This window comes from Falco peregrinus, chromosome 13 (genome assembly GCF_023634155.1).
Source record: "Falco peregrinus isolate bFalPer1 chromosome 13, bFalPer1.pri, whole genome shotgun sequence".
Taxonomy (NCBI): Eukaryota; Metazoa; Chordata; class Aves; order Falconiformes; family Falconidae; genus Falco; species Falco peregrinus.
The window spans coordinates 12,586,573-12,730,751 of NC_073733.1; the positions used below are offsets into that span (position 1 = coordinate 12,586,573).

Below are 144,179 nucleotides of genomic sequence, written 5' to 3' on the forward strand. Positions count from 1 at the left end.
CAAGATCAAAAGGGAGGATGGAAGAAGAAAAACCTGCCCCTGTGCTCAGACTGTCACTGGATAAACAGCAAAGGCTGAGCCAGGATGTGATGGTTGTTTGTGACAGGCAAATCTAGAAATTAAAGACCAAAGTCACTTGGTAGGTGGGGAATACAGTGAACCACACTTTCTACTGTCCTGTGCACAACCCTTTACCGACCTCAAAAAGATGCAGGGGATGACCACACAGCTCATGTGCTTGACTGTGAGCATATGATTAGCTCGTTGAAAGCTGCATTTCCAGGGTGCAGCTCAGCTCTGGTGAAAGCCTCTGGCAAACTCCTACTGCTTTCAATGCATGGAGAAATCCAGAAACACCAGGCGCTCTGTTGATGTAACTTGATGGATTTGTCAAACACATTTTTGCAATTTTACCATGTTTTTATGTGGTGCAGAATCACGAGCTTTTTCTGCATTTGATATAGCTTAAATGCCTTGAATTGCTTATAATGGAAAGCTGACCTTTTGCGTGCTGGTGCTGTACCACATCACGTTGAGGCAGGGAGTTTGGAGGCAGCATGTGCCAAGGTTAGGAAAAGAGCAGTTTGCCATGGTGGGACTATTATATGTATGAGATGAGTCTTGACTTGGGAAAGTGGGAGGCAAGCTGAACTGGCTTTGGGAGGATGGGAGCATGTACCTGGGATCAGCAGGGCTCCCTTGCACTGGGTTTGCAGGACGGCACAGAAAAAGTGTTCCAGTCCCTTGGCAGATGATACAGGGTCCCTGCAAAAGGCAGCAGGGAGGACACAACTCCTGGGTGGTGGGGACAGACCAGATGGCCTCCTGCACACCGTAAGGGATAAATGTGTCTTGCTCTGCCAGGTGGTGTGGCCTTGTGGTCTGAAGAGAGGGTAAGCGTCCCAGAAGATATGGGGAAGGAAGTGTCAGATCATGCTAATTGTCCCGTGGGTGAAGGAAGGGGGAGCAGCCATGCTGTGCAAGATACAACTGCTCCTGTGAAGTTGGCTGCGTATTGCATGAGGAGATGTATTTACAGTTCCATAGGTGACATACTGGTACCCTGGGTCCATTAGTTAGGGCTTTTCGCAGCCCAGCTGTGTCCCTAGCCCTCCCTGTCCCTGCTGGCGAGGGTGGCCGGGCGCAGAGCAGGTCCTCAGTGTAACTCAGGCTCAGATCCCTCTTGTAGGGGATTTCTTGTGCTTTCTGCCTCTCCCTCTGCAGCATGCAGGCCCCCCTGATAACTGCTGTATTTGGTTAAAGGAGCTCATTTTCTTTCAGCCAACCTTCAGAAGAGTCCCTCTTGGAGCAATTTAAAATTTTTTCCTTTAAGTAAGGCTTTGGCTGACAGCAGCTGCTCCACTGTCAGTGATGACAAGCAGAGAGGAGTGTGGAGCCGAACATGAAGGAGAAGCAAAAGGCACAGTAATGGAGAGCAGCAGCATTGCAGTGCCTTGTTAGTTTTGGCATCAGCTAAACTGGAAATGGGGACATATGGGAAGCAGGGTCAGGGGAGGGTGAACAGCAGAGAAGCTGCTGAACATCCCAGTCAAGACTTTGTATGGTTGCTCAGCACTAGCACTGCCGGTGCTGTTGTGAGGGCACTTCAGGCTGTTACTGGTCTCTGAACCTCGCAAGCCTAGCTGCAGCAATGGAAAAGGGGTGGGAGCAGGGATTCTTCAAGGCCGAGCCTCTGACTGCTGCCTTCAGAAGCTGGTGGTGGGTGGTGCTGGGGTCCCCCATGCCTGTGACTGAGGTCAGAGCCTGACTGAGCTCCTTTACAGGCCATAACGATCTATGTTGCACTGCATCTCTCGTCCTCACAGATGTGACAAGGATGTATAGGCTGATGGGGCGTGAAATTATGGTCTCAGCCATGCCTACAGTCCACTTGAAGAAAACAGTGCTCTGCCTTCTTGTCAGGGAACAAATGAGGATTCTTCTGAATGCACGTGGAGTCCATACATAGCACACAAACAGACCCTGTGAACTACAGAGAGATGTTGCCCATCTTCACGCAGGCAGGAACCGCTAACTGGGGTCAGGCAGTGACACTCAGGAAGATGGAATAGCTTTGTGCTGGAGACTTCTTCCACACCTCATACACATCCTCCCGGCTGGTCCCAGCCAGAGAACATCAGCGGCCCTGCTATAACGCTTGGTGGAAATCAGAAGAGGTGAAGGAGGTGTGGGTGCTCCCACGTGTGGATAGCAGTGCAGGCGTTGAGGGCTATAGGAACTCACTCATACTCTTTCCAAGGCTAACCCTGGCTCTTGGACTCAGTGCAAAGAGCCTCAGACATCAGGTACATTAACAAGTAGGCTTTAATGGCCCTCAGCAGGCAACCTTGGCCCTGCCAGGCTTCCCGCAGCACAGTTGGGAAGATCAAAGCTGTCATGCGTGAGTGCCAACTTGACTGATGGTGACACAGGGGAACAAATACAATTAAGCAGGAGGGATAAGGCTCTGCTCAGGTCTTCCCTGACAGCAGTGGGAGTTTGGAGAGCAGCTGGTGTTGATCTGATGTCTGGTCCTGGGTTGGGAAGGATGAGGAGCAGGTAGGGGAAGAACTGGTCCCCAGCCCAGTTTCACACAGCACTATGTGGGAGTAACTCAGCTCCTGGCACTGCAGTTTTCAGCCGTTCCCTCTGCTGTGAGTGCATGGGGATGCTGTCTCCTTCTCCCCGCAGACCCCCGCACCACAACTGAAAGAGGCACCATGGTGCACACCGAGCTTGCATCTTTTCAACCCCCTCATCAGGAGCTCGAGAGGGGGATGGGGAATTTCCCTGCAGTGATCCCACTTCTGGTGCTGACTTTGTAACAGACACTTATCATGAATTAATTATGCATTATTAGCATCCATTATTCATTCCTATTATGTGTACATACATGTGTGGTGCTGAATAATAAGGGAATTATGCCAAACAATTAAATGACCCTCCACCGAGAAACAGCCTTGAGAGGAGGGAGTGTATCACAAACGGAGAGGGGTTTAGTGAGGACGAGCATCAAACTGGGTGGGGGAAGGAGGCAAACAGACCGTGCAGGAGGAAAGCCAGGGCAGAAGGCAAGAAACTGGAAGAGACGTGTGAATTACAGCTGGTTGAACAGACTATTTTTCATGCGAATGGCTGAACCTAAAACAATCAGAGGAAATTTGGGTCAACCATTCTGGCAAAATAAAATTAGACCCTAAAGATCATTAAAGTCAAGCCTACGTAGTTCCTTCAACAGGAAGAGAAAATTGCCTTTATTGTCCAGTGTGGTTTTAAACGTTAGGCTAAACAAAATTTGCATCAGTTTTGGAATTTTAAAAAAGGCTGTTTCAAAACATTTCAGTCTGATGTCAAAACAAAAATGTTTCAACATGTCCCACATGCTTTTGGCTGAAACTTTTTGTGTAATTTGACCCAAATTTGCACACAGGTTGGATCTACCTCAAAAAGGAAATTTTTAAGCAATTTGGCACATTTGGTTTGATTATTCATGGCATGGTGGGGAGAGGAGAGGAAGGAATCACCCAGAGCTTAGGCCAGAAAAGCAGATCAGCCAGCATGGCTCAGAGATGCCATTTGTGTACAAAACACCAGAGCTGCAGCAAAGCCCAAGAGGGGAAGCTCAGGTTTTCAGAATCCATCTCAATTGATGGAGATAATTACAAGTGCCACATTCCCAATTTCTTCTTCTGGGGATTTTCTTTTTTAATAAACTCATTCTAACAAATTGATCACAGCCTCTCCGGTACTCAGCACATATCAAAGCCATTTTCAAGATTGAAGAGAACACTTTAGGTAAAAAATAGGAACCAGTGCCAGACTTCGTAGAGATCTAATCTACCTCAGCTATAATACAATTGAATTAACTTGCTCTCTTCACATGCCAATTACTTAATATGTTCATGGATGTCTGCTTCCGAGCTTTGGTCAGTGCTGAAACCAGAGGCAAGGACCGGTAGGACCTGCCTATGGTGTTTCCTGTATCTTGCACCTGCACAGGGGAGCCTTTGACAAGCTCAGATGAGTAACGCCCTGCAGTCATCTACCCAATGCAGCTTGGAGACATCTGGTCTCTGTGCTGTTTCGGGCTGACTTCAACAGGCTGAGCCCAGCAGGACATTCATGTAAACCTTCTGCAGGGGTTTGAGTACACAACTGTTTGGTTGGGTCTAGCTTTCTTCTCTTGGTCCTTTCCAGTACTTTCTTCTATATTCTCAGTGAAGTGATTGTACCAGCATAATTCTAGTGAAATAACTAGACAAAGAGTAACTTTCTCATAGGAGCATCCAGCATGCTGAAGACCTTGCTTTCTAAACCAATATAACTAAAACTGCTCCAAAAAGAAAATCAGCAGCTGCCTGGGTGAGCTTTAAACCTAATGCTTTTAAGTGCATTTCATTAGACCTATGCAAATGCTGGGAGGATGTCCTAATTTCCTATTGCAAGTTAGTCTAAGCCCATGAGGAAAACATTACAATTAACTCCCCTGCCTCCAAAATAAACATTTTTTAACCCAAACTGAGAGCACCCAGACTGGCATTGTTCACTTGAATCAGCTACCAGTTCAGACAACCAGCGCAGACAAAACCTGAGCTGTGTGGACTTGGTTTGCTCTCCACGCAAAGGGCAATGACCCATTCAGCTGTCATCTGGCCCATGTTCTTCCACCAGCCCAGGCTGTCAGGTGTTTACAGCAAGCAGAAATGCAGGGATAGGGCTTAGCCTGGACTGTTTTCCTGGTGTCTGGTTTAAACAGTGCTCGATCTAATATGGACTTCCCCTTCTGCTCTATAAGCCAAGCTGGGGGTGAGAAAATGGTTTGCTTTCCTCAAGGAGGCTGGGAAGGAGCAGCTGAGGTTTGCATTAAGAGCAACACATCTCAAGGGAAAGAGAGGTCCAAGGCTCAGTACGGCACATTTGTCTGCTGCAACTACAGCTGGGGTTTGTCGTAGTTAGGTCCTGTGGGGAGTTACAAGTCACTTTTTCCCCAAGATGCAGGAGCTTTTTTGCAGCTGCTGAAATTCCCAGAGTGATGGGGGCTGAGTCAGAGATCCCCAGCCTCCCCTTTCTGTTCCTCCTGTTCTCCCAAACCTGCCTCTCTCGTATACCCTTTCTACCCAGGAGAGGCTTCATCTGCACGAAAAAGTTACATCAGTTTTATGTAACATGCAGTTGAAGCCAAGACAGACACCTGCACAAACCCTCTTTTGGCACCCCTTGTGCAAGCTTTTGGTGCCAAAGGCACCTCCTCCTGCTCCTCAGTGACAGCATTGCTAGTCTCAGGGCTTCATAGGCAGCCCCAAGAAAGGGAATGGCTACTCTGCATCTCTCCTTTGCACTCCTGCCTCCCTTAGTCAGCAGGACTCAGGTACTGACTGGCCACATTTCCTTTCAGCCTCAGGAGAAGGGTACCAGGAGCATCCCACCAGTGTCCTCTGCTGGGTGGCTAAAAGCAGCACTGCTGGCCTTGCAAGGGGCTGTTCAAGCTCCCGTCACTGCCACAGCCACTACACTATGTCAATAGCCAGAGAGGGATGTGGGTACCACAGCACAAAGCCAGCTGCTGGCACCACACGCCTTTGGCTGGCAGGAGCTCAGCACCGCAGGCAGGTGCAGGCAGACCAGGGGCACAGGGAGCGTGTGGAGCAGCCAGTGGTGGCTTATGAGCAAGATGCTTCTTGGGGCATCCCAGTGAGAGAGATCTGCTTTTGCAGGCACAGCAGCAGCATTTTGCAGGCCTGGGACTGCAGAAATGAGTTGCTGGCAGGCTGCTTATGCCCAAAGGGACTTTGCAAAGAGCTGGGTGGGTGGCTGACAGCCTGGGAAAGGAGCCATTCAAAGCAGTGGGAAATAATTCTTCCAGTTCAGGTGTGGTTTTGATGTTTCATATGCATCTTTTCAGCCTAAATGAGGAAGAAATTTTCAAATGGAAAAATAAGTTCTAAAACAGACCAAATAAGCACATTTGAGCTGCTGAAACATTGTATTGGCAATTTTTGTGTTTAATTTCCCTGTTGATCTTTTAAATGCCCTGTATTTTGAGCTACAAGTGGATATAAATTTATGGAAAAAAGATTGACCTTTTTGTTTAGAGCATGGGTTTTTTTCAATTTTTTGGGGAAAATGTATATTTTATTGAGACCTTCCCCGTCTCACATCTACTTTTGGCTTTACAGAATTGTTCTGTGATTACTATAAAAAGAAAAGAATTCACCAAGATGCTCACAACCTCTCTCTATCTTCCTGCGAGGACTATGTAAGGCAAAGCCATGACTACATTCATATGCCCAAGGGATCCTATATCTAGACTTCCAGAGGAAATGGAAAAGTTGGAGGCCTGTGGCCTGAGGCTCATCCTCCATTAGTTCAAAAGTGCTGGGTGACTAAGGCTAAATTTCAGCTTTGTAATAAAAAGTGAAGGAGGGCAGACATCATTCGCTCTGCGGGTTTTACCCAGTGGCGGGAATCAAAGGTAAAGAGAAAGCCGTGAGTGGGTTAAAAGCAAAGCTCCCAAATCCAGGATCCAAATCTCAAATACCAGCCTGGATTTGGTTTATAATGGCAGAGAAGAAAGTTGGTGGAAGACTAGACAGCACCTTTGCTGCAGGGAACTGGTCTACTTTTGCCTTATTGCCCACATGAAGCTTCAGAAGATGCATTAGGGCAGCACCAAGAAACAGATCTAAAACATGCTCGGTGTTGCACAAAGGTGAAGGATAGAGACTGCTTTGCTCTGAAAGGCTTGTACCTGCACATCATCCGCTCTGCAGTGGCCACTGCTGTGCTGGGCTGCCCTCCTGGGGACACCACATCCCACTGCTCCAACCCCAACATGGTGGCAGTTGTCAAGCAGGGCAAGCACCATGAGCTGTGCCACATTGGTGTTTGGGGAGAAAAAGCCTTTTCTGCTGTGCAGAGAAGTGCCCAACCTTAGCACTAGGTGCCTCCAGCAAGCTGGTGGCCTGAGAGCTTTTTGCTGTGTGTTTATGGAGATGTTATATGGCCATTGCTCTGGTGCCTTTCCTTGCTATCTCACCCTCATGCAGCCTCTCAGCCCCCTCCTGGTACTCCCTCCTCTGTGTCCTTGCCACTGTCCTGCTGTCAGCCTGCCTCTTCCCTCCCCAGCCCCGCGGGATGGGGCTTGGCTGACTGCAGAGGAACAATTCAGAGAAACTCCACTAGAGACGAAGGGCTCATGCCACTGGTCAGGGTGAGCAAGCAGGACACCTGGCTGTGCCGTTTCCCCTCCAACCTTGCTGTACTTTCATTTTTGGCTGGGGAGGGAGGTCAGGGGGAATTTCATTTTGCTGCTTTAAACACACATGGGCTCATCTGCAACGAGAACATTGCTGCAGTCATTAAAAGCAAACAGAGCACGCTGACGCCCAGCATCAGCACCACTGCAGAGGGGCAAAGTGAGAGCTGGCAGCCCTCCAGGGAGCCTGTGACTTTTCTGAGCTGGGGACAACTGGCCTATATGGACGAAGGTGAAGACACTTTCCAAACCAGCCTCCAGATAAGGAGCCCATCTATCCCCTGGAGAACAGAGGAAAGACCAAACCATCTATCCCCAAGATGTCAATAATCGGCGCAAGATCCTCAGCTGGAAAAAAAGCATGTTATTGCCTTGGCTTCCCATCACCACTGCTGCTTCATCAGTTTTTCACAAGACAAAGCCACACTGATCTGGCCTAGTGATGGTAGCAGCCCTATGTTGGCCTGGATGGTCCCTACCACCAATGCCTAAGGCATGGAAAACCGATGGCCATCTGAAGGGGGTTCCTCCCCAGACCCCAGCAAGACTGGCCAGGCTTCCTCAGCATTGCTAACAGCAGAGGAATGGAAAGTTCTCTCAGGCTGGGCAAAACCTGGAGCTGGTGGGCTCTTCTGCACCCCCAGCTTGGCTCGCAGCCTTGTGGCAGAGGATATATTATTTCTGAGACACAGCAAGGTTGAATTGTGGTGTGGTAAGGCCCCAGACTGGCAGTGTATTAGTAAAAAAGCACTGGCATCATGCAAGATCAAGCAAGAGGGGTCAAATCTATTACATCACCTTCTATTCTGGCTGAAAATGTATTCACTTTTAGCATTAAAGAGAATTTTCTCCTGGGGTTAATATTTTTGTGGCATTTATGGGAAAGCAGACCACTGCTGTCTTGCTTTTCAGGAATATTTTTGAATTTGTTAGGTCTCCTGGGGTGGCCAAGCTAAAAATATTATTTGGGTTTTGGCTGTTACTGCTGCCAAAAATAAATCAAATCCAAATCCCTAAAAAGAATTTCATTAGGCATTGTTTAAAGGTCAATTTAAAGAGTCCTTACAAGATGGATTATTAAGTTTGTGTTAGGGCAACCTGGCCTGGAGCTTGGCATGGGTCTGGAGAAGTGAAAGTCCTGTTCTTCTCTGCAGGCACACTCGCTTGCCCTGGCGCCTGCCAGAGCCAAGCACCATCCATTCCTGTGCTAGAGCAGCAGTGATAGCAAATAAAAAAATAATGAAGTAAAAATCTTAGTGCCACACAGGGCCTGAAGCTCCTGCTCCCCCAGGGCACATGTCAGCAGTGGCATTTGGGAAGGAGATAAGCACATGGAGAGAGGGAGCTGGGGATGGGGAGGGAAGAGACGCAACAGTGCAGATGAGCCACAGAAGCCATGGTAGGACATCACAAGTTCCCCCGAACAATCTGTTATATGCAGAGAAATTCATTATGACGAATTCTAAGTCCTGAATTTACATCTTCAAGACTACCATCATAAGGGAAAAGGTTAGACTATTTTTTGTTTGTTTGTTCATTTTCTTAAGTGGCAGCTCAGATTAGAGCTGACACCAGAAGGATAAGCACTGAATCCCGGGCTAAATATTTCATCTCCACAGATGCTGACATCAAGTTGGTTACAAAGAAACTCTTTTACTTTATTTTCTTTTGTTTTGTGTTGTTTGAAGGCTTTCACTTAATTTATTATTTTTTTTTTAAACAACCTTCTGCTACATTTTGGGGTGGACAAGGAAAAAGACAATTCAGCTCAAAAAAAACCGACGTGGAACTGAAATGAGGCAAGTTACAAGATAAAGAAAAGGCTGAAGCAGCAAAACAACAATATCTCTGCCTTCCTTACAATTTTCATGCGTTCAGCTGCTCTGCCTCACACAAAGATCAAGGAGGGCTTTGCCCTAATTCCTGGCAAAAAAGAGATTTTTCTCAAGAATCAGCAGAGACAAGGTTCAAATTTAGGCAGAAGGGACTGCAGCCACGGTCATGGTAGGCCCCTCATCTTGCTATTCCCTGTGTCATGACAGGTATCACTGATGTCAGGGAGCCCACCTGGGACATGCTTGGCTTTAACAATCCCAAGGGCATACTCCTTTATGGCACCACACCTCAGACAAGCGGGTAACATATTGCTTCTGGTACAATCAGTGAAGGGCAGCTAAAGCAAGAAGTGATGCTGAGGAGCCACAGCTTCCCTTTGTTGTATTTCAGAGAATCACTATGAAACTTCACAAGGGAAATTATGCTTCAATGCAGTGAGCAGAAGCATCCCATTTCCCTCCTCAGCCATTCAGGCTAAATGCAGCTCTCCCTGACACTGGTATCATTGGAATACATCCATTCTGGATTTCCACAGTGGCATGTGGGAGCAGAACATGGACCTTATTTATTTATTAAGGCTATATGGGTTTGAGATTTGTTGTTGCAGGAGGAAACTTCCTCAGCATGTTTTATGCTCAGTTGCGGAGGACTCAGTGCTCCATCCAGAGGAACGGAGCCAATTAGCAGAGACAGGGCTGCAGCTGTCTGCGCACGGCAATCCTCCCGCGCCGCTGCTGAGTGCCAGCTTCCAGGAGATCCGACCAGGGTCTTTCCTGGCTGAGGAGCCTTTGACGTCGGCACTGATGCTGAGGCAAGGGAGACACAGATGGATTAAAATAGCACCACTATCATCAGCTTCACTCGAAATTCTGTTTCAATTTAAATTCATTTGTCAGGAGAACAAGAAAACTGACTTTTTCTTTGAGCAGTTTTTCTCCCTCCTGGCTCCAGAAGCATCTCAGTGCCAGGAACAGCAGACTTCAAGGCCTCATGACAGAGACACTGTTTGGCTTCTGGGGATGCTCCCAAATTCTTTCCAAACACAACCAAGCGCTTGGTGGCTCATGTTGCTTATCCCACTGGAGAGCAGTAGGATATAAGGGGTCAACCCCATCCAACTGCCCCAATGGCTTTCAAGGGAAGGAATGAGCCCACGCAAGGAGAAGTCCCATAGACCTGCTGTGGTCAGAAGACACTCTCTAGAGCCATTAACTGGAATTCCAGTTTCACCTTCATTTTGGGGAAAGCGGCTCCCTCTCTCTTCTGCTCCACAGCACTTATGAATACAGCCATTAACAGCACTTTCCACTATGCAAAAAGTGTTATCTCTGAATGCAGTTCTCTCTGCATTTGTGCAGGCTGGGATGTTCTCAGACTGGTCTTTAGGAGCTGGCACATTAGGTTTCCCTTATAAACACACTTAGGTACTTGGTGCTCCAGAGCTTGGGGACATCCAGTAGAACATCCCAGCTGTACATTGGTCTAGCCCATAAGAGTGGCCCCAGTGTCTCCTCCTCACCCCAGCTCTGCCCTCCTGCCTTCCCACATTATATTACTGAACACTAAGCACTGAACAGTATTTCCTTCCCTTCCCTCACCACTCAAAAAAACAGGGCTAGCATCCATACAGGGTGCCTCAATACAACAAGCCTCTGCAGAAGTGGTTTAATTTTTCTTGCTCCTTCCGAAGGGAAGACATCTCTACAGAGCCCAGTGTGATGCTAGCACTGGGTTGGTTGCCTAGTCTTCCTGTGTTGAAGTACCTTCACCACGCAAGGCTGCTCTCAACCAGGTGACTTGGTAATGCTGCTGACATGCTTTTATTTCAAGCCAAATTCCCAGCTGTTTGGGAAGCTTAGGTAGGAAGAGAAGAAAACCATTCCCTGGCCTCACACAGCCTGTTTCCAAGTCTGAAGTAGGGTAGGATCTGCCGAGTAGCAGCAGCAAGGAAAAAACTACGACCCAATTCATGGTTGCACTGCTCCCTGAGTGCTCAGGTACCATGAGGGATAGAAAATGCTTCCATATCTGAAACGAATTACCAGTCCTCAGCATGCATGTGCTAGAGCCAACATCTGCACCTGGGTTTTGGCCATCCTCCCCATCAACAGGAAAAGACTCAATGCTGGTCCTGCCCTCTGTGCTGGAGTAGCATAGCCCCTTCCTTGGGTACCTCAGACCCCAGGGTGCCAGCTGCTAAACAACAAAAAAATACTGAAAAGCTGATGCCAGCGCCCACCATCTTGATTCCTGAACATGAAAGTACTAGTCCACCACCATCCCCAAGCAAGGAAAATGATAGGAATGTGATGATGTGACTCAGAGGCAACTGCTCCTCCTTTCAGTACGAGACACATTAACACGCTGTGCTCAGCGGTGAGTGCCTCCAGCTCACGGCACGTGGGCAGGACAGGGATGTGCTGACAGGCAGAAACCCAGCCAAGGAGGAGTTAATGGGTAGAGACACAGGTGGACCTGGTTCTGAACAGGGTCCTTGTGTGGCTCGGCCAGGCCACACACACCACCACAGCCCACCCTGGGGAGCTTCACGCATGCAGCCATCCCTGCGGCAGCTGACAGGCAGCTCAGGATTTGGGGTGGTGAGCTCCTGTATCCCACGTGTGAGGCAAGCTCAGCCTGTGGGAGAACAGGGAGAAGCATGGGCAATGGAGGAGGAAAAACCGTCACACTCAACAGCCAGTGGGTTCGCAGTTACCTCTGCTCTAACAGCTACAGGCTGCCTCAGTTCCCCCCCCCCCCCAACTCTGCTTGCCTCCCCACCTCACTCAGCCTCTGGATCAGAAGATATTTTCCTTTCCCTTTCCTCCCTTCCCGGTGGTAATTCTGGCTGAATTGATGAAAAAAAGATGAACATGTTTCACACACAGCTGCCCATCCCTGGAGACCAATGGAGCGAAAGCAGGAGCTGCATCACTGGGTACTCTGCGGCAGAGCCCCTGGACCCATCCTCCCTTTCCTTGGGGATGGGACTGCTCTGCTGACGTGCTTGGCTGGGCATGAGAAGGGCTCGTTAGGGACAGAGGGCTCCCACAGGCCCTGGCCATGGCACAGGCAGCACAGCCCCGACACAACCCTCGCTCGCTCTCCTCTGCATGTCCCTGGGGAGGGATTCATCTCCTCCCTACCCTCTCAGAGCCACCCCTGGACTCCAGCTGGAGACAGACACTTCCTGGTCATCCACCCCAGCCCCACAGCACACGGGCAGCCTGTCCAGGGAAGCGGAATTTCAGATGGGGTTTTAATTTGTTAAGTGCTGCAGCTACTTCCCAGTAAGAAGATACTGAGCATGTGAAATGCCTCCCCCTCCTCTAGAGCCTGTCATGAAGTTTGTAGTAGATGTCTATAACCCTCCTCCTCCGAGGGGCTCTCCAGGACCATTTGCCCTCCCGAGCGGCTGGTGGAGCAGCCTGTGACTTGCTGCACCCCTGGCTCTCACTTTGCAAACCCCCTGCCTCTGACACAGGGGTTACCAAGGCTCTCGCTAGCTCTGCTCCCTGCCGTACTGCAGCCACCTTGTTGGATTCCGGGTGTGCTCTAGGCCTCAGCTCTCCATCAAAAAGGAAAGGGTAATATATCACCATGTCAAGGGGCTGAGATGGGCAGAAGCAAAAGGCTACCAAGCAGCATTCAGATGCCTAAAAGATGAATTCAGCAGATGACAGTGATTTTGCACAGCTTCCCTTCATTGCTGACCACACAGCTTTCAGTGAAGCAGAGTTGGCAATGCTGATTTTGGGCAGGATAGCTGCATTTGCCCATAATGGCACTTGACACAATTGTGCCCCTGAATCCTGACCCCACCACAGAGCTGGTCCCTGCTGGGTGCTTAAGTGTGGTTCAAAGCAGAGCTGGCATCAGGAGCAGAAGTATACCCGCTGGACTTGTGGACTGGCCCCATCACTAACTGCAGTGACACAATGTTCAAGACTCTTCCCCAGACACCAGGAAGAAGTCTCCACTGATCTCTTGCACGTCTGAGACCTTTCACTGTTCACTGAGGTAACCTGAGCAGGATTCCCCCTTCCAGGCACAAGCAGTGTCATGCTGATTTGGACAGCTATGCGGGTGTGCTAATTGCTACCCACATCTACCTCAGGAATGCAAGCCATGGGCTGTTAGTTGCTTCTATGAGAGTACAAGAAAAGACTGGTGTGATAGGCTCTTCAGCTGCCCTCTCCAAAAATCAGGGACCTCACCATTGAGAAGCACCCATCAGTAAAGAAAAGGTCCCTGGTTGCTCTGAGGAACGGTGCTTTGTCCCAGCCCACACAGTAGCTGCAAAAACATACAAATTCCTGACTAACTCATCTTGTTCAATTAAATCCCAGAACTGTTGGACCAGAGCTTGAAAAGTAAGCAGAGGAGAGGAAAGCAGGAGGACTGCATCCCTTTGCAAAGATTTGCTCCCTGTGCAGGGAAGGCCCCATGCTTCCCTCCTTCCCCAGCTCTGGAAGAATTGCCCGCACAGTTTTGATTTGGTATTTCCCACCTCTCTCCCTCATTTCGCATCCTTGTGTTTGCCGTACCTTCTGCACTGGAAACAAAGCCTTAAAATAAATTTGAGGAGAAAGGGAAAAGAAATCACACAGATCGCCCAATTAGCACGGAGCAGTTAAGCAGTTAGATCTTTGCATTTCAATTGTAATCAGTCCAAACACAAAAAGCTGAAGTGACAAACCCCACAGCTAATTCTGGCTGATTAAGTCACTCTCCATCCCAACACTTGTGTATGTTTCTGGTTTAATTTCTTGGCCTCTGGGCACAGCCCACTGATAAAGGCAGTGCTTTATTTTTACTCTCCTCCACCCAAATCAGTTTGCTTCACTGAATCCTATTCCAAAGTAATATCTGCACACTGGAGCTCTCTCCCCTGGTCAGGGCCGTGCCCTTAGATCTTGTGGTGCCAGGGACATGCCCAGCACTGAAGGCTGGTGGTGTGGGCTGAGGAGCAGGTGAAAACAAGGCAAAAGCCAACACAGGGTTCACAACATCCCAGAATAACTCAGGTGGGAAGTGAGCTGTGCAGGTCGCTGGTCTAAACCCTGGCCAAAGCAGGACCACCTTTGAAGTTAGCGTAGGTCCTCAGGTCTGTCCAGTCAAATAACGAGTATCTCCAAGTACAGAGATCCCACGGCCTACTGGGCCTGTGTTTTGATGACTGCCTTCCCTATGGAAATTTCTCCCTTTTATCTGATAGGATTTCCTCTGTTGCAATTCTGCCTCTCATTCTATTACTGTAAAAATAAATTAGAATCAAATTAAATCAGGGAGTACACAGACCCAAGAAGAGTTCTTGATCCTCTGTGAAAAAAAACCACACAGGGTGCACAGCCCAGTCTCAGCGCTGAGCACAGCAGACTCACACCAAGCCGCGGATTCAGGCTTGCTGGGGCTTTAGCTCTGGATCAAGATGTGCAGAGCTGTGTACACAAATAGATAAGCCTCTCCGCAGTCTTCCCCAGAAGGGGCTCCTCCTTCCAGTATTTAGCACAGATACAGTGTTGATCTTCTGAAATGATCAGTCCACTTTTTCCACCCCCTACACCACATATTGCTACCAGTTACACCTCTAATCACAGGGACTCTCTGAACCTGTTATGCTCTCCTTCCAGCCACAAACACCCAAGGTAAAATCACAACAGAGACCAAAACTGGAGACATTTGTTACCAGTTGAATCAACATCACTAAAGCAACACTGTGTGTGGAAGGACACACGGTGTTGGATCACACTTATACCAGAACAGTGCAGAAGGGGATGTGTGAAGAGAACTACAGCTGTACACACTGCTTCAGACCCTTTACGTTATTGTCTCTGCATCAGGTCCTAAAGATGCCAAGCAACATCACTTATCAAAGCAGGATGAAGGTGCAGACCTTCAGCTTTGAGAATGGCAATTCTTTTTGAAGGTCCTGAGAAAGCTGGGACAGACATCAAGAAGAAAAAGAAGTAGGAAAACTGAGAGACTAGTACGGAGCCCTGTAACACAAGTATTAAAGACGACAGTAGCGAGGCAGATAGGAGCTGTAAGTCTAATGTGACATTACATGGAAAACTCCCTCTAAAGTGCAATCTGAAGAGCAGAATGACTGGGACCCCACTGCTTCATGGCAAGATGTTGTTCTGTGGTAACCATGGCCCTACTCAGGAGGAGCTGGTTGTTGAAGGACCCAGGTGACTGAAGGTTTGCACGACCTTTCTGGTGCCCATTATTCCTGTTGCTTCAGCACAGGAGGCAGCATGAAATGTCAAATTGGTCTTTTGAGCTTAGAAGCAATGAGGTGCTGTGACTGTTGTACAGAACTTACAGAAGGGTTTTCTTTGGTTTTCATTGCTTTGTAAATTAGTTCTTTTAATCAAAGTGTTCTTTACTTAAGAGCAATTCTTGGAAGCAAAAGTGTAAGTAGTGAGAACTCAGCTCTTCTCTAGCACACATCCCTCTCAAGTCCTGCAGCTGGGTGCAAAGGGGCTGGTGCAGCACAGCTGACACCAGCAACCAGGGGAGAAGCTGGCCCTGGTCATCACCACTCCATAGGACAAGGGATGCACAATGTCACCTTGGCTCTGCCACTTCTAGTTCTGCGGGTGCTCAGCTGCACGCAGGACTGGGTCTGGTGTGGTCAAACATGCACTTCAAACATATCCCCTTTCTGTAGAAAGGATGGCTCAGAGACTCTGTGTTTAGTACATCGAGTTAAAGAATATCAGAGCCTGAAACTGTGAGCAATGCTGAATTTTCATTTCCTCCTGTAAGTAGGGCTGTGCTCACACAAACACAGTACTTTTTGTTAGTCAAAGTGAAAAAGCACTTCTCACAGGAGGGTGGGAGATGAAGAGTGTATGGCTTTACACTGAATCAGACATTTCATACAGAAGGCTTAATTGGTTTTTTAGTCCCATAGGAAGAAAACAAATAAAGAAACGGAGTAATCTTACAGGAATGGGGCAGGAGGAAAAATCCCGATCCCAACATATGTTCAGCAGCTGCAGCCAGGATGTGGGCCCACTCAGCTCCGTCTGCTACCCAAAGGGGTCTGAAGCAGGAGATCCAACATCTCTAGGGTGGGGAGGACATATCAGGTTGTTCCACCCCTCCCATTTTGATGGCTTTCCAGTTTACATGGGTAACAAAATGTTCGCTATCGCATGAGGTAGAGGTCATAGACTGCATTCCCAGAGCATGTTCTCCAGCAACAGGTAGGCAGTGGTTTTGACCTTGTGCCTAGGAAAGGACTGGGAAATGGTAGTAAGAAGGCAGCAAACTCAATACCCCTCTGCTCTTCTATTGCCTGCTTTTAAGGCCTTTTTGGCTTTGTGTTCAGGGAAACTCCTCACCCGTGGGAATATCACAAGATCACCCTATGCACCATATAGAAAAAGTTCTGACCAAAGAAGCTTGCTGAGAAAGGAGAAAATAAAAGCATCTGCACATCTCCCCACTAAGCAGAGTGAAGGACCTGGCAGGGTAAATCCTGAGATGCTCAGGGAGAGGCCACTCCTACTGCCCAGGCTTCTCACTCCACAGACCAGCAAATCACACAGATTTTCACTGTGCACACTACGAAGTAACCACATCCAGGAGACCAGCTCTTTAAGCCTTTCTGCCAAGGTCTCTGAAAAGAGCTGTTTGTCTATGAAGAGCCAAGGAGCAGCCCAGACATTTGGCAGTATTGATCCCTCACCTCCTGATTAGGCAGGAGGACAGGACTGCCCAGCGAGCACAGCTGGGGCAAGGAAATCAGGCATAATTTGGTGATCAAAGGGAGCCTGCTCTATTTGCTCTGGTCTCTCTCAGCCACCTTCCTTCCCTCTTGCTACGTACTTACAGAAATAAATCATTTAATTACATCAGCCTTAAAAGAGAAATACAAACCCCAGGTAGGTAATGAGTTTTAAGTCTATTTTTTTAACGTGGGTTTTAACAGTTGTGCTTCTAGGGACAGAAACCCAGATCAGTTACTGGAGATCACCATTCATTCCTCTACGTTAGCAAATGCATTTGCCTGCCATTCCAGGCCCTGACCACCCAGGTGCAGTACCTGCAGGCGTTACGCACGGCATTTAACAATGTCCACTGCCTTCATGTTTTCCACAACTTCATGAACAAGAAGACCACAGATCTCAATGGTTTTGATATAAAGAAACACACTGTGCAAACCTGAACTCTGAAGTACTGGGCACCGTGGAGGACACAACACATCTCAGGAAGTCCCTTGCACGCTTCAAGGTTTCCTTAGAGAGCTTCTGCCACCCCATCCCTTCTCCTAGAGCCCAGGGCCCCTTGCATCCCAGCCTCAGAGGGCAGGGCTTTCAACACATGTGTTTTGGCTGTCTCAGATTTTACCTTTTTAAAGTGAGTTGTCCCAGCAGTCCTGCTACCAAATACCACTAGATCTTCTGCAATGATGGGAAGCAGCAAAAGCAAAGATGCTCCATAAGTTGTGACAAAGGCAATCACAGCACCCAAGCAGAGCAGGACCAGTAACAAGATCAACTGACAGCCCAGGAGCTGTGGGACAAACATAAGGCAAAGAGACAAATTCAACGCCAATCCCACCAACAAGCCAGGACAGAGCCAAGCACAGCCCCACCGGCAGCACAGTTCAGACCAGGACTAAGTCCCATGTGAGGCTGTTCAGGCTAATTAAAGCCTGTTAGTGCAGGCAGGGCCCTGACACAGGACAGCAAACAGCCTGACTCAGGTGTGCATCCCCTGCAGGTGTCTGGTTTGCTTTGGGGGGGTTTGCCTGCTGCCCCCCCAGCACGCAGCCTGCTGCAGGGGCAAGGCCCGGCACCTTCTGCGGCTCACCAGGCTAGCACAGCAGCTTCAAACACTTGCCAAAAAAGAGAGGAAAGCCACTTTTCTTCCTTTCTCTCTTTGGCTTTAATGTCTCTTGCGTCAAGACGAGGTGGAAATGAAGGCGTGTTGGTAAAAGGAGCAGAGCAAAGGCAGAACATGACAATAAGCACGGCTCAGTCCCTACAGCTGCAATGAGGAGGTGCAGGGCTGGGTTCATTGGAAGCTGCCGCACCCCAGAGGCACAAAAGAGAGCAAAGACAAATCTTCGTGGGTAAATTTGCTCTGTGTGTGTGAGAATCCACCATGGTATTGAAAAATTCACAGCACGTTAAACAAAACAAAGCTATTCAACCTGCCAAGGGACTCTGGCCCCTGTGACCCCGTTAGCTGTCACTGGTACCCAGTCCCTTCAGCCCCAGTCTTACTCCTTATTTCTTTCTTTTCTAAGTATAACTGATAACTGTGCCTGCCCTTCTTTGTTTCATGCATACTCTTAGGAGCCTCTCTCCTCTCATTTTTATTTCTGCTCTGTGTTTTGCCTTTGTATAATGCATCCTGTCTTCGTTTGCCTTCTGGCTGAAACACTTACCCAGCTGAGGTTTCCTCCTAACATTTTCCTCTCCTCCTGGAAAGCTTGCAGAACTGCTGAGGCTGCAGCCTTTGTCTGTCCCAGGAAGATGCATGGAGCAGGTAGGGTTGCTGTCCTGGGACTGTGGGATACTCTCAGGTTAATTTAGGAAATTAACTTCAGACTCAGCAGCTGCCGCGGCTGCTACTATTTCAAGCGAGAAGGAAAATGCTGATGGTAACAGCTGCCTCTATGATTTATGAGCCATATAGGAACATCTAGCAAGCTCTGGAGAGCTGCATATGGAAGGGGATTTTCCTGTGAATGACCTTTAAGAAGAGGTTCTAGGCACACGTTTGAGGGGAGACTGCAAAAGAATCCCTCAGTGGTGAGCAGTTTCATCTTCCTTTTGTCTGTCTACACATCACCCCACTCTCTGCCAAAAGGAATGATGTCAAAGTGGTGATCTGAGGACGCTTTCAGGGAAAGGATCCTCTTCTGTAAAACACTGTCCACTCACCTCTAAGGTCTGTGAAGAAGATGCTTTTCACTGTCCCAGTACCTCAGCTTGACTTTGTCTAGGAACTTTGCATTGTGGCAAATAGGTCGATATGTGTGCAGATTTGTAGGGCACTGAGAAGATGGGTGAAACATCCGCTTCTCTTTTATCCTTCTTGACACCCTTGTGTGGACAACATTTTCATATGATTACGGCGACCCAGGGTGCACAACAGCTTCTGCCAATACAGCACTCACATTGTCGTAAGAGATTGTAGGAATTTCTCTCTAAGTCACACAGCAGGTATCTTATCCTGCCTCCAAGGACAGTGCAATGTTTCCCCCCACTCCAGCTGGACAGCTCTACCAAAAAATAACATCAGCTGATTGGGATGACAGTCCTGTCTCATCTTTCTGAACCATCACTGGAGGGGCACCAAGTTCTCCTCTGCAGCAGGAACTCTCGTAAATTTCCCATCAAGATGCTAAATGGTCTCTGCTCCAGTGGATGGGGTGCTGCACCAGGGGATCTGGAGAACCGAACTCTGCATTTCTGGTTTTATTGTTTATACTCTTCTTGGGTGCTCCCTCTTGCTTTGCTTACGTACCTCCTGGGGCATTCACTTGCTCCTGTAGTGTGAATCATCATTGCTGTTTCATAACATGAAGCCAGGTGGAAACTTTATCCAACAAAACGTAAAATGAGCAGTCACATACTTCTATTCCACCTTTGCTTGCACTGCATAAATTATGTTTTTTCCTTTGTCCAGTAAAGCTGATAAGAAGCAGTGGTGCAAAAGTCCCATATAAGAAAGTTAAATTCTTCTGTGGGGTTGGGGGTGGTATACACACATTTTTATGTTGCAGGGGAAGGGAGCTCAGGAGATTTTGGACTGGGTACAGAAATACCGTCAGACACAAATATTCAATAATCATTAGTTATTTGCCTTTTCAGTTCTCCAAAATCTTGATTTTGACTTGAAACCTATTACCTGATTAATAAACATTCAATGGCAGATTCCTTTAATTTATCTTCTGATAACAGGCTCCAGCAGCCACATCTATGAGAGCTTGTTTCCATGACAGAAAGTTACTTTTTGTTTTTAAATGCAAACACAGTCCTGGATGTATTCCCATGAATCGAAGAACATGTTGTTGTTTTTTTGAAGAAGGACTTAGAACTAGGCTCATGATTAATTCACCAAATTAAATTAAACCAGTTGGCAACTCTGATTTAAAGTTGGCTCATTTTCACTCATCTGACTTCAAAATGGCAGAATGGATTTTGCTCAAACTTTAGGAAAAAAACAAAAGAGCTTGCCTTTAGGAAAAGGAACGGAGACTAGAAATAGAAATATGAAATAGTATTTGTGCATCCTCTGTGGTCATCCCATGTTAAATAGAAGAACCAGCTTGCCAGCAGCTCTTCCTGCAGGTGCAGGGCAGTGGAGGGATGTCTTTGTCAGATGGTGATGGCATCCAGGTGCAGAACTGAGACACCAGAGTGGTTCCTGCTCCAGAAGGAGTGTGACTGGCAGCACTCAGCAGAGTGCTGACTTTCTGCCCCTCTCCTAACAAAAGGCTCCATCTGTACCTGCAGCACCCATCTTTAAACCCAGTGTTTTAACAAACTGGGCAGCAACTCCTGTTGTGATCTTCACAGCTCCCTGAGGAGGGTGCATCTCCACATAGCAACTGAGAGATGCATCCAGTTGAAAATGTACTCATCATTCACCAGTAAACCCACAGAGTGAAAGAATATACAGTGTGAGGATGTGGGTGGGTGAGGATGGATCTATCCAGTGGGATCAGGTACATGGTAGATGGGCCATCTCAAAGCAGTACTGCTGTGAGCTCAGTATCACGCCACCAAAATGCTGGCTTCTTCTGCATGGGGAGAGTTCTTTCCTGAGGGCTTGCACAGCAGAAATGTTAGACACAGAGCATAAGGAATACAGCCTCGTATCTGCCATATCTGCTGATACTGCTTCTTACTTCAATGACTTACAGTTTCTAATTGGTCTTGCATGTTTACCTGACAACACCTCCTAGGAGAGTAGTGTGAGTGCTGACACTGAACTCTTCTGTTGTCCCATGAGGGCAAGTACGGGGAAAGGGATGAAATCTTTTTTCCATGTAGTTGGATACAGGCTGAAGCCAGAACCTTCCTTGACACAGTATAAAAAGCTTTAGGGAGCTCTAAATCCTGATTTACGACCTGACCTGTAAATACACAACACAAATGAGAGCGATATTTAACATACAGGCTACAGAGGTGAATTTTCAGTCCTAAAACTGAGATGATCATGCAAAACCACTGTCCATAACAACTTGTATAAATCACATTTTTAATGAGGAACTCCTCTGGAGACTATTTTTCCAGCTACAGACCTTGGTTTCATAGGCCTTCACTACTGCAAGGCCAGACTCCTGCACTGTGCTTAGTATGATGTCAAAACTTAGGTGACCCCATAAGCCAAAGATGGTGCAGACCCTGACATGATGCTTATCAGCAATATCTGTTGCTGGGTTGTTTGGCCTCAAGCCCATTAGCTTCTGGTGGTTTCGAGGAAGCAGGTTTTATGGTTTGGGTTTTTTGGCTAAGTAGCCAAAGACCTCAAACCTACCTGTTTTGGAGGTAATAGGCCCTCAGTTTCATGGAGAAGGAGCCTTCATCCCTTCAGCAGACAAGTCCTGGGATGCCGAGTTACTATGGCCTTGTGTTAGCAGCAGCCTGCCCAAACAGACCCTGCAGTCATGGAAAAGTCCTGTCTGCCTGTGTAGCCCTTTTGTGTAAGAAACGGAGTGACAGAGGGGGCTTTAGGAAAGGCATGTGTGCTGTCTCCAGACTGTTTGTGACTGAATAGTTCTGTTTGGGGGAAAAAGTCCACGAGCAGGATTCAAGGTTGAATCCTCTGGCTGATACTCCATTTCCCACGGGCTGGTGAGACCACATGGACCAGTTAATATTTAAACTGTTGACACAGTGCCCGATTTAGACAGCTGCTTCTGCGTCACCCTCATTTGGAGAAGTGTATTGTCTGGGGGAAAGCCGCATGATCTAAACAGCAAGCACAAAATGTCTAGGCTCCCTCAAACCACGTGTTTGGGTGGCAGCTGAGTTGGCTCAGCTTCTTCTACTTGCCAGGCAGAGAGTGACTTGCAAGGGTTTTTCAGCACAGGGTCTATTAGATGAAACTTCACAAGACAACTGGCTGGAAAATGTGTGTTGTTCTTTTCTTTTTTTTCCCCTTCTTTTCCCTTCAGAAATCTGTATTTTTCCAAAAACAGTAAAAAAAAAAAAGTGAAATCATGGTGATTTGAATGAAATGCTTTTCAGCTGCCTTGAAATAAAATACTTTATTTCATTTAAGCTTTAGTATCCATTTTGCTCTCAATTTTTCTTTTTCTGTATTTCCCTCCTGTCTCTGCCTGCCTGAAATTAGTCAATGAAAATTGTGTTGATACAGGTCAAAACATAATTTATTCTTGGACACAAAATGCTCCAAAGATACATCAACAAAAAATGAAACTTTTTTCACACTGAATATTTCACATGCATTAAAGACATTAGTTTGAAATTTCCAAAAGAAATCTTTTTTTTTTTTTAGAATCTCTGTTCTTTCTTAAATTTAGGGGGGGTTATATATTCGCTTTAATGCATGATAGTTGGCAGAGCAATGCACTAAACTCTGCCTTGTTGCTACCTTCCAAACTTTTGGAGGCTGATCTGCAGTGGTATTTCCTGCAAATAGAGTTAGGAGGGATTGTATTGATATTCTTGCATGCTGTTATACAAACTGATCTTGAGGATTTTTTTTTTTCCAACAGCAAGAGAATTCCCAAAATAAACCAATCTAAACATGCTATGAATGTTTATACAAACTTTGCATATCACTTTGGATATTACTGTTACACAACTTAAATGCCCAAGCCATTGAAGTCAGAGGAACTTGGATGCTTTAATCACTTAAGGACTTTTGAAAATGTGGAGCTCTATCATTATTTGAATATTCCATAAGTTTACTAGCACCATTAATTATAACAATATCCTTGCTGTTACTAACAAAAATTTCCTTTCAGTACCCCGTAACAGAGGTGGGCAGGTATTGATTTAATAGGGTGTTTGTTGCTGCACACAGTGTAATCCTGCCCTATCTGGGCTTCCAGGGTGTTTGGTTATGTACTGGTGCTGCTTACTGAAGATATGGATTAATACAGCAGAATTGCTGAAATTCTAATCTAGACAAAATATTCTTCATAAAAGGACAGAGGGTAGTTATCTTGGGCAGGTGTCAACCCTGAAGATTGTCTATGGGTGTGAAGTGGTTATTAGCACCTTGTCCCAAACTACGACTAAAAGAAATCATTAAAGCTTTTGCCCTGTTGCAGTATGAGATCTCGCCATGGAAACCCAGGGGACAACAGATTAAACAGACAAGAACAGGAAGGTAAAGTGAGATTGACAGGGCTAAAATCTCACTTTAAATTAAATGAGATGGCAAGATGAGGAGTTTTTCCAGCAGCTAAACATAAACACAGTTATCTCTTTAATAAAATGAAGGCAGGAGGAAAAAGAGCATCACAGAAGCTCTCTGGTGTGGCAGGTTAGCAGAAACTGTAACTCACCATCACAGCTTGAAAAGATTTCCATTGTGCTGCTCTCCTCCGCTCTGTTCTCCCATTATTTAAGCATAAACACAGCAGACACTATCCACTTGCTATTTCTCTTTTAAAGCTACCAAATAATTGACTTTTGCTATTTCTATTGGGGGGAAAATCCTCTTTAGCTTTCATCTATGATTTTAGCGAGGCTGAGACTCTCAAGAGTTTGGGCATCCAGGACTGAGAACTGGAAATCTAGCTCGTGTGTTAGGTTATGAAAAATTTCAGCTTTAAGCAAATATGGGGTCAGTGGGAAGGAAGCCCAAGGGGAGCGGGCAGCAGCGCTCCCAGGGCCTCCCCACCACTGCGGCTTTGCCAGGAAAGGGCATCCTCTCAGCTCAGCAGGGCTGTGGAGCTTTTAAAGACAAGAACTGTCCCAATGGCTGGTGGGGAGAGCTAAAAGATGAATTCTCATATTTGATGAAAGCAAGGTAATGTTTTTATATTATATATAGGCTTCAGTGAAAAAAAAAAAAAATCCAAAGAAAAAAAGAATCTCTCCTCTCCATCAGCTGCCAGGTATCATACAATCAGTCTGCTGGACGGGTGGTGGCTTCGGTTGGTGTTGGAGAGGGGAACAAGGACTGGATTTCATGTGTTGAGTGCTGAATGTAGATCCTAGCATCATTTTTTCCCTGACTTTTCATCCTAGCACCCACAGTGATCCAGCTGGCAGTAGGTCCCAGCCGAGAAGAGATCCAGATACCTGAATGCCTACCTGGACCATATCAGGCAGTGTAAATTTTCCTATTTTCCTGCCTGAGTGTGGGAAAGAGAGCATCTCTCTGCTTCAGGGATGCAAGGATGGTCCCATCAGTTGCAAGCAGACTTCCAGCAGCCCACCAGCATCCCTGCACCACTCAGTTTCCCTGTATTTTTAATCCTTGGATGTATGCTTACAGTGTAAAGCCGTGGAGGTGTGGAGCAGACCAAACTGTGAAGAATGCAGCCTGGATGGAAGATGGACACCCAGTGCAGTTGTAGTGAGGGACTTTGGGGTGGTAACATCAAATTACACCACAAAGAAGTGGGGATTCAAAGTCAGCTCCCTCCTTCTACCTGCAGCTACAGCTGACCATGTGTCCCACCTCCCTACCAGCACCCTCGTGTCCCCACAGTCCCTCGCTGAGCAATGCTGACAGGCTGCGGCACCTTGGCTGCTCAGCACACTCACCCACTCTGCAACGGCTGTCCAGCCAGCCTTATTTGCACATCCAAAAAACTTCTAGATGACTTCAAAAGGCCAAGACTTTTAAACTTCTAAAAAGAAATTTGGGAGCTTAAGACTCAGCCTATTAACATGAAATACGCTTTGCTCTAAGTGCATCAGTCGTTTCTGAGCATGGTCCTGTCTAATCCACTTTTGGTCGGCATGGCGAAGTCTGGAAGTGCTTGAGCACTTTATTTGCTTGTGGAAATAGGGCTGAAGAACCACTGAAAATGTAACCTCTGCTCTTTTTTCCTCAAACTTAGGGTAAGTTACGCACCTTATGGTGGAAGAATAAAATAAGATTTACTCTAATCTAATTTTCCCCTCTTTTCTAGGTGGTGTCATAGAGCTTGTGTGTATCCCAGTTATTGGCTCATCACGGCAGAACGCTTGGACATGCAGAACACTTTGCTTAAGTCCTAGCAAAGACCTTGGGACACACATGTCAAATGGCATCGCTACAGTTACGATCAAAGTTAAGGACAAGTTTGAGTGCTCTGGATGGTAAGGCTGATCTGCTTTTCAGAGGCCAGTAACACAGATTTGGCCTAAAGACAGTGCCTTGAAAACGAAAACATGTAAGAACATTGAAACCATCAGAGAAAAAGTTGACTATTTCTTCTTTACAGGCTGTATTTTATAAGTGTTACTTTTGTTCTGGGTAGGAAAAAAATAAAAAAAAGCAAACCCAAAAGCCCAAGAAGGACTCCTAACTGATTAATAGTTAACAGCGTTCAAGTACATTTATGTCCACATACAGCATTTGTTAAAAAAGAAATGGTTTTGTGTTTTAACACCTTTTTTTTTTAAAAAAAAAGAGAATAAATTAATGTACACATTACATTATTTGGCACTGGTATGGACCATTTTTAAAAACATTTGTTGTTAGTATTTATAATGGTTTGTACAAAATTGTAAACTATTTTCAAGTTTGTTTGCTTTTGCTTTTGTTCATCATCACCTTTCAAAAACTGTCAATGCAGGAACAAAAATGGCCCAGAGAAAAACCCAAAATAAAATCAAGGCAACTGTCCTCACCCTTTCCCACCCTTCCCCCTGCCCTCCTGCCCACTCCCTATAAAAGAAGATGAAGGAGACAGTTTTTGAAAGCACCTGGCAGTAGTTGGTGAGCACACCCTTCCCAGCGCCCTGCTGCAGCATGGGTGGGCTCCCTCGCCTCTCCGACTGACACAGGACGCTTCGGAGAGCAGAAAGTGCCACCCACCAGCCACACCCCACACCTTCCCACTTCTAGAGCAGACAAAGATGGCTCTTTAGGTAATTTTATTTTATTTCTTTGTTGTTTTTCTCTTTTTTTTCTTTTTCCCTTTTTTTTTTTTACAAAAATTTCTACATCTAAATCACTTTGCTAGAAACATTTTTCTTTCCTTTTTTTTTTTTTTTTACATTACTTAAAGCAGAATCTGCTTTTGTGAAAAAAAGACAAGGATCAAGGTCTTATTTCATGCAGAAAATGCAAATTAAAGATCATAAAAATGGGTGGTTGGTTCTGGGAGTTTTTTTTGTTGTTTTTTTTTTGTTTCTTTGTTATTTAGCGCTGTACAGGATGCAACGCAGCCACTCAGTGTGTTAAGATGGTTCACAGCAGTCCCTTAGATAGTACACATTGACATTGATCTCCCTGTCCTGTTGTCATTGGTGTTCAGTTAGTTGTTTGACTGAATTTCAGGCCACATAAGATGTCCCCAGTTAGAGAAGACGTTGGCTCTTCTTCATCTTTGAGAGGAAGATGGATGGGTGCAGTTTGACAGGATGATACATTGGCATAAATGGTCTGGATTTTCCTGGGAAGAATGCCCCAGCCTTAGAGGTCTAATCTTGTTTGCTTTCATATCTCTTGGCATAACATGCCTGTAGCGAGCACATCGTGGGAGGGCATTTGTCCTTCAGAAACTGGTTTATCTTCAGAAAGGGGATGTGATTTCACACAAAGACACAATATTATGACATGCCAGGCAATGGAAAGAAAAAACACTGCAGACAGGACAACGGTCCTGCCACCAGGGTCATGTGTACTTGCCAACAGATGGGATGTTTCCAGGTAACTCTTGAGGCTTTCCTTTATTCTAATTTTTTCCATTTTCGTCTCCAGCACCTAGCTATTCATCTTTCCAGATGTTAGAAACTCTTCTCTGTGATAACTGCTGAGCCTTTCTAGGGGGTTGTCCACTAAGAATCTTCCCTTTTGGCCCGCCAAACAGATTGGCCCCAACCCAGTGAAGCTGTCAGATCCAGGCATGATTTTAAGCAGATGCACTGTTGTCAGGTCTGCTCCTATGCTCGGACCTGACAAAAAATGGGGCTTTGCTGGACTGGGGCACGGTGTGGGTTTAATCCCACCATATTTCTCTGCTATTGCCCTCTTGCTTCAGTGCAATTGAAATGGGAGAGGAGAAGTCTGGGGCAACCTCACCTCCCTTACTAACCTCTTCCTTCCTCATCACCTAGACTTGGCAGGGGCTGAAACTCAGGGATTTCTGCTGAGTTTCTGCTTGTGAGAGGCTCTGGGACATGCCTCCCTTCTCTGTGCTTCCAAATTCATGGGGTATGAGGCTGGCGAGATCTCTAACAACAGTCTGTAAGCTGCACTAGCAAAAGATCTATTCCTGTTAGAAACATCCCTGATGGGTCCTCAGAGGTACCTGAGGCAGGTAGCACAGCGATCCCCAGAACTTCAGGTCCTGTGGGCCACTGTCTCTGAAGAAGCAAGGTTAAGCATCACTGGCTATGCCAATGCCAGCTTTCTCACAAGTGCACCTCCCCTTTGGCCTCCCACCTGACATGTCATGATATTGCATAACACCCACCTGCTTGCCTCCTGCACTCACCAGTGAGACCCTCTGGTCTCATTGGGAACAGCCATTGCCTTGGCAAGGCTTGGTGCTACAGCAGCACAAGCTCCATGGCCCTGGCCACAGCCAGGGGATGGTGATGAGAAAGAAGAGACCAACCAAATGCACCACACCCTACAGGTAAAGATAAAGAGGACCTGCTCAAGGACTGAGTGGTGTTGAGTGAGTCTGTCCCAGTGTGGGGCAGAGCATCTGTCAGCAAAGAGGCAGTGCCAGTTCCTTTCTCTGCAGAAAGGAGTTGAGATCAGCCACAGAGAGGAATGCCCCTGCTAACCTGAGATAGGGTGTTCCTGATGCTAAAACCCAGGTCATTGTCCCTTGTCTGAGTCCCCAAGAAGCATCACAGCAAATGCAGACACATTTCCTTCCTTGCTGGCCTGGCTTCTCCCAGCCTGTTGGTTCCCAAGCCCTCCTCACCTGGCTCAGCACAGCAAGGCTATCCGTGCAGCTGGGCAGCGTAAGCCACGTGACAGCATATCCAGTAAAGCACGCTGCAGTCAAAGACTTGTCCAGAGGGGTGAAAAAGTCAGGGAAAAGATCTTTCACCCTCCTGCCTGGACACTGTCCACTGGATGCCCAGCAAGGTCCCCAAATAAGACCTGGACCCAGCATCTAACTGAATATTGCAATTAACCCGGAGCCGCCCCATGTCATTCAGCAAGCATAGCACTGAGGGATGGGAGGCATTAGCCTTCAGAGAAGGCAAACCTATACTGATGTACTGTTTAAAACACATACTGGAGGAGAAACTATCACCTTCTTCAAAAAAATGTTACTCACCGCTGTGCTATCTCATCCTTTTTGGAGGAAAAGTCTGCCAGCATAAATGCCAAGCTCAGCCTGTGCAAATGATAAAATGTGCATCCCTGTATCATAAACGGGTCTACCACCTCTCCTCTCCCCACTTTGTCATACGCATATGCAATACTACTCTGTAAGTACTTTCTGCCTGTGACACTGGCAAGTTCTGACTATCTTAGATGGGAGCAGGCAGCCCACAGCATGGAGCTGAGAACAGGAGGTTTGGGATGGGTTTGGTCCATTGTCTCTAGTGGGGGATGATGACAGTATAAGCTTCTTGGAGCAAGGGGCCACATTTTGTTCCAGGTTTTTCTAGTCTAGAGCACAATGGGGTGCAGGAAGTCATGCACACACAACTCATCCTTGTTTTGTCTCTGCAAAACACCTGTCCTTGCTTATGTACCAGTCCTACTTGGCCTGCTCATCAGCAATGGCTGAGTCAGGGCTGTGTGGCTGCACCATACTGATGCACTCTAGCTGGAACGGCAACTGCAGTGGAGAGAAGTCTTAATGCTGAAGAATGGCCTTCCCTAAGAGGATTGAGACTCCCCTGTGGTCTGCCTTCCACGTAAAGTTTTTTTTTTTTCTTTTAGCCTTAATGCAGTAACACAAAAAATACAACATTCACTGGCCCAGCTGTAGAAAGACGCCACACTTCCGCCCCGTAGAGGCAAGACTGTCCTCTGCTTTTCCAAAGCACTAAACATAAGACAAGACAGACGGACAATTTCTCATATTTTCACCCTTGACACTCCCCCCAGTGCGGACAAAGATGGATTGTAACACAGAGGGTTACCCATACGCCTCAGACCATCATCATCCTTGGCATTCCCCGTCACTCAGTTCTGCTACTTGAAAGCTGCACAGAAACCAGGTGTCCCTCAGTCCAAATTCAGTCAGTGTCCTACACCTGAGCCCACTCATTCGTACTTCTGACCCTTCTGTACTTCTGCTGAAGAATTTGCCTCTGCAGGGCCAACGGCCACTGAAACAGATAACTAAGCTTAATGCAAGATCCCTGCTTTGCACTCTCTTCCAAACTCATTCTTCACAAACAGCCAGGACCCCACAAGCAAGGTTCTATTGAATTGCAGTCTCTTAAGAAAAGTCTTTTTACATGGAAGTCTTTCTTTGCACCTCTTCTGAGAAGCTGGGCATTTCCTAGCCTGTGTCACTCTAAAGTAAGTCACAGGGCAGAAAGCAGCAGCAGCAGCAACAAAAGCTTCTCAAAGAAAGTTCAGGCTCATACTGCCTTTACTCCACCTGCATCACTTCGTTTATGCAAGTGATGCCTGATATCATCTTCACCCCCTTCACTACATCCCAGGATACAGTAAGGCATAGTGCAGGTTGGCTTTACAGGAAGAGACCATATGTGCAAGAGGTTAGAGTCTAATACACAGCCTCCTCCCATTGGCCTCAGGGGTGTTTTGATCAAACACTGAGAAGTTAGTTACATACCATCACTTCCACCTCTACTGCCCACCTCTTCTTTACTGTGCTTGGAGGTGGATCAGGGAGCCAGCCCTAAGGTCACCATCCTGGCGGGCTGCGCCTCCATACAGGCACAGGCACAGGTTTGCCCTCCAGCCCCTGTGGGAAAAGTCTGGGGAAATGCGTTATAGCATCAGCCTGGAGGACAGTGCTTCTTTATTACACTTGTCACCTTTCAGCTGTTCTTTACTTCTGAATGTACAGAACCATTTTTATTTGGTTTACATCAAGACATTAGAAATCAAACATTTTTTTTTTTAAAAAAAGAGAACAAAACCAAACAAAAACCAAATGAAAATAAAACCCAAGCCCCAACACTATGTACATCTTCTCCTCCCCAGTTTCCACTCCCCTCACACCCTCCCACCCTCCCAGCATCTGCATTAGGTCCTGCTTCCAACATGTAGGTTTCACATCTTCAACCCAACCCGTGTCCCTGACCCAATTTCCATGTCTACTGTAGAGACATCCCACCCTGCTTGGTAAGCCCAGTCTCATCTCAAGGAAGCATTTGGTAACCCGCATGGTGTTCCTTGCCCGGCTGGCTCCGACCTCTGACACCAGGGCAGAGCTCAGCCACCGGCCCAGCTTTGCACGGCAGTAGCTCCCCTGCACATCCCAGCCCAGCTCCTGCAACATTGTCCGGATGCAAATGATTGTCCCTGCCTAAAGGGACTGAGCTCATACTGGCGGCAGCGCACCGTGGTTCTCCCTCTATTTTCCCTCTTCCTGACCTCACCATCTCCCAGAGACCACGGTCTCTGCCCGCTGGGGACTGCTGCCATGGCTGGGTTTCCTTGAGTGCTGCCTGCAGCTGCACCCCACCTGTCTGCTCAGTGGAGATCTCTGGTGTTCAGTGCTCCAGTCCCTTCAAACCTATTGTATTGCACATTGTCGTGGTTTATATTTTCACTACCTCTCTACTATTTGCTCTGTATCTGTAGTTACAGCTCTCTCTCACTAACAACCTCTTCCTCATCCCATCCTCTCCATTAGGATTTCTGTAACCACCTTCCCTAAAGCCACTGTCCTTTGATCTGCAGCTCCAGAGGTTTCTCTTCTGCCTGATAACAGCTCAGAGACTTAAAAACCCTTCCTCTCCCTGAAAAAAAGAAAACAAAACCAACTCCCTCCCCCACCCCTTATCTCCTCCTGCCAGAGCCTCTGGAGCAGATCTGGTCAAACAGACTGGCCGGATCAGTTCCCCACATGGCTCTGTTTCTGGGAAGTGGATGTGCTGTCCATTGGACAGAGGAAGTGCCAAGACTTGGCAGGTTCCCTACTTATTTGCAAGACATAAGCTGCTGGCATGGTGTCAGATGTGCATGCAAGAAAGCTGGATGCCAGTTAAGACCTACAGTCCTGTTTGTTTCATGCACTGTGAACTTATCCTATATACACTACGGGCTGGTTTATGCTTGCAGGCATGAATATAAAGGTATGTATTTTCCTTTGACTTTAGTAACCAAAGCTTTACCTTCACCCATGGAATAGCAGGGATTTGCTAGCAGGGCTCTAATTTTCCTCATTGGCTCTTTTTCTCATTCTCTATTCACTTCTTAATACTCAAGGTGAAGGGGGGATAAGCGGGGGGACAGGTAGGATTACAGTCCCAAGGTCCTAGTTCCTAAAGGTCCCTGAGTGACAGCACTATACAGTGTCAGAAAATGAAGCAATAGAGTTGCATTGGCCACGTATATCCTGAGAGAGATTTAATTTCTAATTCTTCACTTCCTTCTCCTCCTCCACATGCCTGCCTTAGGCTGTTACGCATGGGAAAGGTGCAAAATGTTCTCCCCCAGCCCAGTTACCTCAAGCAGCCTGGAGCATCCCTCATGCTTGTGTTATAGTCTCCACTAAAAACCATGGCCCAGCAAGCAGCAATCCTGCCCCAAGCTACAAACCAACCAAGCCCCACTCAGAATTGCCTCCTGCACCACTGCAGTGAAAGTCAGAAGCAGCTCTGCTTTGGAACAGCACTCACACCCTTTCCTCCCCTTTCCCCATGGCTCTCCCTTCACAAAGAAAAGGTGGGACAGCAGCAGGCACACAAGCTGCAGTGTGGAAATCCCCTCCACCATTCCAGTAACACCAGCTTTGCACCCACTGCATGAGAGGTTCATGCCTTGCCTTTCCTCATGGCTTGTGATGGCTTGAAACCTCTGAGCCTTGAGCATTATCAAAATACCTTTTTTTTCCTCCACTATCGCCTTTCTGGATCACTGGACCTCAAAATGAGAAATGGGTTTGTTGCCTTTCTTGGGGGTGGATGCAGACAGCTACAGAGGGGGAAAATGGAGATGCCACCTTGGTTCTGAAGGAGGGCATTTCTGAAGGAGGGCATTTCCAAAGGCCATGGGCATTGTTCCCCCATCCCTGTATGGGAACATATTTTCTATTACTCATCTGAATCACAGGACACTCAGTTGTTCTCCAGCGTTCTGCCCCATCACCAGAAATTATAAGGCAGTTCCTGAACTGTGGAAAGTCCTGACTGCACACTCTTTGGCAAAGATTATTGTGTAGGACCTAATAGTCCAGATGTCTGGATATACTAAGACTAAGTCTATGAAGTAAAACTGACCTGGTAATATGAGGTCAGAAACATTCAAAGAGAGAAACTAGGATGACTCCTGATAAGAAAGAGAACCCAGCCAACAAAGAACCAAGGCAATAACAAAGGAGTCTGGCTCCTAGTCCCAGCAGGTGAAGAAATCAGCTGAGCAGTGCTTTTTGCCTGGAAAGCTTTTGGATTGTCACTATGAAATTCTAGGCTCAGTTTCTGATTGAAGCCTCAAATATTAAACACAGCCTCCATGTACCTGATCCCCAGCTGCTGGAGGCCCTGGGCTGTCTCTGCAGGGTGCTGGGTGGCGTTGGCCAGGACCTCACTCCGTGTGGGGCTCAGTGCCTGAGCAGCAAAAAGCATAGGTGGGTTTTGCATCATCTGTGTGCTGCCGCTCCTGCTGGTCTTTGGGACCAACTGAGAGAGTTCTCAGGTGCCTAACTCCTACCACACACTTGTCAGGCTTTTACTACAACTATTGAATTCCTGGAGTTCTTGAGTCACCTCCCTCAGTTTCATGATTTCTTACCACGTGGCCATTTTTCTCCCTTCAGTCTTCATAGGCTTCTTAAAACTGCCTCTTTTTTTCCCTTCTATCGTTCTGACCACCCTTTACATCACAATCACATATATAAAGGGTAAGATATTTTATTTAATCATCAATCAGCTGGTTAGACTCCCCTTAAAAACTGAACCTGCTGATAGGCAGCCTCCCTCTGGAAACTGCAGTCATCTGACATGCATATATCCACCAACATTATACTGTTGATGTCATAAAACATGACTTTTATGACTTCTATTAAACTATGTAAAAGCCATTTCCAAATAGAATCCCACTAGAAAGCGTAACTTTCTCCACTGGCCAAGCTTTAACTTCCCGCATACTGGGTAGACAGAACTACCTGTTCCAGCCCTAGCCCTGTCATCCAGCACTGTTCACTCCTCAGATTCCTATTCCTATACAGATCCATATAGACCATAAGCTGCAATAATATTAGGAAACCCCATGTTTAACAGCATCACTCTTGAACGTGGAAACCAGCAAGAGACCATTCTCCAGGGCAGCTGGGAATCTAAGTCTGATTTAACAATTGTGCTAAAACCTTGGTGAGTCCAGGGAGACCTGGACCAAATGTGTGCATGCATGAACATGACTGAGAGAGGGAGACAGAGATTGTGGGCAGTTGAGAAGGATAGATGCTCTGCTTTTATGCTTAAGATTCTGTTAGTAGAAAATGCATAAGACACATTACTGATATAAAAATAACAATACTTATTACTCTGATGAGCACTGATCCTGTTTCATCCAAGTCGAGGCAAAACTTTCCATGGTTTCAGTGTTACAAGGTCAGGCATACAGTGATTCACATTTTCATAGCACTGCACAGACATAAATTAGTGAATGTAAAGATGTGCATTAGATGCATCTTTTGCCTGAAAAACAGGAGTTTCCCTGGCCTGAGGATCACTCTGCTCTACCCAGCAGTGAGAATCAAGGAAAATGGAAAAGTACACTAGCAGGAAAATAAAGAGATGGTTGGATTCAAGGCAGTGTGTGTGTGTGTCATGCGTCAGTAAGTAAAAACTTCCATCAGGTAAGAACAAGGTTCTCATCATTATTCCAGGAATGGCAGAATGACCCTAGGGTTAAAGTTTTGCACTTGTGAATTTGTTATTTTCATGGCTTTTATTAACCTTATCAGGGAGATTATCAATCATCAATGATTGCCAAAGTGGCCAATAATTCAGTGATTTTCCTGAAAGTCACTGGCTCCTTTGGAAAAAGTTGACCTTGATGTCCAAGGCCAAGTTACCCTTTTGTACCTTTTTAACAAGTGCCTGTGGATGGAAGCTGCTTCCACAAGCACTGGCAAGCTCAGCACTTTCATTGCAACCTTCACCCTGCCCGGTCTTTGAAGACCATCGTCTTCCAGTGGGATGACGATCCATGGAATTCTACTGCATCCTTAGTTACATCTTTTGCAAGAAGGGACACAGGGTGCTCTTCTCTACACTCTGCATGTAATAACAGACACAAAGCAAGGCCTGATAGAAGCAGTACAGATCAGAGGGTGTCAGCCCACCATTTGCTTCTGAACTTCTTAGGAAAGTGGATAGTTATAATTTCTGGATCTTTTTTGTCCTGAAGCACAACAAAGTTAAATGACATCCACCTTTTCCGGCACCTTGCCATAGGTTATGGTCTCTCAGTGGGCTGGAGAGTGAAGTCCCTTGTCTGGCACAAGGAACAGGTAGAGGGGGGGAAGGGTTCAGCTTTCAGAGTCCTGCAAATGCTTTTCTCCCCAAACTCAGTAAGAAAGATGCAGGGTGGGGATGATTACGAACAACCCATCCTTTCAGGACTGAATCAGCTGTCTACTAGAGATCAGATGCCAGCAGCACCGCCCCATTGCTGATCCCCAGAGCCCTCTATTTCCTCAGCAAGTAGATATTTGCACAATCTGCCTCTCCAGCTCCACCTTTCTAATACAAGCTAGGACTCCGACCTCCAGCCTCGCACAGTTGCAATGAGCAAACAAAACCCTGCTATTCCCCCTCAAAACACTGCCGGTTAAATGTCATCTGTGTTCTCCTTCTACAAAAGACATTAGAAAACCCCCCTCCCCAGCTCCCCTCCCCACAAAACATGCTTGCACACACACACCTGTACCTACATACATGTGCTCACACGCACACAGATGCGCCGTGCGCGCACACACACACACATTCATACAGGAAAAACAGCTTGCAAACTCCTGAAGGTGGAAAAAGGCAACTTGCAAATGTGCCTTTGTTTTTGATATGCTCCCTCCTCCCCCCCTCCCATAACCCCACATTGCCCCTTCCCTCCCAAATAATTGCCTTGTCCTCCCCCCTTCCCAGCTCTTCCAAAATAAATATTCGTTTTATTTGTTGGTTTAAAAGATTCTTTTAGGCTTGTAAGCAAGAGAGAGGGAGAGAGAAAAAGAAAAGAGAAATCTTGTAGCATGAGAATGAACCCCCACCACCTCATGAATCCATGAAAGAATCAACATGAAGGGGTTAAGGGCAGTGACAGAAGAAAGATTAAAAAAATGTAATAATACTGAGAGGAGAAAGATGAAATTCAGTAGTGAAATGGAAGTGAAGATAGCGCATTAGTGAGCACAGCCAAAGATAACCTATCGCCCCCACCAGTTTTTGACTCAATTTCTTTAAATCTCCTTCCCCCGCTTTTTTTGATTTTTTTTTCTTTTTTGGGTTTTTTTTAGTAGGTTTTTTTCTTTTTTTCTGTAATTTTTTTCTTTCTTTTTTTGGTTTTTGGTGGTTTTTGTTTTTGTTTTTTTTTTACAATGGTTTAAGTCCTTCAGCAGGAAACCAAAATCAAGACAAACACATCCCTCCCTGAAACCAAACCCCTTCCCATACACCCTTCTCTCCCTTACCCACCCCCCCACTCCGTGGTTCTACATGTGCTGAAAAGAGAAGAGTAAGCTTAGAATAAATCTAATGAACCAAAGGAATAAATGATAATGATAGTAAAGAGTAAAACCCAAACCCAAAAGACCACAACACTCCTGTGTTGTCATTGTCTGAGTGTCTGTCCCTATCTCTCTTGGAGGCCGCAGGCATCAATTTACATAGTACAACCAGTAAACAAGGTTGAAGAATCCAAAGGTGATTGGAAAAATGATTCGTGACCACTTGTCAATGGTGCTGACGTCTGTCAGGTCTGGAATTTTGAGCTTCAGCTTAGATGACCGCCGGCGGAGACGGCAGTTGGCACGGTTGCGAGCCGCAGCATGGTGGGTCAGTGGGACATGGCGGTCCAGGGTCGGGTGGTGACCAAATCCATCCCGAGAGGCCAGCTGCTTGCGGAACTGGATTCCTGAGCCTTCAAAGGACATGACAGAGTTTCGAGAGTCGCCAACGCTGCTCATCATGTCTGTGGCCAGCAGCTCGTTGTTCATCTCCAGAGTGCTGAGGAGGATGTTACCATAAGGGTCAACCTAGAACAGGGAAGAGAGAGAAAGGTAGCAGGGATGTCCTGTGCACAATGCACACAGGGCCACACCATCAGGGATGATTTTGAACTGTTTTCTGGGTAACAATACCACTGATTAGGTCATTTGTGCGCTCTGAACCTGAACTTCTGCGGTTGAAAATGTTGTCCACTGATGCTGGAGTTGAAGGACAAGCCGCATGTGCTTGCAGCAAATTTTGAGCGGAGTAGTGTGGTTCTGTCAACACAGCAGGACCAAAAGCCACAGGGGTACTTTTGGGTACACCTGCCCTGTGAAAGAGGATGGTCCTGATGAGACTGGCTTGAGGATGATGACAAAATGATCAAGGAGAAAAAATTCCCAGTAATCCCCAGACAGGGGAACTGGAGTTCATCTCTTGTGATGAGGAGAAAGGCTGCTCCACAGCTCACCCAGGACTGAATGAACAGTGGAGAGTCTGAATTCTCCTGCCACAATGAAAGAAGGGGACAAACCTGCTCTCTCACCCTCTTCTCCTCATAACGGTGGCGCTCATTGTTGGCCTTGCTGATCCGTTCACTCTGTTTCTTTTGCTGCCGGGGGCCTCGCCCGAAGAATATGTAGTTGACAAAAGCATACTCCAGGAGCGCCAGGAACACGAAGACGAAGCAGCCCATGAGATAAACATCAATAGCCTTGACGTAAGGGATCTTGGGGAGAGTCTCCCGCAGATGGGTGTTGATGGTAGTCATTGTAAGTACCGTGGTGACCCCTGTAAGGAGAGGGTAGGTGCTCTGTTACCATGGCGGGATGGTTTCCTGAAATGCCACTCTCAGCTTCCCCATCCCTCCTCCCAGTTGGACAGCCTCAGGAGGGATGACAGCAGTGCAACTGGGAAGAAAACTACCATTGTTCTAAGCCCAGCTGCCCAGTACAAATTGCTGCAGGAAATAAACCAGTCACCAACAGTGGGAGAAGTTGTCAAGAAGAGTATCATTAGGATGATGGGGATCAACATACTCCAGACCTTGGTTCTTTAAGTCCTCCCTGCTCCTCCTTCTTTCCCTCAGTGGGGTAGAAAACATTCAGTTTTGCTCTCAGTCTCTCAACCTCTTCTCCTCCCTTTTTTCCACTTCAGGAACACCCTGCACACTACTGAATGCCTCAGTATCCTTGACATGAATTTATAATCTGCTGTGTTTTTCCAATGCCATGAATAGGAGAAAGAGTGAAGAGATTATCTTTTCATAGTGGTCTCTTTTTTTTTTTGCCTGCCTCATAGGCTTCTGTCTACATCCCCATCAATTCCCACCTTCCTCTCATCAGCTTTACCACTCACTACTTCAATTATCACCTGTACACACTCCTCCCGTGGTTCTCATGCTCTCCTTTTTAGGCCTACTCATATTTCCTGCATCTTAAGCAAACATTTCTTGGTCTTATTGAACACTTTTTTCCCCCATCTACTCAATCTCCAAGAGCCTGGTGCACCATGATTACTCTCACAGCTTCAGTCCTCTTTCTTCTCAGCCTCTTCCCTTCTCTAGACTGTCAAGAGTGGCCTCAGATCTGTCTCTGGCAGCCTTCATGCTTCTTTTGGAGGCAGTAACATTCCCTCTTCAACCTAGGCTTCTTTTCCCACTTCCCTAGCTCCGCTGTCCTGCTTTTCTTACTACCTTGCTGATCTTTTCTAGTGTCCTTTCCCCTCCTCTCTCTCTGCTGGCAGCTGTCTTAGTCTCTATGACCTTAATTTGCTCTTCTGGTTTCATCCCTGCCTCTACAGTGATGGCTTTCAAACCTCTCTGTGCATCCTGGTCCCCTGCTCATCCTGTTTGCCCTCCACCCTCATTGTGTCTGTAGTGTCATTCCTGATAAAGGATTTAAAGAACTAATTGTCTTCAGGTCACAGAAGAGTAAACAGAAAGGAGATATATTTATATACATGCAATATATTATATTGTCTATATTTAGACAGTAGTCTAAATATCCAGAAATCTGGGGCAAATAAAGGGAGACTAGAATGTTCTCCACATCTCCATTAAGAACTAGACAAATCACAATGGAGACTTAGGAGAGAGGCAAAGAGGTTTTTAACTGTGCGAGCAGGTAAATCTGGAGTACCTAGAGTACCCAGAGGAGGCTGTGGAATCTCCTTCTCTGGAGCTTTTTAAGGACAAGTTATATAGAGAACTGTCAGGAAGAGTTTAGAGAGAGCTGTTCCAGTTCTGATCTACAATGTTTTTCTTCTGTCTTCTCCTTTGAATCCAGATGTCAGCAGAAATTCAACAGCTGTGTGTCTCATGTCCAGCCTTCTTCTTGTACTTTCACTGTGCCAGCAATGTCTACCATGGTCTCTTTTCCTTCTCTCACTTATTATACCCTTGTCAATGCAACTTACCTTTTTAATTTACCACATTCTTCTTGTTCCCTCCCTGTCTCCCTGCTCCAGCCTCTCCACACGAGCACAGCCAGATGATCTATATTATATCTTTGTACACACCATCCCTCCTCTGAGTCTTCTCAAACTTTGTCTTCTCCTAGAGCTAGTTTAAGCCCCCAACCATTTCTGTAAGACCCAGCCTCCACCTGCGCTCCATTGCCTCTATGGGCCTTTTCCCCCTGGCAGATGAAATCCTTCTCTTCCCTTGGCTCTCCTGTTTCCTCTGAAGTTTCTATCATGTTGCACAGCCCCATTCTCAAATGCCAGCCATGACCCCTTTCTCCTGTTCCTTCTTCAAAACCCTCATCTGCAATCCACCCCCACTTCCCTTCTGTTGCTTAAAAGACCTCATTTTTTTCCTCTTGTAGGAGAACATTCCTATTTAGGGGAGCATGTTCTTAAGAAGAACTTTGACTTCAACTACTGTCCCATATTTGCCTTGGTCATGAAGGCCTTCAGCTACAAAAAGTGTCTGTATGGGGCTTAAAATATGAGAATGTGTAAAGCCAATTCCTTTACTTTTTTCATCTTTTAACCATTCACCACTTATCATTCTTACTACTCTTTGGCCAGCCACCCTCAGCATTTATTATCCAACTAATAGGTCTTGGTACATGTGTTGACCAAGAGGTGCCCAGATTTATCCTCTGCAGAAAAGACATACAAACCAGAGCAAAGGACCTGGCAGGCTCATGGCGTCTCTGAGAAGCTGTGACCATTTATGCCTTTGTTGTAGAGTTTAAACACGCACCCACAGAAATTTATGGCAGAACTTTAACTGATTCAAATAATACAGAGTCAAGCTTGGGAAATACTGATACTTCTGAACAAAAAAATAAAAAGAAAGTAGTTCTTCTGGCTGAAAATTTGAAGTTTGTTCTCAGCAAAAATGTCCTTCATTTGGGATGACAAATTTGACAGACCTACGTGGCTTGCTTAACTGCTACAGCATAAAGAAAAAGGTATTTTCTTTCTTAGAGCTGGTCCTAGCTTATCTCTCTCAAAAAAAAGCCTTCTTCAACATATGATGAAAAGGTACCTACCTAGTGCCACTCGTGCAGCAGAAGCATCATAATTGATCCAGAAGGAGACCCAGGACAAGATGGTGATGAGAATAGATGGCATGTAAGTCTGCAGGATGAAGTAACCAATGTTCCTCTTAATCCGGAAACTCAAAGATAAGCGCAGGTACGAACCTGTCAATGAGATATGAAAGGGAGATGCTGTTTAAGAGGAGGCTAAGGGTGTATTTATGGTAAGAGCTTAGGTTAGGAATTGAAATTTTATTTTGGAAAATGTTCTCAAGAGGCAACTCAAGAGGCAAGGATAATGAGAAATCTGTCTTTTTTTTTTTTTTCCTTCATTTGGTTTTTGCAGATTCATCAGGTTTTTGGAAGGGGGCTCTTCAGAGTCTGCTCAGTTGGCTCAGAATATTAAGACGAAAGGAAACTCTACATAAGTTACATTATTATATCCAGCATCATGGGGGAATGTCTGTTCAGTACTGAAATTGCTATTATGGTAAGTGCTGATTTGATACAGGCTTACACAGGAGACTTTAACCCTATATCTGGATGCAGTGAGATGATTTTCCAATGTTTCATGTACTAGCTTTTCCTCCAAACAGCAATGAAGGTCTGAATCGTATTTTTCCCATGCTGTTCTAAAAATAGATTATGGTCAGACTGGGCAAATTCATATGCAAATAGAATACTCTTAGTTAATCTGTAGGGTTGGGGTTTTTTTCCCAAGTTGTTGCAACTTCCTCCTAATCTTTTAGCAAACCTATTGGGGATAGTGATAGACAATAAGTACTTTTTACAGTCCTTCCATGGGAGCAGGGTCATTTTGACAGGGACAAAGCCTCTCACATTGCTGCGAAATAAAGTCCAAGTCGTTCCTCCTTCCCACCTCCGTCCCTTAGGCAACACAGCAGCCTGAAACATGGGTGTAATCATGGGTTGGCAGCTAAAGTAGCAAAAGAACAATAGCCTTTAATGATCAAGGAGGTAGACTGGGGAAAAGGAGGTTATGTTCTCTCACCATTATGTGCCATTTACGTAGCTTGAACGCGTATTTCACCAGTTTTGTTTTTTTGGTTTGTTTGTTGGTTTTTTTTTTTTTTTTTTTTTTTTTTTTTTAAGATCTTACCTATTTAGACTGCAAACTTCTTTTGGAGGAATGTTGCCTCTTGTTGTGGGTCTCTAGATTACCATCGCAATGGGACCCTGCTCCCAGCATGCCCCCGAGGCACTATTGGAACAACATCACCATCTGCCACCACAGCTGAAAGACTCAGGCTGTGATTTCGCGGCGTTTCAAAAATTGTCCTATTTAACAGGTGTGTGGCATGCTGCTTTGGCAGTGAACTCCATGCCAGATCAAAGTGAAGACAGCAATCAAAATCCAAGCCCCTCCAACTTTCCAGCTAGCAGTATCTGAATTGTCCAAGGTATTCTCTCCAGACCTTTTTAGTGCTGTGGACAGATGGGTTTGCATCATTTCATAGACCACTTGCATTTCAACCGATATATTCTTCTGTTTATTATTGCACCTACATTAGCTTCAAAACCCAGTTGCAAACAACATCAAAATAAGTTAAGGGCTGAAAACCTCCTAAAGAGCTTCTACTTTGAGCTCAGTTGGTGTTTTGACAAAGAAATGAAAACAAGTTGAAGCCTAGATTCTAAGTTAGTGCCTCCAGCATCTCAATCAAAGGAAGAACCACACTGACACTGGTCAGCAGAGGGTTTGCACATTCCATGGCCTCCCTTCAGCAGACACTCACCGGTGGTGAAGACCACTTCCCTGCTGACCAGCCTCTGCTCGATAATGGTGAACTGGGGCAGTTCTAGCACCTCCATCCCCGTGACGGCAGAATCATTTCCTTGCCAGAAGAAGACAATGTCATCAACCGTGTAACCATCTGCAGAGATGAAGAAGCACAGAGAGAGAATTAAGCTGACAAGCAGGAGCAGACGACACCCCCATTTTCACTAATGTGATTTGGAAGAGGATCCAGAGGAAAGCCCACACCATTAGACAGCAAGCATAGCCCTTCTCTGCAGACATACTTTTCTTCTTCAGCTGAGCTTGACAGTACAGACCCCAGGAGAAGAGGAAAAAATTGGTCAGAACTCCCACTTCTGGCTAGAATTCAGGAGGAAAAGGTGAGAAGTGGCCCATCAAGCCTTGACTTCACCACATAATCTCCATGGCTGACATGACAGGGACTTGACCATCAGAAGCCTCTGTCAAACGAACCAAACACAGCATCTTGCTTTGTAAAAACTGCCTCCTTGTACCAGAAGGGGGAGACCACACAATACATCCTGGTGGGGACTAGGTAAACAGAGCACCGAAGTATTTAAAAATTCCCAGAGAGAAAAAGACCTACAACAGCAGCTGAAAAGAAATTTAAACATCAGAGCACCTCCCTCTTCTAAGTACTCTTGGTCAAAATTTGGAGTCGGGAAGCAGACGGAGTCTCTGAGATTGGGGGCTGCTTTTACCGAGTGCTGGCTGAAAAGAGCGGTAGTGGGAGAAGAAAGAAAGGGGAGTCAGGCTGCTAACAAATACTCATCCCTTGTTTCAGGGTAAGGGTTTTTTTAACTCAGCCAACGATACAGCCTCCTACTTTAACCCCAAAGTATACATGCCAGAGAGGGCTGCACAGGCTGGAAGTGCTGAGGAGCCTAATGCCACAATCCCAGGAGAAAGAGTCCCCAGATGCTCTGGACTTATGGGGAATGAAGCCCAGGGGACAAAATCATGCGGCTCCCCTTCCATTGGTGTGACGTTCACAACCATGCCTGTTGCCTTTGTGGGCAAAGATTCACCTCCTCTTGAAAATTAATGCTGCTTGTGACAAGCTGGGTTTTGAAACAATGTGGCTGTTGCTGCACAAGGGGTGGCCTCTTATTCCAAGCAAAGTGCAGAGCTGCATGGGAGCACCTCTGTGTGCAAGAAATCACAGAATCATAGAAGGGTTTGTTTGGAAGGAACCTTGAAGATCATCTAGTTCCAACCCCTCTGCCATGGGGAAAGACGTCTGCCACTAGACCAGGTTGCTCAAGGCCACACCCAGCCTGGCCAAAGAAGCAGTAAGATACGTACAGGCTTTGGTGTGGCGTGGTGCAAGGCTTCCTTTAAAGCATGAACTTCACCTGTTCCCACAGACTCCTTTTATTCACCTTCTGCACTGCAGCACAACAGCCTGCCCTATCCACAAGCCCTCACAGCAGAAAGGCAGTTGGCTAGCAATACCCAGCAAGGCTAACATCCACCAGGGAGAGATGCCACCAAAACCAGCCTCACTGTATTAGTGGGATCAGGGGAATGAAGAGCTATTGAATGCACCATGGAAGAGAAATTCTTCTACCTAGCCTTAGAGACCAAGGGTTAACCCAGACGTGAGCTGAACTGTTGAGGATGGTGTCAACCTGCAGGTCCTGAGTGGATAAAGAGCTGAGCAACTTGATCTGATCTCATAGCTGACCCTGGTTTGAGCTGCAGGCTGGACTAGAGATACCCTGAGGTCTCTTCCCAAACAGGAATGATGATAGTGTAGTCTCCAAGCCCACATCCTGCACTCTCAGTCATTTCTGCACTTATTCATGGGTGCTAAAAAATAATAACAATCTTCCAAATGCCATGCTAGATCTGCTTCTCATCCCCCCATGTCATGATCCTGCTCCCATGGCAGTAAGGCACCCACACCCACAAGCCCATCAAGAATCAGGGCCTTCAGGTTATCATCTCATCTGCTGCAGACATTGGGGAGTCACAGGATATTACACTGCCTCGAGTACCCCAGCTTTGTGCACAAGAACTGGTATTTGCATCTGGCTGCAGCACATCTGGCTGTAGCATCTCTCCCAAAGCACCGAGACCAAGTGTGGAAAGCAGCAAGAAACAGCCAAGTCCCCCACTCCTCCCAGTGGACGATTCCAGCAGCTCAAACACTCTTGCAGTTAAAAAACATTGTGTGTAATTTTACATCTGAATTCATTTGGCTCAGACTTTCAGACTCCGGTGGCTGTTCTGAATTTTTCTAGGAGGATACCGAGCCCTTTCTACCCAGTGCTCCCCCTCTGCAGAGGTGCACCCAGCCTGTAAACAAGTCACCTCTCCACCTCCTTTGCAGTAAACAAACCAGATTGAGCTATTGAGGTTCCTCGCTGCAAAACATCTGCTCTAGCCCTTGAACCACTTTTTAGCTTCTTTTCTCAACCTCTTCTGATTTCTCAACTTCCTCTCTAAATTTTGGAAAGCAAATATAGACAGAGTCCTTTTCCCCATCTCATCAGCAACGTATTCAGAGGCCAATCGATTCCCTGCTCTGACTCACAGCTCCCCTGGTTTATATAACCCAGGCTCACTCCAGCCCTTTTTGTCAGAGCCCTGCTACAAAACCTCCAGCCGTGGTGCTCAGGGCTGCTGTCCCTTCGTCGCTTCCCCTGGTCAATACCTGCACGGGTACGAGCCTGGCAGCCTGGCCCGCGCTCCCGCACACCGGCACAGACCTCCGCATTTAGCTCTGTTCAAACGTATTCTGGATGTATTCAGATTGGGAGGAATTCAAATGTGCAGCGAGCAAGCCACGCAGGCTGCTATCTTCATCATCCGCAAATTTAACAGCAGTGACTTCAAATTTACTTCCTGATCAGCAATGAAAATGTCAAATTACAGTAACTAATTTTAGGAGATTTTGCAGTTAACTAGCTCTATTCCATTTACGCTATGACCTGCTGGCATTGGGTACCAATTTTTGCATTTTTTTTTATTATGGCATTATGCAATATGAAATCAAACGTTTTTCAGGAAGCCATTTTTAAAAAGTGAATCTAAAGGGAAAGGTTGTTCGGTCTAAAAATAAATGCTTCGCTTTGATTTCTAGCTTTAAAAAGGAAATCAAATTTCCATTTTACTTTTAAAAAGTAAAAGAATGTTCACAAAGACAAGTCATTTCAACCTGAAATATCATAAAGTATTGATACGATGTCTTAAAATGTCAGATTAACAGCCTGTTTGCAGCCTGCCTCAGCAGGTTTTTGTGGAATCCTGACACGCGGCTGGGCAGGGGCATACATGGTGAGAGATGCTTTAGGGATGGAGCGATGGGATCAACAGGCAGTGCCAGCACTGGCTTTCCTCCTGCAGGTAGGTGCCCCAAGCTGCTGCTTTACAAACCCAGCACCCCTGCACCACAGATTTTGGTGGTTTGCTTTGTTGTTTGTTTTGGGGTTTTTTTTTTGTTTGTTTTTATTTTTTTTAAAATATAGTTTGTTTTTTAAACCAGCCATAACAGGACTGTTATTCCAGAGTTGTGTGGACTTGGAAGCAAACAAAATGGAGCCCTGCAGATTTCAAAAGTGGAAGTGTGTAAAAGATAAAAGCTCCGAAGAAGAAAACAATTGACTCTCTTCATCTCTGCATGGATCTTAGAAATACTGTAAGGAAACATAGCTTTAACTAACAAATTGGCTCGACATGTCCCATTAAGAACAAAATCACTACACGAGGAACTGTGTGGGTAATTCTCTGTCTTCTGTTTTCTTGGTTACACCAGAAACTATTCTCAAAATGATCAGGAGTACCAGAACCGACATGTCATGAGTGCCTGCAGCAGGACCTGATTTACATCTCATTACCCAACGGCCACGCATCCCGAGCAAGCGGTGGATGGGAAGAAGGCTCCCAGGCGCAGGCAGGGCTGGTAAGGCGGCACGGCACCTTCTCACTGTGGATGCTGTGGGACCTCTTTTTGGAAAACAGCAATTCTGTGATAAACACCACTGATCTGCTGCTCTGGACTGCTCCTGCAGGGATACTGCAGTGCATTTTTATGAGGGCGAGCCAGACCTCCTCCGCTAGCATGGTCAGAAGAGGCTTTCCATAGGAGTCAAGGGAAGATCCAGATGGGAAGGGACTGTGGGAGGGTTTGAGTCCTACCTCCTGCACAGAGCGGGGCGGCCACGAGTCAGGGCAGGCTCCCAGGGCTTTCCTAGGGCTAAGGGAGGCTTCCACCACCCTTCCGAGGGTGAAAGTGATTTTAATGCCCAGCCTGCTGCTAGAGCTCCATTTTCCTGGGCATATTAGCCACGAGTTCCCCTCAGGGTAAAGTTTGGATGAGGAAGCCAGGTCCTGCCCCAGGGGACATCCTCCAGGAGGGGATGGCCTGTAACACCCCTGGGAGGCATCCCATGAGTGGGAAGTGGCTGGGGCAGGTGGCATCAGGTGGCACTGCATGGTGGAGGGTAGGCACGAGGCATACGCACAGCTCTCGATCTCCAGCGTGCAGTTCTGCTGGTCCAGGGGGTACCTCCGCAGGTCCATCATGCAAGCAGCCGTAGTGGTGATCCTGAAAGGTGAAGGGAGAAAAAAAGTCAGTTGTGCATTTTTTCTTACCTAAAAAAAAAAAAAAAAAAAGGAGAAATGAAAGGCAGACGTGAAAGTCAGGCAGCATTTGGGGCCGCTGTTTCCCTGGAAACCAGGGAGATCCGTGGTGGGAGGTGTGCAGAGTGGGGGCCTGGATGCAGCTCACCCTCAACTGCATGGCATAAACCCTTCGTGACTCATGTCAGCAAGGCAGTATCTCTATTAACTGGGTGGGGAGGGATTTGTGTTCCTCCTCTGTCTCTCCTGTGAGAGACAAAGAAACCGGCAGTAGGCAGAGCTATGGGCATGGGGGGGGGCGGAGAGGAGAGGCATGTTAGTTTGTAAGAGGGAGACAGCTGACACGTGTCTGTAAAACAGAAGATGTATTGATTACAATGCCCAACAATGACCTAGGGAGAATAGCTGACTACATTATCACTTCCTATTCTTCCCGAGCTGCCTCAGTGACCTTGAACTTGCCACCCCCCGCCCACACCCCCTCCATCACACCCACTTTAACACGGCGCCCTTCCACTCCTGTAGATTCACAGCTCTGGTAAAGAGCCATTCCTGCACAACCCATTGCATGATCAAGATCCACGGAAGACATGTTGTGGGGCGCGCATCCCCACGAGAAATAAATACGGGGAGAGAACGAAGGTCTGTGCTGCTTTGGGGTGTCAGCGCATGGCGTGGGGGCACAGCAGCACAGTGCTGATGGTGGGGCTCACGTGAGGGTGCGAGCAGGGTTTGTGTGTGCTACGTGTCGCACATGGAGGAGCATCGCTCTCTGCGATGGGATTAGATGAGGGAAGAGGGCATGAAGCAGGGACAGAGCAAATCAACAGCTAACTCACCAGCCTGGCAATGCTGCCCGGGAGTTAACAGGCTGCCCCTGCATCTCAAATATATCGCTCCCCTCACCCTTCAACGCAGTTTTCGTCCTGTGCAATGTATGTGTGCAGAGTGCTGAAGGTGTGTGGGGGGTAGAGATTGGTGCTTCCCCCCCCCCCCCCCCCCCCTTTTTTTCAATTAACCATCTGGAAGACATTAATCAAGCTACACATTTTTTACTATGTGGGCATAACCAGTGAACTGTTAACGAGAAAGCTTTATCTTCTGAGCCCTGTGGCTTGGGAGAGAGAAAAGGGAGGGGAAAAAAAAAAAGCAGGAAAGCAGAGAGGATGAGATGGCAAACCAGCAAAAAAGAAGGGAAAAAAAAGAAAAAACTTATAGGAAAAGAGACCAGGAAAGGGAAAAGGATGGATGAAGCTGGACAGAAAATTGGAAAGGTGGGGTAGAAGGGGGGGGTGGGGGGGGGATGGGGAGGCAAGCACCCACAGGAGAGGTCTGCCCCCGTGGGGGTATCAGGGTGGGGGCTGTAGCATGGCAGGCGAGCAGCCCCGCAGAGCTACTGGCTCTTTAAGAAATCTCGTGTGCTAAATTTATCTCTCTGCTGTCTGTGAAGTCTGTTTGTAGGAGATGAAGCCTTGAGGAGAGCCTTTGCCACTGCCTGCCGTGCTATAAATAGATCCAAAGAGACGGAGGGAATTTATATATATCCTCACTGGGTCTAGATACAACATTGCAACTGCCCTCTCTCTGAGCAGGGGGCCCAAGTGAGCTCTTAACCCTTTTATCTGTAATGTGGTTGGGGTGGAGGAGAAAGCTCCGAGGGGGAGAAGGATAATAGGACAGGAGCCACTTACGAACTATAACCACAGCTTTGTAAAAGCATGTATTGCTTTTGCACCCTCCCAGTTTGGCATCTCTCAGAGGGCTGCTGGAAACGCAATGCCTCTCCCACCCTAATCCTCCCTGACCGGGGTAGCTGGGCACAGGAGACCACAGCGGAGGAGCAGATCCAAAGCACACCTGGGGGGAGCTGCACTTTGCCAGGAAAGCCCAAAGTGGCAGGTGCCGAGTCCATCCTGGCCAGGCACCGAGACCAAAGAGTCATGCACAGGTATGACTCATCCCCCTATGCCGCACACGGCATATACTGTATATATTATACTGCACTCGTGGGAGATCGCAGTTACAAATGCGTTTTCCTGTTTTCCCTAAAGTGTGAGATGCAGAAATGTATTAAATGAAAATTTTCCACCCCATTTGTGGGCCCCTGTGGGCTAAAACCTTTTCACAATGTCCATCCTAAAATTGCAGCCTGGCTGGCTAACTTGACCACACAAAGGACATCCAGGGGAAACCTTTTCTGGCTCGAGAGGGACCATCTCACTTCGCAACAGGATTTGCTTATCGCCTGCAGTGCTGGTTGGAAACGCAGAGCACGACACAGTGAGCTATGGCTACCACACTCCATGCGCCAAATCCTGCTCACACTAACAGCCAGCATAAATCCAGAGCCACTCCAATGATTTTTGCAAGATCACACCAATTTTGTATCAGCAAAGATTTACATCAGGGCAGAATTTAGTCCCATTGATTCAAAAAAGAGAACCTTATGACAGGTAGGACGGAAAGGAGAAAAAACCCCAAGATTACGAGGGCATCTGTCCTCAAAAGCCAGATAATTTCTCTTTCCTTCTGACTAAAGGGTGAGTCTATCCACACCGTAGAGTTCAGAATCCTCTGGAGATACCCTAGTTGGCTGCAGGTCCCAAAATCCTGGTAATTTGCCTATGTAATACTGTCAGGGAGGTGAGAATTGGGACCACACAGGGAGAAGTTTTTGTTATGTTTTCATTGTGGAGGTAGCACAGCCACGCACGGCTGTCCTAGGCTGTAGTCACCTGCTTGTCTGGAGTACTTCAGCTGCGGTGCCATACCCACGGTAAGGTGTGCCTGGCAAGCCCAGGGACACCAGCACCCCAGGGCCACCTGGATGTGGGGCTCCTGCAGCGTGACCAGATGCAAGGGGCAGCGGGCCTGAGGCATCAGATTCAGTTCAGATCCTCCCTTTAGGTTTTCAAAACCATGATAAATCAGCCCTAATTAGGATAAAGCAAGTGGTATCCCAGAAAGGAAGGAGAAATGTTTAATTCTTTAGACTTCAAGTCTCAAAAAGCACTCTGGACACCAACTTCCCTTTGCCGTACCCTGCCTGACAGTGATTGTGGGTGACCACAGCAACACAACAGCTGCCATTGTTGGTGAAAAGTCCACCTGTGGCCTCTGACCAACTCAACATTCACTTGTTCCTAGAGGGACCAACAAGAGATTTCTCTAGCTCCTTTGCTAGCTGTGTGCCATGGGCAGGTGGGACTCATAAAGGGGTGAGAGGCTGCACCCACCTTTTGCAGCTAAAGGGGAATGGGAGCAAAACTCAGGCACACAAGTGACCTTGTGGGGTCACAGCACGTGCCATCTTTAGTCCAGAAGGCCACAGGACCAACCTCTATCTGATTCCTTGATGAGTATAAACGTATTACCTTGATACACTCTGAGCTGTTGTGTGAAGAGGTGTTTGCTTGGCACATAGAAACAACGTGGGGAGGACTGGATGGAGAGACATGTGGAGGATTGACACTACGGAGCTCCTGAGTGCCTCAACAGGGTTAACAGGCAATAAAGATGGAAGGAAAGTAAGAGGTGGAAAAATAAAGAGAGGATCAAAGAGTGATGGTAACATGAACACTGATGGGGGAGGCAGGAGTGGGGATGAGAGACAGGAGGCCACTGAGGTAAGGAAACAGAGGAGAGGGATCGGGGGAAGCAAGGGGTAAAAGCAGCTGGTGAGGGAGAGCTGGAGAAGAACGAGAAGATAAAAGACAGAAAGCAGAGGAGTGGATACACACTCTGTAAAAAAGGAGATGAGGAGACAGAGAACAAACCATCGCCTTGTAAACAGCTCTAGACAGAGTATGCTGCCTCCAGGAGATGCAACCGAAGTGAAAGGGAGCAGGGAGTGCGGGGGCCAGAGGGAACGCTGGGGAAGGATGCCACCTTCCCCGTGGCATCAGCAAGAGGCACACTGGCACCCAGCCAGGCTGCGTCTTCTCCCTCCCCCTCCTCCTCTCCCACTTCTCTACCCACCTCCCTCCCCTTTTAAATTCAAAAATTTGTGTGGTGTGAAATTTCATCTGCTTTGACCGCAATTCACAGAGACACTGCCCATCGGAGGGGAGAGGCTCGCCTGCGCTTTGTATGATGCACTCAGTGAAGCGGTCCCACTCCCTCCAGCTGCCAAGTCTGGCCACCACCACCAGCCTCCGTCTCTGGCTCCCCTTTCCCCCTCAATCCCTGCCCGTCCCGTGGGCCTCCAGGTCAGCCCCCTCACATGTCACCACCTTTACACCTCTTTCCCCACAAAAAAGACATTTGTGCCCTTGCCCTAATCATTTCTCCTGAGCTCTGTAGGCAGTTGTGCTACCAAGCAGCCAAGTCCTCACTGCCCTGGTACTCTTCTGCACAGCTGGCAGGCAGACATAGTTCATCCGGGGCTGAATACACCTCAAGAGGAAAAAAAAAAAAAAAAAAAAGAGGAAAAAAGGGACATGCACTTATAAGGTGTCAAGCAGCTCTGGCAGGCTGTTGACTGACAGAGATCCCTATTCTCTACCAGCACCCAGTGGATTCAAGCAGAAGCCAAAGTAGTGTGGATACGTCACTCTGAAAAGCACCCTTCAAGCCCAGGTGAGGTAAAGACCGTCTCTAGAAAAGCAGCCACAAAGCTCTAAGTCACGCTGGGTGAGTGCTAGGTCTTTATTTGTTACAAAGAGGAAAGCTCTGCTCACTTGAAGCTTGTATTGACAAAGCAGATGCTGGCGCAGAAAGGGTAGCGCAGCTTCAGCCCACCGTCCCTCCACCGCTGCCTGCTCTGCAAGCTGAACCTGGCGGCAGCAGAGGACTGTCCCACCACAGCTGCAGCTCAAAAGGGAATGCTGAAGTTTATGCGAACCATCAGTTCTTCACAAATATTTCAGTTCTCTGACATGAACACCACCAGCCATTTCATTCCCTCTCTGATCTTCCTCATCACTGTTTACTTATTAATGGTTTCTTCTATGTTATTTAGAATGATTATGTATGTCCAGAGACAGGAGCAGCATAGAGCTCCAACCTGCCATTAAAACCTGCCACAGTTGAAGGTCTCCTTTCCATCTCCTCCCTATCCCATTGCCGGCTGCCTCCAAGGTAGCTGCCCTTTCAGCTCCTGCCCCAGTCAGATCTCCCTCTACCAAACTGCAGCTCTGAAGGTCCTTGGCCACCAATTCATCCTCTAGATCACCTCCAGTGTGTTGGGACAACCAAATTCACCAGATCTAAGTGTAAGGTGCAAAAAATTACTTTCCCAAAATATCATCTGATTTCGAAAAGAGCAGGTCCAGACTCTCTAAGGAGGACTGGGTGGGAGAGAGGGGAAAACTAACAGTGTACTACCTCTGAGAGGTTCCTAAAACAAGTGGGGTCCCTTTCCCCTTAAGCTTATCCTTACAAAATAAACTACTGCACTGTCTGCGTCATAACTGTCTATACCAGAAAGCTGAATGTGCCTGGCACTGGTTTCTAGGGCTGATGTCAACTGGTAACGGAACAGCCTTTGTCTACACTTAAGTTCTTACCCTCCAGAAAAAGGGTCTGGCCATGCGCAAAATGCCTGTTGAGAATGGTCACCATCCTCTGCCGTGCTCTAACTGGGAAATGCCTAAGGGACAACGTTCGTGGACACAGACCAAACCCAGGAAAAAAACTGATTTTGCAGGCCACTGACATCCAGTGTCCAAGAATGTTCCCAGATATCTTTGGCTTCAAGGATGCTACCTAAAATTCAGTATGGGTGAGAAAAGATGTATAGCACAAATACCCCACCATTACCTTCTTAATTCAAGGGAAGACAGAGCCAGCAGTTCAGGCACTTACCCAATTTTGCAGTTACGGATTGAGCGTCATTACGCAGGGCTAACACAAACAATCTCATAGCAAAATATAAACATTTTTTTAAGTTGCCAGTTGCAACTTTTTGGATTTCAGATCTCCCAAGATGCTGAAGATGCTCCTGTCCCCCTGGGATACAGACTCTCGGAGCTCACAACAGTTTGCAGCAATAAGGAGAATGGATGGAAGCAGCTTGGTGTTTCGCAGGACTTGTGCAGGCTCACCCCATGGGGCAAGTTAGACTCATAAGGGAATTCTGGTGACTAAGAGTAGAAAGAGGCAAAACTGCTGTTTTGCTGAACATGGGGAAAAACCAAAACTGAATTTTTACTCTGTACGTTCTCAAAGTCAGTCATAAAAACATGCTGGTAAATGTCACCTTCTGCCTAGCAGTAAGCACAAACTTCCAAGGGCCTGAAGGGATTTATAAACCCATGGTGAATTCTGCCATTCTTTTAACATGGTCTGATCTTTGCAGACTCCTGGAGGTCATGTTAGAGCCAAGAGAAAGGCAGGGATATGGAATATTTTCCCCTTGTGTCTCTTTGCCTAAAACTGACTCCATAAGCCTTGGCACAATCCTGCTAAGGCCACTCTGTTTCCAAAAGCATCTGTGCTTGCATAGGCATCATTTGATAAATAAGAGTGTGCACTGCACTCAGATAGGGGAGGGGAAAAAAAAAGCGTGCTCCTCTAAACTAGTGCTCAGGCTACCAGTCATCTAAATCAACCATTTTTCCACCCTGAGAGAGTACAAGGCAGAGTTGCCCTCACTGCAAGGTTTTGCTTTCCTGCCTCTATTCTATTTGAAATGCAGTGTGTGTCTGCAAGTTGTCAGCTGGATTGGGGGACAAGAGAGACCCAAGTGGAACATGTTTAAAAAGAGATTAGTTTGTTATTGTTGCTCCAGACAACAGTGATCTGCACTTAATGGAGCAGAAGGTCTCTTCCTTCAACAGCATTGGGCTGGGATGAAGCTGAATTAATAAAACAGTAACCTACAACTTAAACCTGCGGGATTTGGCAAAGAATAGACAGGGTTCAGGGATGGGCTCAGACTGGTGGCTGGGACAGAATAAGCAGGAAGACTAAGAGGTGCTGCCAGGGTGAGCCAGGGGTTCAGGGCATGCAAGCTGCTTCGGTGATCTTCAAGGAGGCAGTGGGAGTCAGCTGTTTGTGGATACTCCTTGACCCAGTCAAATGTATAGATGTAGGCCCTGGTGATGCTTGCCTCTGTTCTTGCAAATTTAAGGATGGAGAAGCAGCTCTGGCACACTGTTTTATCCTGTTTTATTGAGCTCCGATTTCTTCCACAGCTTCTAAGACTATTCTGAAATTCCATATTAAGCTTCCTTCCAATGTTTCCAGCTAAATTCCCTCATCCCAGCCCTAGAAGGCAAAAATGCAGAAGGCAATCTGTCCTTAACCTCAACTGGGAAGCTGAGCTCCTAATTAAATTCTCATTTTCCCTCACCCACCTAACGAACTCTTCTCTGCCCCCACATCTTTGTGCTAAGGAACTGGCCCAAAGCAGAGCTCCATGGTAGGAGCTGCACAAGGCTGCAGGACCAGCTGGATGGACATAAGCCCAACTGTTTGCACCCGAGCTGCCAAAGGAGAGATTTTTTTGTTGCCTTTGCCTAACTTGCAGAGGGAGCAGGCACAGTTACTAGGGTAGAGCCTGAATAATCTCTCACATTTCTAGAGAAACCTCTCTCAGGGAGGGGAAGCAAAAATCATGGATTCCTTCCCTTCTGGCCTGTAAGATGGGAGAGGAAAATTGCTCAGTGGTCTCAGTACAGAAAAAACTCCTGTCTTAACCCATCAGGACACCTTCTCTGCAGAAAATCAAATAACACCCATCGCAAGAACAAGGATATGTCTGCAAACAGCAGGCTTCGAGTGAGACAGGAGTAGGAGAAACCCACCCGCTCCCTCTCAGAGAGCTCAGGGATGCAGTCTGGGCTTCTCAAAGCACCTGTGTTGCTGGAATCCAGTTTTGTCCCTAATTAGAATGAAATTAAATAGCTTCAAGATTTCCCAGAAGGATGTTTTAAAGCTGGAGAACCCAATAACCCCAGACTGGGACCTGGGGAATGTAATGCAGACAGGGCTGGGTCCTGATCAAGAGGCAGGTTGGAGATGGGAGCTGTGATGAACTCCAGTGGAGTCCCAGCCCCTGGGAGCAGGCAGGGCAGCCCTGGAGGCATTGCACACCAGGGTGGCAGGGGGGTTCTGGCAGTGTACCTGCTGTTGAATGAGAGAGTGGGTGAGATGCCTGACGTACATCTGTTAGCTTGCATTGTTTCCCTGTGTAAGGTGAGCTAGAAGTGGTGCTCTAGCTGCTGCCTTGCCCAGGAACAAGGTCAGGTCCACAAGCGGGTCAGCAGCAGCTTGCTGCAATGCGAGGGCTGATGTCCCCCAGGAGCCACTACCTTGCAGAGAGGAGCTGACTGATGGCAAAACTCACCCCGGGAAAAGCAGAAATTAAGTGCTCCAAAGCAGATACTTTTCTCAAAGCAAAGCTTTTCTCAGTTTAAAACTAAAAATTGTGAGTTGTTTGAAGTATGACAATTCTCTCCTCCTTGCTCTAAGCACTGAACAGGTATTTGCACTGATGAGAACAGCAGGGGTCTGCTTCCCCAGGAGAGCATTCCCTGGGCCCAGAGCCCCGCTATGCCTTGGCGCCTCTGCATGCATCCAAACTGCTTCACCTCTAAAACACATCTCATTGCAGTTGACTGTCGTGGACAGGAATAAAAAACCCACAAGACATATGCACACGCTCCCCACCACAACTACCACCTTCACAGGAGGAGATTCCTCATTCTCTCTGCACAGGATTTAGTCTCCGTCATCAAATTCCTCTGCAGTTTTTTAGTTGCTCAGTTTACATTGCTTGGGCTCCTTGCCAGCCAGGCACTGCATCTCACTTGCTGTCCACCCGGCTTCACGCCTGCTTCCCAGCATCCCAGCCCACCCGCTCCCTCTCAGAGAGCTCAGGGATGCAGTCTGGGCTTCTCAAAGCACCTGTGTTGCTGGAATCCGGTTTTGTCCCTAATTAGAATGAAATTAAATAGCTTCAAGATTTCCCAGAAGGATGTTTTAAAGTTGGTTTCAAATATGATATCAAATTACCATACGAGAATTTCAGCATTGTTACAGTTGTGTCTATTTTTAGGTCTCTGAAAACGGATAGCAAAACACTGATGACATCAGCATTTGAAAAGTGTCAACTTGTTTCACTACCAAATGGATGCTACATGGTCTAGAAAAGGAAGTAAAAATCTCAGGCCATAACGTATAGCTTGTATGTGGGATAATGTAAAGCTTACTGAATATTGTGGCAGGGGTGGACTAGACAGTCTCTGGAGGTCCAGAGAAAGCCTTTGATGATTCTCTCTGTTACTCATACATCAGCAGTGGTAGTAAAGCAGCTTGAAATGGTGAGGGAAATATCGACCTAAGTGAAAAATTCTCTGCATAATATTGGGAGTGAAAGATCAACATTCTCTGAAATGCTTTCTCTTAAATGAAAAATTTTGCCCTAATTTTTTGTTTAAAATTTGATGAAACCAAGGCAGTTTTTGACAAAAAGCCATTAGGAGGATAAATACATTCAATTCAGCCAGTACTATCCAGCTCTTCCTCACTATTTCATCCACCTCCCTCTACTACCCAGTAGCCGATCACTTTGTCTCTGTGGGTAGCTACTTTCAGCCTCCCTTCATATTGCAGCTTTTCCACATCATTTCAGTGCTTCCCTGCCACGTGCCCAGGGTGACCAGCCCTCCCGTGCTTCCCAAGCACTTTTAATCCCCGCAAGGCATTTGGGGGCCAGGCGAGTTCAGGCACCATCGTGCCAGTTGCACCTCTTAAACACCCTGTCAGCTCTGCAGGTTTGCATCCTCCCATCCTGCTCTGTGTTTGCAGAGATGAGAGTGCCCTCTGGGCTGGATCTGGGCTCCAGGCCCCTCTTTGGCCTTCTGGGATTTATGCCATCTGCTAAGTCGTTGGGAAGGGGGTAGGGAACACCAGTCCTGACTCCAGCCCTGCAGCAGCCCAGCACTGCCACCCTGGCGCAGCCTGCTGCTGTTTATGCATTCCTTTTGTTGGAGACCTGGCAACCAGCTTTTAATCTGAGCCCAGTGGGAATTAATTTTGGAGTAAGCTTTTGTATCGAACGCTTTCCTAAGATGTAGCTATATTACATCTGCCGCACTCCCTTCATCCATTAATTTGCTAATTCTACCAAAACCAAGCATATGCTTTTCTGACACACAACTTGCACAATGGAGTGGAGCGGAGGAATAAAGGGCTTCATTCACTCGCGCAAACAAGTTATCTGAAGCCTCATCTTGTTCTCACTGAAGTCAGAAACAAAATACCCATTGACTTCCGTGTGAGCTCACTTGGACCTTGGGGTCTGATCCAGCGCTTGAGCTGATCCTGCCGGTCGCTTGAACACCTGCTGAAGACAGGGCCCTGCCAGGGTGTCATCCCTCCCGGTCTCTGACATCAGAGACTGCTGGAAAGAAAAATGACTGTTGTGCCCCAAATAGCATGATTGAGTCACTTTGCTACAGGATAAGCTCAAAGGAGGGGGAACTGGCTGGGCAGAAGGTAGCAGGAGAAAGAGCAGAGCTGTGGTTTCTTGCTTGGGGAAAAACAAACAGACAAACAAAGGAAAAGAAACAGAATTCTCCTCCTTTGGCTTTCTTCCATCAGGGAAACTCCATTTTATGAATCCTTCTGAAAAACGCAGGAAAAGACAAGAACAGGCTTCAAAAGACAGAGGACCCACACTTTTCTTCGCAGGACAAACGTGGGTGCATTTTTACAAAGATAAAGGGAGCACAGATGAATACTGAGTGACTATTTTCTTACTTGCTTACACCTACTGTGGACATGGCTACATATTTTTGAATAGGATCACAGTTATTTGCACCTGCAAAACTGGACCGAGTACTTCTGTTGTCAGCAAAATCGCAGGTGCAGGACTCAGTACATAAAGCAGCCCTAAAGAAATCATTGTCTATACCACTATGACTAAAGCTAGAGGGACTTTAAGCATTCAGGGCACCTGGCTTGTCCCTCAAAATCCCAGTGCTTTCAGGATAGTAAAAGCCAGCCGCCCTGACCTGAGGCACTGCTCATGAACAGGAGCTTCAGTTGCTCAGTGCTTCATTTTTGCAATTGCCATTTTCTCCAGGGGAGGAAAACCAGCCAAGATTTAAAACAACACAGGCAGCTCTTACTATCACCCTGGAAATAACAGGGGCAAACAGCTGTCATTTTCTTTCTTTTGGCCTAGATGCAATTTTCCTCATCTCACCCGTTTACACAGGTCATCATGCAAGGAAGCTCCCTTCCCTGCTCTGCTGGGCCCTGTGGAAGGGGACAGGAAGGGACATCCAGGAGGTGCTTGCACAGTGTCCCAGCCTGAGCCAGGTCGAGTGCAAACCCTTCAAGGACTTCTACTGCCTGTCACCTGTGCTGCAGGGTTCACACTGCTCTTTTGAGCTGACTAAATGGCAGCTGATAAAAATATACTAGCATTTCTTCTTTTGCCATGCAGGTGTGTGCAAAGATTTCCCACCAGCCTGGGGGAGGCAGCTCTACGCTCAGGTGGGCTGGCTCAGCAGCAAAGAGCAGCCTGAGCTTAACAGCACTCTTTGCTCACTCCTTCCCAACAGGCAGAATTTATACTCCTACCTACCCCAAGTGAAAGCACCTTCTTGCCTAACCTTCATTCTTGTTTTAACACAATGAGGAAATTCGGGGTAGTCAGCTGTGGGAAGGCTGCTCTCTTTCTGGTGGCTCAGTAGAGCTGGCTCAGGGCTCCTTGGCAGTATCAACCAAGCAGCACCAGCCCAAGGTATAGAGATGGATGTACCTGGCCCGGGAAGGAAGGGGGAAGAACTGGGACAGAGTCACAAGGTTGGGCTTGTTGCATGTTTTGCTGTCTCCTGGCCTGGAGCAAGAGGCATCCACTAGTTCAAAGGAAAAAGTAGCACGTACATTCCCCCACATACTGCAGCCTGTCCCTCAACACCAGCAGCAACTGCTGCTCCCTCGGCTTCCCAGAGCTCTGCACGGGGAAAGCCCAGGGCACAGCCACCTGGCTGCCCTGGCAGGATGATGCCCTGGGCAGCTTCCTACTTTGCTATGCTGAAACCCAGCCTTACCCTCCCCAAAACAGCTCTGCTACTTAAATAGGAGGGAAAAAAATCATAACAAGTCAGACTTTGCCACAAAACACGAAACAGCAGAGGAGCTGATACTGTAAATGGGAAGGGTGGGTGTACCTTCTTTGAAGGAGAAAGGTCTTTCCTCCTCCTTTGGTGCACTGGGATGTAAGCCCAGAGCTGCTATCGCAATCATTTGTGAATGTGGAGGCAGGTCTAAAAAGCCAGCTGTGAATTTTGGTAGTTGAAAAGGAAAAAAAAAAAGAAAAAAAAAAAGAAAAGAAAAGAAAAGCTCAAAGCAGACAAATAGAGGGTTGGGAAAATCAGTGCCTAGATTTCAGCTACAGCATCCAAAACCTGCACTCTTACCTACAGCCACAGACTCCCTTTCAGGCCTTTGCCCCACCTCCATTTGACTTTCTTACCTACCCTGGCATCTCCACGTATCCAGATCATACAGTAAAGCCAACCTTTGCCACTGCACACAAGCACAGCACTTTCAAAGGCTCGTGTCCCTACATTAATTTATTCCAGACACCACAAAAAGCCTCCACACTGAGAACCATTCCCCTACCAAACATCAACTTTCAAGCCTCAATCGTCAGAATCGTTCTGGGAAAGAGACTTTTTTTTTTAACTGTACAAAAACATGCCTCCTATCTCATACTCAAAAATGACTAAAATGATTTGATTCAAATGCTACAGAAGTTCAGCCTTAGATACGAGAGTAACAAAGTCTCATCTCGATAGGCCAAACTTGCAGAAAATTATAAGCAATCGAAAATGAGTCGTTCAAATGGAAGTGTTATGCAACATGAATGACAGTGACCTGAAATACTCAGAGCACACTGTTCCCATCTCCAATATTTGACTATAGCAGCAAAGGAAACTTTGGAGGCCTGAAGAAAACCATTTCCACCTTGGAGAAAGAACAGATACTTAAAACTGCAACACTTGAGTATCTTTGGGGCTTTCGATTCCTTGCCTTACCAGAATACCTTTGGAAATGGAGGAGGTTTAGATGATGTGTCATTCTCAACTACAACCAACAAAGATTACCCTTAGACTTACCTCAGGCCGTACAGGACAGTCCCATCAGGATGGAGCCGAATCATGCGATTCTTCACTGTCACCCCGTGCAGAAAGGACTTCTTGTCATTCAGGAAGTAGGTGTCCGGCAGCCACAGCTGGTCAGCCACCCGGTTGTCCAGGGTCAGGTTGAGAGGAAGGTCGTTATACGCCAGGCGTTTGTCCCGCCAGCTCTGCTGGAAGTACATGGTGATGGTGTAGTCCTGGGAAAGAAAAGTGCAAATGTCAGCCCAGATCTAGGGTAGGGATGTTACTCCATCCCTTCACTACTGCCACTGCGAAGACTTTGGTGGGTCTCCAAATTCCTTGGCATCAAAACCTTTGGGTCCACACCTCCACCAGTTTGGGGGGCACTGTGCTTTTTCTGGGAAAATGGAAACAATCCTGAGCCTTGCAGGTGACAAAATGGCATTACATGACTCCAGCAAAGCAAAACTGCATCCCACTCACATTGTCCCGGCCTGCTTAGAGTTTGGCTGCAAAACCAGTAGTAGTTAGGACTATGATAGCACTAAGGGATGTCAAGCAAGTGGGCTACACCACGCCAAAGACTTCAAGGACTGATCTCCCAATTAAATCATGTCAAGGTGTCTGGACACAATGCCCAGCCACTGCTTGTTACCATGCAGTTGGTAAAAGCCAATTTTATTTTGAGCAGAAATTCAGGAGATTCCAAAGGGCACATGGAGAATCTGACCTCGAGGCCAGGGTTTCAAAGCCAACCCAGGCCAGCCGTGACAAGCTATTAGCACTTGCCTTGTTATATGAGCTAAGTCGGGAGTTCATTCACATTCTCAGGAAGGGACATATGTGGAGGAAATCTGTCATCAGTGGAGCGTGATCCACTGGTAAAGGGGCAGCTCCCTCACCATCCCCAGCCAGCACAATGCCATACATATCTCCCTCTCCTCTCCTTTTCAATAGTAAAATGTTGACACTTAAACTTGCCAAGACAAGCATGTTTTAGAGGACGGGGAGGGCTGTTTGGTGGCCCACAGCTGTAGCTCTGCAGAAACCACCCTACTTGTTGGCTAGTAACAGCACCATCCAGGGGAGATCCAGAGCCCCCCCATCAGCTTGTTCAGAGGCACACTACTGTGGCACTGTACTGGGAGAACGATCATTTCTTCTCAGGTAAATGAGTGGTACAGGAAGGGGTCTTCTACACACCAATGACAGGAAACCTTCTCAGAGCAGGTCTCAAATAGGCTAGGATCCAAGATTTTGAGGGTAAAATAGCTAGCGTTAAAATAACAGGATGTTGATTAGGAAATGGGCACAAGCCTTGCTGACAGTGGCCTTACAGAAGTCAGTGATTTTTCACAATCCCTTAAATAAAAAGCATTTTTGCAAATGCATGCAAATGATCTAGAACAGATGGGGCCAGAGACTCGTTCTCTACCCAAGCAGATACCTACAGTGCCACAGTAATCCTCTTGACTTTTTTGATTTGCGTGATGGACATTTCTGCTCTGCAAATTCCAGCTCTGCGCAAGGGGCTGGTGATGACCTTGCTCATGCACTAGCATCTGGGCTGAGCACAGAGGCATCCTGCCTGCCTGTCTTCTCCCACGGACTTCATTCGAAGCCAGGTTTGATTAACACCTCTGAAAACAAGCTCAAATAATCCCACATTATCGGTATGCCAGCTTTCGGGTATCTAAGTATGATTCAGAAATCTAGACCCACATGCATATCCGAAAGGTCACAGAGTAAATCTGTGGTGTAGACTAGATACAAAAGCTATATCTGTCACTTTGTGTGTTATATTGAAAAGAACAAAAACACAGTGACAGCTTTCTGGCCAAGAAACTGTTTTGCTTTGCTTTTTAAAGGACTGCTAAACTCCTGCCTCAGAAGCCTCACAGTCCATCTCTCAGGGGCACAAACATTTTTCATTTTGGTTAAGACCTTGCAAAGGAAAATGTTCTCTGGGGTACCCCTCCTTGGGTGTTTGGACCTGTACTGCAGTGAGAGCACAAAGGAGCAGAGCTCCTGGATTCTTGGAGCCTCTTATCCTCCCTGGTGACAGATTCTTCCCCTGCCTGTAGGAAACTTGGCTACAGAGGCATCATTTCCATTCTCCCCCTTTGAGAACTCCACCCGGACATCTTGGCAAGCTGCTTCACTGACCTGCATTTTCCTAATCCTTGACAGAGCCCTGCAACAGCTCACCCCTAACCAGGCCACCCTGCTGTCATTGCAGGCTTCTGCTAGCCTTCAAGCACCAGCAGACAAGAGGTGGCACTGATCTCAGAAAACAAAAAAGGCAAGCTGTTTACAAAGTGAACAGTCATTAGCACCTAAGAAATTCACCTTCTAGGTGCAGAGACCTTTCTGGGGAAGAACAGCCAGTCAAGCCCTGGGCTGAGCTCCATTTCCCAATCTTCCCAGGCTTCTTGGCACAATAGATTTCTTTGGGCATCCTCATGGAAATCCAGAGTACTTGATAGTCATGGTTCATCTAGTGCCTGAGGCTTCCCTCAGCCCCTCTCTCTGCTGATTCCTGTGCTCCACTTCTCATTCTCCTGCTCTCCCTGTCCCATCACGCTGTTGAACAGTGGGCAGGATTTCTGGGCAGAAGGAAAAGAGCAGGACAAATGTCCACCCCACAGAGTTCAGCCCTCTGTGGGAGAACAAGTACCACTGACATACTGATGGACACAGCACTGAGCTATGGGGAAGAGGGGTGCTCTGCCTCCAGCCCCTGGGAGAGGACAGGGCACAGACCAGGGGTCTGGATGAAGCACTGATATGGCCCACTAAAGCAAATGAGAGGGACCAATACTCAGGAGAGAAAGCAGTGAGCTTTCCTTCCCCTATAAGCCCCATAGCCTGGTCAGGCAATTATGAAGTACCTGTGTGACACCCTGACATCATCACCTGGCCAGGCTCCAGGCCAGAGCTGATGAGATCTTAATCATAGCCTTCCTTTCAGAGGCATATAAAATAATGACCAAGGGTGACATCGTTCTGCAGAAGCAGAATGGCCAGATGGAGTCAATGCATGCAGTGGTTCATAAGTTCAGGAATCAGAAGTAATGAAGCTGATTTTCCTCCAAGTCTTGAACGACAATCCCTTTGTTGTAGGGTTTTATCTGTCATTCAGCTAATATGAGGCTTTCCCAAACCTCCCAGTAACCAGTGACATTCACAAGCCTGCTGATGCCACAGGTAACACCACAAGCTGGGTTTCCCAGCATCATCAGCAGATAGAAAGTTGTCCCATTTACCAGGCTCAATGTTAAGCTTCAAAACCAAACACACCTAGAGCCCATACACCCCTCCAGCTCACCACTGAACCACCTTAGCAGGACAACACAGCAGAATTTCCCCACTGCCTGTCCTAGGAATGAGCAAGGGGGCTTTCTCCATGCACACATACCCAGTAAGCAGCTTTCTCCACTGCTGCTGCTCAAGGAGCAAGCAGACAGTGCATGCAAATATGATTTTCCACTTGCCTTTAAACTAGAAGCCTAGACCCTCTTCCATACTGCACCAGTGTAGCTCCAGTAGCAATAAAAATGCTTCCAAATTTCCTGTTACAGATTCCACTGGGTCTTTCTGGAGGACCATAAAATGCTCAGGTGTGGCCAGTCTAGCCAAGGCCGGTCACTGCTGCAGCTAGGATGGGAGAGCTCTGCAGAGTTCCCAGCTCACCCTGCCAGATACACCTGCTGCACTGGAGAGAAAAGGCAGGACCACGCTGGAGGGAGCATGCATGTTGCAGGCCAGTCTGTGCAACCTCCTGCTTCATCTGGTGGCTACCATGGAAGGGGAGGCAAGCATGGAGGAAGGGAGGTACCACTTCTCATCAGAAACTCTGTGCAGGTTGCACTGCAAAGACCTTTGGAAATTATTCAGTATGAACTTAGATTTCAGTTTTTTAAAAAAAACAACCCAAAGGCTAGGACAAGGGAAAGGGGCTTCTGAAGGGTGGATGTGACCAGAAGTTATGTGTCTCCACTCAGTCCTGTCTTCCACTCCCAGGAAAAACAAGCTTCCCAAGGATACCTGCAAACTTTCTCTGGGTAGGCTTTGCTACGGTAGCTTCACTGGCCATGTCAACCTGTACCTACCCTGACCAGCATCCCACTGCGGGAAGCTGAAATGAACAGCACTGGCAAGGGGAAAGCCTGTTTCAGACCCAGATGAGCCCTGCTGAGTCTCATTGACCTACAAATCATGTGTCGCTTAGACTAAAAGAGCTTGTGTTTTCCAAAACAATCTGTTTCTCCCTCCCCATCTCACTAGTCCAGCAGCGGCCAGATCCCTTGCTCTGTCCCAGAAGTCCGGTACCCAGTAGCTCACAAGCTGCACAGCTCTAATGCTGCTTCCAGCCTTTTTACTCACCGTAGCACCGCTGTGCTGCCCTCCCTGCCTTGCAAGGCAGACCTCATGGCCCAGCTGCGTGCAGGACTGCGCTCAGCACTACAGCTCCTCTTCAGCCCCTCATGAAGCTGAGGTGGCACCTGAGCCTGCTGGAAAGCTGTTCTGCATGACCATCCCTGTGGGACCCCCCCTGCACATGCCTCCATTCGCTCTGCTCTGCTGAGCAGCTCCTTTCAAGCTGTCAGTCCCAGACCCCCTGCCTCCCCCGCTCCCAGGTTTTGCAAAAGCATTGCTCTCTTTCTCTCTCTCCCCCTTCTTGCTGTGTGACGCATATACAACAGAGGTGAGAGCAAGATGTGGAACTGGCAGACGCCTATGTTGCAGAGGTGCCTCCCTGTGAGGAGGGAGGACAGCTCGCTTGGAGATCCACAAAATCCCTGGGGAAGGGGAGCTTACCTGAGGAACTCACATGCTGAAATGGCAGTGCACCCTACCAGCTACCGAGAACAGGGCTGCTAGCATCCATCTCCAGACGAGAGGAAGAGACTGATAATTACAGCCTTTCCCGAAACTCAGCAGAGACCCCAGACCAAAGATGCTGTGAGAGGACTGAACAGCGAAAGGCTGAAATATTGACATGAGAGGGGCATGGATGAAGGAGGGTATTTCCTGCAGAGCCCCAGAGGCAGCAAATTCAGTCAGGCATGCACAGGGATTCCCCAGTTTCTCAGAGGACAGGGTAGGTAAGGTCTTAGGGAGCACAGCTGAGGCACAGCACAAGGGAAATAAGCTGGCACCATTAGTATGAATTCAGGAATGGATTTCCACGGGCTTATATTCCAAACACCTTTATTAGCATCTACCATATGAGCCCCTCCACCTCACAGAGCCTCTTTGGGAGTGCAATGCTCACCGATCCTTAGAAAGAAAACTTGTACTCATCCTGGACCCCTCCCCACTTGTGCTGGCTCTGCGCAGCCTGGGAGCAGAAATGAGCCTACTGTCAGAGGAGACCAAAGCCATCTCTTGGAGCAGAAAAGTCCCAGGAGGTGGATGCCAGATCTGAGCCTAATGAGAACAAACCCACTTGTGTAGAAGAAGGCAAAGTTTAGGGCGGCCAAGTCAGTGAAAGGACACACGGGTCCAGGAAATGGAACTAATACAGGACAGTGGGTCACTCCTGGCACTGTAAGCACAAGTTGGTTGCCACCGAAACACTGACAGACTGGAGGGTAGGAGGATGCTGGAGCACTTAGGGGTAGCAGATACTATCTGAAGCCACCACAACCCAGGTGAGGACATGGGCATGTGGCCAGTTGCTTGTGGGCCAGCCACGCACATTGAGCAGTGTGCAGGGATGTGCCCAGACCGCCAAGGGACACAACAGTACAGGGAGTCGGTTCAGGATGGGAACCTGAACTTCCATGTCTACAGATCTAAGAACAGCAATGGGTAGAGAAGGCCAGTTAAGGCACCTCGGTAACAAGGGCAGCACTCTGCAGAGAGCACCTGCAGTCTTTAACCAGAAAGCCACCTAAGGCAGTCCTTTGCACACACTGTTAGAGTCCCTGGGCGCAAGGATGCCCCTTTGGAGGCTAGCATCATGTGTCCCTTTCTGCTCCCTGCAGTGAGAGAAGGGGTCCAAAATTTAGGACCCCCTCTTCTCAGAAAAAGCTGCTCTTCCACACAGTTTTGTGCCAGCACGCAGAACACAAACATGGTATATGTCCCAAGTGGTTTTCTTACAAGTATGCTTATGCTGATTTTGGAGACACAGTTGTCTTGTGTCAGACCAAAAGTCTTCCGACATTAGTATCCTCTCTTCAATAACAGTAAAGAGAATAGCAGAGAGGAATATAAGCAAAACAGGATCTCTGTTGTGGTACTTAATTCTCCAGCTATTTGAAGCTTAAGGATCTCCTGAGCCAGAGCTGGTACCTTCTTAATTGAAGATACTCAGTTTCTCTTCTGAAAATTTGCCTTAGAATATTCAGCCTTTGGCATCTGCAGTCTTGTGGTAGTGAGTTCCACAGTTTAGCTCTTCACTGTATTTACATCACTTTAAAACAAGTACCAATCAGTCTCAGTCTTTTCTGATTCCCTGTAGTGCTTGCATTAAGTCAGTAAATAATAATAACCCTATGCTACTCAAGCTTACAGGGTTCCACCCCCTTTTAGATACTTAAGGGTTACTGAGCAGAAAAAACTACATGAAATAATAAATAACTACATGAACTCTCAAAAGTAGTAGAAAGGCTCTGACAAAGGCAGAAAGCAGCAAGGAGGGGGGGCAGAGGGGGGAGAAAAGTTGCATAGGTTAAACAGAACAGAGACATATGATGACAGTATCTGACATTCTGCAATGGGTTGTTGCGCAAGAACAGACTGAAGACAAAGTAACAGAAATAACTTTCCACAGAGCCTGTGGAATTTGCTGTTACAAAAGCATGAAGTCAGGAGCTTAACAGTATTTTGGAAGGTCTAGGCATTAATGCGGAAAATACAGTCCAAGACATAAAAGGAAGGAACTAACAGGAAAGAATAGCCCAAGGACACAGACTTTCCTGCTGCAAGGCAGAAGCTCCATCTTCCAGTAGAAAGTCACCAGAAGCATCCCTCCTGGGCAGGCTGTTTCATAAACCCTCAGCACCGCTCCTGGGAGGTGCAGAGCATTGGCAGGTTGGGTCAGATCTTCTTCCTTTGTGCTGTGACCTATAGAGTCCCCAGTACTAAACTTGTCCAGAGGCACAAGTGTGCATGCTTATCGGGAGCTACACTAGACTCAGAAGCCAGGATTAGAAATGGAAAGAATAATGTATGTGAAAGGGTCAAATCTTTGCTCAGAATACAGTATTTCTGGTAACATGGATGTCTCCTGTGTCTAGTCCATTTACGTGGATGACAAATGACTTTGATACCTTTTGGAGGGGCTTTGAAAGTGAAGGTGACTATTCCAGGCTGCTAGTGGAGGTTGTGTATCACCAAGCACTTGTAATGTGCTGGAAGCAGTAACTTCTCTGCAGGAGAAAGTACACACTGCTCTTCTGCTGCTGTATGACTTTGGGCATGATGGATCAAGGTTTTGCAGCTTGCCTCTAGCACTAGCTGTGCCACTTGACTGGGGTTTTTTCCCCCCCATATCCCCTCCACCCTGACTTTGATAAAGCACCTCTGTTTGGAGAAGTGACCAAATAAAAGTCCTTCCCCATAAAAGCAAATGACATATGGTCTCCTTATCCAAGATCACAAAAGAACATTAGGAAAGCCAAGATGCTTCAGAAAGAGAAGGAAAAAAATGGAACATCTGACTTAGTAAAAGCCAAGCTGCCACTGCCAGAGACTAATGAACAGTTTGCTGGCTTCAACTTCTTTGATGATTAAACACCATCTCCTGTTCCTGTCATTCTTGGGAGAGAAAGTAAAGGACAAAGTAGTCCTCAAGTATGTTTCATTTTAAGGAGGGGGTAGGGGAAATAAGAGGAATTATTTTTAAGGGGAGGAGAAAGGATGTGCCTGCAATCAGTTGCAAAGAACTGGAGCAGTGTAAAATGTACAGCAGAACACAGGAAGGACAGAGCAAGACAGCCACGGTTCTTCCTTAGCAAGCTTGTTTAATAAAACCACTTTGCCCTCAATAAGGGGTTTTCCATTACCACACAGGTAAATCAATGGGTTCCAGACCTTAACGAGCACCAGTTAATCTGACATAAGTTAATACTTGATAGCAGTCTCTCCAGCTCTGAGACAGCACAAAGTCTGTTCAGACTCTCACTTTTGCTTAGGGCAGGAGGCAGCTGCTCTTGTACTTACTGTACTTTTCATGGGGAGGGTATTCTGCCAAAATACTGCTTTTAATTTTCTCTTTTGGTGCAAGGCTGTGCCCAGTTTTACGAATCTGAAGCTCTGCATGACAACTGTTATACATAAAGTGACAACAATTTTAGGTACTGCCCTTCTCCCTACCTTTCAGCTTAGCAGGTGAGAAAGCAACAATCTTTTTTCCACTTCCCTTATTTTGAATAACCAGATGCCAGCACTAACTCGGGGATCAGGAAAAGCACCTTTCACCTGCAATCTCTCTGTCAGTAATGCAGGGGACAGGAATGGTTGGCTTCTGGGGTAAGCTCTATGCCCTACTGTGGTGCAGGTCTTTGTGCTCTTGAACTCATTTTCTTTAGGACCTGAGAAGTACTTTGCATGGAGATGCTCCCCTCGCTGATCTACTTTTGTAGTATTTTGCATGTGTTTAATTGCTGAATGTATGTCCAGAAACTGGGACAGGCATCAGCTGTATCCTCAACAGCTAGGGGTGTGCAAGTAAAGTGTCACTTCGTCGCCCTATTTCTCTCCTGCTGTGCCCTATCCCTGCAGCACCTGGATTGGTGCTGGTCCTTCAGGTGGGTCATAAGCCAAAGGGGCATTGATGTGTTCATGACAAAGCTTTCAGACTTTCAAACGCGTATATCAATGCCCTGTCTGAGCAGGAGGCAGCACTACAGTCATCTGCTTAACAGCCTCAGTCATGCTGGAAGCAGAGGTCAAGAGGAGAAAGCCAGAACTGATAGGCACAGGGATGCTATCACCTGCTCTATGAGCACATGCAAAACAGCAACATTGTTCAGTGTTACAGGCAGCAATCCCAAAATCACCACCTGCAGCATGACATCTTCCTCAGGCAAGATCTTAGAAAACAATGCCAGGCAGTTTCTATTCTTAAGCCATGAAAATCTGTGAGCTACTTACTGCGTACCATTTCTGCTGGTTTAGCCTCCTCCCTCTGTTCCCCATGAACGAGTAGCTGGACAAAACCCAGAGCCCATTCTACCCTCAAAAGCAGGATTGCCTGACCTTCCCATTTCTGCATAGCTTTCACTCCAAACCTCATCATAACTTGAGAAATTGTCTCCCAGAGAGGAACCACTTAATAAGAAAGGGTCAAACTAGTTTTTGTTTCCTCTACCTTCCCATGCCAGACCAGCACAGGAGGGCATGCTTTGTGCAGACAGCCAACTAGGGCCAGAGAAGCAAGGCCATACATTAAGTTTAGAAAAAGACGATGCATGAATTTTACCAGTTTTCAGGCAGAAAGTCAAAGGGAGGGTGCTTACACTATCCTCTCATCCTGGATGGTCTGGGAACTGGTAAGGACTGATTGTAGTACCAGGATAGCTAAGAACAGGGAACACGCTCACTGAAACAAGGAGGGAGCTCAGGTCCTCATCTGAGTAATTTCTTCCAGGAAAATAGCAAGTTAAGAAGGGTGACTGGCTTGCAATAGTGCAGGGAGGGCAGCAAGCCAACATCTCCCCCCCGAGAAGCACAATGTGTGTTTTCCCAAGTGAAGTCTGTCCCAGGAATGACATGGGTTCTTCCCCTTCCTGGAGATCCTGAAAGGTTTATTGCTTACATTTGTGTTCTGCTAGTACATCAGATGTCTCCAAACGGCTTCATCAAGCTCTCTCTTACTGTATTTACTCAAGGCAAAATATTAACTTAGCCCCTTCTATTGATTCTCTTAACCTCCCTCTAGGTATGCACAAGGTCACCCATTACCACAGTGTGAGCTACACAACCATTAATGCACTATCTCAGTGGAGTCTCAGAGAAGCATCATGATCATGCACCGCATAGCTGGGAAAGGGAGTCTGAGGGCATGCTTATATTACAACAAGCTTTCTGGTTTAAAGTACTTGGTAATTTAAAACAGATTATGGTGCCATAGGCTTCTGCTGACCCATGACAGGAAAACATGGTGCTTTCAGAAAGGTTGTCTTTACCTTCTACCATTTGTCTCTTCTAATCCAGTATGCTATACAACTCCCTTCTGCACACCGCTGCCATGGGTCAGTGTTGGTGCCTGCATCCCAACCTCTTCACCTCCCATCTCCCCACCTAGCTTCTCCCAACTATTTTTGTACGTTCCTAGCACCACCCTTACTGTCTTACAGCCCGTCGCAAGTGTCCTCCTGCATACACATATGGACATATCTACTATACAGCCATTACAGCTCAAAAGCATTTTAAATAATCACTTTGTATTTAATTAAACATGCAACAACTAGCCTATTAGAGTAAATTAAATTTGAGTGAGACATCTGAGCAGTGACTAGTGAAGATATCAGTTTCTGAAGCCCTCAGAAGGATGGGGAGAGAAAATTAGATTATGTCAAGGGGAAAGTGATGCTGGAAGACCAGCGATGCTCCCTAAACCTTATCAAAGAGGCTTCACAGCCTCTGCACATATCCTCGAAGATTTTTCACCCTATAGTGACTTTCTTACCCTTGGTTGCTGACAGGTGCTCACTTCAAGTCGTTAAAACTCAATAGTCTTTCTAGCAGAAGCAACCTGGTAACAAAAAAATGTAATCTCCAAAACGTTCCCAGAACTCTTCACTCCTCTGTACCTTTTTTATATTTAAATGAAACTTGCTCTTCACCTTGCCAAGAGTTTTACTGGACACCCATCCAGACAGACTCTGCCCCAAGCAGCAGAGGTTCTGCAGCCCTCCACACAGGAGATCGGGGGAAGAAAGGCTGGAGGAAAAAGTTTAAGGGGCTTAGTAGCCCATTGGAATTAGCCACTCTAGAAAACACCTCTGGGTATCAATTCCAGCTCACCCAGTGATAACTCTGTGGACTTTGGGTACTTTCACCTATGCTTTATTTTCTCTTATCTGTAAAAATAAGACATTGATGCTAACTTGCCTCCATGTTGCAGTTTGCAGCCCCCATGTCTCTAGGCAGGTGTTTAACGTGTAATGAACAGAAAAGATTTTTCTCCCTGGGGGGAATAAATAAATAAATAAATAAATAAATAAATAAATAAATAAATAAATAAATAGGGCTTTTAATTCTCCGTGGCAGCGAAGACCAGCAATGCAGTTTGCGACTGCATAGGTAGGGAATCATGTTATGAATGAAGCAGTATTACTACTTTACATGGCAAAATAAAATGCTGTATGTACACCTCTGAGCACTGAAACCACAGACTCTCTGCAACAATATCAAGGCACACAGTGATTTAAAGACACTACTTGACTTAGAGAAGGAAGGTTTGATATTCCAGATTCTGAAAATTGCCATAAAGATGTCATTTCCCAGGAGGTAGCCAGAGGCAAACAAATCCTTTCAATGATGTAAGGTGACTAACATGTCCTGGGCAGAACAATCACCTCAACTAGGCTGGCACAGATTGGCTTGACCAAAAGGTCAGAATGGCACTTATTTGCTGTAGAAAGCAAAGTTTGGTCATGTAGGAAGGATAACTGGGAGTAAGCAGATAAGATAGTGAAATGCAGAAGAGCAGAATATATTTTTGGCAATAGGGTTCAGGTAGGACAAGGGTGGTCTCCTAAGGGTAAAGAGTAGCAGCCCTGCAGTTTGAAAAACTGCATATTGCACTTGAAGACCCTACGACTCCTGCACACAGAGACCCAGTTCTATATCTGGGGAGATTGTTTCTACATATAAATATTCTGCAATGCTATATCTGTGGTTCCTAAGTTGAGAAACTCCGTAAGATTGAGTTATCATTGGAGAAAAGGGCTAGCAAATCAACTTTCTCAACTGTGGTGTGAACAGAGCACAGTATAGTCATGCAGGAACAACCAAAAATCACAGGAGTATCAACTGATTTGTTCCAGGAAACAATTTCTACTGTCAAGGGTACCGACCAGACAATGTATCATCACAGATTTAGTCTACCTCTGCTTCTATCCACGGGTTAGTCTGCCCTTGGTTATGCCAGGGTAAACCCAAGAGAACCAGTCCAGGCTGGCAGCAGCACACACATGGTCCATACTAACCTTCTTCCACTTTTAACGGTTCAAGTCTTGTCTGCAGGATCATAAACCTGGTGGACAGGTGCAGTGTAGTTAACTGACAAAGGCATTCAAAATGCAGCTGTATGAAACACTCCTGATTCTGCTGGACAATTCAAGCTTATTATAAGAAGCATGAAGAAAAATGAGATTTCAGCAGGCTGTGGAGGTCCACAAGCAAGCAGACTTTGACTTCACGGCCAACTGGATGGCAGAGAACAAGCTGCAGTCCCTGTCCATGCTGAGTGAGTGCTCTCTGCAGTACCAGGACCAACAGTCCTGGAGCCAAGGAGCTCCTATTTGCAGAGCTGGCTGAAAGTTATTGGCAGTAAGCCCATGCAAGCTCGGTAAATAAAGTATCCAGATAATAAAAATACCCAAAAGCACTGTTTAATTTTTGTAAGGCTCTGATACAGCCAGTAATATTGAGAGGGAACAGAAATCTTACAGACAGGAACAGAAGCACAGGGCAAAACCATCCTTCCAGAAGAGTGGAACACAAGGCACCTGGCAGATCTGATGGCTCACAGCTTGTACGGCTAAATACCTGACACTCATTTATGGGGGGAACTGCTTGAAAAGGAAGAGGGTTTGTGTTCAGGAACTAGACTGGGACTCAGAAAAACTAGGCTCACACAGGAGCTTACGTATTGTAAATTCTCAAGTCCCCTTGAACCTTAGCTGGAAACCCTTGATGGATAAAGAGGTCAGTATTTTGTGCATCTGTGACCTGGGAATGCATCAAAGGGGATGGGCAGGGAGATACAAGCAACAGGCTGCCTTCCCCTGGGGTCACGCTGAAGTTAAGGGAGATACTGTGGTAGCAGGTTGCTGCAAAAGTGGCAAAGGGAGATGAGGTCCAGCTTGTAAGCAGTGAGTATATTTTGGGTTTGCTTCCCTCTTCACTGGAGCCTCAGTTGGGAGCTCAGTGCAACTTGCCAAGGGGGGCAAAAGAATGTGTAAGAGGGCATACTCCAGTCTGGCAACCCTCTGCACCCTGGCACAGACAGTAGGAGGCCAGTTGTGCACACCTTGCAAGCAACGATGTGGAAAGGGCCAGTGGATCGTGCCTTTTACTCCCTCCTCTGCCATTTTGCTGGCTGAAGCTGGTCTGAAACTCTCCTTGTGTCAAGGCAACAGGGACTACACACATTTCATTCCACGTGCATGCACACCCTCCTTCCCCAAAATGATCCCTTTTGTCTGACTAGAGGACCTTTCTGGATCTACAAGCAGCTCAGCAGATCCTCTTCCTTTTACCATCCCCTTTCCTTGAATGTTCATTTTTCTCTGTAGCCTAGCAACTCAGCACAGACTCAGAATATTAACAACTCCTGTCCCCACACACTATCTTCTCCAGAGGCCTGAAAATGCGATAGCAGAAAGGCTGAGAGGGGTAGGAGCAAGCACAGGATATGTAGGGAGCATGCAAGGAGCCTCTACCAGCATTCGGAAACAGCAAAGCTATTCAGCTGTCTTATCTGCCACCTTCACTTAACATGTACATAACATATAGAGCTATATATAGCCCCATTTATTTACATATTCAAATAGCAACATGCACGCACTTGTATTTGGATTTAGGTTCTATATTGAGGTACTGACACTCTTGCGCACATACACTCTTTATTGCTAGATGCTTCAAATGTATATATGACAGGATGTCAGAAGGTCAGAGTCTCAAGATCTGATTTGGTTTTCAATCAAACCAGATGAAGCTTTCCCTTGTGGGAAGATACTTTAGCATTCTGAAGTAATCCTCTCCAATGCTGCAGCATTGCTATTGAAACAGGTGGCAGTTTGGAACATTGCTCTCAAATACAGACAGCTTTTTTATACATACATACATACATATATATATATATATATATGAAGGCTGTGGGAGTTCTGCCTGTGTAAAAATCTGAATAAAAACTTAAGCAGGGGAAAAAAAAAAAAAAAAAAAAAAAGGACATTTTTATCCTGGGCAAAGTTTTCTGCAGTAGCAATTCTAACTACTACAGGAATGCTGGTGTGCAAGCTGAAGTGGTTCATACCAGCGCCATACAACACTGACATGTTCAGATCTAAAGATAACTTGGCTGATACAGGAACAGATGGAGCACTGCAATACATAGCATCACTGAGCTGAAAGTATGCAGCACACTAGACTCTCTTCCTCTCCAACATGACTTCTCTCCTGCCATGGGGTGGAGTCACCTACGAAAGGCAGAGTGAACCTAGCCTCTTCAGTGAGAGCACAGAAATGTTCTCATTTGGGAAATCGCCTAGTGAGCAAAACACATGAACTCTGTTTCTCAGTATTGGAGCAGGGTTGACTCAGCCCTCCTGAGGCTTGAACTTGGAATGCTGGAGGACTTGCAGAGCTGCTCCTTAGGGATAACAGCATCATGGCAAGATGCACAGGGGGGAATCATTTGCAGCAAGCATTGCCACCACATTTTATTCATGCTGCAAAAATCAAGGTCTAGGCTAGGAATAAGCCAGTCTACCCAACAGCTTTCCCATAACCATGAATTTCCAGTTATGCAGACAAAAAGCTTTCTGCAGACTCTCTTATTAAGATATCACGTGAAAGCTACAAGAAATAAGCATGGTAGAATAGAAAGCCTCAGGGGCAGAGAGTCATTCTTTAGTCAGGCAGTTCACAGCCTTTCTTCAGCTGAGAGCTTGTTTCAGCAAGGTTTCCACAGTTCATCATCTACTGATCTATGTACGCGGCAAAATCATGCAATTCAGCCAACAAAAATATTTCATTCAAGGACATCATTGGTGTTCAAAGCATCAGAGCCCTTCAGCACAAGCACAGGAGACCTCTTTACAGGGGAAACAAAGCTGTCCTCTCTCACATGAGACCTCCAGACAGTACAGCAGCAAGGACCTGGCAGGACTGCTGCTTTACCAGGCTGCTCTCTGCTACACGGGCACTGGAGTCCTTGCGACCTCTGCCTCAGAAGGAATTCCTGGTAGCTTGTGCAGACCCTAGCTTTCAGCTGGCCACAGCATTTGAAGAGTCCATGCAGTGATCTTTGGGTTGTTACTTAGCAACTTGACTCTAAGATGTAGTGAATTTACTGGGCTGTCTCCGCAGCCAAGCAACACCAGGACCAAGGGCATAGGAATAATTTTTTCATGGAAATGGGATAATCTGTGAAATATTATGGAAGACAGATAAGATTTTTCTCTTCTACAAGTTGCCATAAATGCTGTAAATATTGACATATGAGTCACACTGACCTATTTTCTAGTTCTTAAGCCGGGACAATCTCTTTGCAACCGATTTCAGAACCAATGAATGGGAAGCACTCCAGAGCCCTTCATAAGTTTTCTTTATTCTTAACTATTTTAAGCAAGAACATTACCATCCTGTGGAAGGACCATCCCTGTCTTTTGGGCAGAAAGGGGATTGCTGCTTGTTTAAACTTGAGCATCCACTCCCCCCTACCACCACACTGCAGAGTGCCCTTGAGGCCAGATGCTTTACTGGTCCTCATGCACTACGTTAGTCGAAGAGATCTTTCAGCACAATCAGTGCTGAATTAAAGAAAAGCCTAATGTGGTGTGAGCAGATATCCACTTCTGATTCTTGACTTTCTAGACTGTATCAGTGCTGGCAAAAATCACCCTGAGTCCCAACATCCGCAGGATGTCACCACTGCAAAGATAAACAAAGTAACCTCAAATCTAGCAATGGTAGCTAAGATGAGTCCCTATCATTTGCTTTGCTGCAAAGTTGTTTCTAGGAGCTCAGTAAATTTCTACTCTTACCATCTATCTAGATGAGCCACAGAGCAAGAGGTTGCAGCTCCTGCCTGCAAAAGAGACCAGCTCAAAGCTGCCATCTCTAGAGTGGCTTATAGGTTACTCTCCACCCTGCTATAACCATCTTTCATTTCTCCAAACACCCCTCTAGCAGAGAAAAGCATCGTGATACTGTTGCTTCCCTTTCAGCTAGCCAAGTCATTGCGTGTTTATACACAAGCTACTTCCTATTGCTGGAGAAGCAGAGACATGAGAATGTCGCCAAAGTGACTATACGTAGCTGATGGCAGCGTGCACAGGACACTGCACACAACCATGTACAGGACTGCCCTTGGCATCCTCTGATGACTCTTCCCTTCAGGAAAATGTTGTTTCACATGTACAGAACTGCCACTGTTTGATTTCCCAAGCCAAGAGTCATCCAATGCATTGCAGCCCTGCACGTAGAACTTGAAGGGACAATAGCTGCATAACCTAAGTAGTACTGAAGTAATCATTGGCAGAGGAAGTCACAGACACTTGCCAGCCCTGAAGAAACCTTCCATCTCAGCTGCACGTTTGCAATACTTTAGTCCAAATCACGGCACACAGAAGCTCCTAGTGTGTGTGTGTGGGGGGAGAAGCACATAACCACACCTGTCCCTGCCAGCAGAGAGCCTGGGGATATGTCACCCTAGTCAGAGCTGTACCATTCTCACCATGCCACACTGGTAGGATCTGGCCCCTCTGCAGCACCAAGGCCCCACAGCATCCTCTGCTACCTGCAACACTGCCATCCCAGGAGCCTACAGTGATCCAACAGGACTGCAGCCCCTGCAGTACCATGACAGCACACCATCATTAGCTCAGCACCAAAGCTGTCTCTTAGTTTTACCTTATTTTGGCAGTCTTCAATATTCAGCAGACTTAAATACCAAGATGTAATGTATACACACAGACACAGTTTAGATACCAGAGTGTCACAGGGCTGAAGATACCCTAGGCTACAGAGAAACATTTACAGTACTGGAGTGTCATGTCGTACTTTTATCTCATAGCGTATAACTCCAGAAACCTCTGACTGTAGAATTTAAATGCTTTAACCTTTGCTTTTTTAAACCCCTCGGATACCCAGGGACATAGAATAGACTGACTGGGAAATATCTGCATGTTATTTTTCCATTAAAATGAGACTGCAACAAAACAGAACACTTTCAGTTAAGAATAAGAAAAATGCTGATATATTTGAAGAGATGTATGGTAGTATAAGGTACAGCATAATAGCAGAAACCTGTTCCTAAAAGTCTTGAGTTTTAAAGCTCAAGGCATCAAGATACCAGTGGAAAATCCTTTTCAGAGCATATTGCAGCAAAGTAGTTTCTGTTCATTATTGCAGGCATACAGGTCTGCTGAGAGTCTGCAAAAGCTACTGCCAACACTGCATGAGCCCCAAGAAAACTAGGGTTTTGCACACACAGTTTGACTGTCAGAACAGTTTAAGCATGGATTGGACATCATGCATCCACATCAGCAATTCCACACAGCTATAAATTTTCCTGACTTTCCCTTCCCCGTTCCTGAAAGGGCTCAAAGGTCAAGAGTTCTGACAGGAGAATGTACAGCCTAAGAGGCTGCTGTGTTGTGTACCAAAGAAAGCCTCTCATATGAAGCCTAGCCATCCAAGCTGCCTTCTTTCATCAGTTATGCCCAGCACACATCAGATTCAGGCACATATATTACTGTGCACAGGTTACACTGAAACAGATTCAGCTAGTCAGTGCATATTCATATTCCAAGGAAAACAGAACTGCAAAGCCTGATCAGGACAGATTCCACTACAAAGGCTATTTCAAGCATGCCTAATAGAAAATTTGACATACTGAGAAGAGTGATGCCCCCCTGATAATGGCATAGCAGGTTGTAGGATGAACCGTCCTAGTCAAGAACACCCTTACACACAACCTGATCCACTTTCTTTTGGATTAAAAGCCAATTTAAAGCCTTTGCAGCTCATCACTGTCTTCAGACATGCTTTACATCTCTCTTGAACAGGGAAAACTTCTTTGTCAAATAAGACTGCTTGTTTTTCAAGCAAGCTGTGGGAAGTTGTGAAATAACAGACATGATGCTTGCTTCCATAACCCCCAAGAGTTCCAGTGGAGCATGCCAATGGGAGTGCACTCACTCTGACAAGACAGTAGTGCGGCAACAGGTGATACAGGAGCAGGAGGCAATGAAGCAAAGCATCAAGGTCAGCTTTGCCAAGCATCTTGCACCAACCTTTAACCTATCTGCAGACTGTGCCCCAACAAAAAGTATTGCCAATCCCACAGGCATCCTTCCTTTGACACACATATTCCTGCAAACATTTCTGTTTGAAAGCCTTGTTTCTTACACTAGCCCTTTACAACAATCCTCTTGTAACTTTTCAACTTGTCACCAGGTTTATAAAACTTTAAAGCTAGTGCTATAACAAACTGAAACAATGTTATTGCAGATGTAGGAGAGCATCTTGGGATGAATAAATTATAGGAGCCACAAAGAAATCACAACTATAACGGCTGGATGCTCCGAGCTGTCTACAGTGTGCAGCTACACAGGAGGAAGCAGGTTTAGGACTGCACAGATCATAGGGCAGGAAAATTGAAGCGTTATGAAGGGTAACCACCTCTTATTTCAAATGCATACAAAACTTCTTGTTGTTTTCCTTATTGAAATAGTTCATTAATGCTTGAAGGGAGTCTGAACCATCTGGTACTAGAAAAATATTTCCCCAAAGACTACCTGGAGAGAGAAAAAGCTACAGTTGGAAGTATTAGCCTCTAGTCCCACCATGCAGCAAGTACAATATACTCTGAACAGGCTAGTCCTTAGCTGTCTGTTGAAAGAGCATGCAGGAATGTGGGAGGACTTCCAGCTCGTTCTGCAGCCGTCGGTATTGGATACCATCAGAACTGGATCCACCAAAGCAGGCTGGTTGAACCAGACCATTAAAGCGATAGGGGCTTTGGGCAGCATTCAGGCCACGTACCAGAAGGTGTTCTTCATTCTCTCGGGTCAGGAGTACTGCCAGGCTCCTTAGGAATGTAGGTACCATACTAAGGGGTCTGAACATAGCACTGTCCAAGTAGCACTATACACCAACAAGCATCTATAAATACCTGCATGTTATTCCATGCTTACTGCAATTCAACTACCTGTAGCAAAATGGCATTTACCAGATAACTTATACAACCCATTTCCTTTAATGAGAACTAGGACATACCATCCCTCCATTCTTTGCAGATCATCTGAGCTACTGAACATCATTATGAAGATGTTTCCTCCTTTCAGCCTGCTTTTAAATCCCCAACTTGCAAATACGCACAGGGTATGAAAAGACTCCAGCTAGGCCTTTCATCTTCATGGATCAACACTTCTTAGAGGGTCTGCCACTCAAATGTGCCCTCCCCAATACCTGTGTGGCCTGGCCCTGGCATCCTTTCCCAGGGATTTCAATTGATGTCACTGATCTTGGCCCAGCAAATAATCCTTCTAATCACTGACAGGAGGAGAGGCTGCAGCTTGGTGTTGCTTAGCAGGGCTAAGAGCAGTACACAGTAATAAAGCATTACTCTGGCAAGTGAGCTTGCAAATAAGGCTGACCACACACAGGCAGCAGCTGTGATGAGCAAGAAGGTGTCATTTTTTTTTTTTTAAATAAGGACTGTACTTTTGGTCCCTCATCACTGAGAGACCATTACAAAGCCAGCACTGTACCTAAGAATGTCCTGCATCCTGGCATGACTCCATCTTCTGAGCTGTACCATGGCACAGTATCTGGGCATGGCCCTCAAGTAGATGGAGATGCATTGACTTTGTGTAGCAAGGCACCAGGAAACACATAGCATGTACAGGCAGCTAAAAAACATTCTGTGTATCAGAGTGTCTGGGAACTTCCAGCTTAAAAACATGACTGTGTTGCCTTTACAGAGTCCTGTATCCTCCAGGATTGAAATGTCACCACATCATCATTTTGGGAATACAGTTCTCATGGGAGTGAAGGCAAGAATTGCTCCTTAGATCATGAGTGGTGCTGTATTCCGCCGCAGCACTGCATCCAGCTGGACTCTGTGGAAAACAACTTTTTGATTCATGCAACAGCTAGTCACTAACAGCACTTGTTCCCCACCATCACAGACCCAGCAGATGCCAATAGTCCCAGGGAAAAGCATGGGAAAGCTGGGGGCTTTCCTCAACCTGCCCAGCCCCAGAACCAGGGCCATTGTTCCCAAAAGGATGTCTGAGGATTAATTAATTATCCTACAAGGGGCAGTAAGTAATAACACTCCTTGTAGAACAATAGAAACTATTTGGTTGCCATGACAACTCAGCTTCACTTGTGTGCCTTTAATTTATCCATTACACAGTCCCTTTCCCAATCACACATGATGCCAAAAAAATGCCTTGTTTTTCTTGCCAATATCCATTGCCCAGAGCAGGGGTAAGACATAGACCTTTCCCTGGGGCATCTGTCACATGGAAGAATGATGCACATAAAATCCCTTCAGCCTGGAAACTTATATCACATGAGAACTCTTCTGCTCCCTAAATGTTTGGGTTTTAAGATTATTCTGATTTTTTTAACCCCTTTTGGAAGCTGCCTCACCACAGTGCTTATAGACCCTGATCTTGAGTAGGTTCTCACATATGGCCACTTTGTCCTCCACTCTCCCCACACCCCATCCCGACACATGTAGGAAGGATGGGTAGGAGATTGTATTTGTCAAGTCAAAAAGAAAGCCATAAGGGATAACCAAATACCCAGAAGTGACATGCCTTCATAGTATCAACAGGACAGACAGTGCCTGGTGCCCAACCTGATTACAGCCATTCCACAATCATCAAAACTCTCAAAGTCCATCAACAGTGCTGCCCAAATTCTGCAAGATCCAGAGCAGCATGTGAATGAAGGTCCATGCCAGGAAACCTGCACTCCCATGCACCCTACAAAGATGATATCATTGTTTATCCCCAGCCCTGAGCACGCACATTTGCCCCAGCCACCCAGAGGGAAGCAGATGTTCACTGGAGAGGAGAGGACACCACATTCATATGGCAAGGGTTGAAAAGTGGTGTTAGGAGAATGGCTACTCTCCTAGGACAAAGCATGCCTGGCCATGGTAGATCACAACAGGTGTATGACAAAACACTCAATCAGCCTTTATAGTGCCTGCACACATCTCCAGCAGGAGGTTCATCCTGAAACAGCTTCTGCAGTTCTCAGCTATCTTCTCAGGTCTTCAAAGCAAGGTCAGGACAGGTGTTACAAGTAAGCTGGGAACCAAAACCCTCATTCCTTCCCAGTTACATTTGTGCAAGCTGGGGACTTAAGCTACAGGTCCAGACCCCAGGTTGTTCATGCTGGCTCTAGCAAGGAAGGTGACAGCTGGTTCACTATGTAAGAAAATTCAGGTCCAAGTTGAGACTGGGGGAGGACATGACTCCAAGTTGAGCTCTGCCCTGACAGGCAAAATGGATGGAACTAGGTTAAGCCATCTGGCTCTTCTAAGTTGAGCCTAACCTCAAGCACAGCTACCCAATGCAATGGGGACATAGGTCTGTACCTGAATTTCCTACTGTACACACTGTCCAGCATCACTGTTACTAGTCTGGGGTGTAAGATGCCATGCAGATAATTACAGTAATGGTGGGATGATAGCAGCGAGTCTTCAAAATAACCTGTTCCAGATAAGAACCTGAAGGTTCATTATAGACATTTCACCCTGGGTCATATCAGCACATGCATTCAGGTTTTTCAAGCAGTTTGGAAACCAAAACGACGAGTCAGATTGTCTCGCCTCCCCTCCTCCCCACCATGCAGCAGCAGAATAGCTGGTGGGCCAAAGAAACAGGGCAGGAGAGTCCAGAAACAGATAAATAGGACAGGAGCATTGGGAGACAAAGGTTTTAATTGACTTGAACAGCAAGAGCTCTAAACTAGCCTGGGGTTCTCCTGCATGGGTCAGGAACTGAGGAACAGGATGGCTGCTGCCAGGAGGTCCCCACTAGCCTTCCACTCCACTCAGCCTCTTGGACAGGAGAGGAGTTTGGAGGAGAAGCCTCTGGGCAGGAGGGAGGAAGGCAAGGTTAGGCAATGATCAGTGCAATCCATGATTTCAGTTTTGCTGGGCGTTAAGGGCTTCTGAGACAGACAGCACAGACCTGGGTGTGTACCCAAGCCATGACCAAAACAATTAATGAATTTCACCCCAAACCATTGCTATCTGAGCAGATAACTTTTTTCTCCTTAGTGGTATGAAAAGCTCTGGTCTATTAATGCCACCTAAAACCAGATCTCCATTAGATGCCTCCCTTTCCAGTACAGATCTCCAAAGAAATGCCAAATTAACAACAGCAAACATGAAAATCCACTCACTTTTTCAACTTGTGAACTTTACAGCCTGTGCCTGACTGTAAAACCACCGCTGCCTTTACGTCCAACAAAAATTACAATTCACATCGACTCTTTTAAGGCACGAGCATTGATGGCTCAGAGAGGTGGCTGTGCAACCAGCGCAGAACTATAAGGGATGAGAATCTATTGTGGGTAAGATGCTACTAGCTGAAGAGGTGCCAGCAGAGATCTCCATCCACACATTCACAGGTAACACCAGGGACACTTCAGCGTGCCAGTATAGATACTAACCCTACTAGAACTTACCAAAGACTAGGAAGTGAACTACAGTCTTTCAGCATGTCCAACCCTATCACAAGTACCACCAGAAGGGGTAGGTGTGTACCACAACAGTCCCACATGCCAGTCCTGTCCTGCAAGTGTTGTTTGGGTGATTCAGGATTGTTTCAGCCTGGAGCTGGGCTGAGGCTGTGGGGACAACTGACAGGCAAAGTGACACAGGCCACTCAGCAGGTGGAAGGAGCAAGGCTCAGCCTGGAACCAGTATGCTGAGAAAGAAATTTGGAAAAACAAACCTCATCTCTTATGGCTCAGTTAAGTGTTTGATTTTCTTTTTCATCACACATGGAGAAATCATCCTTGAATTCCTTATGCTTTAGTGAGGAAGAGTTCTGTCTTAAGTCAGATTTCCCATCACCCCTCAAAATTCTGTGTCCAAAGCAGAAGAAAAAAAAAATCCTTCTTCATTACCTGACAAATGTCACTCTTCCTCCAAAAACTTCCCAGCTGCAAAGACCATAGAATCATAGAATGGTTTGGCTTGGAAGGGACCTTAAAGATCATTTAGTTCCCACTCCCCTGCCATGGACAGGGAAACCTTCCACTAGACCAGGTCGCTCAAAGACCATCCGACCTGGCCTTGAACACTTCCAGGGATGGGGCATCCACAGATTCTCTAGGCAACTTGTTCCAGTGTCTCACTATCCTCAGAAAATAATTTATTCTTAATATCTAACCAAAATCTACTCTCTTTTAGTTTAAAACTGTTACTTGTCCTATCACTACATGCCCTCATAAAAAGTCCCTCTCCAGCTTTCTTATCTGCCCCTTTAGGTACTGGAGGCCACTATAACGTCCAAAGATGTTGAACAGTGCCGGTCCCAATACCGACCCCTGAGGAATTCCACTCATTCTGTAGCAGAAGGTGAAGGAAGTAGGGGTGTGACTATCCTGCTTTTCAGAAGCGCACCCTGAGATCTCAGGTGGCTCCAAGAAGCCATTGTTTTGGAAGTACACCTCAACCAGAAAATGGAAGAACAGTTTATTAGAGTTCATGGTCTTTTGTTTGTTTGTTTTTTTGTTTGGTGTGGGGTTTTTTTGGGTTTTTTTGTTTGTTTGTTTGTTTGGTTGGTTTGGTTTTTGTTTTGTTTTGTTTTTTTCTTTTCAGACTTACCATGTTGACTTCAGAGATCTGGTCAATGCTGGAGATATGTATGCTCATTCCCACTGTGACAGGATTACCTGAAACACAAATGGACTGGATTAGGACCATATTCAAGCCCTCCTTCCTCTATCTGTTATCAGAGAATTGTCTAGAAATGCAGAGATATGATTTGAAGCAGCCTCACATTCCTCAAGTACCAAGGGTTTCCAAGTCATGTGTGCTCAAATGATTAAAGAGGAGTAGATTCCTGTAACTCCCAGCCTTACAGACTCACCCCTAGGAGTAGTGCAGCCTAAAGTTGATTCTTTAATTCCTGGAAGTTAATTACCCCCTGGTTATACAATTATCTCCAGTTATTCCAAATAATGCCTTCAGAAACTACCAGTATGCTCCCAGCAGGTTTGTGTAAAGTGTTACTGATTGACCATACAAAGAACATAGCAATCAAGCCCATGCAACGCATGGGCAGGAAAGATACTCCAGCTCACTTCTCCATCACTGTCAGCTCCAAGTGCTCAGTCTGAAAACTCCAAGTAAATTTTAATACCCAAGATACCAGACAAGTACAGGAAACAGACCTATGAAGTGAGAAATGTAGAGCAGCTTTTCAGAGCAGAGCACTGCTTGGATTAGAGAACCGAGTCCTCATTTTACCATTGGGTATCAGGGCTCCTTTCACCTGCAGCCACGGAGCTGTGGTAGACATCTGTGCACAGGTTTGCTGGGAAATTCAGAAATTCCCTTATCCAGTGACCAAGCTACCCTCACGTCACAGTAAGTGCCACTGGCTGCAGCATGCAAGATGAGCTTGTGAAGAAACACAACGCAAGGGCAGGCGCAGCCAGACCTGTTGCCCCCTCTTACCCAAGTGCAGCAAGAGCTGCATTACCACTTCCCACAAATTTGTAGAACTGGGGCAGACACCAGCTAATTCTTCCAGCTGTGTGGGCATTCCAACTAGATCCAGACTCACACCCAGCTCTGCCCAAGCCCCTCTGACTAGCAGCTCTCACAGCCAGGCAACAGGACAGCGCTTTCAGTGGAATTTAAGCTGCGTAAAAAAATTTGCAGGGAGAAACACATCCACTACCAAAACCAGCAGAAAACTTCCTGTAGCTTGAGATGGGGTTTCTGAGAGCTGCCCCTCACTGTCACCCTCACAGCCCCAAAGCCAGAGCACAAACCCAATCCCACCGCAAGTGAAGCCCCTTTTCTCGCATGTGTAAGGTGGAAATTTTTTCCTTGCAATGCAGCACTAGAAAGGGAATGGCAAACAGTTATGCCACTCAAGGTATTAACTCTTTCATGGACTCATTAGTAGATCTAAGTGCTGAAATATTTACAGATAATCATGAAATGGCTTAGAAAGTAATTAGGAGATTGGGGGAGAGGGGAGAACTACACAACTGGAAATGAAGTGATTTTTTAATTATGTGTTACCAGAAGTAGGGAAGTAGTGTCATTAGGGCTGCCTTGTGATTGGGTGTACTGTTAACCGAGACCCTCTGCTGCAAATTAAGCAGCATTATCCTTTAATGGAATATGAACAACACGGAAAACATCAGAATCAACAACTGTAATTAGACCCCGCTATGCAAATCTCCTTAAAGAGGCAGTGCTCTTCTCCAGCCCTCCTGGCTCGCTGTCAGGGGTGCCGGAGGCAGGGGTGCTCAGGAGACCTTGCAGAGCCTCTGGAAATGCCTACACAGGCACACTCCTGGCCACATCTTTGCTGTACTGCTACATTTATCTTTCACAAGGGAACCAGGTGGGAAAATAACCAAGAGTCACTCCGGGGTCTCCTGCATCCTCCCATGCACCAGAGGCAAGCAGTGGCACAGGGAAGCTTTTAGGGAAGTCTCACTTTGGTAGTTTGCTCTTTTCTTTCTGAAATCAGGGCCTTGTGATGGAAGTCATAGCAGAAGGAGGAAGGCACCGCTGCCTTGAGAATCTTAAAAGACTAATTGGTTACAGGAGGAAAGACGGGGCCATGCACAGGGCTGCAGCAGAGCTGGGGAGAAGCCAGCTCCCAACTCCTGAGCCTTTCTGCCATGCAGTGCTGTACCCTCCAAGAGTCACCCTACTGCCCGCTTTGCTTCCACTCTGTCACCACTGGTACTGGTGTCACTGTGGTTACGTGTCCCCTCCTTCCTCAGTGCAAAAAGTGGTTCTTCCCCTCCCTGCTGTGTAGGAAACCCACTGAAACCAGCAGGCTGGGCAGTTATAGCAAGAGAGCACTGACAGTGGTGATATACAAATATTTGTCAAATACAGAGTCTATCCAATCTAATCTATCTGTCTAGACATTTGTGCTGTGTTCATCACCATGGTATCTGAGTGCCTGAGGTCATGCAGTGACTCAGTGTCAGAGCCATGGATAAGATCCAAAGCTCCCTACTCCCAGCTCTAAGACACGCGCTGGAGTGGAGATCAGCCACACTGCTCCCCGTCAGCCTGGGCTCAGCTGCACTCCGGTCCCGTGCACAGTCAGCAATGTTCCTCTTGGCCACTCTGGGCACTGCCAAGGCCTCTACACCCCATCTATCATAGCAAGTGGGAGGCTCCACTCCCTGCTTGCAACCCCTGGGCTGTGTACCCACCAGCCCACAGGCAGAAGCACAAACACTTCAGCTACAAAGGTGTGTAAAGTCCTACCTTTACCGGACCTGCTCCTAGCTTGATCACAGGGAAGCCATTTCACTTTCTCCATCCCTGTTGTGAAGACTGGCTTGCAGTCTCCTCAGGACAAGGATGCAAGAGCATGTACACAGCCAACAGAAAACACATGCCCTACCTCTTACTGCAGCCCAGCAAAAATCTAGACCGGCTGGTGTCCAACACTCAGGCTGTAAGTAGTACACAAAATAAACAAAGGACATAAATTCTGCCAATGTTAATAGCTTCAGGCAAGAGGAATACAAAAGTAGGGTATTTAAAATATGGGATAACGTCATCTGTAAATTTGTCCAAAAAGGCAGAATTCTGCATTTGTCGACCTGAGACAAGGCAAAAGAAGAAAACCTGATATTAAACCTCCGTGCTTTTATTTGTGCCTTGCCAACAAGTGCAAAAAACTAGACCTTCTCCCCTTAAAGAAAAAGCTTATGCTTAGGAGAGATTTGTAGGCCAGATCACCAGTGAGGGAGTGTGAGAAATTCTGCCACTTTCACCAGTGAACGACACCCTCACATGTCCCCATTTCTCACCACCACTGGAGAAATCACCAACACTTTGTCCTGAAAGTGGTCTGATGCCATGAAAAATGTACTTGGGAAGTTGAAAGGAAAGCAGACAAAAGAGTTATAATAAAACCTGTCCTTTTTCTGCAAGTGATCCTTGTCAAATGTAAAAACAGTCAAGGTAGAGAACAAGTTGTGCTAATCCGCAATATTTTCCCAGCAACCAGTTATTACTTTCACATTTTATTTTATAATGTTTAAAAGCCCCAGAACTTAGAGTCATGTTGCTACAGAAGTAATTCCCATGGCATGACTGCAGAGGACAGGTCGTGTTTTCAAGCCTGCGTCTGCCTACACTACAGCCAGAGGTGATGGCAGCCTGGATCAGGACATCTCTTCCAGATGTCAGCCTGGTACCTCAGCTGCAGAGAGCAGCAAGGACAGTAGCACAAAGTTCACTGTAACAGGTCTCCAGACAGTGGATGCTTACTTGGACAACTGCCCTGTACTAAGGTCCAAGCTGCCCTCTCTTCACTTCTACCCAAGAAAGTCAGACTAGAGCAAGCTTGGGTTTTGTCTGCCACCAGATCTCCAACAGTGGTACAGACACAGGCAAAGGACTCAAAATCAGTGAGCAGATAAATAGAGCTTACTTTATCTTCCACTGAAGCCACACCATTTTTATGAACTACAGCCACTGCTTTGAGGAGTCTGGTTCATGCATTTCTGACCATGCGAACTTGGCAATGCTGGCAGAGCCAAGGCTTGTGGTTGCTAAGGGACAGGCATCAGCCAAAAACCAATCCTCTAGCCTTAACTGCAGGAACAAAGGCATTAACAGGGATCTTGGGAGGTTGCACTTCCCATATCTTTCATGGAAGCAGACCAGATCTTCTTTAAACCACCAGTGTCAGAAATTCCACAGCTCCCCTGGACAATCTCTTCCTACATTCCACTGCACCAATGGCTTTTCCTAAATATCCAAACTAAAGCTTCTCTGCAGTGTAAATGTAGTTTTGTCTCATCATTTCCCCCCAGTGATAGTGAAATAACAAATCAATCATCCTTCCTCGACAACAGCTTTTATCCGTTGAGAAACCACGATATCCATCTTCCTCTCCCACAAATACTGTCTTGCCTAGATTAAATGCACCCGATTTCTTCACCCTCTCCTCAGAGGTCATGTTTTCTAAAGCTCTGACAATTAGTGCTGCTCTCCTCTGGCTTCTTGCCAACTTCTTTACATCTCTATTTTAAAGCACGGTATCCAGAAACCAGCCACTGAAGCAAAGATGTCACCAGTACAGAGAAAAAAAAACAAAACAACAAACTTCATATGCACAGCATTCTCATCAAACCACAAAAGCCTCTCCGAGCCTACTGCACCCATCCTGGGAGCTGCTCACTTCTGTAGGAGGTTAGAGATGTTAAAGGGACAGCCTAGCTCTTGCCATTAGAGCACATCACGCATGCAGGAAGAGGGAATACAGCACTGTGTCTTTTGGACAAGAGGCAAGATTATTCAAGACAGCTTTGTGCATGAGCCCCAGCGTTCCCCGTCCGCACTCTGCCTGTGGCATCACCAGTCTGAGATCCCTGCAGCAGCAGGAAAGCTGCTTTAAGGTCTTCTTCTGAGTAAACAAAGCCAACCAGAGAAAATTAGAGGCTTCAGCCACTGAACCTACATACAGAGCAGGTCTGTGCCTTACCCTGCAACGGTAAATACCCACAGGCAAAATACTCCATCCCATACAGAACTCTGCTCCTCATCCCCAGCTGTCCAGAAGCTGGAGGACAACAGTGGCAGTAGAGCCCAGGAACAGCAAGTCCCAGACAAGGTTGCCCTGCACGGGTTGGCAGAACTGTTTCTGCAAATGCAAGACTATAGTCAGGCATGAAGAGGGTGAGGTTTGCTGATACATGTAGCTACAGGACTGCAATGTGTCATTTGCATTTCCAGTGACCCCCCAGGATCAGCAGTTAGGATATTCTCAGGCTTGCCAAAGGCATGACGTGGACTGTAATTTCACTCCCAGGACTTTTTCCTTCAGTCTTTTTCCCTGATCTCCTGCAGAAGGGAGAACTGTTCCATAGCTCCTTTCTCTTTCTGCAGAAAATGGTTTGCTCAAGCCACCGCCTCTGCTTTGTTCACAGCACTGAACCTCAGGGCACCCTAGCTGTATGTTTACAGCTTAGAACCATGACCCACGTCACTGCTACGTGCAGTGAAGGGTTGGTTATACAAGGGCTGACAGACACGGTTAGTTAGGAGGCAAGAGCTCCCAGGTAAGAGGTGCAGAAGGCTGCACATTCAGCACAAGGCTTGTCACTAGCTGAGGAGCCTGGATGCAGCCATATGTTCTCCTCAGAAATCCCACTCTGTCCCTCCCAAAACAACTTTCATCTGATGGACTAATAATTCCTGGGCCATATTTTTTTAAACACACCCAAAAGATAACTCAGAGGCCAGTCTATTGTCAGGACACTCAAATTCACCATGGAGGAGGATACCTACACCCGGGGACAGGAAGGGTGGAAATGTTCCTGGGTTTTCACCATATAGAAGGACTGTAAGAGGAATTCACAGACTGCTATCTGCATAACAGCTGTGCTCACAGATCTCAAGACTGAGGCTCTGCTACAGCAGTTAATAGGAAAACATCTAAAAGATGCCATCCCAGCAAGCTACAGAAGCTAAATCATAAAGAAGTTTCCCAACACTAATTTTCCGGTTCCTTTCCTATTTTTTTCAAGCTTACGTTCAGCATCAAGCACAAACTTGGTAAGTGTTCATGTTACTTGAGAAGTGAGAAGAGTTGGCCACATATCATGAAAGCAGAAATGTTTTGGGAATCACTTTCATCCAGCAGCTCTGATTTGCAGTGACATCTAGAAGCACTGAGTTCAGCAGGGTCTCTTAAGAACCTATTTAAATTTTTCCAATGAAATCTAGGTTTAAACATCCATTAAACACTCCAACCCTTTCTCTACTTGTTTTTTTTAACTCTTATTTCCATGACCTCTGCCCCACCCACAGCCAATGCTGCACACTAAGCTTGCCAGCCTCAGCAGAACAGCCAGGAACATCAAACACATTCAGAGGCTGATATCAAAGCTCTCTCCCAAATCTTAGCAGGTCACTCCATCACATATGTTGGATTTAAAAAAGCGAAGCATACCATGCCATTATGTTTTTGGCCATTGTTAAACATTACCAGAAAAAGAGATGGTCTCATGGCAAGTCAGCAAATATTACATTATCTTCTTCTCTGTGGGACTATGAGGAACTTGCTGCTGCTGAGGAATCTCCTCCACACGAAGCAAGCATTGCATTTTGGAGCTGAAAGACAGGGCCTTGGTCTCCAGAATATCTGGGGCTGTCAATGTCTGCTACATCCCCATGGATTCATTGTTCTGCTGGGGCAGGAGGGGTATCCACCACCACTAATTCTCACAAAGATCGTAACTTGTCTCCAAGTAGGTCTGGCAGAAGATGGTTTCTTCTGCCTGACAGGTTTTCCTGCATGTTGCCGTGATTATTTAGGGAGCGCTTGTTACTTTTGAAGCCACTGAGCCCACATGAGACCAAGATTGTGCCTAACCTTGCTAGGTTCTCCATCCATCCACATCAGACCAGACAGAGCATCACTCTGCAAGAAGGCTAACGAGATTTTCCAGCCTGTACCATTCCACTCTCCTGGCAGCCCGGCTTTTTGCTTCATCCAGTCAGATGACTGAGTTTGCACTATTCATTTAAGAAGGGGGAATACCAGGGATTTCCCAAGAGAAATGAAATGTTAAAGCACGCTCTCACCAAGATGGTGATAACAAGGACAGCACACACATTTGATGGAACATCTAAGGGAGGGTACATCCATAGCATGGCTCTTGAGCAGACACTCAGAAAATCCAAACAGTGAGCAAATCAAGGGCTTCAGTAAGAGGCAGGCTTTCCTCCAAGCAAGCAATGAGGCCAAATCTTCAGCAAGGAGCAAAGAGACATAGCACTTGCAGAGCAGGCAGAACTGACCACTGTGATGCTCTTTGCAAACACATAGGTTAACCTTGATAATGGCAGCCGCATTTCCAGCATGTTGTCAAATGAAGCTGTCCCTGTAGATCTGAATAGATACAGAGCAGTTTCTCAAGCAAGCTGTGCCTGTGTGAGCCAGTGCTGAGGGATCCTTTTGGAAGAACAATCCTTTCCCAATGCAGATGCAGCACTTGTTCTGTGACTATTCTAGGGAAAGCAGAGAGCTAAGGAGCACAATCTGTGAGGCACAGTGGATTACCTAATCTATCTCATGGGCATTTTTAATGGATTAGTAGGTATTAGAGTGGGATATTGCAAATATCCCATGGAAATTTGGAAGTGAGAGAGAACAATCAACTGGCTGTAAAAACAGTGTAAAGGTTGTCCCAGAGGTACTGAAGAATTACAAAGGAAGCTAAATCAAGGTTGATTTTAAAAGATGTTGGTAGACAGCTACCCAAGCTGAATAAAAACAACATCTCAAATGTACAGGCTTAAAAATGGAACAAGAGAGTAAACATCAACCCTTACAGCATCTGTACTACTGATGGACTCAGTTCAGAAAAGCACCTGTACACACACACACAGGGCTTTCAGCACTAAGAAAAATCACTGGCTACCCAGAACACCATCTGCTCTTGGGAGAGACCTAGGTCAGTGTTCAGGAGACAGATTTTGAAAGCTGTTTCATCCTCAGTGAGGAAGGTAGTCTTCCAAAGCCTTCCGTGTGCGTATCTCTGGCCTGTGTTATGCACACCCACTAAGGTTACAGCAAAGTGAGCGGAAAAATTCCCAGTTTTGTCAAATTGCTTATTTGGTGTCATTTACAGACATGTTCAGTGCATCACCGTACCAGACCTGATCATTAACAACCTGGCACCACCAGCGGGTCCCAAGCAATCACTTCTTTAAGAGTAACTTTACCGAGAGCTCTAATTCCCAACTACCACCCATCCCTTGAAGCAGGCAACACCCAGGTCAGACCACAGCCAGTTTACTTTGCATGGCAGCCACAGCTCTCACTTTCTGTGTCGGAGCAGGGTGGTTGCAGAAGGCAGATCCAGACCTGACTGTCAGGAGATAAAGGCAATGCCCTGACCTGGTGCACTGTGCTACCAGAGCAAGGACTGGCTACCTGCCCTCCCCTTCCAGGGACATTCCTCCCCATGTCCTCCAGGACACACACACACACACACACCAGCTCAGTGGCTTTGCAGTCTGAAGGGCACACACTTTGCATTTTGCTTTTATATCTCTGCAGATATGGTTTCACTATGAAACATCGCATTTCCCTGTGGTTACGCTGAGCTAACCCTGGGAAAAGCAGAGGCACTGATCATCCCATATCCCTTCAGCTCTTACTCCACACCAAGAGTTGCAGGAGGGCAACAGGGCTTCCCAAAGCAAGGGTGTATTGTAGACTAACAGCAGATCAACACAAGCCAAGCAGTTTTTCCTCCATAGCAATATGAAGCATCAGACCCACACTGATCAGCCACCTCCACATTTCTCCACCTGAGAAGACTTCCCTCCTACACCTGTCAGGATCCTGGCAGGCAAGTGCATCTCCCCTGTAGGCCCTGCCAATGCAGCCGTGGGGCACAGTTCTGCCCCCTCTGCCTGGGAAGCTGAGGGAGGACTCGGGAGCAGTCTGCTTTTACTCAGGCCCTCAGGGCTTGCATTTGCTCCATCTCCTCACAGCCAGCCTGGACACTTGTCTATGCTCCCAGACCCACACGACGCCCCAGCTCAGGCAGGCTCAGAAGCCTTTGGCACCCTGCTGCTCCCCATTCCCTAGCCCCCCACCTGTTAAGAGGGCAGAACTTCAGAAAGGATTGCAAACAGACACTAAGTATGTTGAAGCCCATAGGTAAATGAGCAAAAGGGAGCAAAGTATTTAATCATGTGCCTACAGCTTTCCACCACAGCACACTCATCACAAGCCTCAGGGCAGGCAGCTGCCCCCTCCTGCCTTATCTCCAGCTCGCAAAGTTAGTGTCAGAGCAGACCCCCTCCCAGGGCTCCTTCACAGCCTGGAAAATACTCTTTACAACCCAAAATGCTGGATTCCTGCACAAACATTGGTGCTACAAGGTCCACAAATCCACACAGACTTTTAAGCAAGGTTAGGGCTGAATCCCTAGAGCTGGAACCCCCACAGCACCACAACATCTCTTACAGCAGCCCAGGACATAGAAGTGGAGCAGATTACCTAGGGAAACCACAGGAACATCCTCCTACCCACAGCCAAATAGCTCCTAACACCAAGGGTGGTGCTATATGTGGGACATCTCATCCCATCCCAGCACTTGCTGGGGACAGAAACAGGATCCAACCACTCAGCTCCCTCCCTCCACAGGACCCTCCGCCCCACTCAGGTGAGGCTGCCAGGGTGGCACACAGGTGAGGCCATTTTGCCATTTTTTCTCCATACCAGCTGACAGCTATGGAAATTTCTCCCATGTTGTCCATTAGTCTGTCTCACTTCCTACCAGCCCTCTCAGGGCACAAAGGTCCTGACCCACCTTTTCAGTGCTGAGCTCTTCTGGCACATACCCGTAAGCATCTGCTATATGGAGGAGCCTCTCTCTTATGTGTACTGGATACATCACCCCCCAAACAACTGCCGACCTGGCCTGTACTTGAGTATGTGACCTGTCTGGGAAAACACTCTCACACATTGCCAAATCCTGAGCCATCTAATCCCCTTAGCTGAAAATGAGCTGAACCAAATTAATTTAAATGGGTTAACACAAGCTTCTCTGTTCATATCAAATCCATTACTCTGTCTTGGAAGTATTTGTAACAACAACAAAATATCTGGACTTGTCATTTTTATCAAAGTGACAACAAGAAGGTATTTCGCTTTTTTTCCCCGTTTTCAATTTTTAATGAGTCAGTCACACCGCCTCATGACTGTTTAAGAACTCTTGCCTTTACAGGATACCACATCTAACCCCCGAGTTGAAGAAGAGAAAGAAGATGGCTAGGTCAGGACATGCCAAACTGGCACATATATTGAAATCAGGGCTGGGACATCCAGGAGCAGCAGGGGATAGCCCTGCTGTGGCCCCATTGCCATACCTCCACGAGATTACTTTTTGGTGGTGCCAGACATGGTCCTTCACCCCCCAACACAGTGCAAAGTCAATGGCTGGGGTCTCCAAGGTAAAGTCACTCATTTCTTGTTACTTTTGCCAAGCCCTTTACAGAGATGTAGGCCTTTCCCGGAGCCCACCTTATCCTTTCTGACAGAGCCTGCTCCTAGGGCTTTTGTTAATGTTGACTTCAGATGCCTCCTACCACCACCTCTCCATCCTGCACGCTCATCCTTTCCTTACCCTACGAAGGGCCTTTGGCTCAGCTCAGAGGCAGAGCTTTGGGGCTGCACAGTGCCCAAGGTTTATGCTCAGTGACAGTCAGGACAATTTTCAGAGCAAGTACTGAAAAAAAAGAGTGAGTCAGGCCTGAAAATACCATGACATTCACATTAAAATCATGACTCTGAGTTAGAAATCATGAGAAACAAAGCACACATACAAACAAGCCTCTTGTCTTTCCAAATGTTATACATGGGATTATATGTTTTTATCTCCCAGTTTCTGAGTCTCTTGGATATGCCTTGTTCAGGTTGTTCTGCTTTTTCTCAAAACAGAAAAGCTTACAAAATTCAGTGATAACTGAGGATTGCAAGAGTCTTGTAGGAAGAAGAATGTGAGTTTGTAAGTTGGTCATTTTTGAAAGACTGACCTCTGTACTGGTGTTTCCACCATTTCAGTAATGATTGATTTCCAATAGTGTCTTGGAAATTCAGCAGGACAAATGTTACCTTTTACCCCAGCACCTCTTATTAAAAGCTAGAATTAACTGCCATTTGTTCACCAAAATAATTGCTTTCACTCAGGATGCATGGATGATCAAATCTTGCAGAGCTTTTACATATATATTCATCTCCAGCAATTCATCAACATAATAATCACACATTATTAACTTGAGTACTCATCAAATTTTTTTCTCTAGCTTCAAATACTAGCAAGGAGCTAGTGTGCAATAGGGAAGAAAAACATGTAGGGGAACTTGTGATGAATGTTCTATTTTTGCTGTGAAAGGAGAATAAGAAGAAAAATTCAGCTCATAGCCTACCCTCTCACTCACTTCCAGAAATTTCCTACCAAGCTGAGACCCTTCCCTGGAGGCCAGTAGACTGGACTTTCCTGCAGACCTTCTCCACAGCTGGAGGAGTTTTCCTTCTTCAGGTGACAATGTCCCACCAGTAAGCTCCCACCCATAACCTGGGTGACCTCCTCTCCTGGTTTGGCAGCCTCTGATGTTACACCCAGAGCTTTGCCACCTGCAGTAGGCAGCCCCATTCTTTATACATTCCCTGTTAAAGTGCCCGGAGCAGCCCCTGAACCTGGCCTTTCCCATGGCATAAGTTTCCCCCAACCTAGAGGAATCATCTGCTGTGGTCTCACTAATGCAAAGCTCCTTAAAGAAAGAAGCCTGCAGGTGGATTGTCTTGCTGTGGTCAACTTGTAAAAGAGGAGCAAGAACACCAGGAAGTGGCTGGTAGCGGGGGAGATGTGTTTAGAAAAATCTCTTGATCAGAAAACCCATCCTGGTTCTGCAGCACAGCTGACGTTATGACCTGTGGAAAAGGACAGGGCAGTCTGATGTTCTCACATCTCACTGATGAGCCTCAGTCCCAAACGCAAGCACAGGATGATAAACTCTCATAGGAACCAAGGCACACTACTTTCTCTTGGTAGGGGCATAGTAAAAGCCTACTACAGCTTTTAGTGGCTGCAATGACCCTGCAGGCTCAGAGAGCAGAGTCTCGCACTGGGACAGGCAAGGCTCTGGTGTCCCTTCCTGCTGACAGTCCATGGGAAGATTCATTACAGAAGAAGAAGAGTGAAGGCTGGAACTAGTGCAATAGCCACGTCACCCCTTCTCATTTTTTCTACTATATGACATGATTCAATGCAGTGAATATATTGCCTGCCACATATAATTTTTTGAAATATTCAGCCAATGACCAGCTTTTCAAAATTTCATTTTTTCTGAAAAGTATGGTAAGGAATGCTCTCCTGCTCTGCCCACCAGAAGGGGAACTATTTGTGAAAAAAATTAATGCTCATTGCATATAAGAGCCTGCCCTATGGCTATACCCCTTCCATTTCTCTGTAGCAAGAAGTGGGCCCACCTGCCTGTTGCGTTTGGGGATTTTACAGGCTACCACAGCTGAAGGAAAAGTCATGGTTTGGTGACCAAGCAGTGGACCAGAGCACTGAGGGTGACCAGGTTTGTTCTCATGAACAAAGAGCAGTACCAGGAAGCAGGATTTCACAGTGCTGTTCCTTGCACTGCCACAGGTTTTCTGTGTCATCTCCAACAACCTGCCCCCTCTTGGTGTCCCCTAGATGTAAAATGGACCTAGCAGTGGCCCATCACCCCACAGGTGGTGGGCAAGATTTGTTAGTCAATGTTTGTACAGCACAGGAGCCTTGCTGCTATCTGTCACACAGAGCTTGTAATACTACCTGAGAACAAATTATATTCATGCATAATCAAAATCACATCCAGCTCAGCCCTTATTCGAGAATCCTTTTTGGCTGGTGATGATGTCCAGAGCAGAGAGAGCACAGTTTGATTTCCAGAGCCCAGGCTGAGCTGGCAGAGCTGGCAGGTAGAAATATCTTGTTTTGACTGGTAAACTGAGCAAGTTTGACATGGAAACCACTGAGGGAGAATAAATATGGAACAAAAAGATGTAATTTTTACAAAAGCTCTTCTGCAACTCTAACTGTACTCGGAGCCATCCCAGACTTGAACTAAGAGGTCCTGAGGTCTGGGAGGGAAATTCAGGCAGTGGTAGGTCTGGCTGAGGCTCACCCCTGCCACAAGCGCAGTAAGTGCACAACGACTTACCAGCGCTGTGCCTGCGGGACTGCAAAGAGCAGGAGAAAGAGGAAGGGGAAAGATCAGAGAAGAAAAAGAGGTTTTAGCTCTGACACAGAACTAAGGGTAAGTGCCAAAACAAGAAGAATAGCCTATAGGAACTGCGTGATCAGTGTTCCCAAAACCAGCCTGAAATTCATACCCTGCTCAAAGCAAACTGCAGCACTCCCACAGCCTGGGAGGGAGGGCTGACTGAGAAGAGCTCAGTTTCTTTCCATTTGATGGGAACAGGATCAATCATTGGATCTCCAGAATACCTGTTTATTTGACTGATCCGTTCATGTTATAGGGGCTCCACCACCCAACACCTCTCTTTCTTGCATACATGTTGTGAATTCCTTTAATGAGCTTTATCCCATCATTAAGCACATCATTTGTCTTGTCCACATTTCTAGTCATGTTTTAACAAGTGCATGGTATTTCATATGTTATAGGATATAGACACCTAACAAATCCTACCAAGAGCTCTCCACAATAATGGATCTTACAGACTCCTGCACCAAATGCTGTCACTACCACTGAAAAGCCATCTTACATCAGTTCAGCCTGACACTTTAGTAGCCTCCAACTTGTTTTGCTTTGAACAAGACATAGGTGAGAAAAGTGACATGCACACACAGTCTCTTTCATGTAGCAGTAAAACTATGGCATATTCCTTGGCTTTTATAGTTCATGCTATGTGAGTTAAAAATATTTTTCTGCCTAACTGGGATATTGGGAGTCTTAGGAAATGAACAATGCAGATATGTAAAGCTGCTCTGATGAACAGCTCTAGGGCTGTGGGAATATGTTTTGAGTAATCAAAAGAACTTGTACTAATGGGTTTTACACTCTTTAAATTTTGTTTTCAGTGGCAGTCCCTCAAAGGCAAGTTTACCAGCAGGAATAATCTCAGAAATGGTGAATGTTATGTAGACGTTGGTCAAGGAGGAAGATGGGTCCAGGATGAGAGGGCAAACAACCTCCAGACTGGCTATAAACAACAATCTGCTTTTAATCAGTGAATTAATTAAGAAGTATTGGAATTATTCTACTAATCATTCAGTGCATTGTATTCAGTTATAAAAAAACTATGACTAAGAGAAGAGGCAAAATTCATGGAATAAATGCTTTATTAAAATTATTATGATACCTTTCTTTAGAGAGATATCTCAGAGCCCCTTGCTAGCCATGGTGCACTACCAGGGAAAGACTGCACCAGCCAAGGGTGAAAAGAAAGAATGAGGGAAACCACGCAAAATTATCTGACATGGGCTTTGGCACAAACATGAGAATCAACATCTTCTCCAGTTCCTGTGAAAGTATACTGGCCTAAGGATTACAGCAAGACTTCATGTCCTCCACTAGATACCAAATCCAGGAAACTGCTTGGTACTACCAAGCACAGCTCCAGGGCAGGCACACAGATTGCTCAGAAACCCACGTCCAGTTATCTCTGGGCTGAGACTCAGGGGAACTCATCTTCATTGCTGTCTTTGTCATGCTACCCAAAATTCTCTCTACTGCCCTGTGTCAGAGCTTTTTGTCTCTGAAGGAGGACAACAAGGATCTTGTGGGGCCACAGATGCATACACAAAGATGTTCAACATTCAGCAAGAAGTTCACAAGCTCTATCACACTGGAGGAAGGGACTGGTCTAATATCCTAAAACACTATTGCAGTAAAAGAAAAAAAAAAAGCATGAGAAAATAAAATGGATGAAAGTTAGGTGGAAGGTTGCCCACTGCTGAATGGAACTTATGGAGCCAGTTCTTAATTAAACAGTCCACAGGATCCTTGTTCATTCCTCTTCTTTCTTTGATAGAGGATGGATTTGCTCTGGGGATGACGCAGGATTATATACGGGAGGATAGCACTGATGGGACTGGATGTGTCACAGCGCTCCTTCCTATGCAAGCAACCTAAGCCTCACAAGTCTACATGAACTCTGTATGTCTCTCTCTTGGGGCACTGGGGCTGAGCACTCACAGCTGTGGCTGAAATCAATAGGAGCTGTGCTTCGTACATGCAGTGTGCTGGCTACAATGCTGCTAAGTATTCTGGAAAATCGGGTGTTTTGGCTGGGCTCCCCACAGCAGGGGATACCTTTGACTCCTTGGAGGGAAGGTGTGAACACGCTCATGCTGTACTGGTGTGCCTGACAATTATAAAAACAACAAATTCTGTGTTGTGAGCGGGTCTGAATAGAGAGAAGTCAAGAAAGCATGAATCCAATATGGTCTTTGCCTACTCAATCCCAGGATTTGCATCAGACATGCGTCTCTCTCCAGTCTGGCTCAACCTGTCCTTATCACCTGCTGTGACCACCTCAGCTGGTCCCCACTGTCATGTTCCCAGCCCATCCCCCTCTTGAATGAAGGGAACAAGAAAGATCAGGTCCATGCGTAAACAGCATCTCTTGTGTGCTCTGCAGAGGTGTTCAGGAAGAAGCGACTGTTGGACCTTGCCTCCTGACGCACCCTTACAAGGGGACCAAATATAGATCCAGGGAGAAATCCCAGTTTTGGCTTTTCTGAAGTCCTGAGTGTCTGACTACAGCCTCAAAGTCCTTTTCACAGCATGTATTTCCTATAAAAAGAGCAAAGTGAAAAAAATAGAAATTCTATCATGTGGCAATGTGTTAACATCCACATATGTCCCAAGAAGGACTGGATCCTTTCATTTCCTGCCACTTCAGTTAATAAAGTAAGACACAACAGCAGGAGGTTGTCATCTTCCTTCTGGATTAGTCCTAGAGAGGATGTGACCCACGGTCTGGAGCCAGAAGTCACATAAATGGGGGAGGAAGCAAGGGCTGCACAGCAGCCAGCTTTACTGACCAAGAGCATCCTTTTCTTAACACCCTTTTCTCAGGAAGGAAGGTGGGACTACCAGCAGCCCTGGGGGCACATTCACCTTTTCTTTAGCCCCAGGTGACATGGGGTTTGCAGACTTCTCCAGACTGCTCCTCCCTCTGCTTCCTCAATATTCCCCCCTCTGCTTTCAAATCCAGAGCTGCTCCTCTGCCCTGCCAGGGTATTGGGAAGGAAGGGTGATATTTTCCACCATAGTAAGGATCTGTGAAGTGCAGCATTTCAGGTTAACCCTGTGTCCAGCTTTGGGCAATTTCTCCTGCAGACAGCGAAGGAGATGGCTGTGGCAGCAGGAGTCCCTTCCTGCTAAGTCTCAATTCCCTGCCCTGAAGCATGCAAAAGAGTTGGCTCAAGGCATCTCAGAAGCATAGGGAAAATTGAATCTGGCTGCTCTGAGATTTAAACATTTTTGCCGTAGAAGTGGAGGGGAAGAGAGCTGGAGATCTGAGGACTAAGCCTTAGAAAGGCAAGTTTGCAGCTCCTACTGCCCCGGGACAAGCAGCTCAGGACCAATACCTGCCCTGCTGCCAGGCTGCCCCTTCCCAGCCCCACACCCTGGCCCTCCGGCAGCAGCACGATCACCCTGGGATGCTGCACCAGCACTGGAGACAGAGGGGCCACGGTGCTTGTGCCATCCAGGTCATTGGCGGTCCTGGGCACCTGCCTGCTACACATGCACCAGAGCCAGCCCTGCTGGAGGTGCTGCCAGTTTTATCCCCCAACATTTTATGAGAGGAAAAAAACACAGCATGTAGTTGCCTCGGCTTGCTGTCAGAAATTTCTACATCATTTTGTCTAGAATTTCCCCCCTCCCCTTCAAAAAGTCTTAGCAAGCCAGCTGCACGGAAAAAAACACAACCACTGTGGCTGAACCTTACATGCAATGGAAAACAGGGACATTTTCAGGAAGCCATAACAATGTGCAATACCACCAGCCTTGACTACGTAAGAAACCAAATTCCCATTCCTTCCAGTACAGGACCACTAAGACTAGCTGTTTCCAGCCACACAGGGCTGGTGGGCCAGGGCTTGGCCCCCCCTCCACCTCCTGCTGCATTCGTGCCAGCCAGCGCAGCCGCTCAGCCTGCCAGCTCCACCAGTTTCAGAGCCCTGAACTACTGACGATGCTTCACTGCAACACTTTATGCATCAGCAATCATTTATTTTTACAGTTCTGGGTTTCAAGTGGTGCTGTTATGCAGGGAAGGGCTGAGGGTTTCATCCCCAGGTTCATGGAATTTGGAGAGGACTTTGAAGGAGAAATGCTGGGGAACAAGCAGGAGGTGGGGGCAGGCAGGTCCCCAAGAGGGTTCAGGTGTGGTGGAGCAGAGAGGGGCTAAGGGCAGGAGGGGCAGGGGAGAGAGAGGAGGGAGGCCAAGATATTACAGCTAAGGAGGGGGTTGGGTGTCAAAGGAGGAGGGGTGAGACTGGGCAAGGGTGACAAGGGCTGGGGAGCCAGATCCACGCCACAGAGCAAATGAGGAGCAGGACACAGGCTCGTTTCAGTTCAAGACCCCCGAAGCACTAATTCTCCTTAGGGAAGTTTGAATTAAAAATGGGGCAGGGAAAGCTGCTGGCTCCACAGGCATGAAAACACGGGATTTACTGTGTAATCCTGAGGGCTTCCCAGTCATTCTTTTTTTTTTTTTACCAGTCATTCTCAGACACTGTGCACAACACCCAGGAGAAACACTAGGAACCCAGCACTCTAGGTGGGCTGGATGCAAGGAGCAAAGAATGCCCTCACCTTGCTTTTGGCTAACGAGATCTGTAAATGATGCTGGAAAACCATAAAGGGTCCCCTTTCCATCCACTCATGAGAAGCGGAGCCAGCTGCTGGAAACTGTTGTTAAGTTTTGGGCTGGAAATGTTGCACCAACAGAGAGCAGCTGAGTCACTGAGCTTCAAGTGGGATCCTCCTGCCATTCCCTCACTGAATTCTTACCCTGGGGCAACAAGGTCTTTGTTTGCTTTCTTTCCCCCCCCCTCCTTCTTTCTTTTTTTTTTTCCTCCTATGGAACTAATGTTTCTGAAAGTGAGTGTCTAAGAGTACCTACAAGAACCAGGGTGCTGCTTTGAAAGCTCCTTCTCTCCCCCACCCATGGCCCTGCAATGCTTCCCAGACCTGATCTGCAGCATCCCCTGCTCATACAGTCCTAAATCGTGAGCATCCTGCTTGTCTTACTGTGGTGTGATTATTGCGCTTGCAATATACCCACCAAACATTGCTCCCCATAATGTCCTTCCCCCTGGCCAGGGCCAACTGGATGACACCCACCCATGATTTGATCTCCCTGTGAGATACACTGCGTGCTCCCCCAGAGAGGAGCAGGCTCCCCAGCACACCCTGCCAAAAGACCTCGCTCTGCATAGTTGCTGATCTTGCAGTACCAGGACAGACATCTCCCTCTTCAGTATCCAAGAGCCCTGGCTAGATCTTCTTCCTACCCTGCAAATCCTTCCTCCAAAGCTGTTCCAGATCTTCACCACTGGCCAAATGGCTTAGACCTGCTTTACGATGACCCTCTGCCCTTTTGGTCCCAGATCATCTCCTTGCTCAGCCCATGAAAACTGGGTGTTGTGGTCCCTACAGTCCCACTCTGCCGCTGCCCCACATCTTTCCAACGTGGTGTGCTACACCAGGGCTTGGGGGACTGGCTGAGGGGACTGTCCAGGGCCCCCCAGGCTGGAAGGGTTTATCACCTGTGCCCCAAGGACCAATGGACCTGCAGACCCTTCAATGCTAGCCCCTCCACCTCTCCTGGTGCTTGACCCCCCTGGGCTGCCCCCACTGAGCCAGAACAGCTTTCTGGAGGAGTTGCTCCCAGGTTTTTCCATCACCACCACATGGCTGCAACTTTCCCCCTTTCTCCCGTGTCCCCCCCCCCATTCAGTCCAGCTCCCCAGATGAGCACGTCATACTCATTGCCACAGAACCACCCCTGAGAGCCGACCTGCTCATCGGCCTAATGGGTTTCCAAGAGGGTGGGGAAGAGGGGAGGAGAGCGAGTGGCTGATGCTTCTCAGCCACTCAGCTCAGCCCAGAGCTAACGAGGCATCTCAAAATTAAAAAGTGAACTGCAATCCCCAGCAGGCCTGTCCTCCTTTTGGCATTAGTCGGAGTTCTCTTTCTCTCTCTCTCAAAAAAAAAAAAAGAGGACTGGGGAGCTGTGAGTTGCATTTGGAGCTGTTGAAGCACCACATCCCAGGGACAGTGTAGGCGCTGGAATGAGGAGGGCAGCCCAGAGCTGCTGTGCCGTGGAAGCACTGTCTCTCTTAGAAAGGTTGTGAGGTGCAAGATCTGCTTCACCATGGCAAGGATCATAAATGGTACATGGGAACAGCCAAAGTCCCCAGCCCAGCCCCCTCCTGCTCTGTGGGCAGCAGCCATGGGTGCACAGAGGAGGCACCCCAGGGTGCAGAGGTGAGGACAGTGCAGAGGTGATTGCCACCAGGCACTGATGTGGGAAGAGGATGGCAAGAAGGAAACACTCCTGTAGGAGGAACACATGGGGAAAGCAAGCGGGGAAAGAGCAGAGAGGGGAGGAAGGGAGGGCATGGCGAGCAGCCTGGTTTATTGCTTTGTGGGCAGCATTTATCGTACAGGAATCAGTCTGGGAAGGACCTTTCTCTGCCCACACCTCTGGGGTGCCCAGCACCAGCTGCTCTGACCTCCCCTGCCCCCAGTGCCCTCATCTGTGAGCTGCAGAGGGCCAAGGACTCTGGCTTGTAGAGGTGCACTCTGAGGCAGCTGAGCCTGGTTCACAGGCAACTGAGTGGTAGCTGCTTTGCTCCAGTCCACTCCTGCAGGCAGCTAGCTGCCTTGGTCACTGCTGGGACAGCCCTGAGACAGCCCCATGCCATTCCTCCAGGTCATGCAGCTCCAAGGAGGACCTGCCACCATTCTGAGATGCTGTCTTGCCCATTCACAGCTCACCATGACTGGTCCTCCTGGGGCTAGAGCACAAGTGGGTGAAGAGTGATCGCCTCCCCCAGCAGAGATGGCTTATACCCATCTTGCCTAGATTGGAAGGCAGTCAAGGGGAGGCAGGACAGTCCAGGAGGAGCACAAGGCAGGCTGTAGGGCAGTGTTCTCGAGAACAGCCCAGTCCTCCAGTGGGTGGAACTGGGGTTCGGTCCAGCCCCACACACCCCTGAGAGACAGCAGGTCTGCATACACACAGGTTCCAGGGCTTCGCCCAAAGCGTGCCTTTTCCAGCTGCACACAATTTACTGGGGGGAACTTCACCTTCTCCACAACCCAGCTGTGGATGAGCTTGAAGCCACAAAGGGTTAGACACGTCCTGGAATGATCCTACTGGATTTCTCCTAACAATGCATTTGGACCAAAATCTCAGAGAACTGGTGAGCTCTGGGGACAGCAGTGGAGCGAGGAAACTTCCACCCCTTTTCCCCGGGGTTGTAATGCTAATGATCTCCAGCTTTCAGACTCACCTCTGAGCTCACCCTCTCCTCTACTGTAAATGATGCAGGGGCAATTTTTTCCAGATAAGCTTATCCTCAGGGGAGGGGGGCAGACATGCTGAGAGCACGGTCACTGGTGCTGCCAGCCAGGACTTCACATTTATGAGCAAAGGGAAGGACAAAAAGGGGTGCAAGGCAACAGTGAGATGAGTGCAGGAATGAGGGTTACTGTCATCTTTCTAATTCTCTGCTTGAGTGAGGGGAAAAAGCAGTTTTCTACTTTGGGAATTCAGAGTAACATCAAACAAAATGCAACGGTTGCCCAAAACCATCCATTTTGCAGTCAGGAAGGACGCAGTGCCCGCTGAGCCCAGCCCGTGCACTGCACAGGCTGGCAGGGTCAGCAGTACCGCCCGCACAGAGCCCCATGCTGCCTTGCCCAGGCTGAAGGAAGGGGTGGCCCGTGTCCTGCGGGGGTGGCTGGATGCCCTGGGGACCTGGCATCAACGCACACAGGCTGTGAAGTGGACGTGGGCTGCTGGACCTCCAGCCCCGTGGCTCCCCTCTGCACCCTTCTGTTCTGTGCCTCCGTGGAGCCAGATCACCTACTGGTTTACTGTATCATAATCATCTCAGTGGCTTACAAGATGGTTTTCTTGCAGTTTTTATGTCATCTCTGCAGTTCTCCCCCTCATAAAATGTGACTGCACCAATTCCTGTGATTTGGGCTGGTCAGATAATAGGGACATTTCATGTTTCCCAGACAGAGTCATTAAATCAAATCCAGCCCTATCCCATGTCCAAAGGAGAGAAGGGGGAGGGGGCAACCCCTGTTTCCTTGTGGGCTGCTGCAAGCTCCTCCAAAGGGGCTCACCCACTGCACTGAAGTGATCACCCAGATGCTTCTGCGCACTATGGAGGGGTGAGTATCTCCCCCACCCCACAGTCCTTCCTGAGGCCAAGGCCTCACAGCACTTGGTGCAGCCACCTGAGCTCCCTGCTCCGTTCCAGGGCAGAGCATGGTGGCGAGGGCAGTGTGGGCAGTGTGTGTGAGGAGGGAATGCAGTCTGCTGAAGGGGAAGGGGCAGCGAGTGGATGGGGGCAGGTTTGGATGGGGTGCATGAAAATCAAATGTTTCAGGAACAGGTTCATTCATGGGGTCATGGGAAACTGGAATACACTGGGGTGACTTCAAAATTTGATGAAATTAGTGGGATTATTCCTCTACCCCCAATTTCAAGGAGCTCTGGATCACGCCCTTTGTGAGAAAACTCCTCCCTTGTATCACCACGGAATTGGCCCTGGCATCTCTCCCCATCCAGAGCACAAGCATGAATCTGCTTCCCAGCAGTCATCTGGAGGACATCTCAATGTGGTTCCTGTTCTCCTGCAGGCTGAAGATCCCGCAATCCCACACATCTCCTTATGAGGAGGAAATCGCATTGCTCAGAGAAGACTGAAAACAGCCAAGCTCGGCAGGCTGAAGCCAGAAGCCCTCCAAAACCCCCTTTCTGTGCAGTCAGCTGTAGTTCTCCACTACCTGCTTCTCCCCAACAAATGGACCTCAACTGTGCCCTGGAGTATGACGGTACCCAAGGATTATTTCGTATTTCATCTCCACGAGGACAACAAAGAGAAGGCCCTTCCCATTCTCCTTTTTGTTCACAGGACACAAGAGAGGAATTGCAGATTCTTGCACCTCCTCACATCTCCTCCTGAATACCAGCCAGGACACCAGCTCCCCAGGGAATATTTTATCCTATATTGTTGCTGAGAGGGCAGCCTGGCAGACCACCCAACAGCCCTGCCAATGATGACCCCAACCCTCTGCAGGGAAAAGAGCTAAAATATCTGGCATGGGGAACAGAAGTGGAGAAGGGATGACCTGTTGTCTGTGATGGACAAAATTCTGGAGTACATGAAAAGCAGAGTGTCTCTGCCCCAGAAACATATCCCCAGAAACATCATACCATGGACAACCCAACTGTCTGCAAAAATGTGTGACAGCAAGAGGAGAAGAGCCAGTGAGAGGAGGATGGAAACCAGAAGGCAAGAAAGAAATGTGAGGGAGAAGGCAATAAAGAGATGAGGACTAGCAAACAGGGGAGGGTAGGAGACATCAGATGGGAGTGTTTCATGAGGTCAGTGTGTGCTGTGAGTGCCCAAACTGGCAGCACAGACATGTGATGGCCCACATGCTCTGCTCCCCACAACTGGTTGTCACCATACCTCCAAAGTCAGGCCTGAGTCGGACGTCATAGCCCTTCAGCAGTTTGTCCACAATCTCTTTCACCACAGAAATATTCCCAGTGGATGGGCTGAAAGACAAAAGAAGAAAGTCCTCATCATCCTGTGTTCCACCAGCCTGTGGGAAGGGGTCCTGGCCAGGCAGTACCACCACAGCATCCCTCGTGCCCCATGGCACCACGTGTGTGCTACAGACACCCCAGCCATGGGCAGAGCCTCCCTGTTTCCTTTTCTCACTCATATTTTGTCCCAGGCACAGCTCTCAGCCCCCAACCTGCACATGAGCGCCGCAGGGCTGCCAGGGCTCCTAAACCATCCTGGGGTGTGGCACAGGAGTCCTAGCAGGCTCCTCTTCTGTGGCTCACCATGACTTGTAGCTACCCCAGACTCCATCCCCCCATGCTCCCACCTGGTGTGTGCCTGCATCCCAGCAGTCCCACTGGGCTCTTGCACCCCTCAGTGCAGGCACCGCTCACCACTCACACTTTCCCCCTGGCCACCAACCCAGACACTCAGGGCACATCACTGTGCCCTGCCCGTAGGTGCGTGCACACACACACATGCAGGCAAGAAATTGTCCTTTCTGTTCCACCAAGGCATGCAGGGGGCAGCTGCAGCTTCTCTCTCGCAGGGCTCACTCCCCTTCCCCTGCCACGCTGGGCACTTGCTCCTGGTCTCACAACACACAGCACAGACTTGTCAACGCACTGAGGTCCCTACTAGACAAGTCCTCCCTCGCAGGCACCCTGCACTGTCACACACACCAGTGCAACCTCTGCTTCTCAATGCACCCAGGTATTCCTTCATATTATTGAAAAAGCAACTCTCCTTTTGTCCTATGGCCTCAACATACAGCTGATCTTTGGCGTGTAGATTCATTTTGTCACTCAGCATCACCATGACTTCTTAGCAACGCAAATCAAGAGACAGAGACACGGAAGGAGAGTCCATCTTTCCCTCTGTATGCCAGAGCAGTGATCCTTCCCCTCCCAAACCCCTGACTTGCACACGGAGGGGGGGTGGAGGTGGGCAGGCGTCCTCCCTAAAGCTGCTCCAGCTCCTCTAGCCATTTCAGCAAGGAGGGAGCTCCCTCTAAAAACAGCCCAAGAGCCAAAGCAAAACTGAAGGTGGAAAACCAGAAAGCAGAGGATGCTAAAAATATTGAACCTATTCAGTGCTGCAGGGTATATAGGTTTTCTACCTGAATACCCAGGCTCTGTGCCACCCTCATCCCCTGCTTTGCATGAGAATAGAGACCCTGCCGGTGACAACTGCTGCTCTTTGCAGTCACCCACCACAACAGCATGTCTCCTTGTCAACACCGCCTCACACATCCATCCAAGTAAAGCTGCAAAGCTGCACCATAGCACTACCTCTGCCAGCCAGCCCCGTGCCTCACTGGACACCGGGGTTTGCACGGACACATCTGTGTGTCTGCACACACACACACACACACACACACACACACACACACACAGAGACATACATGCCCTCCTGACTGTATGGAGAATATATGGACTCCCTGTCTGTGCACAGACATGCAACATGCAGACACATGAACACACTGGAGCTCAAGGGTACATCCGTACAACATGCACAAACATGTGTGCACGTGTGTGACCCCATCCAAGTCTGTGTGGAGGTGACTGTGGGTGCAGATCCATTGGGTTATGATGGGACACTGAACTGTGGACACAGAATTTATGCAGGAGCACAGAAACAGGCATTTGTGGGTGCCTGAGACTGGGTTCCCAGGTGTTCAGACTCTCAGTACAAATGTGGGTGGAGGCATTTGGGACCACTGGGGAGTCTGGTCATGCATTAAAGCTCTGGGTGCACAATCTGTGTGTGTGCAGGGATTTCTCCACCACGCAGGCATGTGCAAATGTGAGACAGCACACTTCCCAGGCCCAGCTTTGGTGCACGGGCAAACTGTTCAGCACTTGTGCTGGGGAGGGAAGTATCTGAGCTGTACTCCAGAGCATGCACCTTAGAGGGGTACAGCTCTTCATTGCATTGCTTTAATAACTGTAAAAAGGCCAGAGAGGTGCACACAGGTGGACATTTTCACAACACTGTGTCTCGGCTTGCAAGGTCTGCTTGCACCTGTGGATTTCTACGCAGGTGTGTGAGGTTTTGCAACATGTTTGTGTATACGTGCTCATCATGGATTAGTAATGTGCACCAGCATTTGTTCATTTCTAGACAGTCATTCCTAGGTACATAGATTTCCATATTTATAATATAGCCAGTACGTATTTCTCAAGGGATTTAGACACCTCTCTTTAGCTTCACACAGGACATAAACTCAGGAAGCAGTGTTACTCCTTAATATAGCAAGGAAATTGAGGCAGACAGTAACCAATGTGCCAGGGGCCATACAGAAAGGGGAAGAGCAGGAAGAGGGATATATGGGCTCTTTCCTCCTCATCAGCTACAAGTTGGCCCAGTGAGGGCATAAACTGGCATCATAATTAAGGGCAAGGTCTCTTGCCTCTCAGGGCTCCTTTTGATCCAAAAAGCCAAGTCCCTCCCACCAAACATGCAAGTTGTACATTTGCCCAGCTGTGGGCGAGCAGCTGCATGTAAGTGCTATTCCTGGCAAATATGGGTCTGCATCCGCTTAGGGAGCACGTACATCCAGGCTGTGAACTGAATTTTTGAGTACTGTGTCCCTGATAATGTGTAGATGTGCATGTGCTTTGCATACACACATACACTTGCAGCCAAACATCCACATATATGCACACCATGCTGCTAGCTGTGATGTGTGGGAGTAGCTGAAGGCATGTGCACATGGGAGAGTGGCTGGTCTCCAAGGTGTGCACAGATATACACGCAGACTATACATGAATGCTAGTCCTGGACATAAGCAGATATAAGCACACATTCAAGGACACATCTGAGCAAAGCCTTTTGATATGTGCATTGCTCTTTATGCCTTTGCTTGGACACTGCCTCTATACATGCCTGTGTATGCGCCCATACACAGTGGAACCATGCATGAATGGTGTGGGTAAGGTGGGCATGAATCTGCGCATGTGCATGTTTATAACTGTGGGAACATAAATCTCTGTATATACAGATCTGAAGCCTGTGCAGGGATCTGCATGTGTGCTTCAGGAACACACCGCTCGGTGTGCATGGCTGAGCAAGGAGATGCCACAGCTTCCCCCCCCCCCCCCAGCAGACTTCATGCACGCCATTGGCACAGAGGTAGAAACCCACCTGCCCGCATGTGTGAGGAGGGAGGGTGAGGAGGAGTAGGCAGCGCTACTCCCGTGTGTGAAAGGCAGGGAATAAATGTCTGTGTCGGAGCAAACAGGTGTGCTCTGTACACCTTGTCCAGGCTGGATGGGTGCCTGCACCTCTGGTTGCTTGGAGCACTCGGTGCTCAAGGCATATACCAGGAATAGCTGCAGCTCGAATATGCAGGGGTTTAGTGCAAACATTTACACGGCTATGCGCAGAGCAGGTAAAGCGTGCTGTGCTCTGTAGGTGTGTTGTGATACACATGTGTGTGCACCCAAACGGGCATGCATGAATGTGCACATGCAGGGATGTATCTGAAGGGACTGCGCCCACAGATGATTCTGTTGCATGCCATAAATCTGTGTGGAGGCACAGACGTAGGCATTGCCTCCCGTACACCGCAGAGCCAGAGCTTTGGTACAGGCACAGCACGCTTGGATGTGAGTGTGGCTGCCTGTGTGTGTGCAGACCCCGGCATGGCCAAGGCAGCCCTGCGCCGGGGTGCGTATGCCCACAGCTTGGTGCCATGCACTCCCTCGGCTCCTACGGACACCATGTTCCTCAGCAAAACACTTCATTTTGCCATTTTCCCCCAGGTCGCGTACGGGTGGGGGGGTGGGGGGGGCACACGCTGCAAGCGGGCTGGTAGGTGGGCTCCGTCTGCAGAGAGCCTGCTCCACGTCTCATGTATGAGCATCCCTCCTCCCCCTAAAATGACACGGACTGGGAAATAACAGCAGCAGGCAGCAGGGGAAGCAATTTGGGGAAAGAACCCCCTCCCCTTCCCCACATACAGATCGATGGAGAAAACCCCAAACAAAACAAACAAATCCTGTGTCAGCCCCCCTGTCCCTGCAGCCTGGGATCGCAATCCTTACCTTTGCGCACAGCAGGCGAGACAAAGAGCTGCTAAAGCAGAGACAATTCCACTCAATCTGTCTGCCTGAAATGTCCACATTTCCACAAAGACGAAGGATGAAAAAAAAATCTTTGGAGGGGAGGGGAAAGGACTGATCTTGTGAAATCCCCCTCCAAAAAAAGGGGGGGGAGGGAAAAAAGAAACCAACCCCCCCCAGTTAATGATTTCCTAGAGAAAAAGAATAATGAAAAAAAATTAAAAATGTGGGGGAAAAATATCCCCCCCCCCTCCTTCAGTGCCAGTCAAAGAATTCGTTTCTTCTTCCTTTCAGCATCCTCTCAACAAGAGACATCCTCTGGCAATGGAGAAAATCCCAAGAGAAAGAAAAATAAAATGCCCCAAAATGGGCTCAGCAAAATGTGAAATCGAATCTCACAGGTATGCAGAAGAAGGAGAAGAAAAAAGAAAAAAAAAAAAAAAAGAAAAAGAAAAAAAGAACTCAGTGTCCCCTGAGCACTCCACTTGGATTATTTTTCCTCCTGCTCTTTTGCCATCCGGTTCTGCAGATGTTGCATGGCTCCTGCTACCCACCTTCAGAGAAGAGGAGGAGGAGGAGAGAGAGAGAGAGAGAGAGAGAGAGAGAGAGTGTATGTGTGTGTGTGTGTGTGTGTGTGTGTGTGTGTGTGTGAGGGGGGAGGTGTGAGTTATCTAGCAATATGATTTTATTCTGGATTTTACCTACTTGCTCCCCCTTCCTTCTTTATTTTCCGAGGGGGAAGGGGAAGCAACCCAATCCCACTGTGCAGTTATTTTTTAGGGAAATCTCAGGCTCATCAATTGGAAGGTTTGGGGCTTTTCTGAAAGGGTTAAAAAAAAAAAGGAAAAACAAATACAACCCAGTAAATAAATAAATACATATATGCATGTGTAGAAAATAAATAAATCCCTGTCTGCGGAAAGAGCTGCTCTCCGAGGGAGGACTTGATGTCTCCCTAGTGCTGTTGCCGCAGCTCCTGTGGAGTTTTGCTGCTCATTGCAAAGTCACAAGAGGAGGGGAGGAGAGAGGGAGTTTGTGGATGGGGAGGGGGACTCTCCGGACAAATTGGGATCCTGACGTCATGGCTGACAACATTAACCCCTGCTGGCTTGCAGAGGGGAATTTTTTTTCTTTTTTTTTATTTTTTTCCCAGGGATTTGGGAGCAGGGGAGAGGATAGGAAAGGTGATAGCATTTTGGCAAGCGGGGGGATGCGCCTGGACTAGAGTGGCTCAGCTACAAGCACTGATGGGTGCTGGGGTTGCCTAAAACAGTGTGATCAGCAAAAGCTGAGCTTCTTCCTTCAGCCACAGAGATAAAAAAGAAGGTGATGTACTGAGACTCCCTCTATGCCATGGGGCAGAGTGACCTAGTGGCCTCCTCCTGGGGCACTGGGGAAGATCTGAAGCCTCTAGTGGGGCTGAAGGCTTCCCCAGGCCAGGGAAGCCCAGCTCAGCAGAGATGTTCAGCTTTCCCTGGAGGGTGCTGTCTTATGGGTACCATAGTTTGTGGGAAAAGGGAGCCTGAACTTTTAGAAATACTGCTGAGGATCAGCTCCTGGTGCTGTGGCTTTGCAGCCATAGAAATCTTCACAGTCACAATCTCCTGTGCATCAGTTTCTGATCTTTATCTTGAAAAAGTAATATAATTAAGGAGGTCTACATCTCTACATCAGGCACGCAGTAATGTATTTCCATGGAGGATTTTTTCCTAGGAAATAAAAGAGATCCAGCAGTACTTTGAACACAGAGCAGAAGACATGGCTCAAGGAGGAAATGTCCAAGCTCTCATGCCAAGATCATCCCAGATGCTGTCTCCTCTGAACCTGCCTGGCAGCTCAGAGTAGACCCTCTGAAGAGGTAAGTCTCCCCTCCCCTGTCACTGGCTGACACCTGTGTGTGGATGGTTTCCAAAGCCCTCTGGGCCAAGAGTGCAGAGCAGATGTGTCACTGCAGCTCAGCAGGGTGATGTCCAAAATGCCTCTGGAGAGGCACCACCACAGGCACAGTGGCTGCCGGGCAGCACCCCTGTCCTGCCCTTCCCTGCAGGGACATCTGCCCTCGCTGGGCAAATCCTTGGCTCTGGGGTTTGTAACGCTCCCTTCCCTTGTGCTTGGCATGGCTCTTCATGGCTTCCTTATCAGAGGCATGCTACAGACCACATGCTCTGCAACTCCTTCTCCCAGAAAGGAGGGTAGAGAGTGACCATTTTGAAGAGCTTCCCCATTGCAGGCCAGACTGAGCTGTTGTGATGCAGAGACATTAAAACAAGGAAAAGCTGGGTTGTGTGATGCACTATCCTGATGTCACAGCTTAGACCTTCTTCCCTGTGGCTTCTGTCACAGCAGGGAGGTCCTGGGGGCAGTCAGCATGCAAGGCTTGTGGGGAAGAAGAGGACTCCAAGAAGGTTTTGCATAGACAATGAGGCCGTGCTAGAACAGGAGGGAAAAAACTCTTCTCACCTGCTGCTGAGGCTGGTAGAAAACAATCTCGGCTTGGGTTAGACCCTGGACCACACCTGTTCCTCCAGACCTCTATGAGTTAAGTTGAAAGCAGTGATCTCTTGCTGTGTTTTCTCTGAGGCCAAAGCAGGTAAGTGGCACTTGTCATATGCCAGCAAATATGCCTGCATGTGCAGAGTCAGGAGTTGGGATGTATCACGCTAGTCATGAGCTTTCACTGCAGACCGCTTGCTGTGGCCTCCCAGGCTGCAGTTAGATGCAGGGACTCAGCCATGACATCCAGCTATGGCTGGTGCTATTTAGCTGCATTGTAGCCCGAAGCAACCGCTGCCTGTCTGTCTAGGCTCTCGGCGGTGGGCTGCCCGCTGTGCCAAGGGTGTGCGCCCTCAGGACATGCCCTAGCTTTGACATGCCCTGGTATCATGAGCAATACATGCTTTGTCAACTCCCCCCGAAGCTTGCAGCTCCCCGATTCCTGTGGCTGAGGAGTTCACCTTTGCTAAAGGGCTGGGGGCAGACAGGTCAAAGCAATAGGGTTTCCCCATGTACCTGTTGAAGAAGAGGAACCAGCCCAACAGACCTGGGCTGCGCTTGGTCAGGCTCAGCCCCAATGTGAAAAGCACCTGGTCCCACCATTCCCACAGAGCAGTTTGTCTCCTTGTGGTCACTTGTGCCTCACATGGCACGCCTGGTGGCTCTGCAGTGCAGGGCACAGCCAGCCATGGCATGGATATGCTAGGGTCCTCCAAGATCTCCCAATGTGTGTGTGTACCACCAGGAGCCCCGAGTCTGGGATGAGCTGCCCCAGTGCCTCTCGGGTGCCTGCCACTGCTCAGGTGCGGTATTTACCTCATTTGCTGCTGCCAACACACAGGTCTCCTGGCAGCGGTGTGTTTCTGAAGCACTTACTCTGAATTAAGTTGCTGGGTACCAGGGCGGAGCTCTTGGGGAGACAAGAAGCATTTGCCTCTGCCAAGGCTCTGGGCACCAGAGGCCCCATTTAGCCCCCCCTGGGCCCTTCCAGTCCCCCCCTTTTCTGACCCCTTAGCACTGCTCTCTCCCACCAGCTATGATTGCATGTTACTGACAAAAAGGTAAGTGGAAAGCAAATGTCAGAGGCATACATGAAGAGGAAAAATTATGCTCACAAGTGGTGACATTTGTGCTTGCAAGTTCACCCAGTCGGGAGCAGAAACCATGTCACATGAATTATCTGACCACTCAGCCACAACGGGAAACTTTGGAAAGCCGATTGAATGTATTCACTGCTAAGCAAAGAAACTGTTGTGTGTTCTTGAATAATCTACCTGAAGCCATGTTCATGAATAAAGGACTGCTTTGGAATTAGTCACCCATCTCTGCTGAGTCTCATTAAGACTGATGTACACTGATATGTGATGATACTGAGGTATTTGTTTCTTGCCCTCCAGAAGATGGGCATTCTTCAGCCACTTGCAGCATCCCAAACACTGGGTCTCCCTCCCCTGCTGGGGGGTTGTCTGCTCTCCAGTGAGAGCCCAGCAATGGGTTTTTCTGGAGCTCATATTCCAAGTCTGAAAAAAGCTGTGAGAGGCTGCTGGAGATGACATGCTGTGGCTGTGATCGCCCTGAAGAGGCCATGGAGGATTGTGTTTGTGACCATTTGCTGTCCTCCACTACTAAATCATTCTTCTGCACTCCTCTCTTACTTGTTGCTCCGCTGCAAGCTCCACACACGGACTTCCCTTCTTATCCTGGCGGCCACTGCTGACTCCAAGTTGCAGTCAGTGTGACAGTGTTGTGCCAAAAGCCTCTACAGATCATGGCTTATGGTCTACAGCCACCAGAGACACCACAATTTCGTTTTTTTTTTTTCCTTTTCCCCCCTTTTTCTCCCCCCTCCCCCGCCCCATGTCTAACATTTGAGCACTTCCTGGGTGTTCATGTGTGTGCTACCTATATCTTTGGGTTCATGGTATAGGACAGAAGGATCGGTGCTGTCCTGAGGGGGTTGCACAAGTAAAGTAGTGAGGCAGTGAATCAGATTGTCTCTACCTCTTAGCAAAAACAGGGAAAGAGGGAGGCTGAGCTTTGCCAAGACCAAGACATGCTTTAGTCCTCCTCTCCAAGCATGCAGATGCACTCAGCAAATGGATTCTAGGGTAGATAATTCAGTAGAAAGTATCCACCATAAGGAACTACTATAATTAGAACTAGTGCTAGGGAGCATCCAAAATACACGTCCACCAGTACCACTTAGCTGTGTCACCTCCTGCCCTGAGGAGGTGTCATGTGTCCCTCTCACAGCAGGAGGGAACAAGGAGCTCTTTCCCTTGCCATCGCGGTTATCACAGAAGTGCTGCTTTTCCCATGGGCTTGCCATCAAGGTGGAAAATCTTCCTGGTCCTCTCTCCCTGCTGGTAGGATGGCTGGCTTTTCTGTTAAGCCAACAACTCCCAGCAGAAGATCTTGTTGTTCTTCTAAAGCAGAAAAAGGACAGGAGAAGAGAAAGCAAAACAAACCAGGCACTAAACCAGAAGTTTAATAAAAGCCCTGCAGGAAGGGAGAAAATACTCAGCCTTAGAGCCAGCATTCCTGCATGGAAGGTGGAAAACACTCTGAAAGTAAGTGAAGTGTACTTCATGAGGCAGGAACAGAGAAGGGCAGAGACAAGGGAAACTTACCCACCTGATGTAGCACACAGCCTCTGTCTCCTGCTGCAGTCCAGGACTGAACTCACCAAGCCAAACAGCCTTCGAAATTCCAGAAAGAAGGGTTTTCCCTCAAGCTGTCCTGCAGGACAAATGTTCCATCAGCAATTACAGGACTACCTAATCACCCTCAGGCTTTGACAAGAGAAGACCAGAAGTCTCCACCCCCATGTACTGATGGGGCTGACGGCTACCAGCAACTGCTTGGACAGCTGGGACTGTCATTTCAGCAACTCTGTGTTCTCTAACTCACAAATCACTCCTAATGTTTTAGCACCGGAGCCCCTCTGCTTGGACACACCATATGCTAGATGTTATATATTCCTGAGAAATATCCCAAAGGCATAGTGTATATACAAGGTTCATTAAAGATCCTTCCTCACTTTGCAAGACAGTGCAGACTCCAGAGTAAGTGGAAATGTTGACCATTCTTAAGAACTGTGAATGGGTGAACTGGTGAGTAGAGATTTGCGTGCAGTCATGTGTCTCTGCTGTGCTCAAAACAGTTTAACTACAGGATGGAAAGTGTGGAGGGAAGGGAGAAAGGATTGCCCATGGAAATGGATTCACGCACCAGCTCCCATTCCACCCTGTCTTCTACGTTATGTGGCTGCAGACACAGTCTGGGCTTTCCTTCACTTGAAAAATGGTGTGGCCCAATGAAGGACTTTTGATTATGAGAGTGCAGAATTGCTGTGATAGCTATGGTTGTTGCGAAGGTTCAGCTCCCATGTCTACAGTGAAAGAACAGCCTTATGCATGCTGGTCTCCCCATACCACAGCCTTCTCCTGCCATGCACAGACAACCTGCAGGGTGACGGTGACACCATGATGTGCCCATGGTACAGGGACAATCTGCTCCAGCCATACCTGAAGGCTGGTGATGGGGAAGGCAGGTGAGTCGGGTCTACAGGGCAGCCTTAGAGCTGACATGCAGCTGCAGCAGAGCTGTGGTACCCTGGGAGATGTGAATTCATTCCTGTGTGCATGTGGAGGGATGTAGAGCCTTAGTCATCTCATGAATGCATGGATGGCTTCGTCTCTTGGCTACTGACTGCTGCGGAGGTTGAGGCCAGGTCCTCTAAGGTGTCAGCCAGCCTGGTCCTGCTTACTGCAGGTGCCTGTCATCGACTTATCCCGCTTGCACATCTCACCTTGGGGCTGTAAACACAAACTCCTGATCTGTGGCAAAGGCCTGCTCAGGTTTGAGCTTAACATATAAAAGGCCATGAGTTTATTTTTTCTTTGCATTTCCATGATGGTGGTTAAGAGCAGCAGCGATGCCCTTTGGGACCAGCATTTCTAATCATATTATGACTGGCAGTGTGAAGGGCCCAAGGCAAGGAAAAGGCCCTTCAACCCCTGCAGACAGTTAATAAGTGCCAAAAAATGCCTCCCTGCTCATTATTGTTAATGATGGAGATCTGCTCTGACACAGAGCGTGTCTGTTGGGCCCGTGTCTCCATGAAGCATCTCCATTTCAAAGGATGTAGCACCTCTCACTCCTAGGGATGCTCTTTCCCATTTACACCAGCAGGGAAGTCCCCTTCTGAGTCAAAGCCCCTGGTCTGAGTCATGGAGATCCAACAAAAAGTGCTGGAAGCAGCAGCTGGAAAACAGATGGCAAGGATCTAGGTAAAAAATTCCGCTCCTGACCACCACATGGAGGTGTGGGTGGTGTCAGCTCCTCTTTCTCCTCTGCCCCTGCAGATCTCCTGTCCTGAGAAGGGCCAGGGCTCAATACCATCACCCAGGAGGCAGCAGGAGCTGAGAAACTCAGTTGCTGGTCCCTGCTGGCCAAGGGGACAATGTGTTCCCAGAGCAGGTGCCACCTGGAGCTGTCTTCTCCCAAAACCTTGCAGCATCCACCACCTGCGCTGAGGGGCCACAGCAAATGTGATAGAAAAGAGTGTTCCTGCACATCATGGGGCACCTGCATTTGATTTCCCCATCAGCCTCAGGGAGGCCAAGCCCTTGTCTCCTGCATCCCAGGCATGTAGGAGAGAGAGAGAGTCTTCATCTGTACTTTATCGCATGGCAAAGCTTATGGTTGTGTCTTCCACAGGCAATGTCCTGGTGGTTGGAGACAGATGGGGGTCTCTCCCATGATGCTCCTGCTCAGCAGGGGCTGGTTGGGTCACCAGCTCAGGGCTTGCTTGCAAACAGAGCACCCTTCCACAGGAGAGGCTATGCATAGGGGCTTGCAAAGGTCACCAAGGCAGAATCACACTCTGGACAATGGCAGGAAAAGATGGCCAGTGATGTCATGGGTGGAGGGCAATGTCAAGTGATGATGTCACGGGGGGAACACATGCTGAAGGCAGCATCCTAAAGATACGTGAACTGCAGTGAGGGGCAAATGCATGAAGTCCCTGGGCTGTGACACCAGTGAAGGACACTGGTGTCACACACATCAGGGTACCCATCTAGGCTTTCTACTCTGAGCAGAGCTGAAAGAGAGAACATAGAACTGCATTCAGAGTTTCCAAGACTGAACGCAGAAGGAACAACCCTACTCCTTTGTTCATCATAAATTTCTGGTTTTATTTTTCAGGTGGGAAATTGAGGCAGATACTAGCTTAATTACCTGCCTACAATGTACAATGTCAGTCCTTTAAAACTCCTGCCTCCTATTTAAGTATTAGAGTATTCTCTTTGAGGTGATTTAAAAATCCTGGACCTTTGTAAGGTGACATTAGAGATTAACAGGAAAAAAAAGAGTATGAAAGAGAAGTTTTCCCTGAATTGATGGTTTAAATCAAGAGCCAGGAGGTTGTCTGTCCAGAGGCAGCTCTGCGAGCAACCAAGAATCCGGGAAAGCGCAGCCAGGGCAATGCCACACTGAACAAGCATCTCACCCCAAACATGATGGATTCCTGCAGTTGAAAAGGCAAATGTCAGTTCTTTGGATCTTTCAGTCACTAGGATATTTCGGCTCACTGATGATTTCTGAGAGGCTTTTATTACGTACTTCTGGTTCAGAATGGAAAGTTGAGACTTCTGGTGATCGGATATACAAAATACTTCAGTAAGGGAGGAGAGGCAGGTGCCATGTCTGTGTCCTGGGTAAAGCTCTGATTTTGTTCTGAGCTACAGAGACTAGGCAGGGGTGGTTATTTATATGGGGAGTGCAAAACTGGGTAGGAAAACTCCCTCAGTGTCAAGTGGCACCAATCCCAGTGACTGTTCCCTCCAAAGATTTACACCACAGCTGACCCCCTTGAGGCAAGGCACTTATGTTCGTGTGTCCCAGTGCCTGTAGAGCATTTAGCACAGTACAGCCCTGTAGGCAGGGCCATGGACACTGTGACAGCAGAAAGTCCTGCACTGCAGCCCTGTCAGCCTGCAGCTTTCTAGTGTTACACCATGCTGGGAAGCTGCTCTGCTTAGCTGCTTCCCTGGAGCAGACCAGGACCCCCTTAATTATGTGCTGGATCAAGAGGTTCCCACTAGTAGTGCAAGTGCCCCATTCTCACTTGGGAGGTCTCTGACTGTCCAAATTTAGTCTCTCTTAGTTTTGACTGGACACCTAAGCCAACTCACAGGCTTGTTTCTGCGATGGAGATGGTATACTGAGTTCAGTTTTTGGTGTGGAAATGCAGGACACATCTGAAATGTGCTTTCTGAAGTCATATGCTGCTTTGGGAAAGGCATGCTTCCTCTAGGACTCGTCCTGCCTGGGACAGGGTATTTGTAATACATTCTCACTTGGAACACGATGTGTGCTCCTTATTGACTCAACATTTTATGTGAGGTAGTATTTATGTGTACTTTTCCATGGTGTTTAACCACTGCAGTGGTTGTAAGGGGCTTTGGCTGACAGCTCTAAAACAGGTGGCTGAGAGCTGAGTGACTTTTACGACCTGGAAAGAGTGATAATTGTGCCAAAATTTACTTTCAGGGGTATTATATGGCTGTCATGAAATGCAATTTGTGCATTATAGGATGGAAGATAGTAAGACATGTTTCTTGCTCCTGAAATAGGTCTGACAGTCCATCAGCCTGCTGACAACAAGTAAGCTTGGGTCATGCCTCAACTTCTGAAGTCATTTTAGCATTCACTCTGTAGATGTGAAAACAAAATTCCTGTGTAAGTATGCAGAGTACCAAATTAAAGCCAGCAGACTGCCAGTCCTGTGCAGGCTGAAGGTGAGGCATCAGTTGAACAAATCCCTGTGGAAGACAAAGATCATGCCAGTGTTTCCTACTGCTCCCAAGTGTCTGGCTTCCAGCTGCCTGTGGGCTGTGCCCAGAGGGAACTGTTGCCTTCAAACAAAACTCAGTGTGGGACTTCCCAGGTGTAAAATTGGTAGACAGGAGGGTAAAGGGAGGAGCGGTGTGTTATGTATGCCTCTGCCTCGGAACAGAAAACAACCGAGATAGGCTCTGTGTTCCCTCTGACACCGGTAAGAAATGGCCTTGAGCCGAACCAGCGTAACAGAAAACAGTACTGGTCCCGCACGTTGGCTGAACTCTTGCTGCCTGTCCCTTGTGACTGCAGTGTAGATGTCAAGTATGGGCAAGCTGGAGGGGAACAAGGAAACTATGGCCGGTTCAAGCAGGAGTTACAGGTGCCTCCTCTCTGCCTTCACCACCCAACTCTCTCCCAGCTTTCCTGATCCAGGCAGAGCAGCACCCCAGCAAAGCCAGCAGGCAACAGCAGCTGCTGGAGAGCCCTCACCTTCTCAGACCTGTCAGTCCCCATGTCCACGAGGTTCCTCATTGGAGGAACGGGAGGAAAATCCCCTGTATATACAGTTCATTTTGGAGCTTGGGAGTGAAATCCATGTGATGCTGTGTTGCCTGGCAACAGGCTGGGAATGGTGGAACACAGGGCAAGTCTTCTCCAGAGCTGTGTTGGAGAGGAGCATCTCCAGCCACTGTGCAGATGGAAAGGGAGCATGCTGCAGCAGAGGGGGACATGTCTTGGAGCAAAGGCACAGGCACAAAAACATGAGAAGAACAAAGAGGGAGATGAAAGTCTAACTGAAGATAGGAGAAAAGAGAGAAGTCAGAAAGGAAGAGAGGAAAGGGGAGCCCAGGTAAGACATCTGCAGACTCATTGAGCTGCAAGGGCTCATGGCTGTCACCTCCCAGGGACAGCTGCTGTCTCTCTTCAGGTGTGTCCTAGTTTTGACCCAAAGAACTGCAGGAAAAGGCAGTTTTCCTCTGAGCACTGGTAGTATTTCTTCACCTGTAAGGGATTCACAATGTCCTGCTGCCCTCACCATCCTTGGAGACCTCAGACAAGTTCAGATGCTGATTGCACTGATTTCGGCTAAGGGAATTTTTCTGAGCAATGAGCATCCACGCAAGTTTACACTGGGAATAACACCACCTTTCAGACAAATCCCTGAAAGGATCCCACTCCCAGTTCAACTGTCCCAAAGGGACCATGCTCAGACTAAGGGGTCAGCTATACTAAGCAATGGCTCAGGGAGGGATGGCAGGCAATGGGTACAGCCAGCCCTCAGGGGACATCCCTGGGGAAGGCCACCGAATCCTTTCCCACTGGGAAATTCCAGGCCTGTGACCAGTCACTTGTTCACCACTGCTGATCCCTCCCCAGAGGATGTCTGTAAATCTCCCTTACCTAGAACATGGCACCATGAGTCCTGGCTGCAGACCTCTGCCCCAGACATCTCAAAGAAAATTTTTGGACTGCTGTTTTGTCTCACACATGATGTTTTCTCACCTCCCTCTGCTTGCATTTCAGCCCGTTTTCAGCACTGATTCAGGCAGGAGGCTGAGAGCTCAGCCCTCCACATCAGTCCCCCGACACCTCACAAGACTGCCCCTGCACAAAACACATTGCAAGCAGGATGTCAGCCATCTCTTTGGCCACCCTCTGGCTTTCCCTTTTGCTTTTTTTTAGAGTAACCACACTATCTCACAGTGTCCTCAGGAGGAGGCATTCATCCATGTTGCCTCTGGGACACATAAAACAAGGTATCTTGTTCACACTCACATAGTGAGGGAGTAGTAGGGTTGCAAGAGACTGTGGTTTCCCCCATGCTCAACTGTAGAGTCTTAATAATTAAGATAAACCTTTTAGCTCAGTTCTTTCCATCTGCTCTTTTCCCACCCGGTCCAGCCAAAACCAGTCCTGTAACAGGACTTTGACCTTGCAGGAAATCCCAAATCCAGCAGTTAATTTATCCCAATTTGGAGAGATGAGCAAAAATATTTTTTCTAAGTAAAGCTTCTTCTGAGATGTTGGGATAACATTTTTTTTTAGCTGTACCTTTCTTGTCATTTCTAATATGAGGCAATACTAAATTTAAACTGGTAAGGACTGCACCACTTATCAGAGCAAAGTCTATTACAGTGTAGCATGAATACTGAGGGGAAAAAAACAATCCCTCTCTGCAGAAAATTTCCATTTTGTACTATGTTTTCTGAGAAAATTAATCTGTTGCTTTCTTTTTAAGGGTTAAGGTTCAGCACAGCACCTGAGAGCATTAGGGGAGGCCGTGTTCCTTGGGGCTGGTGTTCACAGGGTGAAGCAGCTGCAAGACCAGGACATGCACCCGTCACACCAAGTTTGCCTGTGTCAGCTGTGTTGCCAACTATGTCTGTCCTTGCTATAGCCTGAGCTTTGTAAGGAAAAGAACTTTTTCATAGAGCGATGCCCAGAAAACTTGACAGAGAGGAGGGTTACAGCATGTTCCCTGCGCAGGGTGGAGGGGAGCTATGAATCCTCTCAGTCATCCTCGTGCTGGGCTGCTGTCCCTCTCACTCCACTGCCTTTTCTCAGGCAGAAAAGTCTTTTCTCAGGAAGAGCTATCTATAATTGAAGCAATAGCTGAAACATCTGATTTTCCACCAGCCAACACCTCCTGCTGCAGCTAGCACCAGCCTAAAGTGAGTGCAAAGACATAACACTTTAGTAGCATGTTACATTTTCTTTATGCTGGTGCCAGCTGCTGCAGAAGGTAGTAGAAAGTGAGTTGAAGCTAGCACAAGAGCTTTTGGAAAGCTATTGACATAAATTTAGTCTATATCTCACATGTACTGTGAACCAAGGCATGGATATAGGGGTGCAAGCTTTCTCAGTGCATGCCCGTTATTTCTTCACCAAGGTGCTTCAAGTTACTTCCAGTCAGGTTCCAAACTGATGTTTTCTGTGCTCACCAAATCCATTGAGGGGAAATGTTTCCATCTAAAAACGTCCATAGGGAAAATTAACTTTTCCAAGGAAACTGCAGGGAGGCAACAGAACAAAGCAACTGGAAGGGAAAGTATAAAGCATTCCTGCAATGCTGCTCAGTACGAACCTCCTCTGAGAGGGGAAGGTAGTTTCCTTTATGAATGGGAAATAGGAATGGCCACAGTGCTCAGCCTTCTTGTGGGATGTGCAGGCAAGGGCTTGCAGGAAGGAGCAGCAGCCCAGATGAGCAGGGCTGTGCTGTCCTGAGACTAGTACATTGGGTCAGTGGTGGGTTTGTGACCACTGCTATATGCTCCAACAGGCTTCCATTTGACTTCCCAGTTCCTGGAAATTTAATTTTCCTCTGCTTTCTTTGCAGTTTCTGGCTCTCATTTGAAAACCAAAAGGCTATAGGAGGTCACCTGAACCTAGGCTAAAAAACAGACATGGTGTGGTCACATATTTGGCTGGACATGATTTTCCAAAGAGAGCAGCTAGCCATATTGGGCTTGCAGATATCAGTGATGCATTTTGTTTTGTTTCTTTAATTTAATAAAAGCAAATCCCACTGCTGCCTTCCCTGGGGACCCCAGTAGAAGTATACTGCAAAGCCTACAGAACCCACAGCTCAAGCTAAATCCAGACCTTCACGTGCATCTTCTTGGGTCCTCTTCAAAAGAGGACACGGCACAATACTACCCACACTGAAGTGAGGTGACCTGTATTTCTGCTATCCCCTTTCTCCAGTCGCTGTTACCCAGAGCAGGGGCCACTTTTCTTCCAAGCTGAAGAGGACAAAGCACTTTGTAGACATAACCATAAGGTACAGCCTCCAGAGGCAAGCCCAGCAGCAAAGACAGAGCTGCGTGTCTGTGTCCTCAGGGAACTTGCACTGAGGCTGCCTCAGACAGCAACCTCCCAGCAGCTTCCCAGCCCATTGTCCCGGCTTCTGGCTGTGAAGTTGTTTTCCAGACCACCAACATAACACTTCTTCCAGCAATGACTGCCCAGTTTTGCAGAGAAAACAACCAACAAATTGGTGGTGCTCAGAGATTTAATCATAGAAACACACTGGTTGCAAGGGGGCTCTGGAGATGATCTAGTCCAACCTCCCCTCACACTGCAAGCCATCCACACCTGCTTTGCAGGCAGAGCAAGGGACACTCCTGATCCAAGGGGATTTTTGTTTTCCCAGTCTCAGGTAAGAACTGGTTGGCACTCCATTGTTTTCTCTTCCAGCACAAGCCCTGTACCCCTTTCCCCCATGCTGATATTCCCTCTGCCGTGCCCCCAGAAACAGAAGGAAGGACAGCCTGGTGTAACCTTGGGACCAAGCAGCAGATCCACTGTTTCCCTGTCCTTGGCGTCAACCAATACCCTAGGGGAGGCTATCTCCTGGTGGTGGCACTCACATTTACATCCACAACTCTTCAGCAAGCGTTTTCACCCTGGCAGAAAGAAGCAAAGCTCATCAAACTTTCTCTTCTTTGTTTCCTGACCAGCCCAGCAGGACATAGTGCTTTAAACACACTCTAAAGGAAACCAGGCTGGCACAGGGCTGGGCAGCTAGGCTCTGTGGAGTCTCCACTCCCCATTCCTATGGATGTGGAGAGAAGAGTGCAGAAATAAGCAGGCACAGGCCCCACAGTCCAGTCTGATCCACAAGCTCCCTCCCCACGAGCTGCATGCTCACCTCCAGCAGCAGCAGCGAGGGCAGGAGGGTGGCGAGGCATTGCGGGAAGTGGAAGAGCTGTTTGCTCTATTGTATCTAATTCACAGTGGAAGCACAGGGGTCAGGAGAAGGCTGTTTTTCATGCCAAGATGTCCTGATTCATTCAGGCAGTGATGATGACATCTTAAAGGGGCTGATGAGGGGTAAATCATCTCCTGGCATTGGAAGCTCTGGGGAAAAACTATCAAAAAATGCCCTGGTTTGGGGTCAGCATCAGCTGGGCACATGCACATCCCTCTGTCACCAGCCCGCGGCCCCCAGGAAAGCAAATCGTTCCCTCACGACACAGGGGATGACAGCCTCTGTTGACATGGCAACGCAGGATGCTGCGGCAGGGATGGCCGGGCAGGAGTTTGCAATCGGCAGAACAGGGAAATGTTTGATAGATTTAAAAAATACCAACCGCACGCACTCTCTCTCACTCACTCCACCTTGTGCTGCCAAGTTGAATAACGATGTTATTGTGGTGGGAGATAAACAGCATAATCTGTACTCCAGCAGTCAGGGGGAGGGGAGAGAGGGTTTAACCACTTTTCTTCTTGATATCCCCCCCATTTTCTTCCAACCACCTCTCCCTGGGGAGGCAAAGCCAGGTGGTGGACAGGGACCTGGGGGTGCAAGCAGGAGACCCAGGCTCTGTTTGTGCCGTGACACCCCATGAATTTCATCACCATTGTGGACTGCTTTACCCTCCTCATTACAGGGTGGAGAGAGTCACTCTGGTTTACTTTCTTTTTTACAACAGTTCGAGATCCTGGGCTTTTCAAGTATTAGGTAATTCTTGTTCACTATTAGAAATCATGCAGAGTGTTCCCTAAAGAACAAAGAGAAGTGAAGAGGTAGAGAGGTTAAAAAAAAGCAGATCTGTCTGCATGGCCAAAACCTTCACTGCTTCCACCCAGGATCTCTGAGATGCTGAAGAAGGCACCAGGACTCCCTGCACAAATGGCAACTGCACCAGCCCCTGTTCCCACCCTGGAGCGGTGGGAAGGGGACCTCCCAACCCAGAGGGGTTCGTCCATGCACCCATAGCAGGCAGGCGCATGTTGCCCTTATACAAATAATTTGGGACAGTGTGACACACCACACAATTTCACATCGTTTTAGTTAACACCAGGCTAAATATTCTGCTGCTTTTTGTCCGAGTATGTCAAGGGGATGTTTCAATCTGGTCCTGGTTTATCCCTGGCCAAGACTGCAGATTGCTCCAGGTTGCACTTCAGGTGGCTTGTAAGGGTTCACTGAGGTCTCCCTCCGAGCAGCATCCAGCTCTGCAAAAGTTCTGTGAGACTTTTACTTTACACCAGTGCGTTGTGTGCTGCTCCTTCCAAAACCAGAAACAACAGCATAAAACTAGATATGATGAGAAGAAAAGTCACCTGAGACACCTAAAAATGCCCAACCATCAGGATACCTACCCCTGGAGAGTTTTGCCTTATGTTGCAGGTGTGTCAAGACCTTGAGTGCACCACCAGGACTCAACTGCCCCAACCAGCCCCACCTGGGATGTCCACTGATACCCACTCACCCACTGGGCCATGACTCTATTTAAGCTCAGGCCCATAGTCTCACCCCATGCTCTGGGTGATGCTGTCTCTGTCTCTTAGAGCATTCTCATGTATTTTGCAGCTTTGACCCTGGCTGGACTTCCTAGATCTGATCTGTTTGCCTTGTGTGGGAGACTGCGCCCCGGGTGGTAAGGGCACTGCCCTTGCTGTGTTCACCTTTGCTCCTGGTTTGCTCCCACATATGGAGTGGCCCTGTTCTTGCTGCTTCCCCAGTGCTCAGTGGGAGTAGCTTTCTGAGGACCCTTCCATAGCTCATATCCAGAGGAAGGCAGATAGCAGATGTACTCCTGGAAAGAAAGTACCAGTTGAGGCCCCTACACTGCAATTTCTCTTGCAATACTTTCCAGCTGGGCAGAGCCTTCCATGGGATTGGGCAGAGCAGGAGCCATTCCTGCTGCTAAGCATCCATCAAAGTAATAAGATCTTAGCTTTGGGAAGAGGGACAAGAAAAGAGGAGTGTCCTAAGGTCACCAGAGGGTCTTTGTCAGAGATCAGAGTTTTGTCACTAACATACAACTTGAACTTAAGGTAGGCTTTCAAGCTGTAATTTCTGCACTTGGACATGGTTGGGCGTGGTGCTGAATGGGTGGGTAGGCAATTGTGTCCCTTTTTCAGAAGTGGATCAGGTCAGTGGAAAGCATGTGATCAAGGTCCCATGTCTACTGGGCTGCCTTGCTTACACCTTCTGCATGTGCAAAAGCACAACAGCTTTGCAATTGCAAGACTAATTGGTGGCTAGGTATCTGCTTCAGGACCACAGCATGGCTGTGGGGTTGAGGGATGTCTTGATGCCAGCAGCAGAGAGGTGTTGCCTTTCACAGGGACTGTGGTTTTGCATCCCTTCCCCAGTGCTCTGCTGGCACAGCAACCTTTCCCTGTGTATCTTGCAGACAGTTTGAGTACAAACCCCAGCGGATTTCCCTGTGAAGACAGGTTGTATGGGTTTGTGTGAGTGCTCAGCCCTGGTACAGAGCAACCAGCAACGGCAGAGGAAGGAATTCCGCTTCTTGGGAGGGGAGGGTGATGGGGCTGCTGTTTTCCTACACATCTACCACATACGCAGGGAACAGAAATCCACTCCAGCAGCTAGTCACTGTGTGAGGACCAATAGCGGGTGGCAGAGGGAATCCCTTTGCAGGGGAAAGCACTGCTGAGCCCAGACAGCTCCTGACAGGGATCCTCAACAGAGCCCCAGTGAGCAGCATCCTACCTCCCCAGAGAGCCTTCTGAGTTTCCACTTTCCTCTGTTCTTTTGTCTCCCTCAGTACAGCCACCTCCCTTTCCTGCATTTCTTCTGCCTCACTCCACACTGCTCTGCAGCTTTCTCTGCTCAAAATAATTTCTGCTCAGGGAATTCCTTTCCCTCCCTCTCTGCTCTCCTGCAGTATTTCTCCCTGGCCTTTGCCCTAAGAGATGTAGTTGAGCATTAGCCCAAACATCATTTCTCACTGGTGATCTGTAGCGGACTAGATGACTTCAAAGCCCTCCTGCAAAAACATCTTGTTGCAAAACCAGGGCATTAGAGAGGAAGGCTTTGCTCTCCAGGTGGGGTGTTTGCTGAGGAATTATTCTAAGCACTGATTATCTTAGCGAAGTGCTGTGTTCACTCAGGGCACTCCCAGCCTGAGCAGGAGCAAAATCTGAGCCTACTAGCAGCAGCCAGCACTGCACTGGCTGCCAGCATCCATCTCCTCTCCAGCCACAGGGAGGTGCCAGCCTCCAGCAGCAAACCATGCCCACCTGTGATACTATAAGCCCCTGTATCCACCCCACAGACTGCAGTAAAATCATCTGCAACTAATCACCGGCAGACACAATCAGCATATTTACTGATTGGTAGGTGCTGTGTTTTTGTAGGAGGTCTCACAGGCTGGACTGGGTTCATCCTTGCAATGCAGTCGAGGGGCAGAATGCTGTGGACCTTGGTGAGGGACCAAACATTAGCAGTGCAACAAAGTGCCCTCAGAGGCTGGGGCCTAAGGCTTGGCTGAGCCTGTTTTTTTTAAGTCCCTGCTCTAATTAGGCACTGTTTCTCAGGTCTGCCTTTTATTTTAGTCTTCTTTCTACAGTGAGTTTCTGAGTCTTGTGATTTATCTGTGAAGTGTTGAGGGGACCTGAGCAATTACTGCCCCATAGCAGACGTGTCAGGTTTTGCCTATTGAGCTGGACCAAATACTTGACAAGCCCTAACGGCAGAGTGGTTGCCAGGGTGCTGTGCATGCTGTAATGTGTGTGTATGTGCTGTAGCTGCTGACCAGAAATTTAGCGAGGTAAACAGAAGGAAGCTGCACGTATAACCTTTCTTTTAAAATGCTATAGCAGTCTAACAGAAGCTTGTGATGAGGGTAGAGTAGCTATTTGTAGCAAAATGCTTCAGGTGAGTCAAAACTTCCCACTTTGCCTGTGTCTTCAAAGCACTTCTTTCAGCCTGAAGAAACAAGGCTAATAAAACCTTGTTGCTTTTTAGTTGTCCTGGTGGTAAGTCTACAGTCTCCTAGATGATGCTGCAAATTTGGGCAGGGTGTTCCAGCTACAGCCTGCACTGCTATGTGTCACAGTGCTAGGTAATAAAATGAAGTGATATAAAACTATCACGGATATAAGAAAGCTGGCAAGCCCTGCATGTGGTCTTTCCTTGAAAATGGGTTGGGATGTATTAGCAGCTACTCTTCAGAGTTTCTGTGAACAATGACCTGGATTACCTTAATATACTGCAAAGGAAGGTAATGCTAAAGCTGTAGCTACTATGAAGATGTAGGCTGTGGCAGGGGCATTAGGAGGGTGGTAGCCTTATGCTTTTTGTTGTGGTATGCCCTCACCTAGCTAGGTTATTGCCCAGAGGGGGCTGAGGGTGCCATTTGCCCAGCTGGTGCTCCCAGCTGAGGAGGAAAACTGGCTTGGTAAAAGGCCATGATCTTAAATGCATTGGGTAACACTGAAGATTGTTTGCTTTTTCTCTAACAGATACTCCCCCCCAGGTGACTGGTAAAGCCAGCTCTCTAGGGAGAGCAGTCTTGCCTAACCTAATTTTATACCGTGCACTTAATGCAACAAATCTCCACACTTTTCTCAAAGATCTTACTTACAACAAGATCCCTTGGCACCCTTTTTTAAAAAAGAAGCCTTGCTGACATGCCTTTATTGGGCTGTTCTTAAACCTGGCACAGATAAGAGCTGTTCTGCAGTTTGCATTCAGTTAGTAAATATTAATGCTGACTTCTTTAAGGTGAGTGGTGTGTTCCTATGTTGTTGGCAGTTAGCTAGTCTAGTATAAGAAATGGCTTAATAGTGCCTCAACTTTTCATAAGGATTCAAGATGATTTGAGCTCTCTGAGTTTGAGGCTTGAAAGGGTAATTTGATAAATTGTTCTATCTAGAGTGCCCTGAAGTTTCAGCTGGTTAACACTCCACATTTGATGAGTCCAGTAACTTTAGCTGGATGAAGGAAGAGTATGTGATTGTCAAGGCCAGTTTGTTACAAGAGATGTGTTTTGGTTTGTAGACCTCTTGTAAACAGAAGCTCCTATGCAACCAGATAGACCAAGAATGTAGTTGGAGGGAATGTAATATTTAATTAGGATTGCCATTAGAAATGTTTGGTTTGTGACTTTTTTCTTGGGTAATTTCAGACTCTTAAGGTCACTTTTGGTAGAAGCAAATCTTGTTTCTCACCTTCCTCACCCCTCCTCTCCCATGACTAAACTAACCCTGCTTACTGCTGAATTTAGAGGCCTTTGCATTCAAAGCTTCATTTTTAATGACGGTGAGCACCTGCAGTCTCCGAACATGGGTGCAAGGTGTGGGAGTTGCTTAGATGGGAAAGCAGGTCTACAACTCAGGGAATGTTTATTTGGCATTTAAGCTCTCCTCACTGGTGGCTAATAAGGATGTCCTGTGTTGGACTCAAGTCCAAGGAATTACAAATGATCCTGTGGAAGACCTAGGGTGAATGCCAAGTAGTCTGTGCTGTCAGTGTGATGGTATATTACAAATGCAGCTTATCCTCACTCTAAGACTTTGAGGCCTAATGGGTCAGGTAAGCACAAAGGGGAGAAATCTGTGGTTAAAGCTCTAACTGGAAGGCAGATGCTAACTCTCAAGGCCACAGAAGCAGGTCCTGACCATTAGCAATCCTGTGTCGTTTGCTGTGTCTCAGCTTGAGGCTGCCAGGGAGGTGTCAAAGGTTTTTTCGTGCCTTTTTGCAGCACAGGTCCTTCATTAAGTTCTGCAGGAACCGGTGCTACTTGGACCCAATTAAAAACTTTATTGAAAACAACAACAACAAAAAAAGTCAGGCTTGGCTGGTGAGACATTGTGTTGTGATGCTTTGCATGGAAATTTATATAATGAAAGCAATTTATGCACCTCTATCATACCTGGTAATGAATATACACATTTAACACAGGAGAAATTGCCTGCTCCATGGGGATTGAGGGCTGTTTGGCAAAGTAAGCACTCTGCCATCAAATGAAGAGATCAGCTATGCTTCCTGGAGCCAGCAAGCCTCTGTTATATTTAACCCAGCAGTTCTCACACTGGGAGAGTAAATACACTCTTTAAATCTCATTTCTGTGCTGGATGCCATGTTACATTGCAAATATGACAGAGGTGATGCGTTCCCCATTAACACCTTTACAGGCTGCTTAGCACATCTGATGCTCCTGGAGGATGGGTGAGAGGAGAGGGAGGCAAAAGCAACTGTAGAGCTTGGAGCTTCTGGTCCTGGATTGTAACCAAGCTCTCCTCCCTTCCCTGGCTGGCTTTCTGACCAACCTTCAGCCCCACAGGTGGTGGAGCAAGCGAAGAGTTGGGTTCATTCTTGAATGTTAGGAGCAAGTGAAGAAACCAAGCAAATGGAGGAAGAGATGCAACATTCCCATCTAAGAAGTCTGGGGTGGCTCTGGAGTGTGACAAAGTGCTCTCCTGCCCTTTGTAGGGCCTGGCTTTGATCAGGGTGGTCACCATTTTCTCTCAAGCCACCTAGTTCAGACTGGGATTAACCTCGATAGACCAAAACTGAAGCAAAGCAAGCTAAGCAGGTGAGCTCTGTGGTTGCTGTCATGTCCTCCCTCTCCTCCACCATCTGGTAGGTGCTGCTCCATTGGTGTGGTGCCCTGTGTGTGGCCAGGTTGGGGACAGCACTGCTCCTCTATGGAGTGTGAAGGGCCTGCTCAGGGACTGCTTTCCCAAGAGCAGAAAGACATGAAGAATGTGATGCCTCAGCCTGGAAAAGCGTGTTTTCCAGGCCTGGGGCTGTGTGCTGGACCAAAGAAGGGAGAGCGGTTAAGGCATGGGGACACCAAATCCCCTTCTCACCCCAAAGGTGACTTGTCCCCTCAGGCTGGGCTGAGGCACACTGCTGTAACAGCATAAGCAAAGGGTACCTCAAATGTCATGTTGCTCATTATTTGTCTGTACCCTGGGGGAAGGTATAGCACCCAAAGTCTTCAATTAATGTTAATCAACACCCCTTCTCCTCACGGAGAGCCAGGAGTGTGAGATGACGGGAGCAGAAGCTGAGCCGGAGTGCACAGAGCGGCTGCACAAGGGGCATGAGCAGGGTGGGCAGGGGCTTTGCAGCCCACTCCTCTGTTCCTGGGGAGGAAGGCCTGACTGTTGCCAAGATCACTGCTGAGCTATTAACTCTGCTTTCCAGCCCCAGCAGAGCACAGAACATTGCAGCTATGTCCTGCCCTGGGGAGGGTGATGGCCTCGCTATTCCTCCTGTCTGTCCCATGGCAGAAACAGCGCTGTTCACAGGTATATCTGGAAAGCTAAAACTGCTTTTCAAGAGCAGGCTTATAGCACCAGTCCATTTTAAAAAAGTAGGGAAAACTTAAACGTGGTATCATAGTAACATGGAGGACCTGGGGATCTACAGGCCTGTCAGACTGACCTCGATGCTGGGGAGAGTTCTGGAGCAGATCATCCTGTGCAGAACTACACAGCATGTGCAGGACAGCCAGGGGATCAGGCCCAGCCAGCGTGGGGTTATGGAAGGCAGGTCCTGCATGATGAACCTGATCTCCTGTGACAAGGTGACCCGCCTAGTGGCTGAGGGAAAGGCTGTGGCTGGTGTCTCTCTGGACTTTAGCGAAGCCTTTGGCACCGTCTCCCACAGCATCTCCTGGAGACACCGGCTGCCCGTGGCCGGGGCGGGTGTGCTCTGCGCTGGGCTAAGAGCTGGCTGGGCGGCCGGGCAGAGCGTGGTGGGGGATGGGGTGACATCCCGCTGGCGGGGGCACACGGGGTGTCCCCAGGGCTCAGCACTGGGGCCGGCCCTGTTTGATATCTTTATCGATGACCTGGATGAGGGCACTGAGCGCACCCCCAGCCGGTCTGCGGAGGGCACCAGGCTGGGGCAGTGCTGCCCTGCGGGGGGGCAGGAGGCCCTGCCGGGGGTCTGGGCAGGCCGGGCGAGGGGCCCAGGCCGGCTGTGTGAGGTTCAACCCGGCTCCGTGCCGGGCCCTGCCCGTGGGGCACAGCAGCCCCAGGCAGCGCTGCAGGCTGGGGCAGGGGGCTGGGAAGGTGCCCGGCGGGAAAGGGGCTGGGGGGGCTGGCTGGGCCGGCTGGGCAGGAGCCAGCCCTGTGCCCAGGTGGCCACGGGGGCCAGCAGCAGCCTGGCTGGTGTCAGGAGCAGTGTGGCCAGCAGGGCCAGGGCAGTGCCCGTCCCCCTGTGCTGGGCCCTGGTGAGGCCGCCCCTCGAATCCTGTGTTCAGCTTTGGGCCCCTCACTGCCAGGGGGACGTGGAGGGGCTGGAGCGTGTCCAGAGCCGGGCAGGGGCTGGGGCAGGGGCTGGGGCACGAGGCTGATGGGGGGCGGCTGAGGGGACTGGGGGGGCTGGTCTGGAGAGGAGGAGGCTCAGGGGGGCCCTGACCGCTCTCTGCAGCTCCCTGGCAGGGGCTGTAGGCAGGGGGGTCGGTCTGTTCTCCCAAATAATGATAAAATAAAGATATCTTATCCCAGATAGGGTAAGAGGAAACAGCCTCAAGTTGCACCAAGGGAGGTTTAGGTTGGATATTAAGAAAATTGTTTTCACTGAAAGGGTGGTCAAGCATTGGAACAGGCTGCCCAATCACCATCCCTGGAGATACTTAAAAAACATGTAGCTGTGGCTCTGAGGGACATGGTTTGGTGATGTACTTGGCAGTGCTGGGTTAACAGTTGGACCTGATGATCTTAAAGGTCTTTTCCAACCTAAATGATTCCATGATCAATATGTTAGCAAGTCTGACAGTCAATAGTATAGGCCTTGAAGGCTTCCACAATCGTAAGCAGGGTTGGAAGGTAATCTGGAGCAGGGTTGGGAAAGTACAAGGGGGTTAAATATGTCACCTGTACAGCAAAGGCAGCGTATGCGCCTACTGAGGCCTAGGAAGGAGTGTGTATGCAGATGTGGAAAAGAGGCAAGATAGCAGGGTCTGGAAACTACTGTACATAGGCAACTGGCCAGATGCACATTGCAAAGGACAGCAGGTGTCCTGGCTGACAAAGAATCACTATCTGAGAAATGGGACTTGGGGCATGGGGTGGGAATGGGGGAATGCTGGCAGTTTCATTTCAGGTTAATGAAAATATGATTAACAGTTGTAATTAGCTGATGAAATGGCAGCTAGTTCTCTGCCCCCTCCTGATGATTTATGAGGCGCAGGGACTGCCTGTGTCCGTGGTTTCTGCTTATGACAGCACTGTGCAGCTTCTCAAACTTTCTGCCTCTAACTCAGGCCTGGTTGGGGGTTTCCATGGCTCTTGCTGCTGAGATTGGTGTGTGGCAGTCCCCTGCACCCCAGGTTTGCTGATCCTGATCCCAACCCTGCCTGGCTGGGAGGTTCGATAGTGATGGAAATGCTGGGAGTGCTGAGCAGGAACTGAGAGGGGATGTTGATGTGTGACAGAGCAGCTTCTCAACAGCAAGGCTGAGAGATGAAGCCTTGACCACAGCTCACTGGGGGCTGAGCTGATCAGGCACCTGGATGAGAGACCATTTCTTGATGTAGGGGCTGCCTGTGGGTCTTGTTGTGTGCCCTAGAACTGTAACACATGCCAGACCTCAGGCCAGAGGGGCTTGGGGTGTGCTCACGGGTTGGGGCTGATGTCCCAGGTTCACGCTGTGACTGGGCTGGCTGAATTTTTCTGATTGCCCTCTCAGCAGATCTTCCAGTCTCTCCTCTTCTTTTCCCCAGTGCTGAGGGGGGTGGGGTGACCCAGCACATGTGAGTGGCATCTCACCAGCCAGAAGGTGCTGAACTGATGCCGCATCATCTGCTGAATTAGTGCCCTTCTTTTGGTAGCTCATTCATGGCCAGGTCACTACTGCAAAGTACCAAGAGTGATCCTTTCTGCCTTTGTCTTGTCCAGGTAATGGTTAACAGACAAGAGAAAACGGGAATACAAGTACCCATAGAGCTGTACTTGCCAATTTAAGGTAAACTTGTACAAATACGTGAGAACAACACTAGAGGAACACACTGTATGCATGAACCCCTAATATGAGTAGGGCAACAGCATGGGTGACAGGGAAACAACTTTCTTCGGTTTATTCCAGTATGAAGGTAGCATTTGTCCCTACAATGAAGACAGATGGCACTTCTGGTGCATGTGCCCAAGGCAGATAAGAAACTGGTGCTCTGTCCCATCTGAATAGCTATTGCTTTCACTGGAGCAATTCTTATGGATGTGCTTTTTGCTGTAAAGGGGAAGAACAGGGCAGGTGAGCTATATTTTGTTTATGTGATTGCATATGCATGATCTAAAAAAAGTGACTATCCATTTCTCTAAGGATGCCTGATGAGCATTAAAAATACAATTGCAAGAATAATCAGGTCAGACTTCAAACAAATGCAGGGAAGCAGATCTGTTGAAGAAACAGATACCCTGTTATGTCACACTTTCTCTGAACACTTCTTACAAGCTGATCTTCTTCTTGGAGATCAAACCAAGGTTTTTCAACCTGCTTGCCCACAAGTGATGAATAGCCAATGAGTTCTAATAGGAAAGAAAAGCAAAACCCATGGTTTTATCGGGCCTCTGTAGCTGTGCATGACAGGTGCAGGCTTTCAGAGAGGGCTTGTGCCTCTGTGGCTTATGAAGGGTGCAAACACAGGACTGCTGTGGGTTGGGGGGTGTGGGGACTACCCTAAGGTCAGTGAACTGACCTGTCTTCCAGTGGGTCCTGTTGCCTGCTTGTCAGGGAACATTTGAAGGAGAGGAATGAGTCTGTTGCAGTGACCCCGTGGTATGTCTGCAGTTGCATAAGCTGGCAAATATTTAGTGATAAGTTGCTGTCTGGGTATGGTTGAGACCCGGAGCGAAGAAGCTTGTTTGTACTGAAGCTCTTTCTTCCAGCAGAGCCGGGGTAGAGGTGCTGCCAGACGTCTGTGGGGTGTTAACACAAGTGTGGGAAGACTGAATTTCCCTATCATTCAAAAACAAAGCCAATGATTTCTCAGATGTCCAACTGGGACAGTTGTGCATTCAAGGCATTTCTGCGGATCTGCATTTTCTCGGTAGGGTTTTAGTACTTTGCTTCTTACCTTGCTGGGTAGGTTTACTGGCTTGTAGCTCAAACCCGAACGCTGCTGAAAAGCAGTAACTTGAAGAAGGAACTACTGATAGCTCAGCCTGTAAAAAAAAAAAAAAAAAAAAAAAAAAAGTCCTGATATCAGATATGCAAAAATGCCATCTTACAGTCACTTTACCTGTAGAGAGACACTTTCATGCATCACTGGGATGTAAATGCTTGAATAAGCTTTAATTTAAAATGGAAGCTTATCTGGGAAAGCAGAGGTCTCCTGTGGACATGTCCACTTCCCAGAAATGCACTGGTTGACCTGAATGGCTGTGGCACATGTCTGCAGGTGACGCTGTTATTGCTTTACAGCTTTTCTTAGTATGTGAGCAAGTGATCCTAGCAAAGACACTCTGGGAAGCATGTGTTAGGGGCTGCTAGAAATGCTGTGTAAAAAGAGATGGGGGGAGCCTCTCTGAGAAGACAGGACCGTGCCCATCTAACTAGAGAGCTTGGGTTTTGCTGGAGTCCAGAGAGTGGCTCTTGAATCAGTCTCCTTCCTTAGGAACCAGGTACCAGTGCTGCACAGGAATTCCCAGGGAGCTCCTGCCTGCTGTTTGATCATGTCTCTGCAGGAGTAAATATGCATAAATAAAACAAGCTGTACCTTTGTACACCGAAATCACTGCTGCTTCTGCTCTGCAGTGCTCATCTGGCCATCAGCTACGACCAGCCGCGGCGCAGACGGCTCTGTCTAACGGGAGCCCCGGGCTGGAAGCGGGAGGAGCGCGCTGTGGCCGGGCCGAGCTGTGGCTCTGTAAGCTCAGCCCTTGCAGGACGGCTGGGGAGGTCGGAGCTCTCCCTGCCGGTCGCCGCTTTGCGAGTCCGTTCTTGTTTAACGCGGGATGTTTCCACCTGCCTGTGTGGACCCCCGGCAGCGCCCCCCTCCCGGCCCTGCCGAGCGGCGCTTCCCTCCCGCGGCGGGCAGAGGGCAGCAGAACCCGCGGAACCGGCGCCGAGCCCCGGACGGGCCAGCGAGGAGCGGCGCCCCCCGGGCTCGGCCCGGCGCGAGTGCGGAGCCGGGTTTGTCCGCAAGGCTGGTGGGGACTCACCAGAGCCGTGGAGATGGGCAAGGTCTGTTTGGTGAGCTCCTACGCTGGATTCATCCAGGCTCCCTCCAGGTGCCTTCCTTGGGTATGCCTGCAGGCAGATGCTGTTGCTGCCAGCAATACCTCTTGCCCTGATCTCTGTGCCTGCCGAGGGGGTCTGCGCTATTTCCAGCGGGCCTTCTGCTGGTACGTAGGTTCAGAAAGCAGCGGGATCTCTGCTGGAGCAAATGCATTTCAGTCCCATGTTAGGAATCAGACTCACAGCAGTGGCGTTCCCCAGCAGCACTGTGGTCTGGCTGGCCCTTCAAGCATATCCGTTACTGCTGTGGCTCCTGATACAGCTGCAATTCAGGGAGCTTTCCTCACTACACGTAATTCTCCCTTCCAGCCTTGTCTGGGAACTGGGAGGGAAGCAGCTGGTTTTGGCAAAACAAGCTTCCCAGAAGTTGGTTAGCCTGTGCAGTGGTGCCCAGGAAGTCTGCGCACCCTCGCAGGCAGCACTGTAGCTTGCTGGCCACAGGCTGTCCTGGGACAGAGGCACAGCCCTGCCCCAGGAACAGGAATGGGACTGTGACCAGCAAGGGCTGTGGGCAGAGGAAATAAAGAGGAAGTACAGAACGATGCTAAGCAGCCAGGGGAAACTCAGTCCTGGGGTGAAGAGAAGCTCTTGGAAATGTGGTGCAACCCCCTGGGCTCCCCTTGGTGTGCAGCTCCCTTGCCACAAGCTAGGCAGGGCCCTGGGACTCTTGGCCCCAGGGCGGCACAAAGGGGCTGGCCTGGGCTTGGCTCTGGATGGAGTTTTTTCTCCCCAGAGTAGTTGACTCCAGCCTCATATTGATTTCCATTTGAGTCAGACACTTCTTAAAAGCCCCAGAGGGAGCTTGCACAGCATCTGTATCTCTGCAGTTTCCACAGCAAGCCTCTTGCCAAGCATCTTGGTGCCTCAATAGCTGAGGGAATCCCTCAGTAACCTCCTTTTTATGGATGCCTCTTTCTAGGTCTCCTGAAACAAGATATTCTGGTGCTAGTCATTGCCAAAGCACAACAGCCCCTTTTGGACAGAAGTCCTGATCTGCACAGCCCAGTGTCACCTCAGAGGTGGCTTTCCTTCCCTCAGTATTTTAGGAAAATGTGCAGCAGTTTTCACGCAGGCTAAAATCTCCTAATATCTGAGCAATTTTCACAGGTGTGTAATCCCACTGTAAAACACCTCTTGTGGATTGTGGTGGTGTTCCTTGGCCCTGTCCTCATGGCCAGGACCAGACCTGGGTCTGTTCACTGATGGCTGCACTGCAAGGCACAATACTGCTTGGTTCTGGAGGCTCTGAGGTTTGTTTGTGAAGGGGTAAAGGCAGCTTTATTGTTTCTCTTTACTGTCTCATCACAAGGCTTTGTTTTTCAAACTGGATGATATTTTCAACCCAGGGTAAAAAAAATACCTTTAGCAGCAAGTTCTAAACCCTCTCTTTTTTTTTTTTTTTTTTTTTTAAAGAGAAATGACTTAGCACAAGAGTTGAAGCTGGTTCAAATGGGTGGTTTCTTGGTGAGAAACAGCTTTCTCTTTCTTTGAATTTTCTCTTCTATTTTCACCTGACAAAGATTTTTTGTTCTGGTTTAATTTTCAATTTTCTAATAGGAAGACTTATCAGGCCTTCCCACTTTCCTCAAACCGATGGAAAGCCCTCATCACTTTTCTAGTTGGTAAAATGGGAGTAAAGAAAGGGATGAGGCAAGTAGCTACTTGCTCAAATATTCTGACTTTGTTGCTCAGGTGAAGATAAAAAGATAAAAAGGAGAAAAGAACTGAAAGAGACTGTTTAATCTGAAAAATGCATCTTTCTTACTGCTGTTCTGGCTGGTAGAGAGCTTAAAATGGAACTGTAAGACCTTGAAGAAAAATGCAGTTTTTCAAAGTTTCATTTTACATTTTTAGAGTTAAAGTTGGGTTGTTTTTTTTTTTTTTTAAAAAAAAAGTAGAAAATCCAGCAGAAAATATTTTAAAATGAAGAAGCTGTCATGATCACATCCTTGTAACTCTGCCCTGCTATAAGAACCAGTGCTGAAACCTGGTGCAGCTGATGTGCGTTGAGGTCTGTTTGGTTCTTGGCAGTGGCCCCTCAGCTCCATCACACCTTTGCACTGTGTCTCTTTCTCTTAATTCCCCTCTGTCTCCTTCAGAGGGATCTAGAGCACCATCACCTGCTGGCCTTGTCTGTGTGCCCAAAAGCAACATGACAGCTGACCACCTGCTTCTGTGCCGTGTTCCGTAGAGTCAAGACAAAATGAAAACTAGCCCAAAAAATTCATCTAAGCTTTGGTGTGAAAACTCCATGTGAGGTTAGTTGTACCTCCCCCATGCTAAGAAGGCAAGAGGCCTCAGATAATCCCATTTCTAAATGCGTTAACCAGCATCCTGAGTTCCCTCATGTTAATGGATAGCAGGTGAGACTAAGGCAAAGAGCTTTTGCGGGAGACAGCTATAAGTTGTGCTGCCATGTTATAAATGTGAATGAGAACGAGGCTGCTATCGGTTTCCATGGGATGAACTTTATACAGAATACAAAATGATGGAAAAGAAAGTGGAGTCATGGGCAAGATCCTTTGAAGCTGGCACATGAAGTCAAAGAGCTTTGGCTTTCATCAGACCAAACCACCTGACAAATCATTGGGATGGAAAACAGTCTGACTCTGCCTGCAGGAGGCTCATATGGAAAAGCCTAAATTCACTGAAGAAACCAAGAGCTACAAGTGAGCCAGCCTAGCCTGTTGCAGTGGTTCTGGGTCTCCCAGGCACAGAATTGCCATGTCCAGAGCAGAGGCCAACCAAATGTCTGCATAGGTGGCCACAAGTATGGCTGTCTTAAACTTCTGATTAAAAACATCACAGGGAAGGCAATCAAGTAAAATCCACATGATTAATCCTTTCTTTGCCAACAGGAATTTGCCATCCATAACTATTCCAGATGTGTTTGCTGTAGTCTGGAGGAAAAAGGCAGCTAGCTGCTGATCTGTGAGGCTGTCCTGGTTTCAGCTGGCATAGAGTTAATTTTCTTCTTAGTAGCTGGTGCAGTGCTGCATTTTGGATTTGGTGTAAGAACAATGTTGATGGCACACTGATGGTTATATCTGTTGCGGGGTAAGGTTTATACAAAGTCAAGGACTTTTCAGTTTCTTGGGTCCTGCTGGCGAGAGGGCTAGAGGGGCACAGGAAACTGGGAGGGGACACAGCCAGGACAGCTGACCTGAACTAGCCAAAGGGATATTCCACAAATTATGATGTCATGTTGCGTATATATAAACTGGGAGAAGAAAAAGGAGGGGGGTGACATTCAGCATTATGGTGGCATTTGTCTTCCCAAGTAACTGTTATGCATGATGGAGCCCTGCTTTCCTGGGGATGGCTGAACACCTGCCTGCCCATGGGAAGTAGTGAATTAATTCCTTGTTTTCTTTGCTTGCATGCACGGCTTTTGCTTTACCTATTAAACTGTCTTTATCTCACCACATGAATTTTCTCGCTTTTACTCTTCTGATCCTCTCTCCCATCCCACTGTGGGGGGAGTGAGTGAGTGGCTGTGTGGGGCTTAGTCGCTAGTCAAGGTTAAGCCACAATAGAGGTGCAAACCAAGCAAAGGCATCAGACAGCTGAAAATTACGCCCCAGAGTCTGTGGTGAGACCTCATGGGTGTTGCAATCATAGGAGGGGTTAGCAGTGCTCGCCGAGTGTGCTTTGCATGGCTTTTAGGATGCCTGGAGTCACTCTGATAGCCCTGCTTTCACATGTGTACCTTCACACCAAGAGATGCAAACCTTTTTACTGCCCACCTTCCCTTTCCCCTGACCTCTGCACTCTATATATCTTTTACTTATAACAGCCTTTTCAAGAAGTCATGCTTCCTTGCAAGTTGCCAAGCCTTTTTGCAAACCTGATATTCACTACTTTGATAAAAGACTAACTTTTTGGCCCAACTGTTACTCTTGGGGTTTTTTTTTCTAGCTTCATTTTTAACCTGCTCTTTGCCAAGCTTCTCTGTACTATGTATGCTGATGTTACTGGAATGTTCAGGCAGTGAAGCCTGATGTTCAGGAGTCAGGAGACTAAAACTGAATGTGCCTCTTTTACCTTACCCCACCCCATGCTGTGCATATGCATCAATACAGCCCAATTACCTGACCCCATGGATCTTCTCTGAAGTGCTTCTGCCTCACTCAGGGCACAGGATACCCAGTGCTTGCATCAGTGTGGCTCTCAGGTTTTTTTCTTTTGCCTATTGTAGGATCTGCTTCTTTGCTGCACAGTAGTACTCATCCCTATTGTATCAGACTGCTTCACACATGGTAATGAATTTAAATTCACACCACCACTACTGGAAGACAGGTTATTTTTATCCTTTTTAAATTCGTGAGAATTGACATGCAGAGCCTAAAGCAGAAAAGCGGTGAATGCTTTTGGCTGTCAGGCTGAAGATATCTAGGGCTGCTGTTGGCAGCAGACACTTGTGGCCACAGTGGTGTTTATGGGCTTTGGTCCCCTCCCCAGATGCTTTGGCTGCTGTTTATAGTCCAGGGTCCTATGTCTTCAGCCCCGCATTTGACCAATGTGGCCTCTTCTTGTTGTTCGTACCTCCCCAGCCAGTCCCATCATCCCTGACTTGACAGGTAGAGCTGTCAGCTACTACACTTCTCCTTGTCCCTTTTAATCTGGAATTTCTACTGTGAATGTTCACTATGTGCTTATGCCCTTGGTTTTTGAAGGGCATTCAGAACAGCTGCTTGGGGGCTGAGTGGAGTCCAGCTCTCTGCAGCAGTATGGGAAATATTTGTTTCTTTGTCCATTGCATTTCTGCTTCTGTTAATACTGATGTTGGCCAAGACCCTTTCAGGGATGATGATGAGCAAGGCAAATATGGACTTCAGGCAATACCATGTGATCATTTTCCCTGTGGATAGATGCTTGGGTTGGCTCAGCAACACTGCTACAGAGCAAGTGTGTGAGCAAGAAATGGGAGAGGAATGCAAGAGGAAAGGAAGATGGCAATTCCTGCTGTAATGTCTGTGACTAATTGTTGTGCTTTGAATTCAGGAGGTTTGAAAAATGCCCAGAGTTTTGACAGAGGCTAATTAATTAGTGGTGGTGTCACTCTGTTAGCAATTCCAGGGCAGGCCAGCTGAAACATCACCTTTGGATGTAAAGATAATCTTCAACAAAGTAATCTGCATTAAAGATAATGTGTAGCAACTTGAAGACAGCCATAGCAAAGCTGGAAATGCTGCCCCTGTCAGGGAAGGAAGGGAAAGGGAGCTTGCCCTTTTGTTTTGCAACTTGATAGAGGAGAGTGTGTCTGTGCCTCTCTGAGTATCTGTCCTGGAAAGGTCTGCTGCTCAGCAAAAGCTTTTCTGCAGCACGCTACTCCCTGGCTTCCCTGGCATCTGAAGACTGCTTCACTAAAAGCTTTTTGTAGCTTTTGAACTTCTCAAAGAATCCTCTACACAAAAAACCACCAAAAAATCCCCAAAGCCCTACATTTTCATCCTTAGTGAAATTCTGCAAGTATCTTCTGTGTGGGTCTGTGTGCAAGGCTGGACACTCTGCAGCAAGACACTTGAATTTGGATGAAATTTTGCAGGTTCCCAAAATGGCCCTTTGCTAAAGGTGGGCATTTTTTTCTCATTGGGGGACAAAGCTTTCATCATTCCCTCCTAACAGTGCTGAAGTAAAAAACTTGGGAGGACGTGTCTTCCTACAATGGTGTGTCAAATCTCTTTCTGCCTGGGGGTTGCTTTGGTTTTGTGGAAAAAGTTAGATATCAACAAGGGAATTCTGGGGCTATTGGGGTGAAGTAGGGTTGAACCTTCTCTTCCCCTCAGCCTCCTTAGTGTCTTTTCCTTTGCTAATTGGTTCCACTTTCTTCTCACCTGATTTTTCCCCCTCCTTTTTATATGCTTTTTTCAATTTTGTTATTGGCAGCTCCTCTGTTTCAGATCCTCTTCAAACTTAATTAATGTGCTGCTTATTCCCTCTTCCAGATCAGTAATTTTATATTTAATAAGACCAGATCTAGTACTGATCCATGCATTACCTCCTCCTCTCAACACTTTTCAGTTTGCCGTGATGTTACAGCTTACAGTAATACAATAGCACATCAGTCCATGCAAAAAGGTCCCTACCAATCTAGTCAGAATGTCTTTCTTTTCAAATAAAGAATAAAAATATATCAGACCTAGGAAAAGAGACCCCTGCTTGTGCTGTTAAAGAGAAGGTGGAAAGAGAAGCTGCTGTAGTAGTGCTTTTCCTGCCGCAGCTCCTGGCACCTTGAATGGCTCCAGATCTGCAATCCACAGAGCAAGGTCCGCTCTGCTGCTCCTGGCAGAACATGTGAGCCTGCTCCGTCTGTGAAAGCTGATTGTGGGCTCCTGAAATTTAGCAAAGCTCTTTTTTTCTTTCTGCCTTCCTAATTATCATCTCTGCATCTGCAAATTGTCAGGTTTTCATCAAAATCTTGGGGGTTTGTATATGGAGAAATTTCCATTTAAGAAAGAAAAAAATGTCATATTGAAAACCTCTGGCTGGAGACCTTTCAGTTTTGCTCCAGAACATGTGCCCTACTAAACACCACCTCCACAGCCTCCCTCCAGACAAGGGAAGCTACCAGGGGGTTGCATATCTAATACCTAATGCTTCCTACTGATCACTTTTCCTTTTGCATAAGAAATGTAACAAAGTAGCCTGATTAACTGGGATTGAAGGAATTAATCCTGTGTTTGTGGAGATAACAATGAATGAGGTCTCTTCTAACGCACTTGTTACTCTGGGCTTCCTTTGATTGGCATATCAGCAGCTACACACCATAAATTACCTTGATGGATTCCCCTGTGCATCTGAATTCAACAGAGATGAGGCAGAGGGTTATTTTAGTTAATATTCCACTGTGTGATTTGCCAGGTGCTCTGCAACTTCTGTCTTGACTTGTAACCTCTGTTCTTTCACTTCTAAAGTCCTGCCCGTGGAAATAGCACTGCAATTGTCCTTGAACCTGCCTCTGGGCTTTCTATAGCTCCTGTATTTCTTGAACTAAGACTCCTTTCTGCCTGGAGCGTTCCTTAAATGGTATGTGGTTGTGATTCCTTGAGGAGGGAGCAAATGCTGTGATACTGAGGCAGTTTAATTACTGACACAAACTCTTGGCAGGACCTAGCAGGTTCTCTCAGGTGACTAGCTGGGGCTGCTGGCATAGATCCTGGAGAGGATTAGCTAAAGAAGTGTTTCTGGATGCATGTGGGTCCACAGCAGAAATTTTGGTGCTCCCCACTGCAGCCCATTAGAAGTGAAGTGAGAGGCTGCCTTCCGCGGATTAGAAAGCACTTGAGGATGTCATTTACTCAGGCAGATTTCCCAGCTGACTGAGCATTCTCATTCCACTAATTACAAATCAAGAGGGTGGCATGTGCAGTGGCTCCCAGAGAGGAGGAGCTCTCCTCCCTAATGGTGGGGCTGGCTGGACAGGGAAAAGCAGGATGGATCCTACTAATTATTATCCTCTCCCCTCCTATCAGTTGGAACAAAGTAAAGCTTGCTCTAGTAAATTCTAAAAAGTTTGATGCTTAGATGCTGCAGCTGCTGTCCTCTAACATGTGAGGCCCAAGCTCAGCCCAGCAGATCAAGTGTGTCGGCACTGGGGGTAACTCAGAGCCAAGACCCTGGCTCAGACTGGCTGATACTTTGGAGTCACCTGAATAGCCCGTGACCTGAGACTAGGGAGGCATGTGAAGGAAATATCTAACGTGAATCTTTGGTAAGTGTTTGACCAAGCCATTTTAGGGCTGTCTTGTTCTGACTGTTTTCAGCTTGTGTGGGAGGGAGGAGACTTAGGGAAAGTTGCTGTTTCAAATTTCCTGGTAT

General features: G+C 47.6%; 1 protein-coding gene across 2 annotated transcripts; it reads right to left on the minus strand.

Moving 5' to 3' along the window:
* Nucleotides 1-35,470: 35,470 nt before the first annotated feature.
* On the minus strand, nt 35,471-110,508 carry LOC101913605 (gamma-aminobutyric acid receptor subunit beta-4). Of its 2 annotated transcripts, none has more exons than XM_005237883.4 (9): nt 110,045-110,508; nt 105,897-105,985; nt 83,227-83,294; nt 59,466-59,686; nt 46,269-46,351; nt 41,777-41,914; nt 40,032-40,184; nt 37,076-37,320; nt 35,471-36,575 (listed from the first exon to the last, which is right to left on the minus strand). In XM_005237883.4, the coding sequence occupies exons 1-9, from the start codon at nt 110,122-110,124 to the stop codon at nt 36,198-36,200; spliced, it is 1,455 nt and encodes a 484-aa protein (XP_005237940.1). In that variant the 5' UTR covers nt 110,125-110,508; the 3' UTR covers nt 35,471-36,197. The 2 variants fall into 2 exon arrangements, with proteins under 2 accessions (XP_005237940.1, XP_005237939.1); XM_005237882.4 differs by having other exon boundaries at nt 37,064-37,320.
* Nucleotides 110,509-144,179: the final 33,671 nt, after the last annotated feature.

Excerpts from the sequence above, each read along its gene's own strand:
- LOC101913605 (XM_005237882.4), bottom strand. The coding sequence starts at position 110,124 with ATGTGGACATTTCAGGCAGACAGATTGAGTGGAATTGTCTCTGCTTTA. Across the intron at positions 83,295-105,896 it reads ACTCAGGCCTGACTTTGGAG|GTAATCCTGTCACAGTGGGA; the intron begins GTATGGTGACAA and ends TTTGTGTTTCAG. Across the intron at positions 37,321-40,031 it reads TGCTGCACGAGTGGCACTAG|GGGTCACCACGGTACTTACA; the intron begins GTAGGTACCTTT and ends CTCTCCTTACAG.